We start from the raw sequence: 136235 nt of genomic DNA, 5'->3' as shown, positions 1-136235 counted from the left end.
GTTTCACGAATGTGACGTCACCCTATTCATGCCCGCCTTGCTTTCTACCCAACTACATCTAGCTAGTGTTTTGGTTTTCTCTTGGCCCGAATGCAGCGAATACAACCATGTGTACGATATTAACTTTCTTTTGTTTCCTCGAGATTGTTTTAAATTTCATCGTTGTCTTTTTGCGGTTGTGAAATGAAGACAGTTTGGTTATTCAAAGATTTGCAGTTGTTTTAATACTGATTGTCAGTTTTATTCTATTTTTTTTAGAGTTCCAATATTTAGTAGGATATTAGTTACTAGAACAGCAATCAATGCTAATTTAAAACTATACCTATAAAAATATTGACTGCAAATATTTCATCAATTTTTACTGCGCGTAGCAACTTTAGCAGAACAGCAACATTCGTCGATAACATTGTTTATTATCGATACAGCAATCTCGGAACATACATTAATTAAAAACAAACATACATCTGAATCGAGAAGTATCTTCGTTTTGTAGTCTGTTGAATATTGAAAAATTGTACCATCGGTACCAAATATTGTTCCGCTTTGCCGGAAAGCAAATTCTATCGACAGAAGTTATAACTAGTCTGAGAACATTATTTTCAATTGAAATTCGGATTGCAATAACTAATTATCAAAATTTGTGTTACTTAATTATAAAAACTAACATTTATAATGTCGTATTTTAATTTTAAGGTAACACAAAAAATTGCTAGCTCCGTTCATGAAAATTCGTCCATTGTCAGAATCGAACCCGTATCGACTTCCCATATAGTCAGGGTCACCAACCACGAGAGAGATAGACACTGAATTTTATTGGAACTAAATCCGACAGAACATAGTTCAGAAGAAAGTTCCTTTTTTATTAATAAAAAACCGATGCTCAAGTCAAAGCCACAACGGAGCAAAATATCAAGAAAACGTTGCTCAAAATCTAAAAGACAAACTTTTCAAAAGCATTCCCGTAACACAATTATAACGAAGTTAATTCTACTACCAAAACCGCATTCCGTTTTCTAGACAGTCAGATGCTGATGCCTCATTGTGAAAGCATAATCCATACGTCCCTAGGAGCTGGAGCGTAAATAAAGTGCCGACAAATCTATTGTTTGCGAACTGAATTCTTGGCTTTGATATTACGTAACCGTGTGTTTTTAAAGCCTAGTTTGGGTATAAGGTTTTTGTTAAGACGAGCGGGAATGAACAAAGTTGTAGACGCAAGGGAAATTACGTTTGACTAAGTTTTAAATGAGTGTTTTGTCGGGAGTATCGTCCGTTTGACGAGCATGAGTTTTGTTTCGTTTATAGTCGCTTGTCGTTGTACATACGAGACACGGTAGCTATCATAGAGGACAATAAGTACTAACAACGCTTGAAGTGTACTTTGGGTACTTGTGCCAAAATATTAAAATTATTAAAGTGTATTTCTCATTTTACATCTTGCCTACATTGTTATAGTTATTAGCTGTTAGTATCTGTCGGCAAGGCTAAGGTCTTTCTTTCTTTCTGGCATTTATTTATAAGGTGTCTCCTTTCTGTAACTGAATAATTATGAATAATTGGTCAATTGCGAGACTGAGTTACATGTCTGACATCAGATCTGTTTAAATCTCAACTACAACAGTTCATAAGATTCAGCCTGGTGACAGATGGGCAAGTAGTGGTGCCTCAATATTATTCCAATTTTACCTTTAAAAACACTTGATAGTGTTATTACAAAATGTGTACAATAGTTTCATATTCTTTGCAACTTCTAACGACAGCCATTTGTAAAATTCAATTAATTGGAGTTTAAACTATTTATCTGACGTTGTGTAACTTAAAGAGAGTTCATAAAACAGACACAAATCTACGAACTAAATCCTCAAACCCATCTGACAATGTCATCGTCCTTTCCATTCCGTAAACCAACGGGTTGCTATTGATTTATCCTTGTCAGCAACTGACTCAACTACTTTAGTTACAAAACGTCAGATAAATAGTTTAGTGTACAGCTGTGCTTAATTTATTTTGTTTTGCCACGTGTATTATTTAATTCGTATTTAAATTTCTGTTTTGCTTAAAGGTTCTTTCTTATATCTACATGTTTAAGTATCGATTGTATAAGGATCAAAATAAAATAAAAAGAACCTACAAGAAACGTCATTATTATTAACCCATGCGTGGGTTACTTAGCAAAGAATTCATAGAGTGAAATTTCATAAATAATACATTTTCACTTAGATAACTATATAAATATACCTATGTATACTAATTTGCTCATTAGTAACATTGGAAAAGCCTTTGAAATTTCCGGTATATTATTCTTACTAGATCCAAAACACTTGAAAACATTATTAAATGGAATATTAAAAATACCTCAACAAATTTTATGCTCCTTTTTTTTCAAATATTGGAATTCGTGGATAGACCAATGAAATCAAATGTACAGAGGCGAAACTTTTTAAGTTATGCCAGTGCCTAGCACTAGGCTCTTGGGCGCATATGGCGCAGTTAGCTGAGCGCATGCCAATAACGACCTCCATTATATCACTTACTTTTAATAAAGCCTGTCGGAGTTCCGGTTCTTTTATTGTGCCGTTTAAACAGGTACACCTTTTGAACATGGACTAGTGGGTTGGGTACACCTGCAACCGTTTAAGCTCTGATTTTGAGGTACGATTTGCACATTCAATTAAATTCTTTCAGTTAATTTTGGTTTTTGAACTAATTGCACAGTGAAATCATTGGTGGGATATTCTTACAAAAATTCCAGGTTTCACTTAAAGTCGTAATAATCAGCCTCAAGGTCCTTATTCTCTAAACGTCAGTAACAACTGTCACAACCCACAACTTTTAAATTTCTAACTTGTACATTAATATGCTCACCTTTAATACGAAACGAAAAAAAACCTCCTCTTCGGTTGGGAGCTCTGATGCCATTTACAGAAAAGCAGACTTGACAAACTTATAAAAAACTATCTTTTCTCGTTTTGGGTATAAAAAAATCATTAAAACCCCTAAACCTAGTTCTAAATAAATCACAATAAACGAAACAAGAACACTAATGATATACGAGTAAGCATTGCGAAAAAAGCTCGAAATATGAACAGAGCGAGCCCGACTTTATCAAAACGTTTCAATCGAAAGGGTAAACACATATATCACGGCAATACTATATTTTCTGTAGCGGTAATTTAGTATTCAATCGTTGTACAAACTGAAACGGGAACGAATAAAACCTTTTAAACAGCTTTTGTTGCATGTACCAACACGTATTTTATACGCAAGAGAGAATGGATTATGAAAACAAGAAGCAGACAAAAGTGTAAGTCGTGGCCCCATTTATTTCAATTACGTTTAGAAAGAGTTAAGTGAAATGTTGGTCCATTAACACCGCTGAAAGTGAAGGTGAACAACAATCTTCCGCAATTCAATATTCCCGTAGGCCCATAAGAGGCTTTAGCGTCTAGTCCTACCACGTCTTGAAGTTTGACTGCAGTTAAAAAAGTAAGAGCGGCATCTCTCTTTTTTAAGCGTTTTTCTCATCTTGATATTTTACCGTTGTGTCACTTCACATGCACAAAGACACCCAGACTCAGAACAAGCATTCGTGGATCACACAAACGCTTGTCCTGTGCGGGGAATCGAACGGGATTTGGCGGAGTGACCTTAACCACTCAGCTATCCGTCTTTCACAACTGTGATAATGTTACCCTTAAAGGTAAAGGTAACCCTGGTAAAGTATTTAATGAATATAATTATTATAATATTTTACGCGCATGGTTGTAGTTAAAAATACAGATTCAGTATCAATGTAAACGTTGTGTTTGAACAAAATACCACACGATATAAATAAAAATGTTTGCAATATTGTGTTTTTTTAGTTCAATATTTTGTTGATTTTCTATCATGTTCGCATATCCGTTTCATATAACGTATACACATTATAAATCAATGAAATACAATAGCTTTACAAGCGTAATAATGATTCATTTTGATTCAAAATGTCTAAAATGTATTAAACATTTTATACATCGAAAAAAAATGAAAGTCTGTCCCCGAAATGTAGACAAGTTACATATTCTCCAACGTTAATGTGGACATGCGCCCATCATGGTTAATGAAATAAAATGGTAAATCAGAGGAGCGTCACCTATCGAAAACTAACATTTCTGAAGTTTTCTTTGGTAATTGAGGTATATACAATACACGTATATTCAAAAATCTCCTCTATTGCATTTGAGCAAAGTTTATAGTTAGGTAAATTTCTAGAAATAACTGGGGTCTACTACCACATTTTAAGGTAAAATTACTAAAGTGGAAGAAGCATGACAGCGCACAGCCGGCAAAAAACGACGTCTTTCAAACTACCTCATCCAAATACAGAGATGCCGTTCTACATGGCGTATGGCTATATTATTACTTGAAGCCTCCCCGTATCTTATTGTGCCTTCTCCAAATACCTTCCTCAATCTACGGTATTACCTAGAAATAAAAATAGCTGAGTTTCGATAACCGTTTATCTAGATTACTGGGATACCTGTCATGTTCTGAAGGCCGTGGGTTAAGGCATGTCGAGTGAGCACGTACGTTCTTTATTATTCTATTTTTCACGTTTACTGTTAGGTATTGTTTTGTATTATTGTATTTTTTCGGATCCATTGACACTCAATAGAGAACAAGGGAAAATTGAATGAGGTAACGAAGTTTGAGTTCGATATTTTTTCCAGGGTCCTCCGACTACCGATATTGTATGGATATTTCTATAAGAAGTTATTTGATGAGAAAACGGTGGAGGGATAAATTAAAATGGCTAGTTTGAGGTGAGCGGCGTATCAACAAAAAAACATACCAAATTTTGGGTTAGATCTTGGCCCAGCTGTGGGGTTACCTAAGGCCCGGGAACGAAAACGTTTTAGTTGAGGTATCAACGTTTCCGACAGTAAACGCGATTGCTTGCTGTAAGAGTACAAAATAAAAAAACTGAAAGGAATCCACTCAACAAACCGGAGTAAATAAATTAGTGGACAAATAAAATGGTGCAGTGGTACATCTAGGTTTCTAAGACAGCAGTATTACGTAAGTAATGTGTCTTATTGACTGCAGGTAACATAGTGACCCATTTCCCCGAACAGTTTTAAAACAACTTTGTCTCAAGTGGTAACAAATGCACATGTATCCGATTTTGTACCACGCGGAAGTAAAAATATATTTTCCTGGAGTTTTTACGAAGTCCAAAATATATTTCACTATTCTCATTTCTTGAGTACCCTTAGTTCTTTTTGAGACTATAATGAAAAAATATCATGTTCTTGATAAAGCCATTTCCCCGAACACTCAATGTAACAATACCATTCACAAAATACAAAATGGGCGATAAAGACATAAAGTAAAACGGCTTTCCATAAATGCATACTTTTCCCCCGATTTAACACATCAGCACTTTTATTTAAGCTTAATTCCTTGGAACGAAACGTTAAAAGTCTTTATGTTCAAATAACACACCTTTTATAATGCTTTTAGAGTAATGCCGTATGGAATGGTTCACGACACATGCACAATTCAATCTTGTGATCGATCCGGAGATTGCCTACGACTAAACAATGTATGAGGCGACATATACTGACAATATTAAGATAAGGTAAAGCTTCTTAGCTCAACTCATCGCGGGAAGATCCCGCCTGATAGGGCTGTAACTAAATGAACGAGATCCGCTTCGGTTATACAGAGAGGGAAGGAGGAGGGGGTTCTGTTATATTACGTAATTTGTTGATATCAGCCTGAAATAAGTCTAGAACAGGGATCAAAGTATCTTTGACCAAATCGACGGAAAAATAGGTCAATGATCCATTCATGTTCATTCAATATAACTAAATAATTAGGCACTTACAAAAGTGGCCTGAATTTTGGTCTACAACACTGATATATTTTTATGATGAAGATGTGATGATTGACTCCTCGCCAAATAAACTGCGCGACGAGTCACTGGTTCGACCGTTCGATATTTTTGTGTTCTGTTCTGGGTTGAATATTTGTGAAACTCCCCGACACAAGGATTAAATTCGTTAGTGCGGGAGTACTTAGATATAAAACCTTTCTAACTGCTCTCCTTAATTCCATAACGTCTCTATCATAGCATAACGTTGAAAATGTAACATGCACAACTAAGAATTTACCATCGCATATTAACTTCAAAGAAAATACATAAACGTTTCCACTGCAACACTTTACAATTCAGATGTCTCGTAAAGAGAGTTTACCTAAACTTAAATTCATTTAAGTCAACGGGAAACTCTATACAAAGTGGCATTAAAATGAAGTGTTTCTACAATTTACGTTTAAGTTTACGCTAACGGAATGAATGTTGGGATTGTCAAATCAATTGTTTATGTTGAGCCCGTGTTTGAAATGTTCCGTTTATTCTAATGTGATTTCAATTTGTTTCTTGTTTGATTTTTGTTTCTTTGTGCTTTCAAAGAACAAGGCTGTTTCTAACCCTGACGCAAAAAGGGAGTATTTCTGGCTTATTTATTTATTACCTAACGGATTTAGTTTCTTAATTCTGAATGAATAAACCGAATGAACAATAAGGAATAGTTAAAAGACTGACAAATCATCGTCAGTCTTACGTTATTAATAAATAAGTGTCTCCAGCATAATGATAACTCTAAAGGGATCATTTCCTTCTTTTTAAATGTCTAAACGGACTTTAGGTCATTAAACAATTCCTTATTTACATCGCAAATTCCCGCAAATTAAGTTCGTTTAAATGCCGTTGTCGGTACAGACGTTTGAAACGGGAATTCTACTTTACCAAACGGTTCTCCGCTTCCATTCGTCCATTCAGTTTTTGTATCTCAAAGGCCATTGTTACGTAAATCCCCTTTTTATAATTACTTTAAGCAGAGCGCTATAAGGAAATTATGGAGTATTTAAACTCATGTTCACGCGTAAAAAAGTTCAGAGTAAAGTAAGGATTGTTGAGCTGTATATCCTAATACTCAACATATGGTTTTAATACATTTTTTTATGTTACCGACAAATCGTTGGCAACCGGAATATAGCCTGGAAAATTTTGTAACAATTGAAAACCTGTTATGCTTAGAGAGCGAACCGTCTATGAATATGTCAGACTCGAATGTAACGCCTAAATAATTTTGAATGAATGAATTGAAATCTCAAATAGGTGAATTCCGGTGCCTGATTTTGAGAACTTGTCAGAATGAAGTATTCCCACTGAACCCAAGTGATTATAATTTTCCGCTTTTAGAAAACAAATTGATTAATGCTTTCATTTGATCATGGATACATTTAGCTTTTGTTTGCAGTTCTAGCCCAATGTTTCACTTTTCTTTTTCAACAAAATGTTCAGAGATTATGTGCCTGAACAACATATTTATTTTACAAACTAGCTGTTGCCCGCGACTTTGTCTGCGTGATTTTCAAGATGTGAAAAACTAAGAAGTTTAATAATAACGATCATCGCAAAAATGTAATGCAATATTGAAAATGAAACATTTTTTTTACATTTTAAACTTCCTTTTTTATTTCTAAATTATAAGTAATCTTGAGCGGCCCAAAGACTATCAAATGTTTAAATCAAACACATTTCATCGTTTACGATACTATCCTGGTGTCAAATATTTCACAGCTGTTTTAATGACTTTTTCTTATTTAATCCCAAAAAGAGGTCTATAACTTTGACATATCTGCCTGCCTGTCTGTCTGTGACATCATAGCTTTCAAACAAATTGAACTATTTTAATTTAAACGTGAATTATGTGCAAGTGTTCGTTTAGACATGTTTGACAAATCGAGCCGTTTAAAAATGGGGGGGTTGCGAGTAAAAAATAATAACACTTCTGCCAAAAAATGTTTTATTTTCGAGGGTTTTAGATTAGATTAGATTAGATTAGAATATTCTTTATTGTACACCATGGAATTACAGCAGTGATTCTTAATACATACAATGTTAGGGTACAATGGCGGTCTTATCGCTAAAAGCGATATCTTCCAGACAACCTATCCAGGGTAGTAAGGGTTTTCCATTTTTTAATTGGAAAACCCTTGGTGGGTTATGATTTTCGAGCACGTCTGTTCTTGGGACGGCCTACACCTGAAATTGCTAGACGGATTATGACAGTGATTATGAGGTACCTATCATAAAATTGGAACAGTGATAGCCAGACAGTTATTATTTTCACACACGATGTTTTCTGACGATATAAAGAAGATGTCAAATTATTTTTGTGGACGGAGCTGGCGAAGTGAGAGTCAGGCTCGGTAACTGTGGATTTTACATAGTGTCATAAGATATAAGATTTTGCAAAACTGCGCCCAGATAAACGGTTTCCTGAAACACGTTTGATTGCCCTCTTAATGTTAAAACTGATCTTCCTCACAAACATTTGGACTATTTCTAAAATAAAAAAGGTGGGAAACGTGTTATCTTGACCCCTTGGTGTTTTGATCATGATTTGACTTTAAATTGCTGATAAATAAATAGCGTGATAATAAAAAAACTATCAGACAACCCTTTTTTTTAAATTGACAATGACAAAAATCTTAAGTATAGGATATGTGTAATTTGTGATGTTACGACAAAGCAAAATCTATATCTATATCTATACTAATATATAAAGCTGAAGAGTTTGTTTGTTTGAACGCGCTAATCTCAGGAACTACTGGTCCAAATTGTAAAAATATTTTTGTGTTGAATAAACCATTTATCGAGGAAGGCTTTAGGCTATAAACCATCACGCTGCGACTAATAGGAGCGAAGATACAATGGAAAATGTAAAAAAAACAGGGCAGGTATAAATCATAACTTATATATTCTACCCACGGGGATGAAGTCGCGGGCAACAGCTAGTATGAACATAAAAGTGACTTCATGTGCATGAGTTCTATTTACTGTACCAATTTACAAAGAAAAATTACGTATTTTATTCGTTAACCTACCTGACGATCATTGAAGTAAAATACCTACCATCATCCCTACTGCATAAATGGAACTTAAATAAAGACTACATGAGGTTAGTTATGAGGTTACGCTGTCTATACCGACAGCCAAACATTGTATGACGGATGTAAGTGCTGATAGCTACACGCTATTATCAGCCTTATTGGGGAAATTTCCAAAAATATGTTCCTAATCCTCGTCGGCTTAGCTTTGGGATCTCAGAAACTCATTCAGTCTCGTTCCTTCCCCTGTTTTTACCAGGCTACGAAAGAAGAAAATTTTAAATAAGTAGAGATTACAACAAATTGTTAAAGGATTTCTTGGAAGGACCACGTGTGGTGTTACGAGAGCGGATAGAGTAATAAATGAGAATATAAGGGGAAGTTTGAAAGTGGCACCGGTTACAGAGAAACTACGTGGTAACCGGCCGGTATGGGCATGTTATGCGGAGGAATGAAAATCATGTGGTAAGGAAGGCGTTAAGCATGGATGTGGATGGATATAGGGGAAGAGGACGACCAAAGAAACGATGGATGGATTGTGTGAAAGACGATATGGCTGTAAAGAGTGTTTCTTGTGAGATGACGGCCGATAGGAAGGTGTGGAAGAAGATGACATGTTGCGCCGACCCCAAATAAAATAATTGGGATAAGGGCAGAGGAATGATGATGACCACGTGTGCGGTCTCTGTAATGGCGGATGTAGACTGATCAAATCGTTAAAATGTTGAAAAATCCCAGGTATCAGTAAACATTGTTCTGTCAATAGATACATAATGTCAAAAACCGTCTAGCGTACGCTCTTATTCATTGATAGGTTTGGTCGTACAGATCTTTCACATTGCATACCTATTATGCAGTTTTATGCAAGTTTTCTGGGCTTTTTTATCCGAAATACTTTTGGCCTATGTAATGTTGCAAATTTAAGAAAACATTATTTCATTGTTTGAAAGGCTTTTTTTTGTTTGAATGTTTATATTTTTGTTGCTAGTTGTTACAGATGAACCAAGGTAATAATTAACTGTGTCGTTCAGTAATTTATTGTTGCATATTTATAGATGAGATCAATCTGAACTACATGCAACTTTGGGTTGAGTGTCACTACGAATGTTTTGATCTTGAAGACATAGGTATATACTCCTATCGTAAATAAATACAAAATCTATCACGGCATTCCACATTTGAACTTGAGTCATTTTAGTACATCAATAAAAATAAAAATAATTTAAGTTCCTTTCTTTCAAGAATGTACCGATTACGGTAACAATTGCATAAAAAAACGTAATAGTTTATGTTTCTTTTATTTTACTTGTGAAATAGTCGCAGTAGGCCTATATCAGACTTGAAAGAGAATGAAATCACTAATTTTGTGAAAATGATTTATTTTCAAAAAATCCTATTATTGCTCTGCCAAAAGTCTTAAGATGAATAGCGTGATGTTTTTTGTGTAAATTGATGACCGTGCTGCCTACTACTGAATGGGGTGAAAATACACCTCATAATTGTATTAAACGATGTTACGGGTGAGTCCAAATATTTAAAACTTTACTGCTCATGCCCCCTGCATAGTAGCGTTATGGTTTTTGTATATTTGATGTATCATGTCTACGATAAGGTTCATGCAAAATTTGAACGAAATATATTCAGTAGTTTATGAGATAATTTGATATTTGTTTATAGATATAAAAGGCTCTGGCTCACTCCCTGTAACGAAAAGCGAGATAATAAGTAAAAAGTATGTTGACCGGACCTTTTGTTGATATTCTCTGAAAATATGAATCAAATCTATCCAGTACTTTCCGAGATCTTTCCGGACATACATACAGACAAACAGACAAACAGACAAAAATTCTAAAAATTATATTTTCGGCATCGGAATCGTTCGTAGACCACCCTGCAATTATTCTTTTTTTAAAATATTCAATGTACAGTTTTTACTTTTCTACAATTTTATTATATGTATAGATATGCAGTCATGCGTAAATCTCAAATTATAATGTTCAGTTTGTTATTTCATTGTAGTTTATTTTGACTCGTTATTAAAATATTAAATTAAACACCTCAAATTTTACAATTCGAACCGTTCACGAAAAAACCAACAACAATAAACATTAAAACTAATAAAAACCTTCCAGACGTACACATAAAATAACTGTACAGTTTTAATTACGTTTTCACTTAAATATATTGTACGCAGTTCACATTTGCATTGCAAAAATTGCAAATTTCGTTGTTGGGCTGCTCCATACGAACACAAGGCGGGAACACAGGGCAGGATTATATACTCATTGTGCTTCATATTTTAGCCTCTGTTAATGAATATTAATATGTGATTCTGTACATTTGTGTATCACGTGTGATCCGTCAACCGTGAGCGGCGGTCGATGTACTATAAGCTGTGTCTGGGCCACCTACGCTTTTCATGACGTATGTTAACGTCTATGAATTGAAAATGAGTTTAAAAATACGCGGTATTACTAAAAACTCTTTTATAGTAAAACAAAATAGATTAATTTAGCTTATCTTATTAACAAGTCTTCATTAATCATCCATCTGAATTACTATGGCTTTTACAAAATTATAAAATAAACACGCAACTTGTGAGACGAGCAAATTTTAAAAAAAATCAAGTAGAAAATATTGTAGAGATCTAAGTGCTTCAAAATATTTCCGTGAAGCAGGTGATAAATATTTTTGAATACATGTTTGCAATACATCCAATATTTTCATAAGAGTTCGCAGCGCATGCCGTCAGCTTGGCTGTAGACATTGAAACTTGATAACTTAACTAGAAAATAAATTGTGTTTTCAATTTAAGGCTAGGTCTGTTTAAATAATTGTTTAGGTACTGTGTCGTTGTAAATACCTTCACTAGGACCGAGTTTATATTCTGCCTTTGTTTTAATAAATAGGTCCTACTAGAATTATCAAATTTTAATGTTATGTTAAATATTATTATTTTATCTACCATAGTTTAAAAATAGAACAAGTATGAGAACAAATACTGAAGACTTAGGGCCTGTTTCACCATCGCCACATAAGTTCCCGTTAAATTACTTGGCAGATCTTTTCATACAATTAATGTCAAACTTTTCTATTTATCTGCCAGATAGTGGCTAATCAGTGATTGTGAAACAGACGCTTAGTAAAAAGGTTGTTTACAAATATGATAAATGTCATTTCAAACATAATTTTGAAATGACAGTTACATCACGTTTTAAACCCTTCTTTTACTTATTTGACTAAAAATTTACGTCGAGTATTTTTTACAATGAGACCATTAAAAATATTTAACAGAATGAACATTTTTAGACTCCAAATGAGGTTTATGGAAAACGGTTTTGATTCAGCACAATACTTTTTAAAGGCTTTGCTTATCAAAGTTTTGGTTGGATTGAGAGAAAAGAATTATTCTTTCGGCCTACTGTAAAGGGCTACCTAGTCCAGAGATAAAAAGGGCCGGTGCCTTAGGGCAAGTCAGTGGAAAATGATAAATTGTCCCCGTTTAACTACCGAGCAGATTATCGTGATGTGACACGCGTAATATATGCATGCATGCATGAAATAATCTCAATATTTTTATTCTTAGTTATAAAGCGTCGTGTGATAACTGAGAAAATACACTAAACACTTTAAGTAAAGTTTCAGAGTTCAATTTCATCAAATAAAACGTAAACGATGTACTTAGGAAAACTCGAAACTAAATCCGACCGAGGCTAATAATCATGAACTTATAACTAGTAAGGTATTTATCTACTATCTAGGTAAGCAGGTGTGTAATATTAAGTTTTTTTACGTTCAAGCATTATAAAACATTCACAAATCACTTTTTTCTTGCTTACTGTTATTTGCGAATGAAATCACAAAAATTTTAGATTTTTTCACAAATTTTGTATTTTGTTAAAACTAAGACCCGTAGCACAGTGACAATTGGCTAAAGAAGTAATCCTAATCCCAGTAACAGACGCACCTCATTCACTGCGTACAATCATTATTACTTTGATTGTTCAGAGTTTGACACCGGCTTTGCATTCGTAATAGCGCAGTGGTAACGTGGACCCAAGTTAATTAGGGCCAGAATCCCAAAGGGTTAAATGTTGCGAGTGTACGTTGCATTATTGATGGACACAGCTATAAAATACGGAGTAGGTAAACTTGTGTTAAAGGAAAATGAACTTTATGTGAATTGGAGAAAAATGCTTTTTGTTTTGTTTGATCAGCTGTCGTGTATTTGTGTTTTAGTTTGCAAAGTCTGTGCAAATAATAACGGTGGGTATGAAAACTTGACTTCTCGCAGTAGTACGGAATATTCCAGAATCAGTTCCAAAATAAAGTTTATATTATTTTTAAATTATTTTGCCCACATCCTTAAGGATTTTACCAGCTCTACAATTGATGGCCTGTGTATGTATGAGGAGTTTCGTTAGCTAAGATTACTAAACATTTACGTTAAAAATGTAATTAAGGAGTTCCTACTAAAAAGATGCTTCTGTCGAAAAGCAAAAAGTTAACTGGAAAACGAAGGAGAAAATTGAATCACGGTTTTTGTTAAGGTTTGGCGTAAAGGCTTTAATTAATTTTATAAAAGCTTTTAAAACTTGAAAGAAAAGTTTATGTGACATCACAAAACATTGGAAGTGTACTTGTGTTCTAATATTTTGACTTTATTCATTTTTATCTCCACATAAATCAGGTAGGTACACTGATCAACTAAACATCTGCCCCTCTAGCCAAATTAAGTTTCTGCAATCGTTAAGATTAAAAGCAAACACTCAAATGTTTACAAATGACATTTGTGTAAGTCACGTGACTTTAACCTGATAACTCCATACATTCAAATGTTTTTATACTGGCGTTAAAGACTGGAAATCTAACTTGGCTAGAGCTACGTTCGCTTGTTTATTCTTATAACAATACAGGACACCGCGTATTCAGTTCCTTAGAAATCTGAGGTGAGATTCAAAGCAACAGCTCCCATTGTTTGATCCGAAGAAGTCGTGTCTTTGAACAGTAATGCTTTGGCAGCGGCATAGAAAACATGTGCACGTAAATAAAAGAAAACGTTACCCTTTTGGCTTCGGTGTCGAGTAATCAAGGTAAGGAAGATCAATAGTACTGCAGACGTCTTCAATGGAAGCGGGACTAAAGTTTACACCCGAGGCGATGACGCAATTCCGCTTCTAAAATTATTGCGTTGTCTGTGAATTGTTCGAGAGAACTCTCCTTCGTTAGAATGTATCAGGGTTTGTTTAGTAAAACAATACTACGCTTTGTTAGCCTGTAAAAATGAACTCCCGTCGATACACTATTTGATTTATTTTTCGTCCTATCGTTAGGGCATTGTACTCAAAAGGTTGAAACTGGAACCCTGTTACTGATTCTCAGCTTTCTGTCCGTCCGCCGGCCACTAGGCTCTATCTCATGAACCGTGACATCTAGATAAGTGAAATTTCCACAATGACGTATTTCTTTAGCTGTTACGGTCATAAATATGTATATTTTCAGAACTCATAGAACGTACTTGACCGGTTTATTCAAAGGTTCTATTAGTATGTTTACTAATGGAACGATAACAATGCTCATGTATTTGTATCTTTGTGACGTCATTCGTGTTTAATTTCACAAACAAGTAAGAAATGACAATGTGAAGCCTGACAAACATAGTACTAACAAGTGCTGTGAATTAACAATTCTGTTTTCCATTCCACAGGGGCTTTGCTCTAAAATTGATAACTTTGTTCTTTGTTTGTGTAAGCTTATGAGCATGAAGATTAAGGTTTGTCAATGCATTCTTGTTAGGGATGCACAGCGGAATATTCCAAAGAGACTGTCTTACACCTCACTTGTTTTGTTCCATCTATTTTGCATTCCGAGATCGTTGGACGAATATTTATGCACTGTTACGATATTTTCTGGAAAACGTTTGTTTTCAATTGATTGTTTTGTATTTTCGCTTCTATCGTCTCAGTTGGACGTGTCTTTGTTTGCCTGTAGAGATGTTAATTGGTACTTCGTAGTAGTAAAATAGTGCTATTTTTTTATCGTGTTTGGTAGCTCTGATCGATTTTACAGTTAAGGATTTAATTTAACAATTAAAGACAGAAGATTTTTTAAAAATTGATTCTTTACTTTTGTAGAGTTAATTTGAAATATTATTTTTAAATATTGTCTATATCTCATTCAACTCCAATTACACGGCTTGTATTATTAATGGGACGGCACGAAAGATAAAAGAGTGGATATCAATTTACCGAATTATTAAAATACATATGAGGTTTCGTAGTTTTTGAAAGGATATTAAATACACATCAAAAATGCTGGTATAAAAGCAGCTGTATAAAAAAATATTTTCAATATGATTTTTTGTAGTTAAAAACGTTTATCACTCACATTTCTTTAATATGATCTTGGAATCTGGAAGATTTTGAAATCTGCAGAATATAAAACCTATTTTTGTAAATATAATTGCAAAACTTCAAACCTTTTTTAATTAAATTTATCAATTGATAAAAACTTAGTTCTTGGTACGTCTGACTAAATCACGTTTCAAAATTTCAATAGTCCGTAGTAGGTGCTAATAGCCACGATTACTCCGAACTTAAATAAAAATACAAGTTTAATACCTTCATTAGTACTAGTTTGCTAAGATTTCAGTTGACTTTACAAATAGACAACTTGAGCTAAAGATCGTTGAACTTTGATCCTTGGAAGAGAACTTTTATTGCAATAAAGTGTTTTAGAAGTTTATTTCTTAACAACACTAATTTACTTTTGTATTTTAATAATATAAAAAAAAAAAAATTTAAGTCTCCGTACTCAAAGGATAAAATAGGAAGGCTCCTGCCTGTCCGTGTTTTCGCCTGTCTGTTACGACACTGTATCTCATGAACAGCAATAATGAGTTAAATTTTTCACAGATTATATATTGTTTCCACTACAAAATGAACTAAAAAAATCAAATACTTACTAGGTTGTCATTTAACAAAAACTTGAGTTTTTTTCGAGTTTAACGTTTTCAAGTCCGACTTGCCACTGGCCGGTATAATAATATTACTCTCCACAAATAATCTAATTCGATTTGATATAGAGTTCTATGAACTATATTTAGATATTTTTTCTCATAAAATATATTCCCACGAACATTCATTAAATGTTTAAGAATAAAATATATGAGCATTTATATCGTCTAGACATGAATATGTTTGTATTGTGATCATACCTACTTTTTTATTAAATTTAGTTATTTATGATTGTCTATATGGTATATGACTGAATTAAATCAGACGACGTTATACTTGCTGTCGGGTCTGTCTCACGATTCTTTACATTCACGAGTTACCTAGGATTTACTTATATACACGAAAGTGTTCAATCTCCAACGCACACAAATACCAATGTGACGTACGTTCTTTATAATTCTAAGGCCAATCCATGGAAAAAGGAATTATTATTATCAGGCACTCAGCAACAGAATTTGTTTCACACAAACCTATTTACAAACTGACAATATTTTTCAAAGAATTGTAGGAATTGGTTGTCAGCATAATTTATCAAGGTGTTACCTATTCTGATACTTGCCAGCTTAGCAACAACGTATGTAAATATAATGGTAGTGAGTTACTAAATTATTTATCTCTTTATTGAATTGTTCCCTAGTAGTAGAGTCCCATAATGTTGTGATCCCTGTCCACTTCTATTCCCTTAACGATGAGTTTCCTGACCCCTATCCTTACGCCGAGTTCAAGAATGTCATAATTTGAGGTACAGTCGTATTCAAATGTGATATTTATAACGTATGTAATCATAACACTTATATTTTTGTCTTCGTGATTATATTCTCTTTCGGACTCTTTTCTGCCTGTACAACGTTTTACACGTTCCTGTGATTTAAATAATATATCGTTTAAATAAATAAATAGAACCTTTCTGTACGTTGTGGTGGGAATAATTGATAGTGTTCGACACACTTTGGGTTTGACGCGGCCTAGACTCCGCGTCAAAACTTTTTGTAAATTGGTTTATCCCTTCGGCTTACTCCAGGAAGTAACTTTAAATTGTACATGTATAATTTATGATTTATATTGTTTACACGCAGTATTATTATCTACAAATATATGTACCATAAATAGGTATAAAATGTTTTAAAACATTTTGTGTTGTAGACTGGGTCAACCTCATGGAAACTCCTAACTCCTTAATCCTATGTGAAGTAGTAAGCAGTATCACTATCTGAATAAACCTGAACCTACCTGCTCTCTAAATCATCCAACAACATGCAACGAGAAATATTACCAATATTATTATATAATTGATAGCAAATCATTTTGATCTTTTCGGCAAACAAAGATGGTAGGTAACATACTGTCCACATGTCTAAAAATAAGTCTACCAATACGAAATACTTCTAACCACACCGATAGTTAATTTTTGCCGCTCATAAACACAAACGAGATCCGAAAATATACCCAAAAAGCTACTGGAAAATGTTAAAAAGTATCCTTTAAAATTCTTCACGAAATACGAGTGACTCTTAGCTTTACGAAGGGTAGGCGGTCAAAGAGATGCCTTGTCGACTCACGAAAATATGTGGATGTATGTAAGTAAACACTTCTTCCACACGTACCGCAAACAGAAAACAAACGGGACCGTACCGTACCTACTAAAACAGTTTCGATATTTTCGTGAAATACGAAGATTTCGTAAGAGTTTGTGTAGTGGTTCACAAAAATCTTTGGTTCGTAAACAATTTCTTTTCGACGTACACGTATACGTGTAACTATAGTTGTTTTTTATTGAAAATTGTATTTGTTAAAATTGTAATTTATTCTTCGGAAATATATTTATCGTAAACACAAGACTTTATATCATTGCGCAATCAGGGAAATAAAACGTATTGTATACACACAGGTAGAAGTCTTTGGGCAGAGCTTACTACGCGGAAGAGAGATGCCGCCCTGCGCCTTATAGTGCTCTGTTTCATTTCCGCATTCAATATGGCATGGTAGGTCACTTCTGTTTACTCAGCCGGAGAAAGTCTGACATATTACCTTACCTCTGCGTAGATTGATTTCCTTTGCACCTCTAAAAAAAAGATTCAAATTAATTTTAAAGCACCGTAAGCGTTGAGGTAAAAAATAATGAATAAAAATTTAAAATAGCGTTTTGTAAAAAAACTAACGAAAATATATCAGCCTTGTACATACAGTCTGTTTTGTAGGTTCAAAACGATGTTTCATAATCTGCGCATTCAGAATCACACGAGCACGCGGAAACGTACAACCTTATATCAGCGGTAAAACTTTTACATAAAAGTGTCTCTATTCAAAAAGGAGTAAGGTTTATTTTTGAAATGAAACGCCTCTATTTACGTGCAACCATTTGTATACACGAATGTGTTAATAGCATGTACGAATAAAAAACTACTCATGAAACACTAGAGCAAATACGTTTCTTTTTTAACAACGTTCTTTTGTTTGTAGTCAGCTGAAGTATGTCATGAAAGCACTAATTATACGTGTCACGTGTTGCTTTTAACACGAGCGACTGTTTGAAGAAATATTTCATGGGAGTATTCCATTCTTACAAATAAATTCATGAATGTTTAGTAGGATAATTAGATTCACACGAATCCACGTATAAAAAACCTCCAAATATAATTCTATGAGCAATTAAAAATATTATATCAAAAATAAAAAAAACATCGCAATAGAGTACGCATAACAGATAGTACGGCCTGTGAACCTGAAAATCAATCATTCCCAAAATAATATTACTGCTGCTGTGGAAGAGAGACGCCGATGTAGATAGACGCCAACATATAATAGAAGTCGTGGTGGCCTTACGGTTCTATGCATAGATTTGTATCATAGGTTCAACTCCAACGCTTCAAGGCAGTCAATGTGATTTTTCAAAGTTGTATGTGCTTTTTTAATTATTCTAAGATACCTCTGAGTAACTGTTAAGGAAAACATCTTGAGGAAACATAGTTTCCATAAATGAAATCGCAGTGAGCTACCGTGGTGATCAATGCTCGAATTTTCCCGACACAGAAAAACGTCTGTACTCAGCAATAGGACATAATCTATAGACCGGTATTATTATATTATAATGAATGGTGGAAGGTCTCTGTACAGTCCGTGGTTATCTAACATTCAACATATGTACGCTTTCCTACTCTTTTCGATTCCAAGTTTTCTCGCAAACATCACATACAATAAATTAATTCCTTATGAGTGTTAATGATGACGTCATTAGTTTCGGGTCATTTCGGGTGTTAGAGCGGACCTTATCTCGACGCGTCTAATGGCGGCCATAATAATATTACGTGCTAAATGGTAATGTGTTTTTATTAGCTCCATCTGTTTTATTGCGTAGAGGAGCTATTCTGATCAAATGGCCTTCCTCTCGATCTTCAATTCTAAATCCTCTTTTTCTCTACATTTTCATTATCCATTTTTTTTCTGTTCTGCCAAATATGATCTGTCATCATATTATATAGTTCAAAGTCAATAGTAGTCCGCTATGTCAAATGTAGAGTAGGTCTTTTACCGTCCTAGCCCACTACAATTTTTTCATAATTATTGTAGTAATATAGTCACTATTGAATTTAATATGGAAGAGCTTTGATTAGTTTAAGATTAAATGGCGTTGTGTAAAAGTTGAGAAAATCTGAACAGGCTATTGATGAAAATCAAACAAACAATTAAATAGATGTTTATGATTTCCCTACCAACGTGATTTGCAAATGAATTCTGAAAATGCTGGCTTAAAATATTCGCCAATGTTTGTAAGTAGTTATTATAACTTAACATGCTTTTGTTAATAAGCGAAGTCGATAACAGAATATATTAACCCCGTCTAAGTAGGGAATATATTACGTAAATCCTGTAAGCAGACTGGATTAAGTCAAATACATCAGTCTGAGTCAATTATAATTTACGCTGAGAAACGCAGACGATGTATATTACTTTGACGTAATTTTGGTATAAATTACTTGAAACTTGAATTTAAATTGAGTTAGGACATGTCACGTTGCCTAAAAACGAAGGCTTGCGTTATACTTGTTCACTTGCGTATGTGGTTACAATTTTCCAAATTAAAATCGAATTTCAAATTCTGTTACTATTTAGCGTATTGTACCTAATTACGATAAAATTATTGTAAACTATGCTCTGTGGTTTAACCCACGTTATTCCGCTGGGATAAGGAAATAAAATATAGCATATATAGCCGATAGTGTAACTTCCCATTGATGATAGTTTTAAAATTGGTTGTTGTTGTTGCTCAGGTGGAAAAGGGTATTTGTTATTTCAGTTCCCATTGCTATGATTATTATATTTTTATGCATTGCGGCGGACAATAAAATAATTGGTTATAAAAATAAATAAGTTTGTGTACGAAAATATGTGAGGAAATGGGACTAATGAAAATAGTTCATAACAAAATTTGTATATTAAAACGGCTTACACTCACGTACTTTCACAAGCTTGAACTCAAATTTACCTCTTTATTTGTAATCAAATAATGCAAGGTTGCATAATAATGTAATATTTTCATTAAGAACTCTAGTTGAGTCTGAAGTTAGACGAACGATCTCGGTTAAAACTCCTAAGGAATCGATTGTATCAATTAAATAGTGAAAATACGTTAAAAATAATTGTCTGTACTTCACAAAATTACATGTAAATACTGACCAAATCAAGACTCAATTCCATTAACACAATTTCTCTTCCATCCCTTCGAGACAACATGCAAATAATCATTGCATCTCCACATTAAAGGAAGTCATATAGTCTTACTTGTACTTCAGGGAGAACTTAATGTTTACTTGTACTCCGGACAATAGGACCGTAGCTCTGGACAGACTAGTGGCGGTTGCATTGAGAACCTTTGTCGGGAAAGTCGTTCATCACAGTCGAGATTGTTCGTGAACTTACGCCTGACGGCCGCTTAATTAGAGGAGAATATATTAAATTGGACGTTAGATGGTGTCTAGTAATGAGAAGTCAAGTGTTCTGTATGTACTTCAGTATTTTTTTAGGATCTTATAGTAAAGAATATTCAAGGTTAGGTTACTAGTTCTAGAGTACTGTTGCACTTAAAGCCTGAAAAACCTTAAATCTTTATGACACTAATATTATAAATGCTAAACATATGAAAGTGTATGTTTGTTGCCGCTTAGCGCTAAAAAGATTGGACGAATTTTGAAAAAAATATTTTAAAGATAGCTCACACCTAGGATCACTTTTATCCGAATACTTCGTTAAATCGGGGAAGTTAATGTTTTGCAACTTACATCCAGGTAGGAGAAGCTGTAACTGTTACTGCTGCAACAGTAAGTATTTTGTACATATAGTTTGACAACAACACAGACGATTAAAGCAACACCTAAACATATATTGTACTTTACTTTTATGGCCACCCCAACGCATAATATTTTTTGATTAAACTTAAATCCGTATCGCTATTCACGGAACTCACGAACGAGCTTCAAAATCCAATAAAACTTAATATAACCGCTTATGTTAAACTAAAGGTTGTTGAATAAAGAGGTAAAGGAAAAGAGGTCATAATTAATTGAATAATCACCTAATTGAGTACACAACTAATTAGTTCGATTTGACGGATTAGTTCAATTAAATCAATTCTTCAAAGGAACGATGTTTAAGTTATTAAAGATTAGTCGCATGTGTTTGTCAAACCATTGGCAACCTTTGTAGATGAGAATATTTTATAAGCGTAGGAATAGTTTACGTCTGAGTCTAGGGAGGTGTTGTATACTAAAAGAAAATGTTGTAAAAACCTTACTTTTAAAATTGTTATTTGTGAGAACAAGCAAGGCTTAACGTTACCTAGAGAGAGACTACTTATGCGTACCATCACTCACCCAGAATCACAATATGATAATAAAGGTAAAAAAAAATACACAAAGTCCAATATTATAATCTAAACTTCATAAAATTAATCAAATCTCTCTTAGCAGACTAATTGCTTCAAGCAAAAATACTTTATTTACGACAGCCATTAAGATTTGAAGTCACAAAATATCTTGAAAAGAAACGTAGGTGTTTAATGAGGCGAAAAAAGCTAAACTTGGCCAAAGGAAAAGTGACTTGGCAAGAAAAGTTAAGTCTTTGGATGAGGTATGCGGAGTAAATTTGCTGTAACGAATATTTAAACGAGGAACTGTAATTTTTCTTTTTGTTTTTAGAACTTCTTGAATGGGTGACTTATTACAGGGTTTTTTTAGACGTTTTGCTTATCTTTTGCTTTGTTGCGACTAAAATGGAGCTTGTTTATGCATTTATAGTAAAAGGATGTTTGGATTTACTTTGTGTGACATAAAGCATGCAGAGTTTCTTCTCAAAAACGGCTAGATCGATTTCGATCGATCGAGAAGACGATCGATTCGATAAATATTGATCTCTAGAACGGTTTAACAATTTTAATCATATTCCTCTTCTACTCGAGATTCATAAAGAACTATAAAATCTAAATATCTCCTTATTTGTGGAAAAAATTCAAATATTTAATATCAAAAACGTCACCGCGAATTTTACTACGCTTAGCTATTTAAGGGAAACCTTTTATGGGCTGTTTTTACAACCTTAGCAACGTTAAATGTTAGATTTTATGTAAAATAAAAATGGGACTCTTTGTTTTATGATCTCGAATATTTTACTCGGGTTCTCTGCGAGGCATACAAAGCAGGCAAGCCGACACAGCGACGCGACTAGAGTATTTAGATTGTGAACGGGGTTTGGCAAACACATGCCTTCACTAAGCATTTGACAAATTAAGTGCTCTACAGACCGCTTCAGTTTGAGTTTACTCAAATTATTATCAATGTATAAGGAGTTTGAGTACTGTTGCGCTTTTCATTAAACTTGCATTGGACCTAAAGTGTAGTAGGAAGCCTTCTTATAGTCCGATAATGCAGACAAAGTTTTCACTCGGTCGAACTGGTGAGATCTGAGAAAAAAACGAATAAATAAGCTAATCTAGTTTTGTTTTTATTTATTATTATTCCTGGTTTTACAAACGTTCAAGCTACATGCACCAACAACTTTTATTTCAACCTGTTTTTTCGGATGTGATATCATCAAATGACACCTTTAGGTTGAGTAGAAGGCAGTGTCAGACTTTACTGACTTAACAGGACAACAGGCAACAGGAGCCTTTTCGGACAATCTCCCCTTGCAGGGCTCATGCCTTCATGGATACGCAGGGATTGAACCCGAGACTCTCCCCGCACAGTGGGTTTAGCGTGCACAACTATCGTACAATCAGTGTCTGTCGCATATATTTCTCATTATCCTAACTTCGTTATAAGGCAACCGCTCTCTATCCCTCTAATGGGCGGCTTTACCAATCAATTTCGGACATTCACAGACCTGTATTATAATACCAGCGAACTAATTCACGTTCTAATAATAGGAGTCTTACTATGCATATTCAATACACACTCACAGTATTAGTGCCTACAATATTAATACGTGACCTGTAGGTAACCTATTTGCTAATATCTAGATTGAGACATTGTCTTATGTTAACGACAAGAAACGTTACCCAATTTGTATGCAAAATATGATACAGGCGCCTGTTAAGTTGTAAATGAAACTGTTGTCTATCGCAACTTAGGGTGATTTTAATATGGTGGGAGGATTAGACGAAATATTCCTTGAAGTTCGTATATGGCGTAGTGTCTTGTACAGTCTGCGACAAAAATCGGTTAGATAGTGCCTGTATTTTGTGGTTTGTCGGAATTAATGTATAACTATACTAGTTATTAAACCTATTTTTGGTACCTTATAGAACAACTGCAGTAAGGTGACAATTGTTTGATCAAATTATCGAACTTGTTAACCGATTTCTGTTACTGACCGTACTATTACAGTAGTTTTAGAAAATAAATACTGACTAATATCTGAATGAAGATGGGGTGGATAAGAGACTATCCTTTTTGTTTTATAGAAATAGTCTATGTTAAAAAATGATCTTGAAAAAAGCATATCAAATTAATTGGTTGTCCTAGTTCACAATATCCTCCATTAAATTATAATATGTTTAATATTCTATTTCTATACATGCTTACACATATTTTTCATACATTTACTTTTCAATATCAAAATAAGCCAATAAATTACAACCATCTGATTTCGTACCAGCACGGCATTAAAAACAGGAAGTTTATACCAAAGTTTCCGAACTCAAAGGTTCTGAAGCTGATGCTCATGATTAGAAGACCCGGAGAGCTCGGGTACAAAACTATTCCAAGTTGATGTAATAAAACGAGCAAGTTTCCGGATAGACACCAACTGTGAAGTCTTGCTTTGGTTCTTATTTCAGTTCGGTTACAAAGTATTCGTGCTTTAATGAGAGTGATACTCTTGAGTATTTCCTCGTAATGCAACATTAGTGAGAACGCTCTTATATATCTATATATTATTAAAGCACTTATTCAGTACAAACAGTAACAGACACAAAGAAATTGACAAATAAAAAATAAGTGGCTACACAATACAAATTGCCGCAACATTAAAACTAAAAAAAGGGTTTTATAAAATTACATATTAGATGGTAGTACGGTAGAAGGAACACAAAGAAAAGGAGAATAAAAAAAAATAAAAAAATAGGGCGCGGTTCAGCATGTGTCAGGTAGAACACCTGACGCTGGTATTCGGCTGGATCCCTGCAAGTTATTAAGTGAGGGTAACAATATTGGTGTCGTTGTTTCTGTAAAAATATCGACATCGACCATAGCATAAGGCATGCAACCATTCGGTGTAATTTTGGTTCCTAAATGTCGCATGTCAACGAACGACTTGTTGTCCTTTTTCAAATAAATGATGTTTCATGACAATTACATATAATAGTGACTAAGTCATCGCAAAAAAGACTAACAAAATTATTTTTTATTTTGTTTACGTCTGCAATATTGTTGTTCAAAAAGTTTTCATTAGAATTCCGATGTTAAGTAATCTTAGTAAATGCTGACAGTGTCCATTAACTTTTTTGCTGACTTTACCACTTACATAACTACATAACACACACATACATTACACACATAAAACGTTTAAAGAATATTGATTGATTTAATAGACATCAACAAGCAGGCAAAACTTCCTCACCTGCATCCAAAACTAATTGTAACTTATTGAATTCAATCACATTAGCGAACATTATTCTAAAGAGGAAATCAACTGAAACTTAACTTTAACTGCAAGAAATTGAAATGCTAACGAACTGAAGTAATCAATGTAGATTGAAGCAACAAAACCTACTTTACGAAGAATCTTATTTAATTAATTTAAGTGACGTTACATAGTGATACAAAATACTTACGATACTTTGTAGTGAGTATAAGCTACATATATTGTGATGCCAAACCCTTATGTTATAAACTAGTAGCTGACTCAGACTGGAGCGCAAAGCATCGAGTGTTGTGACGCACCTTGGTTATGACTTAGTTCGGCAGCGGACCGAGATGACTGCGTTGTTTGATTGATTAATTTACCATTCAATCAATTCAATTCAATTATTCAATTATTTTTACAATTCAATAAAAAATTTTAAATAAAAAAATAGCACATTTCATTAATTATTGAAAGATGGCGGGTAATACCTAGTATTTTGTAATCACCTAAGTGTTTGCGGTATTGTCGGTTAAATAAAAAAATACAGAACCTATCACCAATAATTTGCTGTGCCCTACAGGGTCCACAAATGCTCTAACTCAATTCAAATCTGTTATTTAAGGTTATGCTGTGGTGGTCAATTAGAAAAAATAATTAACAGCCGCTACAGCTAATAATTGCTGACACTACGCAGTGTTAGCGAACAGAACCAGTTGAAATCTTAATAGAGTGAGTACGAATACAGATATATAGGTATATATTACGTCTTAGAACAAATACGAGAGTCTCGGAACGTCGGCGAAATGTAATTAAACGCTGTGTCGACGTTCATCCTATTCATACCCTTCCAGTTCACAAATGACGAACGTTTCACTTAAGTTATTACAATTTTTGAACGGAATCGAATTTGAATTTGAAATTATTTGATAGATTTATCATTTTTCATAGACTAACGACCTTGAGACTAAAATGACTAGCGTGACTAGAATTTGTTGATATTCGTTTGTTGCTAGAGCTTTGATAGGAATGCAATTAAAATATTAGTAGGTATTACAAAACGTGTGTGGTATTACAAGAATGGATAAAGCGACAAATGGGGAAGTTGGGGAATTAGATGAAGTTTAAAAGTGGCTGAAAAGTTGAAAGGGAATCGTTTGTCTTCGTATGACCAGGGAAAGAGAAGGAATGAATAGAATATTGCTATAAGAGTTAAAGGTTTACATGAGGATGAATGTAGGAAAAGAGAGAGGCCGAATAAAAGGTGGATAGAGTATCTGAAAAGTAAAAAGGGAGTTAGTGATAGCATGATTAGCGAAACCCCAATCAAAACGGAAGAAAAGCAAGAAGACGATAATTATACAGTTTTTAAACTCAAGAAATTAAAGTACTTTAATTTCTTGGGTTTGGGAAACGAACTATATTGAAAAAGATCCGATATTAACCTCATATTCCTTAACCAGGTAAATGATGTCGTATCAACTTTCTTAATGTTATCCGTCAAAAACTCCTTCCGCAATAAGTTATTATATATCATCGAAACGGATATTTTTTCCGTTAGCTAAAATTGACATGTTATGTTATCATGACGTTGCATACGAAATACTTCACGCGTCCCAAAATAAATTACCTTACCCATCTGAAGTGCCATCAATCATGAATCGTGATTGTGATGTAATCGACAATTTGCCACGTTTCAACCCTTTTGCTTTGCATTTATTATGACGTTCGGGCTTATAAAAAACTTCGAAGATTTGATTTATTGGTGACAGGTCCTGTATTTTTTTTTATATTTGTATTTTTACATGTTGTTTTTATTTTAACCCACAAAACCACAAACATTTAGGTGATTATAAAATACTAGGTATTGCCCGCCGCTTCGCCCAAGTGGATGTCGATTATAGACGTAAAATCTTTATCCTCCTATAACAAAGTCGCATAAAAGCCTTTGTGTTTTATCAAGGTGACAGTTAACTCCATAGCAAATTTGATTGAAATCGGTCCCGCTTCATTTGGTCGCAAATCTGTATAAACACGGTATGTGTTTTCGGATGTACAATATTGTTGCGACAGTAACGTAACTTTGCGTTCCGACTTAAGTTACTAATTGCACAAACCAATTAAAAAAGAACTATACCATTACTAAATAAAAGTTGATATAAAGTAATTAACAGTATCATCACATAGCACCAGTTGCAGATTGAAGTATCAAAAAAAATGAGCATTGGGACTGGTCAGTTGTGGTCTAAATAAAACTTAAAGATTATTTCCGCATCAGTTAGTGAGGAGAGTGAACAGCCTCAGAGAACCAATCATCTGTAAGTCCTCAGCTTTGATGATTACAGATGGGAATGATTAACTCAGAAACATCTAGATTCCATTCAGTAAAAGGTTTGAGAGTTACAGTTCAAGATTTATTTAATTGAAGCAATCCATTTCTGTTTTTCTAGGGTTTGTTGCCATTTTTCGGTCTAGTTTTCCCTGAATTATTTGAATACTACTTTTGAATATGCTATGTTATCTTCCCTAGAACTCAAAATCCCTTTTATTGTTTTACTCGGTTTTATTAAATGGACTCCATTAGAATGTCTGTCTGTCTGTAATATTTTATTGTAACGAAAGAAAAAAAATAGAATTGTTCATTTTCATTATCGCTCCAAAGTATCTACTTTATTTTTAAATACTTTTTTAGAACCAGAAAAAGGATTAAAAACAAATTAGTTATCTGGAAACGGAAATGTTTAACGTTTGAGAACAACAGGCTGGAAGGCTCACGTAATCCATTAGATAGGCGGTTGATACCCACATTATCTTGTCACGAAAAAAGTCTTCTTGGAAAAAATAGCTTAGCGAAGCGTTTTATTTATCGCAAGCGTTATTGCACAGTTGCTTTGGGTATTCTAGACCGATTCGTCCCAGACTTTCGTTTCGTTAAAACAGTGCATAAGTCTTGGTTATAGTAACAATGTTAATCCTCAGGAGTCAATACGATTTGGTAATCTTGTAGTGCCCTGAGGCATACCTTTGTATGGACAAACAGTGGTGTTCATCGATGAGAATAATTTGGACCATTTGTTTTGTACGTATAAAATTTATTTAGGCTTTGATTGCTTCATACAATTGTAATCGATGTGTCCAGCACCATGCCATTCAGTTAAATCAGTTGAAAAGGTAGGATTGAAAGTCAATACAAGTAGATGCCCAACAAAATCCGCTATAGCATGGAAACTAACCACAAAATAATCGTAGTATTTGAATAAACGGCCAGAAAATCAAATCAGTTACTGAACAGATTTTAGTATTGTTTTTACCTATAGTATGTATCTAATGATTATTTAATACTAGCTGTTGCCCGCGACTTCGTCCGCGTGGTTAGAAAATATAAGTTATAATTTATACCTGCCTTCTATCTATCTTGTAGGATTCAGTCAGCGTTTGCAATGTAAGCGCAAAAAATGTGTTTTTTTACGACCTCACATTAGAAACCTCAAAAATTGTAGCCTATGTGTTATTCTGATGTATAAGCTATATTATGGTAAAGTTTCATTCAAATCCATTCAGTAGTTTTTACGTGAAAGAGTAACAAACATCCATACATCCATACTTACAAACTTTCGCCTTTATAATAGTAGTAGGATAGGTACAGGCTTTTTTTATTGGACTGGGTTCTTCAAGTAAATTGTGTAGAAAATAATCATCGAAGATCTTAATAAAATTCATACCAATTTTAAATCTCGTTGAATCTGCTGGATCCGCAAGTGTTAAGATATTATACCAAGTTCCGTTGAAGAAGAGTTAGGTTCCACGGTATTATCTTTAGAAAAATAATAAGATTCATTCAACTTTGAACCTAATGCTTTGAACGTAGAGTACATTTTTATTACAGTAACAATTTTAAAGTTTGATGTGCTTGCTTTAAACCTAGCTTTGAAGGTAAGTGAGCAGCATTTTGATTCAAGAAATCGATTACTGAGCTTGTGACAAAACTATTCTAAATTAGAGCAAATATGGTCATAAATGTTCGAACACAGTGATAAATAAGAAGAAAGATTTGAAGCAGATATTGTCTCAAGAAATGACATGGAGACTTAATTAGATACCTTAAGTATCAAAAGAAGACATATTAAAAGAACATCAAAAATAAATTTCAATGTAATGTTGTCAAGATAATACTATTCCTATGTTTTCCAACTTATTTCAGACCCTCATTGTTTGAACAAATGAAATTCGCATTTCAAGCACTGAGTTTCAAGTGAGCAAAAATGAAGTTGACACAAACAAATTGTGTAAGGAATTCAATTAGAGGTTACGCGAGGAGCAGACTAAATTCATTTGTTACTTAAACCAGATTGAAAACGATTTATGTGAAATTAAGTATGGAAGGATCTTTGCAACTCAAGGTAGCTTTGGTAGAAAACTAATTAGACTTTAAGTAATTTGAAAACAAGATAATAAGTTGTACAAAAAAAATTGTTTTGAATCTAGCCGTTGTTGTGTATACGGCTTGAATGTGTGTGCAACTCTTACACTGACACTGGAATTAAAATCGTGTTCAATAAAATGAGGTTGAATGTAAAACCATAACATCACTAATTGTAAAAAAAAAAACTTAAAAAATCCAAACGTAATTCTAACAGTTTCTTTATGAAACAATATAAACTTGCAAAGGTAGTACGAGTATTATTGCAGCATTAACAATTAGCAAGAGCTTTAATTCTAGATATCTAATAATATCTGCTATCTCAAGTAAAGGTCAGCATTCAGGTCTGCATATTAATTCCAAGTTCGGTGAGCGAATTAACCCGTGAATAACCTAAGTATTATCCACGTTCAATTAATTTTAGTTACTGTTGAGCTTGCACTGTTGAATTTTAAGTGTGTGTGAATGTTAATAGTGATGGTTCTTTTTACGTCTTAGATGCGTGAATGTGAGACAATTTAATGTAAAATTGAAATCGTCCCTAGGCCTCAACTGTGGCTCAGAAAAGAAACAAAACACGATGTTTTTTTTTAATGTTGTATACACGAAGTTTTATTTCTAAATATTCAGCCAATGATAATTTATAATACTTTGTGACGCTGAAATACTTCTCAGGTAACTCTCATGTGTGAAGTATAGTTGATTGATTCGAAGCATGGTGCTAAATGAAAAAAATATCGTGCCTTACTGTGAATATAAGTGCTTTAAAAAATTGAAATTATCCATTAAAATTGCTCAACGGATAAAAATTAAGTTCCCAAAAATTCAATAACTTATTCTGTCTAAGCAACTGACACAAATCCATTTGAAAACTTATCAGCTCTACCATACCAGAAGTGGTAAATACTAACTAATGCTATAAATTATTGTAGCCGAAATATCTCCAATTGTAACATTCAAACTCAAAATAGTCAGAAACTATCTGAAAGATGTATGAGTTATTAGTAATGTTACCAAGTAACTGTTGAAGCTTACTAAGCTTACTAAGCTTAGTTGTAGATTAGCTAAAACGTCGGTAGTTTGAGCTAAACCCACGGGAACTAAACCACAAATATTGTTGACAAAACTAAGTTTGTTCTGCTGTTTATATTAGGAATCAAAATGTTATGAGTCAAAGTTCTTTTGACTTGGAGATGTTTGTGTTTTGAATGTATTACGAAAGAAAACTATTGTTTTTCATACATTTTTTTTGGGCTCCGTACTAAAATATAAAAAAGGAACGCTTTTACTAAGACTCTCCGTTTGGCTTGCTGTCCGTCTGTTCATCAGTCCGTCATCATCATCATCATCTCAGCCTATAGCAGTAAACTGTTGGACATAGGCCTCTCCATAATTTCTCCAGTGCGACCGGTTCGTTGCCACCTGCATCCAACGGGACCCAGCGGTTTTCACCAGGTCGTCGGTCCATCTGGCAGGTGGCCGTCCCACGCTGCGCTTGGTGGTACGTGATTTCCATTCCAGAACTTTTCTCCCCATCGGCCGTTCGATCTTCGCGCTATGTGGCCCGCCCATTGCCACTTCAGCTTGCTAATCCTACGGGCTATATCGGCGACTTTCGTTCGTCTACGGATCTCCTCATTTCTGATTCGATCCCGCAGAGAAATGCCGAGCATAGCCCTCTCCATAGCTCGCTGAGCGACTTTGAGCCTGTGGAAAAGTCCCTTCGTGAAGCACCACGTCTCAGAGCCGTAAGTCATCACTGGTAACACACACTGGTTGTACACCTTTGTTTTAAGGCACTGAGGTATTTTGGACGAGAAAACGTTGTGCAGTTTACCGAACACTGTCCAGTCACCATCAGTCCGTCACCAACCGGTATCTCATGTACCATTATTGATGGTGGCGTAAATACGTCATCATTGGTGATGACGTATTTCTGTTGCCACTTTAAACAAATGAAGAAAATGAAAATTAATGTTATGCATGTCACAACTACAAGAATAAATCTAAGCATCTTTGAAAGACTGTTTTTTTTTTTTCAAAAAAGGTGTTTTTATTTTTTGTTATTTTAGTCACATTTTTACGTCTTACTTACAGAAAAATCTTAGTATTTATTGTAGTTTCTTCCTATATTAGCTTCGCAAATAACAAATGATTCAGATTCCGACTAGACCGTACTCGCTTAAAAGGAAAGTCCTAAGGTATTTGCGTTGTCCCATGTGGGACTAGCCCAAATTAAGTTTAATACTAAATCCTATTGACATCGAGCGATCTCTGTTGTCAGCGCGTATTGTCTAAATGCAAGTCACCCCCGGGACATTTTATATTCACCTGGCGTAGTGCAGTGAAGGCATTGTGCTTCAAACACGATAAATACTGGAGTGACACGTGAATTACGAAAGTTATAGAACTACGTGGAGTCAATGCATTATGTGAAACGTTTATTAAAATCGCTGTTGATGTATGTAAAACAAGAAAGTTTTATCTTCCGAAATACATTATGGTTAGTAAAATATGGCTTGAGACCTGTGATTGTTAGTTTTAAATATAGTTTTGTGTTCAATTTCTGAAAATGAAATTTTAAAAATAATGTATGTGAATTTGTGTGATCCATGAATGCTTGACCTGAGTTTGGGTGTCAAACCTCCGCGATACAAACATTAACACACTTGACGCGAGAGCCCTTTTTTAATACAAAAGAAATTAGACGGATTTGAAAATACGACGCATGTTTAAGCTACGGCGGTTTCGTTGCGCTGTATAGGCATCAGCCTCAAATCTATTTTCAGACATATTGTCACACCGTCCAGTCTTGATAAGTCATATGGCCAAAACTTGTTCATTATAGATGATTCTTGTCTTGAAAGCCCTAGATATATATGAAGAAGTACATTCAATTCAACAAATCTCAAACAACATAGTAGAGAAAAACTTTCCACACTATTTGAAAATGAAACGATAACAAACGTTTATGCAGTTATATTGTAGTATAACTGCAGTATAACTTGTATCATATCTCACACTGTCTTCTACATTTTCTCAATACAATAAACGACTGGAGTATCGTATTCATTCTTGCACAAGATTTTAATTACTTACTGTTCTTTCGAGAAGATAAATCTCTGGCTTCCCGTGGAAACTTTCCACTTCAATGAAATCTGTTCTCTTTCAATCGTTTTTAACACCTCATTGAATTGATTTAACTATGAAAGTTTAAGTATGAATTGTGTTTCAATAGATTATTTTTAGACTTATCTTTTAATTCGAGATTTGGAATGGATGAGCTGAAGAGTAGGTTTCATTATTCGCGTTTTAATAAAAATATAAATAAAGCTGTTCACCGTTTTTTAAATTAAATAGAGCTGAAAATTATTAAACTTAAACTATTAACTCTCAGTTAAAATTAAACTGTATAGTTTAATCAAATTAACTTTAAGTAATTAAATAAATTAACTTTAATAATAGTTGTAAGTTTACCCTCTCGATCGACGTAACTATAATTATGATTGTTTAGGTAACAATCAAACCGCTATTGAGATTGAAATTATCTTGCAAACTACAAAATGGTCTTTAATTAATTGATCGATAGAATTTAATTATCTACTAATATTACAAACAGGAGAGTTTGTATGTACGAATGTATGTATTAATGAATGTTTGTTACTCTTTCAAGCAAAAACCACTGAACCGATTTCGACGAAATGTGGTACACAGATAGTAAGTTGGATATATTTCAGTTAAGGAAATTTAAATTTGGAAATTTGGCTTTTTTTTTGTATGGCTGATGTTGAACCTGCCGTCAAACTTTTTGAACCACTTGAAGTCCTCTGACGTAGTTTACCACACCTTTAAATAAATCTTGGTGGTATTATTTCTTTGTTGTTTTTAGCAAGTGACTATGCGCACATATTTTTATATGTAAAGAAAATTGTATACAATAAAATACGTATGTTCGAAATCATTTCCCATTTCTATCTGGTCTATCTGGCCTAATGCCAGTACTTTTGAGGGCAGAACGGCAATGCGTAGGTTATCATGAATGATCGTCGTATGACTACCGAATAGTAATGACGTATTACATTTTGGTAATGTATCCATATTTGTGACGTCACAATTTTTCATATTTGTCTGCTTGAAATCCACTTATAAGTGTGTAACTAATGTGTTTTTGATGCGGCGTTTAGCATGTTTCATATTGAAGTGGAATAGATGTTCGATTTATGTTTCAATATGTTCTGTATTTTCAATATTCGGTGACTGAAGTAATCCCTATCATTTATTTTTCTTAAATCATTGTATTTTTAATTTACAAAACGATCATTAAAATAATAGTGAGTTAAATAGAACTTAAAATAAAAGAGCAATAAAGTTATTTTCACCTCAGCATCTTCACCTAATTTCTTAGGTCAGCCTAGGAGTCCTTTTTCACGAATGCTATTGAGACAGGAATAGCTCAAATTAAAAAATATTATACAAACACCACAAACTTCAAAATCAACACTGACCTCATATTTAGAATTCAGCAAGAAACTTACTAAAGACAAATTTGCCTTTCTCTGCAACCACAAATTTTACACCCGATAAAACTCCGTAAATCCAGATAATTAAGCGCGAAAGCAAAACAACGTTTCACTCACGGTGTGACCTGGTGAGATATATCTGGGCAATATGTTCCCGGGTATATCCGAAATAATCCCGGAACGGAGCGGTGCAATTTGTCGGCGATACCTCTCTGATGGCACGTGTTCGTACATTCAAGAGGGTTTGCTAGGCTGGACTAATAGGTGACCATCGTTGTACCAGATAAGATTATTATTTGGTCTAACACAAGCCCGGTATAGTAGCTATTTGCTCATGGTTTTGCAGTTTTTGTGTATTCGACTGTGTAACGTAATTAAATAAATATACTACTTAAATGTAATAATGAGCCGGTTAGACTGGAAGCCGACCCCAACATAGTCGGGATCAGGCAAGGATGATGATGATGGCTCTGTTTTCGCAGAATATCTATGTAATATTCAATAATTAGGATAAGGGCAGAGGAATAATGATTTGATTCGAATATAGTTAAGTCTGATCCCATTTATAGCCATGTTTGCGAACTCTACAAAAGCAAATAATATGTTACTAAAATCAGATTGAGAGAGATACAAGCAACAGCGTATAATTTTGTGCTTAATACAGTCTTCCCATTGTTCTAATGGCTTTAGGTATATGGTTAGTCCTATTAGGAATGGAACAGTATTGTTTCAATGCCGTATTAATACGTTTAGCTAAATGTATCTTGGACGAGGTCTTGTTAAGTTTCGGACTTAAAACGGATGGTAAATCCTGAACAATGCAGCGCAACAGACTAAGTTATTCCTAATTCTTAGAGCAAAGATTCTATACCTATTTATTTAAAGATGTTATTTATAGATAGTTGTTTTTATGATTTTGTGTTGACGACCTCCGTGGTCGAGTGGCGTACGCACCGGTTTCGAGGTGTCGCTAGCTCTGAGGTCCCGGGTTCGATCCCCGGTCGGGTCAATGTAAAAATTCTTATTTCTACATTGTCTCGGGTCTGGATGTTTGTGGTACCTTCGTTGTATCTGAATTCCATAACACAAGTGCTCTAGCAACTTACTTTGGGTTCAGAACAATGTATGTGATGTTGTCCGCATTTATTTATTATTATTATGTGTTTTTATTCATAATTTCATTAAAAATAACTTGCTTTGCGTTTTAAACTTTAATGTTTAAATAGCTGTGCTCGTAATTTGACCGAAAAATAAAAAAGTATTAAGTGTCAGGGCATCACTTTACTAGATTTTTATGAATCGGGTAAGATGATTTCAAAATTGGTGCGCACAAACGTATAGACTAGAAATAAAAATAAAAAGTATTCGACTGCGGTATTTTTCTTTCAGACCATGCAACAAATATTCTCAAAAAATATTTTTGTTACAAATTGCACTTTCCCAGATTTTTTTATGTACCAGTACCTATAGATGAAAACTATTTTTCACTTTTAGATCGACATCAAAAAGCCGTTTTGAATAAACTGCTCCCAGAACAAACTATGTAGCCAATATCTGAACAAGAATTTCCGCGTGTGGTTTCCAGATACAGGTAAGCCATTGAAATTAAAAAATGTTGAGCTTTTTATTGGAAACTACTGTTCTGTACTTCGAACTCCGATACAGGCTTCGATATTGTTCCGGTACCACGAGATCTGAATACTTACAATATAATCGTATTTTTAGTTTAATTTTATTCACTCAGATACTCATGTTAGAAAAGTCTGTACGCGAAATATTAAGTACTAGCTGTTGCCCGCGACTTCGTCCACGGAAAGATAAAATTAAGAATTTTTTAAATCATATAGTTTTTTAGACTCCACCCGATTTCGGCCCGTATTTTTAAGATATTTCATTACTACTCTGCTCTTATTAATCATAGCGTGAATGCTATCTAACATAGACATAATTTTTCAAATCGACCAGTAGTTCCTGAGATTTTATGCGGATCCCTATTTTTGTTTCAAAATAATTTACGACCTATGTTAATATGGAATAATTAAGCATTCTAATTGTGAAAGAATTTTCTATATCGGTCCAGTACTTTTTTTATAATATTAGTGTAGATACCTAATAGTAAACATTGACAAAACTAGTTTTTTACATATTCACAGTGGAAACCTATGGTGAAAACTAAATATAAGCTTGCGTAATACTATAACAGATCAGGCTTGTATACAACTTGTAAAGTGCAGGCAAGACTACGTTTCGACATTACTTGAAGCTTCCACAGCACGCATTTAGGAGGTTTCTACTGGGCGAGCTAAAACAAAGGATATATTGGACGTTTATCGGTTTAACATTTACAGAGTGCACTGAAACTGTACAACAGGCTCTTTGCATGCCCGAAGCTAGTTAATAACTGAGAAGGAAGTACAGGTGTAACGTCTGAGGTTATTGTACACAAAGCAAAGTCTTCGATACTTTAGCCAAACGATGGCCGTACAAAATGACGAAGGCTCCTACATAGATATGCGAAATTGGTTACAAGTCGTTCAACTCATCTGTGTGTGTGATGTGTCTGTGTGTGTGTGGGTGTGATTGACAGCAATTGTTTGTATTGAAGCTTACTTTTGTGTGACAGTGACATGCAAATGAAAGCTGTATTAGCAAGCAAGGTCTCTGTGGATTTACGAGAGTAACACACACATGGGGCTCTGCGCAAAGATGAGTTGAATTGACTATGTGTTGATAAGTTGAATTCGACATTGCAGATTCGTTATTGTTTCGTAAACCAATAATCTTACTTTGCTATAAAAAAAATGTACGTCCGTATTTGTGCCTGTTTCCACATTGAATATTTTTTCCAAAATTAGTTATTTTATGAAGATATAAGTTATGAAAACATTTAAGTATTCAACAAGAAGGATGTAATTGAAAAAAGGTTATTAATGTAATAACGTTTGATTGAAATAGCAAGAGCATTTTGAAAACAAGCAAAAAACCTAAAAGGATTGAACTTCCAAAATTTCAGTGATTTTTTTTATTATTTAAACTGTGTACTGAAAATAATAAATATTGTATGTTGTTCAAAAGACATATTTTTCTGCCTCATTTCTCATTTCGTTTAAATTGTGTGACAAAAAATAACCTAAAATACCTATTATAGTTGCGCTATACCTTAACACTCAGAAAGATGTTCAAGAAGTTGTATAACAGCTTCGGAAATTTCGTGACGACTTTTAAATTAATTCACAAAACAAATCTAAGAACAAAAACGTCAGTGAAAGGCTTGAGGCGTTTTTCTGAGTTTTTAATCAACCGAGGTTTCGGGTTTTGTTGTAAAGTACGTTCTCTACTACAAAATTTATATTTTTTATAGTTTTGTACCCGAACAGTAAAAATAGAACCTATTAATAAGGCACCGCTCTCTGACGTCCGTCTATCAGCAGGTCATGAAAAGTAAGGGTTGATTTTTTAAACATGATAGTTTTCGGTTAGTACCTACCAACAAATATAGAAAATGTTTTTTTTATGTGACCTCTTTTTGCAAATTAATTTTCCTTTTCCTTTTTGTACGGAACTCTCGCGAATAACTTATTTAATATCTATACGAGGGCCAATAGCTTGCCTGTTGACTGACTGGCCTGTTGGTTTAGTGACCCTGACTGCTATACCGGAGGTCGTGGGTTCGATTCACACCCAGGACAAATGTTTGTGTGATGAGCACGATCATTTTTTCTGTGTCTGGGTGTAAATTATCTATATTATGTATGTATTTAGAACTATATAAGTATGTATGTTTATCAATTTTCTAGTACTCATAACACAAGCTCTGCTTAATTTGAGACTAGATGGCGTTGTGTGAATGTTGTCCAATATTATATTATATTATATTATAATGGATTAGTCGAAAGCCCATATTTCATTATAATATCGAAATTGTAAACCAAACCGAGTCATTTTTCATCGAATAATTGGACCAGTAGTTCCTGAGATTAGCGCGTTCAAACAAACCAACAAACTCTTCAGCGTTATTTATTAGTATATATAGATATAGATTTGTCAAATGTCATATTTGACAGTGATTGGTTAACCCTTTAATTGGCGTTCGATATGACGTGACGTTCAGAAACCAGGGGTCAATGTACTTAAAAAGCCGATTTAGAAGAGGCTAATTAAAATCACGTAAAATTGTGATTAAATTAATAATTAGAATTCTAAGTGCCTTCAAATCTTAAAACAAAGTCATTACTTAGACGAAAATTTTAAAGGTTAAAGTTCTGAAGTTTTGAGTTTACATTAAAATATGACAAAACTTAAAGTAAAGTAGTAAATTGAATAAATTATGAAATCCTTTTAAAGATCAAAAATAAATCCACGGGTAATTATTTCAATTTAAAAAAGAAGCTTCGATTTTCGAAATATAAGTTAAATCAACTGTTAATGCGTGACAATTTAAAAAAAAAACAGTCTGCCCGTGACCATGATACCTGCAAAGGTATCGAAACGTCGGGAACTAAAATAAAAAAAAATGAACCGCGATAAAATCCGTAAAAGTTTTCATTTTAATGTCTAACATTCGCGTAAACCTAAGGAACCACTATAAAAATTTAGTAATTTCATCAGCTAAATACCTCTCAAATAAGCCAATTCCAAATAAGTGGAGCGTATTAACCAAACCATTATGGCAAATCCCATGAATTTCTAAAGCGTAGTATGCATTGCTTTTGAGTGCACGGGACTCAATGCGAATACCTCATATGACTTCGATCAACGTCGCCACAAACCCATTATCTGCAGTGCTTTGGTCATGTTTCACCATTCCACTATCCCAGTTTTATCGCCTCCAATTTTGTTTAATAAACTTTATTTTTGTTCCGGTAGGAGTTGAATATTTCCGGAGCTATTTTAGTGCCGTTTTATAACTACAGTTAAATTTATTGAGCTTTATGTATCTGGTGAACTATTAGCTTTATTTCAGAAGCGTTAATTTTTAGTTGTGTTAACAGTGAAGTGCTTTGGAAGTATTTTGCATAATAAGGAAATTATTTATTTATAATAGTCGGTATCTAAAAATGTGAATACAAATAGTTGAGCAGCCTAAGAATTAGATCATCTTTGCTCAATGAAATTTTAATCAACATTTTGTAATTGTTCTTAATTATACCTTAAAATTGTGTGTGTAATATCATTAAAATTTATAGTCTAACATAACTACGTTGTACATAACTATTTTAGTCACCTCTTTTTCGGCCACGTAAATTATTTCTGCTCCAAGAACCGCTTCAGTTACACTACCATAAAATGTGCAGATTAGCTATCAATATTAGTATTTGGGGCAAAACTCCCAAAATCCCCATTCTCGTTAATACAACAAGCCGCAACTTACACTAGATCTGTGAGGATAGCAAGGGATCCTATGGGGCCAGTATCGGGCACAGCCATAGACATTTTCCCGTTAGAATACACCTTCTGTAATGGTTAGTCCAATTTGTGAGAGAGTATAACCACTTGTATTTGTGGACAAAAATGAGGTCACCGAACAAAATACTTAGTATCTGCTACACAACAAACTTCAACAAAAATTCCAAATAAACTCATAGTTCAAATGGACAGTGACAGAGAAAGAGAAAAAAAATGAAAGAAGAGACTTTCGTACGTGAATGAGCCAGAAGCAGTTAGAAAGATAAAACTCTTTGGTAGTAGGATAACCTACTACACTATTTAATAATTGCACATAGACAATGTAAAAATCACCTCCACCTTGGAGGATTTCAACATCACGCTGTGGTAAAAGGTGTAGTAAAATACTGGCAGCATACCATTTTCCCTGTAATGCTATAAGAAGAATAATTGCACATATATATTCAAAAAAATAACGATTTTTTTAAAGAAATTAATTTACCTGATATTTTTAAGCTTGAAGTGCATTTCACAGTCTATAACGGATTAACAGGCGTTTACTGCAAACTGTTTTTCTACGAGCATATATTTAAGAAGCAATTTAAAAGCCAAGGTAGAAAATTTACGTTAAAAAGTGTTGGTAATGTTTTTTAGAGAGCCGGAGGCTAACAAGCGGTGCGTTTTTAAAGGGGTTTATTTATGTACTCAGAATCGAAAGTATAATTTACGCCATTTTGGAAAAAAGGATACAAAATTACGATTTATTCCAATTAATTACTACTACTAATTACAACATCCCTCACTCCAATTGATTTTATAGATCGAAACGACATGTACCGAGATCACTGGCCTACCGATATGAATGCTCAACATAATGGGCAGACCATTCACAGATACATTATTAGAATAAGCGAACTCCATTAAAACGGGAATTGGATCGACAAAACGTGTGATTTTAGAAGAGTAATGTCTGATAAATTGTGTTTTCTTTCAATTCATTTTTTGGCTCGTGTTGTCAGGGTATTTCATTATTACTGGTGAATGATTCAGGATATTTTATGCATAATAATTTTTTCTACACTTTTGATAAAGACGAAATTTATTAATACTGTTGTGCTTTTCAGGTTCTTTGTGTCTTTGTTAGGGGTGTAAATTGGCTTCTGAACTAAGCAAGAAAAAACCTGGATATAAAATTTGGCAATAAAACTGGCAATAAGGTAATCAATGCCCAAACATGCCTATTCTACAGTTCTACACACAGTTGTTACTGAGCTGCACTATTAAACTGAAGAATTTTGTATTCTTGATTCAATCAGTAAACGAGCTTGCGATGTCAAAACCAATGAAACACACGACTTAAAACACTCGAGAATTCTCATACATTCACTTGTTTTGTTCGATACCATCATTTACTAATGACAGCCACCAACATTACATTATAATCCACTGGGATTATTATTTGCTATCTGTGGTTATGCGTCTGTCATCGGATATCAGAGAAGATTACTAGTAGTTAATGTATGGTGAACCGCAACAGACTAAGAGTACAGGGTCATAAATCATGCTCTAATACGCCTGTCTATAATTAATCTATGAAGAAAGGCAATCGTGTTAAAAACTGGTCCAGAGCGAGCCTCAAACTCGTAAGCAGTGTTCTGTTTCATTATTAAAAAAAAAACCAATTTATTTTACTTTATTTTAAACTATTTCCTTACTTTTTTCGTTATAGAGTCAACAAATAACATCGTCTGAAAATTTATGATAAATGTGTATGGTGACAGAAGGACGGACCAAAGGACTCATGGCTAGTTTTAGTGATAGAGTCTCGTTTTACAATTTAGATACGGAACCCTAGAAAAATAGTATGGCACCTTCTACCATAAAGTAATCTGTCATAAATTTCAAATAAATTTTACACCACGTATAATACCTTCGCAGAGAATAAAGGCAAAATTATAAGTAACATCATTGTGTAAAGCAAAATAGGATTACACAAAAAACATGTACTCGTGATCCTTATATCTAATTCACTCCTTTATTCAGCCAAGTCGGCGATACAAAAGGTTGAACCTTGAGAACATAAAACACCTGAGGACCTGCCCAGATTGTCAATAGTCTTGGCCCTTGAAAGATAATTCGAGAGAAGGGCGCGTCTACACTGAAATCTTTTGGTAGAATTTATTTATTAATCTAAAAGTTGCATATATATAAAATAATTTGATTGCGTAAAAACCAAAACTACGATATAGTCACAATAATGTTTAGCAATATGGTGTAAATTATTTTTAAAAACCAGCCAAATTTCTTAACATATTTCTTGGTCGATGATGAGATCAATCTACATGCATTTACCAAGTATTAAGAATTTTCTCACATAAGTAAATAAATAAGTAGATTTTCTTATTAAATTTCAGCCAGATTGTTTAATCTCAACAACCAGCCAACTAAAAGGGTTTTTATCCTGTATTCCTCGTATATTTAACAACAACTACAGAAGTTTAATAAGAAAACAATAATACCTTTTATATTTTGTTAGTTATGCACTGTCCTTCCTCTGTACAAATAAATACTTAATTAAAAGCTATTCTGTTCTAAGAAATATCTTACATTTAGTATTCATTTGATTAAATGAACTACTGTAGTTGACTGAAAGCGCAATTCCAGGAAGTCAATATAGAATGCTATTGAAATATAAAAACAGTCGAACATTCAGTGCTGATGTAACTTGGTGCTTCGGAAAAGAGATTCAAGATTGTAAGAGCGAGATCAAATTATACATGCACGTTACGTGAGACAGAGACGATGATATTTTGCAGCTTTTTCCGATGTACCAAGTTAGACCGGCCGCATATATTTTTTCTTTTCCTTCTTCAAATTTTATTTTCTTTTGTATATCCTGTTTTGGCGATGATGTTTAGAAATACAATCTTGCTAGTACAGTGCTCCTCATTGGAACTTGTTGACTCTTCTCTAAAAGCTGTGTCTCAAACAAAGTGGAAACCAACTTCAAAATGTGTGCTGATAACATCATTAACGCTTTGACTTAAAGACGAGAATAGCGTGCACTATTTGCTTAACAAAACTTTCTGTGAATTGAGCTGTGTTGAAACACTGCTTAGTTACATAATTTGCAGTGTGATATATAGAATATTAGAACTGTGTAAATGTGTGTGTGTGTGTGTGTAAATGTGTAAACTAGTATAAATGTGTTTCTTAAAAGGTTTTGAAGTAGATTATATTATTACAGTAGTAAGTTCATAATTATATTCAGTTTTCATTTTTCAACATTTAACTTTGCCTTCACCTTACAGGAAAATGTTCAATTTATTTTTTGTTTCCTAATTAAAATTCATATTTTTTTTCTCTATGTATAATCAGCTTAATACACATTTCACAAAGCATTCAACGCGAGAATTAACGGTTTATAATAATTCGATAGCTTAAAAAAAGTGAGAAATCCCGGTTCCAATAAAAACAGTTCACAATGACAGTGCATTTCACACGTTTCGTGTTATCGCGGGCTTCAAACAATGTCAGCTATCGGTATCCACAGACATCGGAAAGCATAAATTACGAGGCTTGTCGCATATACTTCATTTCTCCATTAGTAGGATCATGCTACCTTTGCTAAATTACTTTGATGATAGATTGCGTGAAGTCCATTACAAATTATGGCACCTAGGCGCATACTTCCCAAATTCTGACAAGCTTCGGGTAAATTAACGTTGGTTTGGTACCTACTTTACTGCTAATTATTTTCTTGGTTTTGTAATGCCGTTGTCGTTTTTAAAGTAAGTGCGAAATACAAAAAATATAATTAGTTTTAAATTAAAGATAGAATAAAACCGGTCAAGTGCGGGTCGGCCAGGCTAAATAAAATAGTTTTGCAAAAAGTATTGTTTTCGCATCAACGAAAGTGCGTCATCTGGGAATATAAATGACTTGTTTCAGAATTACAGCCTGGTCAATGGCGGACAGAAGTTTCATTATATTTTGCATAATATGGAAGCTTAAAAAAAGGATTTGTAAATTTAATTTTATTGTACTTGAATCAACATTAATAATTGCAATATGGCATTTATAAAGTTTCTTTATAAAAAAACTAGCCGTTGCCCGCGATTTCGTTATATATATTTCTTTATAGCCTAAAGCCATCAACATCAACACAAAAATATTTTTTCAATTTGGACCAGTAGTTCCCGAGATTAGCGCGTTCAAACAAACAAACAAACTCTTCAGCTTTATATATTAGTATAGATAAGTCCTAAGCAGTCGCAGAGTACCTACTGCAAAAGAAACAGCATATAATATATGCAGCTCAAGCAATTTCTTTTTTCTAATGGTGGTACAGGATTTTATTTTTAAATCATTTACTTACCTATCCGAACATACCGTCTTCACCATATTTTTTTTATCTAGCCCACGGTGTCTCACAGAGGGGCAAAGCCTCCTCCAAACACTTCCACGATTCTCTGTCGTGGGTCACATGGAAAAAGTCCACAGATATAATTATTAAACTTTAATCAGTCATGACTGTGATTCAAATAAACATGGTTCTCTATTTCTATTTTGTTCTCAATCTGTAGATTTTTTTTCAGGCCAAAGTTTTTTTTCTTTATTGGGTAAACAAAACCATTTGAATAACACACAATTATTTCTGACTTCGACTTCCCTGCCTCCGTACTTTAGTGTTGACGCATGAGCGACGATAGAGGCACCTGACCTTTTTCCAGATCTCGAAAGATAAGTGTGTCCTTCTTCACGTTGTGAATACAAATATATTTAGACCATATAATTATTGTGATTTACATAGGTACAATGCAGTCTGTGGAATAGTATCGGCAACCAAAGTAAATTGTGTAGGTATGTAAACTTTTTTGACAACTGACGTAACTTTGATTTGTCAGTTTGATATATTTTTTTAAACGACTCCCACATTGAGAATTTGAATCCTTATGTCGCAAGGTTTGCACAAACATTCAACTTATATGCACGAAGTCACTCAGACTCAACACAAGCATGTGTGGATTATACAAATGCTTGTCCTACGCAGTGATCGATTGAACCCGTTCAAGAAGAAGTCCAAGACGACTAAGGCTTGCCAGAGTCGTATACAACATGCGTGAGCGATTCCATGAGTGTGAGGGCCCGAGGTGTTTTGGTGGAGGTGGGTTTCCAGTGTAGTATCCAACATATCCACACGCTGTGCCCTCGGCTTGGTTGAAGTCATTAGTTTTTCACCCGGGAAAAAGCGACAAAACCGAAGAGACGCGCACAGTAGGTTTGGCGTGGTGGCCTCAACCACTCCGCTATTCGTAATAGTAATTCTTTGAAAACCGTATGTTTCGTACAGACCATACACATATCAAATACAAATTACAAGGCACGAAATTTGGCAAATCACCAGATATAATTTCTGCATTAAAATTAAGTACTTGATACCATATAGAGACAGCCTTACAACAGTGTAACAGATGGCACCATTTTAAAATAATTCAATGGGAAAAATAACAGTTAGATCTTGGCATTTCCTCTATTTGTAAAGAAATAGTACCACAATAGCCTGATTTAAGATGTTTAGGTATAATAAAACTTGGATAAAGATACTCGTAGTAACAATTACGTTGGCATCGGATCTCCTTCAAGATTAATAGTCTGGTACTCTATTTTACTGGTATTATATTGCAATAAAAGCCGGCCAAGTGCGAGTTAGCATCGGGCATGAAGTGTTCCGTACAGTTATGTACATGAAATAATTAGGTTATTAATTTTGTTTATCTTATTCGTTGTATTTGTTTAGTGGTAATATCAACTGAGAAAATTTCAACTGCCTAAGTTTCATGGTTCGTAATTAAAAGCTTATTGACAGACTGACGAGCGTTCAGACAGTTAAGCCTTGGAGTTAGGAACCTGAAAACCACTCTGTGAATCAGATTTTAGTTTTTTATTTGTTTGACTTGTTACTGGTCTGTTATCTTGTTCAACATGCAGTATCTATTAAGTAATTGAAAAAAGTAATATTATTGGTCATAACACATTTGTATACTGTTAGTATATAAACCATGACATAACCTCGTCCGTCAAATTATACCCAAGAGCGGTTGACCAACACGAAACATACAGACGTTGTGCTTCTATTTCTATCTTCATGAAGAGATCGAACCCCAATCACGTCACATATTGAGTTCGCATATTAAATTCCCTTCGTGTCCGAGTTTTTCTATTTCAAATTCCTCTCGCGTGTCTAACACAACACCAGCTCACTTGAACTTGCGTAGCGGGTGAAACAAAAGGGATTACAAGTGCACCTGTGTCGAGAAATATGTTTAATATGTTGCCGCACTTCTAGCTCCTGGTTAATCTTTGTTGATATATAATGGCTAAAGACAGAGACTACAAGCTCTTTCAAAAAGATAATTCATTTCAGGAATACCAAACCTAGCTTTATTTTAAATCTGACAGGAATTTTATCGGAGTCAAAAAGGCTACTTATTTCATACGAAATTTGGTGCAGCAATTGAAAATTTCCTGTAGTGTTTGACTTATTAAACTAAAATATATCAATATTTAAAATTGTTTTTATACAATGCTAAAATGCTTATAAAATACAATAATGAAATCAGTATTAGGGTTTATGATTACTCAAATGACTTTTAGATTGGCACACATAGCCAAGCTCATTTGAACAATTAATAGATCATTCGCCGTAGGTATTTACTTCATTTTATAATATAACCCTTACATAAAAGCTAGGTTTAACAGTCAGACGTTTACAGAAAAACGCATATTATTTTGCCATGTTCACTGTTGATGCTGCTGAGTAATCCTCAATTAAATCTAGGTCCTTTTTAATAGTTCGTAGAACGGCACAATTATCTGAATTGACACGTAGGACACTCATCAGTTCCCCTGGGGAATTGTTGATTATTCTCGTAGGCAGCGCCGCATAGCAAATTATACTTAATTGTTTCAGGATTTAAACGTTCATTAAAGCTCGCTTGACATTAAAACAGTGTATTTCATATTTCATCGTTTACGCCAATTAATAATGAAGCATAATAGCTGTTGTGTGAAAATTATTGCTTGCTGTTAAGAGTTTTCTGGTAATTTTCCACGTAAAACTAGTAAATCGAAGATAAATAGGTGAATTGAATAAATAAATTAAAATCACCTACCAATTAGTTGGACAAACACACTTAGCAGGTATATTTACTAGGCTGAAGTAAATAGAACCACAATCTCGAAATACAACATTGGGCGTCTATGTACTTTTAATTAGAGAATGTGTGAAAAACACATTAAGGACTTAAATCCAATCCACATGCACAAAAACACCCAGACTCAGGACAAGTATTTATGGGTCACGCAAAATCTTTTCCTACGCGGGGATCGAACCCGCAACACGTCGCTCTTAGTGGGTTTGGCGTGGTGACCTCAGCCATCCGTCTCTTCTATCCGTCCCACGACTGGTTACCCACGCAGTCAAAGAGCCTTGATGAAGAAAGATATGTAGGGGAATCCACCTGGATGACTACTATCTTCGGGAAGAAAGCGAGTAGTCTCAGACTAACCTAGTAAATCTAAACCAGCGTACGTCATCCACGTTTTGGTGTCGGTGCTAGGCAATAAATTGCAAATTTTCATGAACTGACCGTGGACTTCGAGAAGCCAATAATGGGAACGGTCGGGTTGCTATAGCTTGCTGTGTGGAGGAAGGTTGGTTTTCCCACATTAAGTTTATAAAAACAGCAAGATTAAAATATATCCTTTAACCATACACAAGTTTTAGAAACATTGTAAAGTCAATCAAATATTCAAGAGCTAATCTTGTTCTTCTAAACTTTTGTCTTAAGCTATTTTTTTTTTTGGGATTTAGATTGAAAACCTTATCAATTTAACATCTCAAATAATTCTAATAAACACGAAATGTGTTTGAAAGATAGTCAAATTTTGTATTTTCCTGTTTCGAATACCTATTAATTCATTAAAAGATTGCTCAAAACACAATCATCATTAGTAACATTCCGGCGACGCGCAATCAGCTAGATAAACACAAACCAATCTACAGTGATCGATTTGAAAATCCTCGAATCGTGGCATAACTTGAACAAGGCAATACCATATTTAATTTTCACCCTTACTCTTCAAAGAATAAGGTTCAAAGTAATCAGAATGAGAGAGAAATATGGAATTTCTAGCGCCTATTGATCAGTGGTTAGAAATCGTGCAACAATTGTTCTTTTCCATGATTGAGAATCAATAAGCGTGGGATTAGCGTGGTCTATTTTAATTGATCGGACAATTTCAGATTAATCGCTATAAATTAAGTGCTCAAAACTATGGATGATTTCTCCTAATAGCAGAAACAAATTTTATGGTTCCGAACCCAGTGCGTAAAAACGGTATCCAATTATTATTATAAATGTTCTTTCGATAACTTTTTTTAATCGGACCATTATTGCCGTTAACTTGTTCAAGCAAACAAACTCTTCAGCTTTACAAGATATTAGTATTCATGCAGATACAAAATCTTACCATCAGGTCTTAAAGTACTACCCTGTACCAAGCTGTACTCTACTGTTCTACCAATTTGTATATAAATGTTCACCCTTATGTTTTTTTTTTGTACTCTTCTTACACTACGCAGAAGGTTTCTCTTCTAGAACTACACTAATACTGATGAATGAGACACAGTCGTGGCATATCTATGATAGGCTTGATAATTATTAAGCCTCAAAAAGGCCCAACGAGCAAGCGCTACAATACTATGATAAAACACGTTGGCCTTTAGATAAGGAAAAACTAAAAAGCATTTTTACAGTCCACTAGTGTAGGTCGTTGAAATTTAACAAAAATGTACTTACTTCGTAATAGCGTGTAATAAAAATAATGTCAGTCCTTCGTAAAATGGAAGTGACCTAAAACGATTATGGCTAATTTACGAATACGGTTGCGTAATACACTATTCGAGTATCAAGGTTCTAAAAACTCATTTAGTCATGAAGGTACTTTAATTTAGTTCCGAGAAATTTCCAAAAAAAACGAAATTTTTTCTCTTTTACAAAAATTTACTTACCTAATATGCTATTTCTAAATTGAGATGTCTGCGTCAGCTCTGTCTTAAGGTTGCTTGTAATAAGTTAAGTAAATAAATAAATAAATATTTAACTAGTTACATTATAATCCCAGGTTTTATTCGAATGTAATATTTCTTCTTAACAATATATTCCCAAGAAATAAATGTCAAAACCAGGTTTGCGGGGTCAGCTAGTAACACCATAAAATCTAGAAACGACTCACTTTATATACGAATTCAACAATAGTTGGACTACTTCTTTAATGCCATGTAAAAACCTGGTAAAACTACAAGATTATAAGAGCATTAGGTGGAGATTCGTTAAAAAGTTTTAAGTAAAAACTGAGAATTCCACGTAGGACCTGACACATTATTCATACTTTCCTTTGCTAACTTCACTTAATTATGGCTCAGTGAGGTCTTACTTATTAATTTAAAGTTTTAGATTTAGTCTGTGGCTTTTTAAAATTAAGAACTAAGATTTGAAGGTCTGAAAAATTCAGATCATTATTTAGATTCTTTTCTCACAATTCCTGACAGGTACCAGGCAATCAGAACTTAGTAGAACATAGTATGGACTTATTTTAGACGTCGCATTGTATTATTAATTCACAGACAGATGATGTTCACACCGCTCTATCATTTCTTACTATACCCGTGGGAAATGAACAAGTCTTACACAACAGCACCCTGTGTTACTTCGTTATTTACACTGCACTTTACTTGAAAATGTATTTTAAAGCAACAGACTAGACATAAGGTCTTAATACCTATATGAGTTACGACATAAAATAACTTTTGACCAGGTAATTGGGTTGAGGAGGCCAGATAGACAGTCGCTTGTCTAACACTAGCACTTAGCGGCATCCGGTTAGACGGGAAGTCGACTCCAACGCAGTTGAGAAGAGGCTAGCTAGGCTGATGAAAATGATTGCATGAAAAATCTTTAATGAGTGTAAATTACAGAATTTACTCGCATCATAACAAAGTCACTTTATGACATTTAGAGTTAGTCACTGACTGCCAACCGTACATCGAGAAGGCGCGCAGTTTTTTACAGCCTTATTGTATAAACTAACGAACGTAGTGGTGTTATATTTCCGTTTGCAAGAGCGTGGGCGATGCGCGGGTAAAGGCGTGACTCGACATTCCAACAAAGAGTAAAAAAGTGACATTTGAATTGTATATAAATTATGTCTACTTAATCCAATGTCTACTTAGTTGAATCCGGTTAGACTGGAAGCCGACCCCACCATAGTTGGGAAAAGCTAGGTCGATGATGTATAAATGAGCCCTTACTTACGCTGAACAAACACCGAATATTCTTGAGAACGTCAAAGTAAATGAAAGAGCTTAAGAAAATGCGACAGTGAAAATGCACCCTTAATTTTATAAAACAAAATTTTGAAATATTAAAACAAAAAATAGTACGAAGCTTTCTATTACAAACATACTTAATAAAAAAGTTTTATAATTAGATTGAAACAAACTCCATACTAATATTGCGTATTCCCAATATTTACTTGCTAGGAACAATATAGCCAACTTGAATCGAGCATGAATACTCTAGAGAACTATTTCAATAACCTTTATGATAAATTAGTCTGGCTGACACCGGGAGGTTGTGTCATGACACAATGCCTTTGAAATTGGAGTGCACTCCGACATAATAAGGTTACGCAGTATATAATAAATAGGCGTTGTGTAATATTATATTTCAAGGTTGCTCGTGGATAATGCTGAGGTAATGAGGTATTGGGAAGTGTTAACGTGATCCAAAATAAGGTAAGGCTCTATGTGTATTACATTAAAAACTTTTTTGATCATCTTGAGTATTGACGGAAATGTGCACTCGTAGAACATTATGTTTTCTACTTATTTCATACTATATTTATAGGCAAAACACGTAACATAAAGTACAACAATTTGATTTTGGATGAAAAAAAATAATCTTTTAATTATAAAATTCTACTCTTACAATACTGTTAAGGTTCAAAATCATATTCATAAATTCAATAAATTTGGTACAAAAATAAGTGTTCCCTATATTTCTGAAATCATACGAGACATTCACAAGGTTTCCTGTCAGAAACGTAGCAAACACTTAGTTTTGTAACAACTTTATTCCGTTCTAAACATAGTTGGAATCCAAAAAGTATTTTCAAAGAAAGTAACGGTGCAGAAAGATAATGTATGAGGGAAAGTTTGCATCTGCATTGTGGGTGCACAGCATTGGGGTAAATTATTCACATTTTCAAAGCGAAAACCTCAAGGATACTAAACGTATTCACAATTACTGTTCAAGCATTGTGGAAAATGCGCGCTTACTTAGCTTTCAAATTAGAATTTTTTACTATATTATTCTAGTATTGTAGTGCACTGTCTTCCTCACACAACGGCAATAGTCGTACACAAAAAGTTCATAGTACAGATAGTGATCCCTAATTCGATTATTAATGAGAATGTGAGATGGGAGTTAAAAAAAGTACCCCCAACACTAAAACCTTTCACCACCACAACTTTTCAATGGCTCGACCGATTTTTATCAAACATGTCTACGTACACTTACACATAAATTACCTTTAGTACCAAAGAAGCTAAATTAAAATCAATCAATCTGTTCAGGAGTTATGATGCCACAAACAGACATGCCAAACTTATAACACCCTCGTATTGCCGTTAAAACATATTATAATTAATATTTATTTTATAAAAGTACATAACCAACAATATTGTCGCTAGCTTTGCATAACCTTGTTTAATGAAACTTATGTTTCATTTGGTTTGTAGACCCATAATACCCGTATCAATAAATATTAAAGCAATTTAATGTTCATTGTTATAGTAATACAAAGCCTACAATTATATTTCGCAACGCTTCAGCAGTTTAATCTGAACTTCTCAATGCGGCTAAAGATTGCTTGTCATATTTCTGTCTTCTGATTATCCGTAACAGCTGTCAAACATTAACAAATGATAAAGAGCCACAATTGCGCATACTTTCTGAAATACAACTGAACTCGTTATGAAACAGATGGTGACCCATCCACGGTCTGTCCGATACGCGCTACTTGTCCTTGTGGTATCAACCCGAGCGGCGGGTACTTAGCCAGAACCTCTCCAAGTAGAATAATTAAAAAAAAACAACCGCACTAATTGTACTGGTAGCATTGAGAGTTTCTCACTGATAGACTTAAAAAAAACAAACACTCAAATTTAAGTCACCTACTTGTAAACTTGTGAGCAATACCGGTATTAGCCAAAATTAATCTTTTTGGCCATCACCAAAAAGATGATGATTAGGTTTGTGGGGTACAGCCATTACCATTACCGGTAGCATTTTTACCCTAAGCAAGAAGAACTCTTAAATTAAATGAAACAGAACGGTAAAACAGGAAATCTTTACATAACCAACATCGATCCACAGCCCCTACCCACATAATTAGAAGCATGTAAATAAGAATTAGCACTGATTAAAGTTACACGTAACTCTACTCAAGAGTAAATAAAATATTCATATAGTCAGCGTTGTTTTAATGGTTTTAGTGTGGAAAGGAAATTATTTCACACGAGCGAATTCGATTTCAAAGGTACATTTTGATATATTGAATGGGAGAACTAATGCTGTAATTAATAGAGTAGTACGATATTCTGTTTCGAATAATTACTTTGTTTTTGTGACGTGGGAACATTGGGTACTTACCACGTCATGTTGTATTATAATTATATCATTTTGAAATTAGACCTAAGTATAGTTACTATTGAATTCAAAATAACATAGTGAACCAGCTAGTCTATAGTTTATTAGAAAATAGTTGAGAAATATTTCGTTTTTTTTTTTGTTCTTCACGCCTTTAAAACCTCACGGGAAAAAACTAGTTCTTAGTAATGTTGGAGTGTTTGTCACAAATTAATATTTGTAAATACTTCTCATAATTAAGTTTTACTTTATAAAATAAAATTGATAAAATTAATAGATTGATTGTTTGATAAAATTCGTGCATTTTCACTCTTAGTACTTACATCGGCGACCAAAGTAGGTCCCAATGGCACTGTACTGCTGAGATTCACTTAGGTTGTGTAATAGTGAGAAAAACCTAGAAATAACGTCTTTCTAATGAAGATAGCTGACATAATACGACACAGTATTTATTTGCAGCTATTTCCTTGTTGAAAACGATACAATTTTAAAAAGTTCCACTAACAAGAATTCTTGGTGAGGAAAGTCGTTTTACAACGGTAGATGCTGTGTACTCATTACATTAAATAGCCGAATGAAACCTTCGTACTGTTGGCACATACGCTTACTAGTTTTATGATTGTAAGCTTTATTGCCATGTAATTAAGGGTTGATTAGGTGAATGTCACCTAGAAGGACTATGCATTTAGGTGTCCAAGGTTCCCGTTAATAAGAATTTAGGTATCTTCTTAAAAATAATCCTCGCTAGAAATAAGGTCGACCTCATTCCCACACAAGCGTGTCGTATTTCTTGTGTACCCCGGAATTCAACATTTTTAGTGGGAAAATGTAAAATGCTTTAGTTTAATATACGCCTTCAGCTTTTTCAACTGACGGTATGGGCTTGGCCTTAAAGGCGGGGTATATTTCTCCAAGCACTAATGCTGAGACCAAATGCACTGAACTGACAATTCAATGACACGCTTTGTCAAAATGGAATGTAACTTCAGTGCATTTAGTTTTATTTTCTAACGCTTCTTGTTTTTACATTGCCAAAGCCCTTTAGTTTGCAACTATAGTCTGATATGTTGAGTATTAATCAGTTTCCATCGTTTATTAATGCATCTGACGTTAATAACTCACTAAGCGCGATTAAGGTTGATAAGTTTTGACGCCTCCCGTGGGCTTTGTCGACCTGATCGAGCACTTACCGCAGTTTGAGTACAGTGGCTGAGTAAACTTAATGTTTATTAATGTTTTCGAACAATATCAAGTCAAGATATAAATTTATTCATTTTCCCACGTTTTTATAAACTCACTTTTTTGTTTGTTTGTCATTCCGGTTGGATTTTTGCAACTCATTTTTGAGGCACTTCCCGATAAGCTAGCGGGCTGAAATTTTCAGGTTAGCTTCTAACCCGATGATAATGCAATTTACAACTATAAAAACTGGCAAAATTTATCATTTAAAAAAATCTAATTTTTAATCTATATCTGTATTTTACTTGTAGTTTTTAAGGTAGTAATCCATACTTATAGTTTAACCCTGACTTTCCTCAAATAACAATTCATTAAGCTGCTTTAAATAACACTGCAGTATCTTCTTAACATCAACCCGAATACTTAAACAATCATGAAAGTAAAATTGTTTCGATGAAAAGGGTTTATCACAACTTTCTACACGCATAAGTCTATTGAACTGGGAGGAAACATACACGGGAACTTATTCAATTAGATTAGGGGGAATCTAAACGTGAAATTCAAACCATAAATAACAAGGAAGCGAGCTCCTCAATTAAATAATTTCCGAGTCGTGTACGAGAGACGGTCGATGAAATTCGAGTAAGCGTTTGATCATGATTTGGTATAAATGCATTCCTATTATGTCTGGTATTTTTTTTATTTTTTTATTAATCATTTTATTTCAGATTTCAATACAATCCATAAACAGTACCAAAAGACATAATAATCATACATATTTAAACAATTTTGTCAATAAATAATACACTAAACCATCATACAAAATAACTCAGTTCAAATAACATAATTATAAAAAAAAGTAAAAATAAATCAGAAAATTTATTTGTTTCCAATAATTATTTTAATTACCAGATACATAATTACGACAGCCTGATACCGATACAATATCCTACTGCCCGTGTCTACCGCCCCAGCATGGTTTTCATCCATTGATATTGAATCGGACAATCATCACGTGATGTACTATTATATGTGATACGATATTATATGTGTACTATTATACCTGTACTATTTTAATAATTGTATGACAGGCGCATATAATTTAATTTTTAGCCATTAAATTACAAAATAAAATAATAAATTGAAATAAGTTTAATGTGTAGTTTAAAATTGTATTTGTCAGTATAATTTGTAACACTGTAGCATTAAAACTCCCACTACTGGTCAAATTATTTTTAGTCCTACGCACTAACATGTTTTAAAAAAGAAAATAAATTATTTCGGAATAATTATTCCATTAACATTTATTGCGCTGAAACTATAGGTCTTGAATGAAAATATTAATAGAAAAGCTTGTTTTTTACCAAATAGTATTATCATATCATATTTCTGAAACAACTCCTTCAATAATTTTTACATGCTATCAAATATCTAAGTTGATTAAATTCAAGATACTGAAGCATGAATGCATATGTTCAGTCTAGTTTTACTTATAAGTTACAATGTCGACTTAACAGACTCAGCTGAACATGGTCCAAGTTTGATTAGGGTCACAAATTAATTCTCCCGCGAGACGACCTGATCTAATTTCAGGAACTGTTATCAAGTGACTTGGAAATGTTTGGATGTTCCGGCTCCTATTTGTAACAGACTAAAACAGTTCACTGTTAGATTCCTGAGTATTTCATCCTTTCTTCTTCAATGTCATCTTTGTATAATTCTCTTCGGTCTCTGATTTATAATTGTGTTTTAACAGTAAAAGCCCGAGTTTGATGTTGTGTACGTTTCAGGAATAAATATCACAGTTTCCATGTTTTGAAAGGAACATAGAAATATGGGTCTTGCACTTGATCTCTCTCCGGTGGTGTCTCATCGGGCTATGAGTGTAAAAGAACACAGAGTGCACCTCTGTCGAAGGTCACACTTGTGAACTATAATACATCCCGTGAAGCTGGTTGTTGTCTTGCGACAATAGCCGCTGTTACCGAAAATCAGTTAGTATATTATTATTATTACTGTGTGCCAAGTGTGATGATTGAACTATATTCTCCCAGGATATTGATCAGGAATCATTGATATTGGAACTTTTGCGGGGATGATTCATACTGAATAGATGAAATGGTTGAAAATGCATGTTTAGTGATTGTTTGATGATTCAATTGATGATTACGTATAAATTAAAGCCTCTGGCTGTGTCCGAAACTAGTCGCGCAATCCCAATATTTAAACGTGAAGAAACCGTTGCATCCCTCCAATAGGAATTATTAATCCTTAAATTTCATCAAAACCAGGTGTTTCTTAGTATAAACAAATTGTTATGTTAAACAAACACTTTAGACGTGGTTAGGGCCACTTAGTCCTTAACAAAATGTACGCACTAAGTTTTGAGGACGGTAACTTATGTTTTGTTAAATTGCCTATCTCGAAAGTGCCACTCAAAGCTACGTCTAGACCCGTAAGGGTCTGTCGTAATTTCAATATATTTATGGCTGTTGCTTCAAGATAACTTTAGAAGCTTAACTGAGACATCTACATTAAAATATATGAGTTTTTTAAACGTAATAGGATTACGACAATTTGAAAGAAATTCATTATTGCTTTTAGTTTTATTGTGATTTTTATAAGACTGTTTTGACATGTTTTTCTTTTTTAAGTTTAAAATATCAAAGCCTGATAAGTGCTGGAAAAACGGGAGCAATAAAGAGAAAAATGGAGAATATCGTGTTAACACTTGCGTTGCTGTTCGTACAAGGTACTGACGTGAGTCAGTTAACTGTGTATCGGATATGTTTGACTCGAGCAGATTTTTATTGGTGCTTGATGAAGTGGAGACCATTTTTTACCTGTCCACATTTAAGATATACATACATTTTTATTGAATTTTATCCGTATAATAAAGGGGTCGTTTGAAACCAAACCTATCAAGCAATAATTATTGAATAGGCAGGACCCAAAGGTATCGATAAGATTTAGAGTAACACCAAGTGATTAGGGTAGTTCTAATTTAATTAGAAATGTTAGAAACCAACGAGGGTCCGTGCTAAGCTGACAACAATGGATGCAAACCTATTTTGGCGGAAAAAGGGAACTTTGGGAAAAACTCGGTGTTGGAGCTAGTATAGTTAAGTCTACTTAGCAAAGTTTTGTAGAAACTTGTTCTGTAACTCATAGTTTTGCACACCTTTGTGGAACGTATATTGGCAATATCAGATCTATGTTTAGTTTAGTAGCAGTCGTCATAAGTCATATAAATGACATGTTATGCGATTTTTATCAAAAGCATCAAAAATTATCAAAAAATATAATCTAACCTTCATAGACTTGAGTCCTTTTTTTATCAAAACATAATAATCATATCCTTAACAGATGCCATCCGTGATATGATTTCATCAAAATTTCTCAAGCTATCAAAGGTTTGGACAGCTTATTATAGTGAACATCTGACAGTGGAAATGGAGTTTCAAAAGATTATTCCATTGCCTTGGGAATACACAATATACATCTACCTAAAGATTAAAATGGAAACCCATGCTCCGCTTTACTTGAATCTCACAGTATTTGCATTATACACAGAACACCAAAGGCAATTCTATGGATCCCGGAAAATTGGTTCTACTTCCCGTTGCATCCTTGACGTATGAACTTCCTTAGTATTCTTTCGGCGTTCTTCAACAAATTTCCAAGTTTGTTTTGATAGCTGCCACCATAAAAGATGTCAGCCGTAAAATTACTTCATACTTTCATTTTGTCGAAAAGCTGTAAACAAAGCAACTTCACGGTTTATGAGTCCACATTGTGTATTATTGCGAGTTTTATCGTCATCTCCGTTTTATTATACTGGTAGTGATGCTTGTTATTATTCGTGTGGAAGGATGCGTGAGGCTCGAGTGTAATAACATGTGGTACATGACACTTAGTAAAAATATGCTTGGACAATGGAATATTTTTTTCATCAATATTGGTTCCAAAAAAAATTTACATAAAATTTTCCAGACAAATTAGGCAAATAAGAACTGACAGACTATTTGATGGATTCAAAATCACGCACGTTAGTGAAGATAAATAAATATTAGATCACATATTGGATGAATACAAGCTTGAAACGTTTGGGAAATTAGCTATTATAAAAATATTAGGCTGTGCACTATGTTTTACATTAGTCCATGAATAATGTTAGGATGATAATACATAACGACATTTACAATAGATTTGGATGGGTATTTGTTATACTTGATGGTAAAATCCATTTAGTACCAAATGATATCCACAAAATCACTGTTATGGTTAAATAAGGAAAAATGTGTGGCTTAATGATGTTCCCAAATTGGAAGTGTCTGATAGGCATAGTAATGCTAATTCTTTGTCCTGAGCTGGATTCAATAATGAAATACGCGACGACATTACGACGGATTGAACCGTGTCCAAATCCAAATCCACCATATGAGAAGCATCCAAAAGTATTTATAAGCCTAACCGCATACAACAGAACTGGCATTTTTTATTTTAAAGGCAACTTGACAATTAAGGAAAATTTAAAAGGATATTTCTGGAAAATCAAAACTGGCGTTGATAGACCTGGTGGAGAAGTAAGGTATACGAATGATTTTAAGAGGATGACTTGCAAAAGTGTGATTCCAAAAGTAATGCTTGATGCTACAGGCGTGCAGTATAACGAAAAGACTTGTGAAGTGTATAAAGGCAACTATTCCTTTGAGAAAATTGACTTGCACGAGTTAGATTCTGCATATTATTTCCCGATGAAGGAACTTGGGGAAACGGTGGTTTACCTCAGTTTGTACAGCAGTAGAGGCACCAGCATTTGTTTTATTTCGCACTCTGTGTTCAGAGTCAGCTGATCAAAATGGCGTGTTAAGTATGTCGAGCCGTTTTCTAGTTAAAACCTCCAATTATAAGTGAAATTAGTTTATTGTGATTGATTTTAAATTGTCGAGAATAAATATTTATGCAAATTAATGTGTGTTTTTTAATAAGGCTTTTATTAATTGCCATTTTCATTTAAATTCCCTTTAGATCATCTCGACCAATTTACTACTAATAGTGCCATTGAAATGGTAAGACTGGATCGGAACAAGAACATACAGAAGTTAAAATAAAAACGAAAATCAATATTAAAATCTGTATAATTATAAAATATTTACATAAATAACTGCAATACAGTTTTGTACCTCAACTTTCTATAAAAAGTTATTTTTTGTACTTTAGGTACATTAGTAATATTTATTCTAGGGTTCCTCGTTTGTGACCGGCTTGGTGGTCGGAGTCTCTTGGACTATAACCACATGTTTGTTAGCTCGTCTCCTTGCGTATGGCCCCAGTCTAACTCTTGTTGGCTCTCCTTCGCTTTCAGCTGATACCTGTTAAATGTATCATAGGAAGTCCAGGGTCAAAAACACAAAAAACATATTGGCTATCAAGCCAATTGAATATGAATTTAGTTTTTTTTTTGAGCACTTTAAAAGGTTTTAATGAAATAAGCACTTAGTTCTGAATAAAATAAAAACTATAAAATAGTACATTGAATAACGGGATAGAAAAAATGACAGTAGGCCAATTTCATTTAGCCTAAGGCTTCGGTTCGATAGAATGCTACGTGTTTTTTCACTTTAAAAATATATTTTTCTTTACCTGAACTCTTTTCCTCCCAGATACGTTGTTCTCTAAAAATTTGTTCACTGCTGACAGTGTATTAATTGGTATCTATAAAGTAAAATGTATTTCAATACATGAGAAAAAATCAGGCGATGCAAATTCAACTTTATGAAATCATCAATAAAGTGCAATATACAAAGCACCATCACCTAGCCTTTCGGAGCACCTTTCAATAATAGCTAAAGCTAGACTTACTGTACAAAGAGTGACTCATAGCTGTGATCAAACAAAAACTTTTAAAACGGAATCTCTGTAAAATAAATTATAATCTTCCTCCACCAATAAAAACGCTTTTTCAGTTATGTTTGAATGTAATTAGATACTAAACTAACATGCATGGTAAATAAAGTGATAACTTTATCTTATGCAAAACTAGTAGGCTTTTGTCCTAAAATACACCAATTTATTTTTTTGGAATAAATTATCACCACACAAAAAAGACGTTAAGGTTTCGGTCAGTTAATATTCCTAATATTATTTTGATGCTCTGCAATCATGCTTAATTCAATTCTCCCATGATGTGATTCACGACAAAAAAGTCAAACAAAAAATGCAATATCAAAAACGGTCGTCAGTTCGAAGCCATTTTGTATTTCCACAAAAAGGAATGGGTATAATTTTTCAGGCACCTACGAAACTTTATGTTGAAATGCGGCATGGTGTCACGTATTTTTTTCGATATCATTTTCTTAAATTTACAAATTTTCCCAGTCACCAAGTGAAAACCAAACACCAAGTGAAAAATACAAAAATCACATTCTTGGTACCGCCAAAATATCTTGGCACTCCAAAAACAACGATAAAAGTTTACATATACACTATGTGAGACAGAAAGAACGATAGTCTCTATCTCTTTTCAGAAGCACCAAGATACTTCAATGGAACTGCATTGTTCAGCATGCAATACAAGTTTTAACACAAATGAGACATGAATTATGATTGTGAACTTACGGCGAAAATGTCATCGATAATTTTGGAAGCACTCGGTGTCTCTACCGATATATGTGCCTCCGAGGATGCAGATGATGATGGTTGAACATTTTTCGATGATATCAAATCTGATTCTGTAGGAAATATTAAAATATTAGTCAAAACAACAAGAAGATACTACTATGGAATGTATTATGGATATGCGAAATTAAATAATGAAGCTGATCGGTATTTGTAGCCTAAACAAATTTTCAGTAAAAACTAAGTTATCTAATTGGTTGCAGAAATGTTCATAATAATATGATTATGCTGAATCCCCAATACTGCTATTCATTAATCATGGCTATAATGAAATAACTATGTATCTTGATTGCCTTCTTCACATTTTATTTCTGATCAAGTTTGAGGTCTTACTGACTCCTGAGATACAAGTAATATTTTACTTAGCTTAGATTTCAAGTGTTTAGTGATTATACAATTAATTTAAATTTTTACCAGTAAATTGCACGAAGAAATAAAATTATTACCAAAAAAGCTTCTGTTTATATGAAAACCAATTCCCTTCGATATTAGGCATTAGGATTATTCAAACAGCAAAATAAATCGAGTTGAAACTAATAAATGTCCCCATATATCCTTTTAATCGCGATACATTGCCTATAATTTACTGAGCCTAACAAAACATCTGTTCATTTTCTAAGCAAAAAAGTAAAAATAATCCTCAAAACATTTGAATATTAAATGCAAATTATAATAATTAGTTTTTTTTCACAAATAAACAAAAAACTTAATTAACGAAATAACGTAGTAACATTGAATGTCTAAATAAATTCTCAAGTTTATTTTAACTTTAAATAAATAATTTATAAATTTTACGGGTTTAATGCTACTGTTATTTTGTGTAAATTTATTTATTCTTTTAATAAGTCTGCAGAAGGCTCTAAAGGGTTGGTCGTAAAAAATAAAATCGTAATAAAAGCTAGCGTATAAAAATATCTTGAAGATTATGGGAGTGAAGACGAGAGCATTATGTAGCTTCAAGCTTTCTACTGTTGTAGAAGCGAGATAGTGATATGCTCTGTTTAGTGAGTTGTTTCGCTTGCTCTGGAACTGATATCCTTCAAATACTCATAGTACAAGCATTGATCGCATAGTGCTTATCACATCTAATGAATATATATGTACTACATTTACTAAATGTAATCTGTTCTGTATGAAAAGTACATATTATAAACTCAAGTACAATTTAATTATCTGTATAAAATTAATTCATGTTTATTATTCTCACTGGGTTCAAATAATGTTAGCTAAATCTAATTTAAATAAAAACATTTTAACACAATAAATTGGATAAAAAATAAATTAATAAAAAAATGTATTTTATTAATTCTAACACCACTTTGTTTGTAGATTTTCTCCTGATAATCTTACTCCTAACAATATTTACAGCTACGTCTTAATAATAGCTTGAATATTTCGCGTTGCCTGAGAATCCAGCGTTTGCGAATATGTCTGAATGGCCGGAATAGTCCGAGTAACCACCTGTTTTCACTGCTCCTGTCTTTTGTATGGAAATATTGGTATTTCCAGCGGTGTTCGTGAGGAAACCGCTTACAGCTTTCAAAGTAGAAATGGGGATCTGGAAATAATTGATTACATCTGTTAGATGATACCAACACAAACCGTGGTTAAAATAAAAAATTGTATTCTCCAAAAATTTTCTGTTCAATGTTTACTCGTATTTTTTTATCTAGCCCAACGTGTCCCTCTGCTGGGCATAGGCCTCCACCAATCCTTACTGGTATTAACATGCTAAAATAATGCCCCATACTGAAGAAGTTCATGAAAAACGTATGCAACAAAAATTCATTCCCAATTAAGTACGTGACACCTACGGCAATAACGGTCGCAACAAGAACATTGCATCAATGCTTGCTACATAAATGCAAGAGCATAGCTCGGGTTCATACAAAGGTCCCTGTTAATGGGAAGGTCAGCACTTAGCCTGAATCGCACTTTATTAAAGAACTCTCGCATCAATGGGATGCAAATCAGGGCTATATATAACTCAGAGCTTTGAAGAGTTATAAAGAGATTTTATGGCAAGATAAAAGATTATTTTTGGTAAAAGGATTCATTTAGGACCGTTATAATGTTGGAAAACAAAAGAATGATCTCTTTATTAAGGAATGATCTTTACATTGTGAAGTGGCTTGTAATTATGGTTCGTCAAATAATTTAAATATATAGATATGTAATGTCAATGACAAAATATTTCAGGAACATTCTCTTGCGTCACGTTTTTGAAAATTTTGAGAATTCAAATTCCACTAAGGGATCTCAATTGATGAAATTGAGTTAGAAAATGGAGCCTCATTAAAAAATTCCGACACTTGACCTTTTTAAAAAAGCCTATTTTTAACACGTCCTGATCTGATCGGGAATTATATCAATGAAAAAATTTTTGAAGGAAATTTTACGATGCCTCTTATTTTGTAAATTTAATACTGTACCAATTTTTATTAGGATCACGCTTTACTTAACGAAATAGTCGATTAAAATAAATTATAAAATCCAAAGCGATAGAGTACTAAATGTTTCCGATTATCCTAAAAAATAATTTATCGATATGAACTCAACTTACATTGAAAATATCCTGGAAAAATGTGCTTGGGCGATTGTGAGTAACAACAACTTCCTTGTTATACGTTACTTTAGGCGCTTCATGTTCCACGTTGACATTTGCTCCAGATTGTACACCAACATCAATTCTTTTCTCAATAGGCTGTGTTTTGACAACTGGTGCTCCCGCTTCGCCGCCTGCTCCCACATAGCCTCCAAGGTACACAGTTTTGTGAACGTGGTGGCGATGGGGCTTATGTTTCCGAATAATGACCTCAGTAGGCGCGACATTAACCTGAATCCCAACAAAGATAATGTAATAAAAATCCCTTACCAAAGGACAACAAATTACGTCATTAGGAAGTATCTTGGTAACTGTTTGGGACGTATTTGTCTATTATGATATCATCGCTAATTAGCGAAGAGAAAACAATGAATAACATTTTCTTCCTGATGTATCTACTTATTATATATGATGCCGAATAAAAGACGGTCTTTCTACGCAAGACCTTAATTTAGATTTGCTGAAACTTTTGCTTATGTAACTTTTGATTAAGTACCTAAATTATCATTATTATAAGTCATTAGTTTCCTACCCCAAGATCTACACTGCAATCATAGATTTCTTAAAATCAAATCTAGTTTCTTCGTTATAATTACAAAAAAAATATGATTTGTTAGAACACTTGTGATGCACTTTTGATCTTTCCAAGATTTTTCATGTGCTGTATATGTGAAATTATAAACATTTAACGAACAAACAAGTAGTGCTAGGTTTTGCAGCTGTCTTCAAGCCTCTGGATGTGCGTTTAACCCTTGTAATCTCAAAAACGAACCTGGTGAATATAATTGTAACGTTGTGGTACTGCCCATACTGGCTGATAGTAATGTCTTTGGGCAATCCTAAAGAAAGAACTCAGAACATCTTGAAAATAATCCGGTTTAAAGTAGTGTGGGCTGTAATGCGGACCTCTCCAGTTACTCACTTCTTTTACGATAACTGCTGGTTGGGCGTGGGCGTGGGCGTTAGCATTAGCGTTAACATTAAATCCTGCATCGGCGTGGGCATCAACACCTGCATTTGCAACTGGTGCTATCTCATTAAAAGCATCAATTTTTACTTCACTGTGAACTTTTTTGTGTACTTTTTGCTCTACTTCAACTGGTTTAATGGCTGAACCGATGGATTTATGGGCGACGAACGAAAAGTCTGCTCCTCCGGAACTTCCCGAATCCCCTTCCTATAAAAACAAAATTATTGTGAGTATCAATCATGTTTTATCATTTTTTATTTACTTCATTACATGCTAATGCTGTACAAGGTCGTTAATTTGCACTAGGCTGAAGATCATGACATGTTCATGCATGATGTATTCAAAACATGCAGGTCCTTTGCAACGTTGCACAGATGGTGAAAAATGGGTTTCCAAAAATGAGAGTCGGCATGACAAATGGGTTTGGCGTGCATTGTGAGTGCATGCACTGAGAAAACTTTGTACCTTTACCTTATTCCTGTAAGTAAAGTCTCGTTAGCCTCAACTACGTGACACATAGCTGCTAACTTCTGACAGAACGGTAGAAAACCATTTAAGAAAGTTCCTTAAGTTTTTATGGTACTGTATTTATTAAGAACACACATGTTACCAAAACGATTTATTATAAAATACTAATTAAGAGGATTATTATGACTAAAATACAAAAAATCACCACCGAAAAAACAAAAGAATTGGATTAAGTTGTTAAGTTGGGTATAGGAGGAGTCCCAAAAAATCACATCCATAAACGTTTACGTATTTTTTCCAGTCTCATTTTTGTGTACTCGACAGTATTTTGTATATACTCAATACTATTTTTTGCGTAATCAACATAACAAGTTGTACACTGAAAGAAAAATAATTTTGTTTTAAATTTCAAGAATATACAAAACGTTTATGAAGGGTTTAGTTGAAAAAAAAATTGAGAGAAATGTTCCTCCACCAATCAATGTCTTCTTTGCGCCTTCTGTAACTTTTTCATTTGTTTTATTTTACGCCTTTCTTCTTTCCTCTTTGCCTTTTCTGCCTTATCACCTACCAGGAATGCAGTGGAAGAATGAGGTCCAGCTTGCGCTGAAGCATGACCCCCGCCTACAGCTTTTCCTGAACTAACGGCACCACCCAGACTGGCTTCTGATTTTACTCCTCCTCCAGCCGTAGCACCGGCAAAAAGTCCACCTGATAAACAGAAAAGAACATGTTTGAAGAAGTAATAAAAAAAACCGGTCGAAATACGTGTGTCAGAGTAATGACACCGAGGCGAGGGTTAAATACTTATAGGATAAAGAAAAACCATTTTTCGAAATAAAATGCTGATAGGTAATCAAACCTATGAACAATACTAATCGTTGCTTTAACTTTATTTCATATTTATAAAGAGGCAAAAGAAAAACATCATCATCATCATCGGCCTCGCCTTTTCCCATCCATGTTGGGTTCTGCTTCCGACCTATGATGATGAAAAGCAAAACGTCATCTGGGAAAATTTAAAATTAACCTAACCTACAATTGTGTATGACAACAAAGTTCTTTACCAACTGTCTTCCAGTCAGTCAAAAGTACACGACAAGAATGAAAAACATCATTATAAATGATCGTCATATACTTTATTATTTATTTCTTGTTTAAACTATTATTCCTTTAATTACGGACTCAAAACCCAACCGCCACGTCAGCTTTGATTACGAGCTCCGGTTGAGTCCGAAACTTGTCGGGTGATCCCGATAAATACGCGTCAGTAAACTTTTCTATCAAATTATAAAATGATCATGTTAATTTTACATTTGAATAAACTTCATAAGCCTACTTAAGCTTTAAAATATATAACGTAACTTAAAAATTGCGTACTTTCAAAATTCCCATTTTTAATGTTTATATTACTATATTTCGAAATAGCAGTCCAAGGTGGTCTCATAAATCCATACATAGAACATGTATGGATTTTTTAAACGACTTGCGGGTTCAATCCCAACGCAGGCAAGAACCAATGTGATTTTTTCAAAGTTGACAAAAATTGTGAAGAAATACATCTCGAGGAAGCCTAGATCAAAAATACTGGAATCACCAATCACCAGCGCACAGTAACCTGCGGTGGTGAGCAATGCTCTAGTCATCCCTATATGAAAGGAGCTCTGTGCCCAGCAGTCAGTCATCTATAAGCTGCTTTTATCTATTGTTATAGTCAATGCAACTTGGATCTACAACAAATAGACCAACGTACCTACAACTCAAAGTAGCATAATAGTATGTAACCAAGACAATGAGACTTTTTACCTTGTTTCTCAAGAGTCGCAAATTAATTGCAATCCAACAAAGGTCGAGGTGGCTGACGTAGAATAGTTACTGAGATCATTATATTAATACAAGCTAGAACCATTCAGATAGAAACGTAACAAATTGATATTGTCTTGGAACTCGATCCTTTCAAAATATTTTCCTAAGATATTGGAAATTTTAAAGGAGCTGAGACGAGATCGATTATTTTGATTATAAATAGGTAAAGGTCGTAATTTAAAGGAATTTTCTTACGGAAAAAATGATTTAATAGTTGTCGCGGGGTGTGGGATATTTCACAAACAGCTCAGTCAAATACACAATCACAAAGACGCCTAGACTCAGAACAAGTGTTTGAAGATGACAAAACGCTTATTGTAAGCGCAGATCAACCCACAACGATTCGCGTACTGCGAGTTTTCCGCGGTGTCTTCAACCACTCGGCAATCCGTCCATTAATAAGCAGTACTGTAATCTAAATGCAGTGAATGGAAATTCAAGTCTATCACCTTGAAGTACGATTAATTTTTGACACTACTGTCCAAAATAAGATGATAAATATAAAACAGGTGATTATTTTCCTCCATAACATTGTATATTAACATACCCGAAAATATTCGGAAGGTAATAATAATATGCTTAACCCCTGAGGCCATCAAATTACTTCGCTGACAATAATTAGGCCGGTATCCACCACGGATCAAATAACATGCCCGGATGAACATTATTAGGCAAGCAGTGAAGCAGAATGGTATTTCATATTAGATATTGCATTACTATGGCAGAACCATACATACACATTGCTAGTAACTTAATCATTTTTAAAAGAAATTGTTGTAAATTTTATCCTACTCAAGAATTTCTAAAATTCTTGATGATTGTTTGAAACTGTTTTGTTTTTTGTTTGAAATACTGAATTCTGGTAACTTTAAAAAAATTGTCACAGGAAAACTCACACTATTTTTCTAATAAAAATATCTAGTATGAGGAAAGATTAAATACTCTCAGGCTGTAAGAGTGATGTACAATCAACGGAATTTAGTCATGACACCCTAGACGATAAATTTAAAACCGTAGAAATAGAAAAAAGATTTTCTTTTTCAACAGTTAACGTTTTAAGATTGAGAACTACTTACTTCAACATATTGTGTTAGGCACAAAAGATTTTTAAAAAGTAAAAGAAACATTTTTCACTAAAACTGTTCTCTCTTTCTCAAAGACTAGCTGTTGCCCGCGACTTCGTCCACGTGATCGATTGTATCTTCGCTCCTATTAGTCGCAGCGTGATGTTATATAGCCTATAGCCTTCCTTGATAAAAGGTCTATTCAACATAAAAAGAATTTTTCAATTCGAACCAGTAGATCCTGAGATTAGCGCGTTCAAACAAACAAACAAACAAACAAACAAACTCTTCAGCTTTATATATTAGTATAGATGAGCAATAGATGATTTCTAATTATAATTACATGTAATAATATCGTTACCATGGAAATGTGTGTTTACGTGAATGTTGATCTGATTATATTTTGATTTCTTATAGTGGGTCATGATTCAGTACTATCGATAGTACATCATTTTATGTTAAAAAATATAAATTTGTTATTTTCGTTTTGTTTATGATAATAAACCATGGCCATTAGCGTAAACGTAAGAAGTAAATGTCAAAGTTGACTTCCCATCCAGTCTAATGTCACAAAGCAGCCTTTTTAACCTCATTTTGGGAAATCATTTTGACATGTTGGTAAATCTTCGGCATCGTGTCCTTGATGAGGTCAAATATTTTTCCAATATTTTGTCTTATCAAGTAAGAATTGTAATGACAACTCAGTGGTGCAGAATTTCGTTCAAATTATGATATGCAAAAACTAGGACTTATTTTTCAGACTTGTAGTCTGTCGCCTAGCAAGTAATAATGGTCTTGTTATACGCATATTTATTAAAAGAAAATTGCGTGCCGGGACTTGACACTTCGACCTTTAACTTAACAGTCCAACGGCCAAGCGAATAGTCTATCATTTTTTTTATAATAACTATCGTGAGACTGATTCATTATTAAATGAACAACAACTCCGGTTGGGTCTGAAACTAGTCGGGCTACCCCGATAAATACGCGTGAGTAAACCGTTACATCATGAATAGTCTATCACTGCTAATACTATAGCCAGTGGAAAAAAAAAATCTTGTCATATTTCTTACCAATGCTGCTCTCGCTATCGACTGCACCCCCAAGTCCTGCTCTGGCTCCTTGTCCAAATGGCGTACCGGCTTCCGCGAAAAGACCACCTCCAGCCTTACCACTGCCACCTTTAAAAAGTAATCAAAATTCAATCAATCACAAAATTTTATAAACTCCGTTGAAGGGTTCAATGTTTAAAAATATCTTTCTCATTTTTAAAAGCCGTAAAATTATGCTATCAATGTTAAATGTTTTTTATTGCCTTATGTATTAAAAAAAATATCGAAATCTTCTACCTATTTTAATTTTCAGCTATTTACACACAAAAATCGGTAATTAAAGTCGTCTTGATGGATATTGATGGATAAAGAACTTGGTAGCAAGCTAATGAGTATTTTGTGTAAGCAATATGTCTATATGTGTTTGTTTTGATTTCTGATGATATGGTAGCAGTACTACAGCATATTTGACAAAAATATGTTTTACAAAGTAAAAAGTATCGTGACTTAAACAAATTAAATGTTATGGTAATATTGATCAAATCTAACAGTAGAATTTAATAGAAATATGGCCTAATACTTTTTCTATCACCAAAATTCATCATGTTTGTGCACGTAGTAATCACCAATGCCTACAGTTTAATGGACTTTTGTTTGCACATAGTAAAGCTAAAATATTAGCAAACCTTAGCTAAATCCAATTAAATTTGCGTGATACGATACGAATCCTAAATTAATTGGTTAAATATACATAATAAATAAACTCTTTAAATGTTCAGAGGGCTTACTCCCACTAGCACTTGTGATAGCGTGATAGCGCACTACATGTCGTAGTGCGGTGTCTCTTTTCATGTGTCATATTGGAAATAATAATAGCTAATAATGAGTTTTAGCTATCTTCTCCTTTTAGGACTGCTGTGTTTTTATCTGTGCTTTTGTAATTTAAATTTAATTAAAATGTCTACACTTGTATATTCAAGCTGTAGGGTTACAAGTGTTTATGTGTTTAGTTGGAGGCATTTATTTCAGTTTCAATTAAATTAATTTTATTTTATTTAGGACAACAATTTGAGAGACTATCTAAAGCTGAGGTGTACTTTTGGGAACTCTATTTATAAAATCAGTTGATTGCTTGCCTCTTTATGGAAAGTAAGAAAAGACTGTAGTTGCTATATTCTTTAATATACCTACGAGCTATTTAAACCGTAACCTTGTTAAGATTTAGATTAGAAAATAATGTTTATTCATTTCAAAAAAAAATCTTACAATTGCTATTACGTAAAATAAATCCATAATATTCTGCTGTTTTCGCCGTATTATGTACCTATTGCGTCGATATCAATCAATAAAGTCTATTTATTTTATAACCTCACCTTGACCTCCAATCCCGACGCCGGCATGGTAACCAGCAAAGTTCACTCCCAATTTTCCATCAGTAAACGTAATGAATTGCGGAGCCTGCAAAACAAAAAAAAACATTTGTTTTATTCCATTTATCTTTTTTACTTATATCATAGTAAAATTCAACAATTCAGTTCTGATTTCGCGACAGTTATTCTTGACTTCTACATTGGTGATAGTGCTTGTATTTGGTAAAAAGGTACCACTTAACCTTAGAACGGTGGAAGAGGGTTGCCTCAGGCGCCTTGTGGTAGACGCGTCTGTGTTAAGCGTTTTCTTACGAGAAGAATGTGTAAGGAATACAATTGACAACAAGATCAAAATGATGTATGCGCACAAATAATAGTTTATGTAGTCCTTATACGCCTCATTGGCACGTCTGCTTTTTAACGTTTTCTTTTAGCCCATAAATATTATACACATAAAAACAAAAATAAATAAGTTTCGAGAGTTTAATGCTATTCATTAATGTTAAACATACAAAACTGAAAATAGAATAGTTATTTTAAAACCATAATATGTATTTATCATAATAGATCGAATTACCCTTTTTCGATGCGTTCTAGTAGCGGCTAAGAAGTATTTTGGATGTATTGTAAATACAATGTATGTTAAGCCATAATGCAGGACAGTCCTAAATTAATGTATATAGTAATTGTCATTATGATAATCTCGCCAATAACACAACAATAAGTGTGGTAATAAAGTCGAAATTTAATCCCAGGATAGCTATTACCCAAAATAAAATCGAGAAAGGACAACAAAGTATTTATTGAACATAACAATATTTTTCATCTTGCTAATTATGATTAGCTTTAGTAGAAACATTTGCGTCAGATATTTAAGCAAAATTCGACTCAAGAGAGCATCTAATTGGAAATTTTATGGAGGTTGGCCTATAAATATAATTTTAAACGATCCACTTTGTAATTTATTGGTTTTATTACAAAAAGACGAGTCCATTTTGTATATTTAGATTAACTGGCTTAAGATTAACCAACGGTAAGTAGGAGATAAAATATATTTAGCGGAAAGAGTAGATTTAATTTATCCAGTTTTTATTTTGTTTGTCAAAATATAACGGTATTATCTTCGTAGAAGAAATAAAATTGTTTTATATAACTACGGATTTATTTTATCGTTTGTTAAAATGTGTTTTTTAAAAACTAATCAGAAGGACAAAAATCATAAGAACAAGAAACAAAAGTTAAGCGGTTTTCATCGATCGACCCAATACTTGTCAAAGCAGGGATCGCACCCGCGACACGTCGCGCACAGTGAGTTTAACGTGGTGACCTATCCGTACAATCAGAATCCAAGATTAGATTGTTAATGAAACACTTATAATAACAGTGCATAAACACAGAGAGCTCTGAGACAAAAAACTATGTTGGAAGAAGAGAGACGGCACTAACTTGATTGGTGCCGTCTTGCTTCCGCAACAGCACAATTCTATTTTAAAAGATCATAGTACACAGCTGATGGAATAATAATTTTGTTGGCAACTTGAAATAAACAATAGGACATTAATATTCAAAACCCTGATATTTCTCAACAATAACAATGGCTTTAATAAAACGTTGAAAATTCGCCTCCATAAACATTTACGATTTAATTAAAACTACTTGTTGACCAGTTATTACTAAGACGAAAACGTTTATCTTTTAGTCACTTTTGCTAAATGCAGAAATGTGTTATGTAGTATTTCTAGTAATGTGCAACATTGCCAAAACTGACTAAAACAAAAAAAATGTTGACAATTCTTACATTTTGATGTTATCGAAACAAAAAATATTTATACATCTGAGCACTTAAGTATCACACAGTATTTTGCTGCAAAGTGGGATGTAGAGTAACTACCTAAGCGTGATTCTAAAGGTAGACTCTACATTAAAAAATCAAACCAGCTCAAAAAATACTCATCAAAATCAGTTAAGTTGTTTTCGAGATTCCAGGAAGCATTGAATGGATCACACATAAACAGACAATTAACTATTTACTTAAAATTAATATAGAAGTAGTGACCCAGCGTCGGTATCAAAATAATCACATACCTACAAATGACATGCGCGAATCTTCTATCATTATTCCATTAGGAAGCACTAAACGAACAGCTTTTTATAACAGATTCGAATAAATTAAATTATATCTAGGAAATACCCATACCAAGATGACTCATAATGACAGGTGCGACAATCATATTGAGTTGTGTCCTGCATTAAAAGATGATTGTACATCAGCTAATACACCAGAGATTACAAATGACTACATTATAGAAACAGGTAGTTGTATGTATATAGACAATGGCTTTTGTTTAACACCATAAGAATCTTACGCAACTTTAGGTCGCGTTAGGGGTCATAGGGAAAATTGAATGTGTTTTGTTTACTAGAAAATTTCTGCGGTTTTGTTGCTAGATATTAAAGTATAAATATTTTTGTTGCTCGCGGTTTTGCATGCATAGATGTCGGATGTAAATAGCTGCAAAAACATAACGATCCTTTAACGTGTGTTAATCTAACGAGTCAGCTACTTCCATACCAAAGTTCTTCAAAGTACAGCCGTTTGGGCATGAAAAAGCAACAAACATACACATTAATAAAAAAAATGACACCCATCGTACATTTTGACTGACTGTCATAGTGTATGCATGTATGTACATATTATGCAGTGACATTTCGTGACGAAAACTGTCTTTAAAATACTGGCTGTATTTATACATTTCAGCAACAGCTCTTTATCTCAGATATCAGCTATATGTATGTATGGGTGTGAAAACACATCTTAATTATGTACATACATGCAATTATGGTACGAATGTACTTACTACCATTCGTATGTTACGACCGCTAATAGCCAATTATGACCGTAATATTTTGGTTAACATTTCGATTATCCTTGTTCAATATAACTTTTTTATCATCAGATTATCTTTGATAATATTTTCAAATATCGACTGAACAACATCGTATAACTGGTTAGTTCATTGAAAACTTACACTTATGTATTTTTCGGTTTATTTATGCATAACGCGGAGTTGTCAAACGCTTAAATTCAATTTCAAGTATCCAGTCTTGGAGAAGTCCGCCATGTTGAGAACAGAGTCGGAAAATCTTACTTAACAACTACACGCACTAACGCACAGAAAAGAAAGTTAGTTGCATTTGTAGGAATAATTCAGATACGTAAATTATCATCAGGCTAGCCTTTTCCCAACTACATATGTTAGCATTGGCTTCCAATCTAACCTGATGCAGTCAAGTGTTTAAAAGGTTACAGTGAACAGTGTTTTACATGGAGAAATTGCCTACCTGGACTCCTCAACCCAACCTGGGCAACAAGATACCACTTAGAAAAAATGGTTTTCAGACGTTCAAGAATCTAACTAACGGTTATAACTGCTAAATTAAAAAAGACGGTCACCTATCCAAAAACCGACCTTGTCAATCGTACCTGAATCTATGATCAACCAACTTATGCAGTTGATTTTTCATTATTTATTTTATCATCTAAAATATCTTATTATCAACTCATTATTTATTTCTCCATTAATATCTTCACAATTCTTCATAATTTTAACCTCTCTGTGCTTTGACTTCAGCTTTAGAAAAACTTGTATCAAACAACCTAACGAAGCGTTTCAAACAAAATGAGTTCTTCAGTCTTAACATCATTAACCTTTGTCATGGCTTATTACTAAAACATTTTATCTTAGCACGGATCCTCTTTTATGAAAGCCTCAATTAGACGAGCGTGATAACTAGTCTGAGTGAGTCAATGTTTTTCTTTTATCACACTCACGTTTAAATTTATTTGTTTCATTTGAGTGAAGGATTTTGCAAAAGTCTACAAACATCGGATTGAAAAAGAAAATTAGGTCTTAGAACAAGTGTGTTACGAATGACATTAGATTATTTACGTAAAAGAATACACAGCATGTAAACTGTTGTTTTTTGTTTCCTTCATAATCTAAGAGTAAATCACAACCATTGTTCCTTTTGGAAGTTTCAATTTGGGTAGGCAATACATTAACTTAATACACAAGGAGTTACACGCTGACGGAGTCGCGGACACAGCTATCTATACTTTTCTGCCGGAAGTCACTATTCCACGCGGACGAAGTCGCGGGCACAAGCTAGTTATTAAATAAAACTCCAATCGGTCGTTCGATAGGTGAGAAAATCGAACATGTCTGAATCCCAGGAGTAGGGATTCAGACATGTCTGAATCCCAGGAGTAGGGATTCAGACATGTTCGATTTTCTCACCTGACGGCAGAAAAGTATAGATAGCTGTGTCCGCGACTCCGTCAGCGTGTAACTCCTTGTGTATTAAGTTAATGTATTGGTAATATTTATTATTATTATTTATATTGGTAATATTGTTTAGATCACGTTCACATAAGGCTTAACCCTTTATAAGACACAGAACTTAAAAATATTTATAGCTTTTAAACTTTATAATAATGTGTTAAGGTTCAAATTCTGGTGGCAATATAAGTACCACTGCCTTATAAAGGTAAGGTAAAGGTACCTATAAAACGAAAATACTTTAGTGCAAAGCTTCCGGGTAAACTATATTGAAAGTTGACCCGTCCGGCACGTGAACATAAAGACTTTTAGAACTGCTAACACGGGAAAGAGCAACATACAACTGACCATGTGAGAAACAACTGACACTGAGATCTACTCCAGCAACACGAAAAGTCTGCCCTTGAGCCTTGTTAATTGTCATTGCATAACACACCGATACTGGGAATTGCGTCCTTTTAAATTGGAATGGAAAATTATTTGGTATTAAGGGTATTCTGGGAATAAAGACGGTTTCTCCTGCACCGCAACCTGTTAAAATTTGAGCCTCGATTATATTTTGTTGCAACTGGGTTACTTTTAGTCGAGTTCCATTGCAAAGTTGTGGTGGTTTTAAATTTCGGAGCATAATAATCGGTATCCCAATTTTTAAACAAATTTCATGAGAGGGAAGTCCGGGCATATTTAAAGAATTTAAAAATTCTATCGGGTAATTAGTGGCTTCTTGTTCATCGACCATTCTATTTATTGATCTATAAACTTTGCTTTCCCGCTGTATATTCGACAGTATTTTGTTATTGATCTCAGATGCCTGGTCATTGCGAGGAGTTAAAATAGATCTTTCGCATAGCCAAGAATTGTCCCTATTTAATATATTTGTTACGTCACCGTAAACCGACGATATAAGATGTGGTTGAGATTGCACCATACAACATAATTCAGGCGTCAGTATAAGTTTTCCTTGGTGTAGTTGTGGATAGGTACCTTCACCAATCTTTAATAATGTGTCAGAAAATTGACTATCATCCGGGTTATCTCCAGTTCTCACTCGCATATTTATAGTCAAATGCACCGATTGTATATCTCGCCATAAATAAGAGCTTTTCAGGCAAGCCCTAACCTCATCAGCTCGGGTTCCCCGTGGTATTACCGGTAAGGTTTGTCGGAAATCACCACAAAATAAAACCGTGATACCGCCCATTGGTCGATCATTTTGTCTTATATCCCTTAAAGTTCTGTCTACCGCTTCTACTCCTTTTCGATGGGCCATCGTACATTCATCCCATATGATTAAACTACACTCGCGTAATACCTTAGCTTTGTCGCTATTTCTTGAAATACTACAGGTTGGATTTTCCGTGCGATCTAAATCAATTGGTATTTTAAACATACTGTGAGCAGTTTTACCTCCTGGTAGCAATGTTGCAGCTATCCCTGATGAAGCTACGGCAAGAGCAATTTTACGCTGATTTCGAACATAAGCCAATATTAATTTAGTCAAAAAGGTTTTTCCAGTTCCTCCAGGTGCATCTAAAAACCATATTGTTCCCAAATTATTTTGAACACTATTGCACACGCGGTCATAAACTGAACGTTGTTCTGCAGTCATCATTGGGATACCGTTTTCTAATGTTGTCAGCAGTTCCGTTAAATTGTAACCAATCTCTGCGGAATATTCCCTATTAGTTACCTCTCCGACTGAGGTTGGTGTTGGCAAACCATATTCACAGAGTGATTTACCGCCTACTGCTGTTAAGTCATCCTGAAGAGCTAATAAGCACTGATTTATGGCAAGATCACGGAAATTATCATTAGTTGTGCCTTCATCATTGTTAGGTATATTTCTAAGAAAGTCTTCTGAAAATTTTTCTTTATATTTTTCCCATAATGTTACAGCATCTGATAAATTACAAAATGTGAGTAATGTTACTAATAAATGGCGTAACCGTCGTGGATTATCACTAACACAGGATTCTGCTAAAGCGTCATCCCAATGCTGATCATTTTCAAGCAAATGACGCGCTTGGCAAGCTGCTTGATAAGTGGGATAAACAACATCGTCTACTTTTCTCAAATCTATAAATGAGGTTGGTCCTCGCACGGTATGTAATAATAATCGCAAATAGAAACACTCAGCGTTGTTAGGATGAACGGTGTACACTCTACCAAGAACATGTTCTTTAAAAATACCTGACTCGCCATCTACAGGCCTGCCACGGCGTCTTCGATTAAAGACACCCCGTTGCTTATCGTAGGTATAATACGATGGAACTTCCTCATACAAAAGAGATTTTGCAAAATCATCAGTTTGGCAAAGTCGAAAGAATGCTAATAAACTTGTTTGTCTAGGGTTCTCTAACCATTCTGTGACATTTTCGGCGTTGAAATATGTATATACGTTGGCCGCCTTCAAGATGAACATCCAGATGAGTCACAGATGGATATCTTTCGTGAATGTTGAAACTTAAGATCCGCCACACAGCTTCTGAAGAACTTATATATCTGCCTGACTGAAATCTTGTAACTTCATCATGTTCATTTCTCAAAGCAAATGTAGCTTGGTCACTGCCCTTATTAATATACTTACAAATATATTTTATTGACTCTACACTATTACACATTTCAACATTTATGTGAGCTTGAAATGCTCTGGACAACACAGGAGAATACGGAACGACCCACCTATTATCTAAAGTAACTTGTTGTCCAGACACTCGCTTTTCAACAGTAAAACCATCATTATCTCTTGAACGGCGACGATATAATGGGTATCCATCATGTCCTGTTACAGTGCCATCCACTAAGGCTTTTGGATATCTTTTAGTGCAACGACCGTCTTGCATGCAAGGAGAATTCCCGTTAAACGAACCACATGGACCATGTATCATATGAGTTTTAACAATGTCGTATAACACGGGATCTGCAATCGGACTTGGAATTTCAGCACTGATTAAACTGTCTACATCATTAGGTCGAACCTTATCTTTTAACCAAAGCAGGATATGTGCGTGAGGTAAGCCGCGTTTTTGCCATTCAATACTATACATATAACACAATACTTCTCCAAAAATTTTATCTTTGGTAAGTAGATCTATCATTGATTTTAATTTTAAATGAAAAACTCTTGCTATGATATCATGGCGGTCATGCGGTGCTTGACCCTCAAGAAGCTCCCGAGTAATTTCATCCCACTTAGGATTGGTAGTTACAGTAATAAATAAGTCGGGACGTCCATATTTTCTTACGTAACAAAAAGCATCTTGAGTACGTTCGTGCATGTATCGTGGACCACCAGTAAAAGAAGAGGGCAAAATAACTAAACGACCCATATTCACCGTATCGTTATCTTGCTGCATGGCGTCGCGAAGGTGCACGTATTCTTCAACGCGCAGCTGCCTTTGATTAGATCGTATATAAACTAATCTTTCGGTTTCAATTTTTGCGTACATGTCTACAATAAACTGATTGAATAAGCCACGAAAACGTTGAAAGTATACAAACCTATTCCGTCTTACTTGCAAGTGGTAACAGTAAAATTGAAGGCATGAAATCTTTTTATTATAATTAGGTGCGCCTGTACGCGGATCAGTTTGGTATAAACTCACCTCTTCCCCCCGGACCTCGAATACGAGCAGACGTGTTCCAAGACTCATACAGTTCATTATTTTTAAATTTTTAATAATAATTACCCAAAATTAAAACTAAGAAAATAATAGGAGTGCATAACTTGTGCGTAGTGCTCGCGCAGCCATTATACACGTTATACGCGCACTTCCATCTGCGCGTGAGCAAGAGTAAGGTGTATTGCCGTCTTCTTCTCCGAGCGCCGAGCCACGCCCCCAGCCCTCTCCAGGTACACGCTCACTATAATTGCTGTCTCTGTCTGTGCGCGCTGCGCTACTGCTCTTGCCGTTCTCTGAGCGCCTAGTACTGATAGTTTGTACGGACGCGACGCCACCGTAAACGGAAGGAATCAAACCTGAGTTATAAGAAGCTTACCCAGAAAGGGAAAGGCACGCAGAAAATAAAAGAGGTCGGCCCTGAGGAACAACGGACGGATTTCTTAAACACTATCTTTCACACATAAGTAATTTGTCACTAACGCCAACAACAATAATAGTCATTAAATAAGCTTTGCGCTGCCGTTAATTACCTCATACGAGCTCTGCTGCCCTGGTACTTAGTCATTGAGAGACTCAACAATATGCATCGCACCCCTCCCGCCTCTCCGCTCCTATCACCTATACCACCCGCCGCTAAAGAGACAACAGCTACGTCTATGCCGATGCGCTTTACTCCATATGAATCATCGCTTCCGCACTGCGCATCGGCGCCTGACCTATCAGTTGACTCAAATATTACGGAACGCAACAAAAAGAGGAAGTGTGATGTTGAGCCGGATAAACCCGGAAACCTCAATACCGGAGCTGCGCCCGCCCATTTTACTTGTACTCAGTATGAAGACTTGATGATAAAGATCAATAACATTATTCTCCAAAATGATGAATTAAAACATACGGTTGAACTAATGTCAGATAAGTACGACGAATTCCTTAGTCGCATTTCATGTCTGGAAGCCGAGAAGAGAGAGGACAAAAAGAGAATTTGTCAATTGGAGGAAAGATTAGAGCACCTAGAACGAAGTTCTAAAGCTTCGGAAGTAGAAATTCGTAACGTCCCGAAAACTAAGGATGAAACGAAAGACAACCTGTGTAACTATGTTATGAACCTGGCCGAAACATTGAAATTAAACATCAATCAGGCCGATATAAAGGACGTCTACAGACTTAAATCCAAGGGAGAGTCATTCCCTATTATTGTGAATTTTAACTCCGCTCTTACCAAAGAGAAGTTAGTCAAAGAGGTGAAAACTTTCAATAAGAATAAGGGAAAAGGCGATAAACTCAATACTACCCATTTAAAGCTCAAATCTAACCAGCCGGTGTTCGTATCTGAAAGACTAACATATAAAGGGCAGAAATTATATTACTTAGCCAGAACGCATCATAAATCTTGCGGTTTCAACTTCTGTTGGACATCACGCGGCATAGTCTATGTACGAAAGAATACTGGTGACCCACAAATAAAAATTAATTCCGAAGAGGATATCCAAAAGCTTAAACATTCTAGCTTAATGTGACTACTGGTAATAAATTGGAACTGTAAACTGAAATACTCAAACTTTCTCCGTTTCTGTCATAATTGTTCGCATGTTGTTTTTATTATCTTATTTAAAAAAGTTTTAATGTTAATTGTATATTACGCACTATACCTTCACGCACACACATTTTCCAATCACTTCAAAATATATAAAATACTCACACTTAGATACATACATACACTATCACTTGATATTACATATGAGTTTCAATGTCTCAATAGTTATGAACTTGATTCTGCAACTGAATTCCTCACCCCTGAAATATACTTATTTTTTATACTTGGAACGAAAACTAGTGTCTTAATTATCAGGAAATCTTATAAATGGCTCCTTTAGATCAAATTATCCAGGACATTGATAATGTTTCTGTAGCAAAATCCTATAAATGCGACCCAGAAACTTGTAATAATTTTATTAAAGTTAACACTAAAACGCTTACTATCATAACACAAAACATCCGAAGTATTTACAAGAACATGGATAATTTTGTTGCTTACTTGGCTAGGCTTGCATTCCTACCGGATGTTATTATTCTAACTGAGTGTTGGCTGAACGAAAATAAACCACCTCCAGCTTTGAACAACTACTCCTGCTATCACTCCCAAAAACGCTTGAACAAAAATGATGGGATTGTCGTTTATATCACAAATAATGTCAATTGTACGGTAGAAGAACCGGACCCAATTGGAGCAAACTTTCTTTTGTTAACCATTAATTCGGAAATCACTATATTAGCTACATATAGATCTCCGTCTATTCATTGCATTGTCGGTTTCCTAAACTCTATCGATAAACTGTTACGGACCTGTAAGTGCAAACATGCAATAATCATCGGTGACGTTAACATTGACATAAAGCCAAATAATTCTGATAGAAACAGTCCTGCTTATCTGGATTTAACGGCTGGTCTGGGTTTTCTACCTGGACACACTTTTCCCACTAGGCTAAAAACCTGTCTCGATCATGCTATGATTAAAACCACTGGTCCGGCGACGGTTCTGGTCTTGGACTCCACGGTTACCGATCATGACTCAGTTCTAATCTGCCTGTCCTCCATACGAAATCGCGCAGGAAGAAATAACGTAGTTACTAAGACAGATTTTAACTCAGCTCTGAAGCAATTGGAATGTGCGGACTTATCATTTGTATCTTCTCTGTCGGATGCTGAGAAAACTGCATGTCTCTTTACTGATACGTTGTCTGGCATAATAAGAAGAAATACAACTACACACGTCATCGCTAGTCGGAGGAGAGTATTAAAACCCTGGATCACAGCCGGATTGTTGCGATGTATCCGGAACCGTGATAAACTTCATATGAATGTAAGAAAGAACCCTAATAATGAAACTTTGGAAATTACGTACAAACGATACAGAAATTTTTGTAATACTTTGCTAAAGAAACTCAAAAGAAATTACGAAAAATGCCTCTTACAAAATGCGAGAAGTAGTAAAGAGACATGGACAGCTATCAAATCTATCACTGGTACCGCAAAAACAAACATCCCAGCCACCGATTTGCTAAACAATAATTGTAACCCTGAGAAGGCTGTTCAAGAGATTAACAATTTTTTTGCAAACGCTGGTAAGTTGCTAGCGGATAAAATAAGAAACTTGAACTCTCAATCCAGTGACACTCAATCTGCAGTAGCTGATTCTCACATTCCCCGTGTTACAAATTCTATGGTTCTGCTTCCACCCGACGAACATGAAATTGAATCCCTAATCATGAACCTAAAAAATGATTCCGCCCCTGGTTGGGACGGCATACCAACCAGATTTCTAAAAATGGCAAAAGACATAATTGTCCCCCATCTAACCACTATCTTTAGGTTATGTTTCGAACAAGGTGTTTTTACAAAAAGCTCTCATCACTCCTGTCCACAAGGGGGGAGGCCGAGGCAGTGTTACAAATTACAGACCGATATCTGTGCTGCCTGCGCTATCAAAATTACTCGAAAAAGCATTGAATACACGTCTTACTAAATATCTAGACCAGAATAACATCTTATCGGACTCACAATGTGGTTTTAGGACAGGAAAAAGTACAGACGAGGCTGTAGCTTCCCTAGTCGACTATGTCACCGATAACCTTGACATAAACTAAAATGTATAGGTGTTTTTATTGATCTTGCAAGCATTTGACACTGTCGCGATTTCTACACTTGTGGACAAGATGGAGCGGTATGGCATAAGAGGATTAGTGCTTCAAATATATAAGGACTTTCTCTGTGGTCGCGGTCAGAAGGTTAAAATAGGAAGGGTGGTAGCACGGAGAATTTAGTCACCTACGGGGTTCCACAGGGGAGTATATTGGGTCCCAGCCTCTTCCTCATTTACATAAATGACCTGTGTCAATTGTCACTAAATAAAGGCAAAATTTTCACGTATGCTGATGACACGGCAATGGTGTTTTGTGGAGGGACATGGGACGAAGCCCAGAGAAACGCAGAGAGCGGACTGTATAAAGCAAATTTATGGCTCAGACGGAACCTTTTAACTCTCAATGCTTCTAAAACTTCTTTCATTCAGTTCTCAAATGCACGCATAAAGCAGCCTGATGTAGTTATTCGGCTTCATACGTGTGAGGTGGCAGCAGCTGCAAAATGCTCCTGTCAAGCCCTGAACAAAACCTCGGCGACGAAATATCTGGGTGTTATTTTGGACGAAAAGATATCTTGGCTACCTCACATAGATATGATCACGAGTCGGGTTAGGAAACTAACGTGGGTTTTTAAAAATCTTAGGTATGTGGCTGATCTTGAGGTCCTCCGTAACGTTTATTTTGCTCTGGTACAATCAGTTATTGGATACTGTATTAGGGTATGGGGAGGTGCGTGTAAAACACATATACTGCGACTAGAAAGGTCACAACGGTCCCTGCTCAAGACTATGACATTCAAACCATTTACATTCCCCACTAAGGACCTATATGAGACCTGTCAGGTTTTAACAGTCCGACAGCTTTTCATCTATCAGGCCATTGTGAAGCTACATGTGTCCACGCCATACAAACCGGACAAGCCTCGACCAAAGCGTACTCTTACTAATGTAATTAATGCTATCCGTTGCAATACCGCGTTGGCTAGGAGACAGTATCGATTCCTGTCCATTTATATTTATAATAAGCTAAATAAAATCCTAAACTTTTATCCGCTCTCACTGAAAGGGTGTCAAATGAAGCTAAAGAGCTGGCTAGTTGCATTAGATTATGAAGAGACTGAGAAAATTATACATTGAATTGACGAAATTATAGAACTCACATATGCAAACAGTACACAGCACACACAACTCATCACATACACAAAACACACACACTTACACAAACACATCTAATTTTTAAACTATTGTAATTCTTTTTAGTTTTGCTGTTTAAGTTGATGTACGTCTGTTTTTAAGAAAACTTCTATGTTGACATAGATTTTAAGTCATTTCTCTGGGAGAAGGCGCTGACTCCTGACATACAGGATCTACCTAGTTTGGGAGTCAGAGGCTTCATTTACTTTGTGAAACTTTATATGTCAATAAAGAATTATTATTATTATTATTATAAAGCAAAATTATAACCATCTTCCCCTCGACAGTATATCAAAGGATATTGCAAACTGTCGTAAGCCCTGTGGGTTTCATAAATACGTTGCAAACGATTATCTCTGGAACGGATAACGATATCACGCCTATCACATTCCTGGTCGACCAATACCACAGCAACTTCATTCGTGGATGGAGCATTATAACGCCCAGGGTGTTCCTGAGTTGGACGCCTATCGGCATTTATAACAATTTTATAATTGTTATCATCATCTCGAGGAAGAGCTTCTAATGCCGATTTAAAACTGCATACATACGAATTAACCTGATGCAACATGTTCTGAAGTTGTGATATGAGTTCAGTATTTAAATTCGGGAAATATTGATTTCTTATATTCGACTGTTCGTTGTAGTCGGATACAAAATATATTTGAAGAAACTTAGGTTGGTTTTCAGGCAAAAGGGATCCTATCAAATGGTAAACCTGACCTTGTATCTTAAAAGTAGGCATGAAATGACCTTCTGAGATTTGTTGAGCGCCAAAGGATGTCATTTGAAATGCACTATTATAAGTGCGAATATTATCTAAAAACTGTTTAGATTGTATAATTATGTTCCCCTAAAAGTAGTGATTTCAAAGGTTCCGGTGGGTCTTCGAATGAAGGCAAATTTATTTTACCTGTAGAACAACAGAAACCAGCTGACTCCTTACTCCACTTTGAAGCATTACAAAAACGACATACCACGTTCATATCGCCTATTACAGAAGATGATCCATAATCAATTGTGAGGTTATAAGCAAACCCACTTTTATATTTGTCGGACCAAGCCACCGAATTTCTAGATTGATCTTCTATGTGTACATCTAAGTTATTAAGGCTATGTCGAAATCTGTCTGCAGTAAGACGGGCCTCTCGCTGTTCGTCCGTTTCAAGAGACCGAATATTTTCGATTCTTAATCTTTCATTAGACAAACTTACTGATCGTTCTTGTCTCAAAGAATTATAATATTCGCGTACCGACTCTAGTCGTTGTTCATGCTCATGTGCGTCTTCGAGAGATCGAATAACATTATGGTGCACCCTATCATTTGTCAAACGGTCTTCATATTGAGTTAAAGTTTCAGATTCTCGAGATAAAATATGACGTTCGCGGTCAGCTGTGAGACGCAATTCCCTCTCAGTGTAGGTTTCTGACTCGCGAGACAATATATGACGTTCGCGGTCAGCTGTGAGACGCAATTCCCTCTCAGTGTAGGTTTCTGACTCGCGAGACAATATATGACGTTCGCGGTCAGCTGTGAGACGCAATTCCCTCTCAGTGTAGGTTTCTGACTCGCGAGACAATATATGACGTTCGCGGTCAGCTGTGAGACGCAATTCTCTGTCAGTGAAGGTTTCTGACTCGCGAGACAATATATGACGTTCGCGGTCAGCTGTGAGACGCAATTCCCTCTCAGTGTAGGTTTCTGACTCGCGAGACAATGTATGCCGTTCGCGGTCAGCAGTGAGACGCAATTCTCGTTGTGACGCAGTTTCAGCATCTCGGGATAACACATGTTGTTCTCGGTCAATGGTAAGCCTCAGCTCTCGTTGAGAAGAGCTTTGAGACGCCCGTGATGTAGCTCGTCTCGCTCTGTCAGCTGCTAATCGCATCTCTCTCTCTGGAGAGCTTTCATTGGCTCGAGAGGTTGAGGCACTAACTCTCATAGAGTTTAACCGATGTGCTCTTTCCTCTGCCGATTCTTGAGAACGCGCATTTCTCATCCTTTTAGCATCTCTCGAATTTCGAGATAAAGATGGTCGTTTTTTAGGTGGCATTGTGTATTTTTAATCGACGGTAACTGAAGCTACCTTACACTTACAATTATATATAGTTATTATGTAATAATTACGAAAATAAACTATTAATATAATAAAACACTACCAATTACGAAAATAAACTATTAATACAATTAAACACTACCAAAATAACTAATATAATAATAACGAAAATAAACTATTAATATAATTAAACACTACCAATTACGAAAATAAACTATTAATTTAATTAAACACTACCAATTACGAAAATAAACTATTAATTTAATTAAACACTACCAAATTACGAAAATAAACTATTAATACAATTAAACACTACCAAAATAAATAATATAAAAATTACGAAAATAAACTATTAATATAATTAAACATTACCAATTACGAAAATAAACTATTAATACAATTAAACACTACCAAAATAACTAATAGGTGTACCTACTACTAATACTATTAATCTAATACCTATTATATAAACTAACAACAAAACAATTCTAAAAATAAACTATTCAAAGACTAAAAGTCGTGCTGATAAGCACGGTTTGCAAATAACAATTATTGATTGTCAATAAGGTCGAACAGTCTGAACGTCTATTCGCATCAACAGCCAAATATTGTATGACGCTCGAGCGCGGACCCCCCGCCTTTTTATACCTCCCGCCACGACGCGACGCGCGTCGAGCGCGGCAACCGATACACAAAAATAATCCTTATAGCATGACTCTGTATTCACGCGCGATTTCTTATTATTTCATGTATAACTTTGGTGTTTCTACACCGATTTACATGATTCTTTTTTTATTGAATAGGTAATAATGTTAACTTTTTTAATTGGGGATGAGTGATAGTGTTGTAAACGTTAGAGTAGACAAATACAATCAGAAATCTCCGAATTGCTAAGCTATCGGGAGTTTCACGTGTTATTGTGAGTCAACCATAAAAGTTAGACATATGCTGTCGAGGAATATTTTTTATATAATTTTAGGGAGAATATTTCCGTCATACATGATTTCTATGTAGCTTTAACCTATAAGCCTGCACACGTGACGGAAGCTTAAAAAATGGAGTAACTTACCCCGTTTTCCCAATATTTCCCTTCACTGCTCTGCTCCTATTGGTCGTAGCGTAATGAAAAGTATACTATAACCTGCCCAAGAGTATGAAGAATAATTGTGCCAAATTTCGTTAAAATCCGTCGAGTAGTTTTTGTTTCTATAACGAATATACAGACAGACAGACAGACAGACAGACAGACAGACAGACAGACAGACAGACAAAAATTTTACTGATTGCATTTTTGGCATCAGTAGCGATCCCTAACCACCCCTTGATAGTTATTTTTTAAATATATTTTATGTACAGAATTGACCTCTCTCCAGATTTATTATAAGTATAGATAAGTATAGATAGATATAGATTTATCTGTTTATTAGTTTTAATTTTATTATTTAGCTAAATACATAAATAAATTCTCTGTGAAACGTTATTTCTCTCATAGTTTTACCCCCATATTGTTATTTTAGCCTTTAATGTATGCCAGCTAAGGCTGTCGGCTTAGAATGCTTGGCAGCACGATGCGTTATCGTCTTAAGTAATTCTACTCTACATTTACGCATTTTGCTACACAATATTAAACCTTATGCTGTAGCACATAACACTGTGTGTTTTAAAGTAACCATGCTTTTAAGGATTATATACCTACACAAAAAGGGGATACCTATACTATATTTCATTGATTTAAATATGGTTAAAAAAAATATATAAATATACATACCTAGTTTTGTGTGTTCATGTTTCCTCAATTTGTTCCATTGCAGGTCTAATAGAAGAAATTTCTTTCTGAAATACGTAATACTCAGTACATGAATTTACTTTTATCATACTTTAGACATTAAATTGCGAAAACGCCACTAACTACCGTACGTTTCATTGTTTCACTCTTTCACGAACCGAACATTTCGTCAAGATTTTGGATGACCGCAGGCGATATGCCGTGCGATGAATAAGGTTTTATATTTCGACAAAAACTATGAATCAAAATGCAAAGAAATTGAATAGGTGCAAACAAAGTGCCTAACATTCGTATGAATGTTGCATTAAAAGAATTAGCTCTGGTATATCCCAAACATAATATTTAATTGTTAATATCTTAACCAAATAACAAAAACAAAGAAGTCTGAAACTAGTCGAGCAATCCCGATAAATACGCGTGAATAAACTAGTAGATAAAAAAGTTCTAGAAGATTGGCCTGATTATAAGTTATAAAGGTCAAAAAAGCCTTAATGGCACATGAAACACAAATTTCTCCTTCCTCTTCACATTTTACACGTTTGCATATAGAAACTGAACATAATTCTTAATTCTTTCTGTACACATAAAGCATACAATTTCTAAATAATTATGAATAATGGAGTGATAACTCAGAAATAAGGACTTTCGCTAAGTTAAGCAAAAATATCTGTCATAAATTTCTAAATAAGATAATGATATCCATATTTTATAGTTAAGACTAAAATATATTTAGATTTTTATTTATCTTTATCCTTTTCCATTCTATAGTCTCCCTAATTGCCCTAATTAAACCAAAAACGGGTGGAAAAATGGAATATTGTTTTGTTTTTTAAAAGGTACATACTGTACTGTGCAAAAATGTAATAGTTACTGGCTCATTAACATCAAATAACACAAATAATGAAGACTATCTTTATCTGAAAATAAATAAATAAACATTTTTTTTTAGGATAGTGACAGAATATTACACAGCTTGATATCATGCAGAAAATATTGAACTACACATAATAGGAGTACCGCTATTTATGCTATGATCGCATACAAAGTAATCGCCAAGAAGCCCTAGATGTCTGGCATATATGACCGATGTTTCATATCTCAGCACTCAACGCATCATTTGCGAAGTAAAGGAATTTTTCTTCTTTCTTATCAATAATTATTGCAGTTCGACTCGCGACCCCGCCGAGTCAGCTCATGATTAGGAACTCCGGTTGGGACCGAAACTAGTCGGGCAATCCCGATACGCGTGAGTAAACCGTTGCATCATTTAATAATATCATTGTAGTTGTGGAAACGTGACAGAGTATTACACAGCGTAGAGCAGAGCACATTAGGCACATTATTAGGCAGTTTTTGACAAAAATAAACCAGTTTAATCCCCTTCAAATAGATATCCAAAAATATTTGGATACGTATTATTAATTTTATCTCGTAAACAAAAAATGAAACGGGCAGTGATTTGAAATCTAGTGTGACTTCACTTACCAGTACGTTTTTTACTGGCTTGCAATTAAAGTTGTGGAAGGCCCTTATATATAAAGAGACCTTTAACAAACAGAATTCACGACCGTCTATTGTTAAATAATAAATTGATAGACGGATAAAGGCGTCGATATTATTGGCTTTTCAATTTGTGGTTTCTCATTTTGACGAGGGACTCGCTAAATATAAATGCTTTTTGTACTTCCTACACGGATTATGAGATTATTTATAGATTTGTTGCTTTGATATCTATTTGATTGATAAATCTGACGAGATATGTAACAAATAATTAATTTCTAAGTACTGGTCGACTCAAAGAAGTTTGTGAGGTATTTAAGCAATAATCTAGATGTACCGATGTTAAGTCGTTAAATATTATAAGGTCGTCGTTATGCTCATAAAACTTATAATATACGACTCAAGCTAGTACCTACCTATGTCATTGATTACCTTCAGTACCTAAACTACTCCTACACAATCATATCGCAATCACTTACGTGTACAGGCAATGACGAAGCATTTTTTAAAGACATTTTCGTTACGATTGACACGATCTTTTTTGAAGTATCTTCATTATAAAATGATCATTTAATTTGACCAAGACTTTTTCTTTTTCCCAGTCGAATTCTCGTCGAATTCCTCCTAACTGGGAAAGACTGTAGGACGCGTCTAGACTTACTGGGTAACTTCTTCGATGGCTCGTTTCTTTTGTATCGAAAAACAGAACGCACGATTCTGAATGCTTTGCCAAATACCACGGTCCTAGCAATGAGTATCTACTGGTTGGACCGTATTATGATACACCACTTTTTTTAGCCATATAAACAAAAAATTGACTTACTTTTACTAACAAAACAAGTTCAAATCCAGGTCATTTATTACAACAATATTCAAGGTTCATTCACAGTTTTATACGCAATCCGCTTTAAAATTACTCATGCGTGCTTGACAGATCTCTAAAGCGGTTTTAGTATTTTTGATGCATGGTTGTGACACCCATTGTTCAAGCTTGGTCGTTTCCATGGCCCGCAGTCACAGACAATTACCTAACATAATTATCTCATCGGTAATATGACACGTTACTTACCTACTTGCCCGCAGTTCAAGATTACTGTGTAATTTGAAGGGATTTTTTCTTGCAATGAAATACCTACGAATACTATATGAGATTTTTTTATTCAAAAACAAGAATCCGCTTCGCGTTTTAAAATAAGTAATTGATTTTGACTAAAAGAATGGAATAATGGAAGTTGTTCTTATCAATAAAAGTATCGTCTTTTAAATACTGAAAAACATACAAATTTTAAAGATGTTCTTAAAAATCTATCAGGCATTCTTTCATACCTCAAGTTAATAAAGCACGTAACTGAAGCATAATAACTACATAGCACAACATACTATTTCCCTTTTGATAAATATCCATTTGATAGAAATCATTAAAAAAAGCAAGTTTATCAAACCATACTGTCATGACCACAACGCGTGATGCAGTGACAGCTATAACTAAAATACGGTAAAAAAAACTTCCCGACTTCAATAAGAACATTCATAAACCTTAAACAAAAGTTGTTTTATGACATCGTTTCATTTTTAATGCTAGAACATACTTCCTTTATTATCGTTCAACGCTGTGCAACTTACTAAAATGTGTGGAGAAAGAAATGTATGAAAAAAATACACTTTTATGCGAGAAGTTTTCCTTGCATTTGTTATGAGAATACTTTAGAAAATAAAGCGTGTGTTAAACTGCCTTTTGCCTGCATACACCGCGTGAGACCTACCCCTATGAGAATGTTCTGAACAAAAACCGCTCAGTTTTAAACTTATTCTGCGGTTTTTATTAAAGTAATGAATAATGTTATTAATAATGTTTTTATATATTTTCCTTGAATCAATTCTGTAAATTAATAATAAGAGCACCTTGAAAGATTATGATTAGGATTTACACGCGACTATGCCTCCATGGATTCTAGTTAATCTAGAAAAAGAGCCCTATGTTGTTTATTAAGATCCGAACTTACCGTCGTGCGTTTCATCTAAATCAGTTCAAAGGATTTGCTTTGGAAGCGGGGCAAACAAAACAACAGACAAACAGAGGTCAATTTCCTTACAATATTACAATGGATTGGATACTATTAAGGATTATAGAAGAAGTAGATTACAGAAGCATAATAGGCAACCATTTTCCGTAAGGGATTTGTTTTTAAAAGGCTGCATAAAAACAGTTTTCTAGAAACAGGGTTTTCAAATAAACTTAAAAAGGTTTTTAAATATTTCGGCGAATAAAACACTAGTATGGAAGGTAACAAGATAGATACAAAACACTCAACGAATATTTGGATCATTAAAATGAATCACATTTACAAAATTTTCATGAAACACGAATAATCACGAGCAAATATCCAAAGAGAATTCATCTATCGCCATCACTATTAAAAAAAAACACAACAACAAAAAGAACGCCTATTACAAAAAAAAAAAAAAAAATACCTTTGACCGATACTAAACCGATTCATCAAAATACCGATGAAAAATTCCAACGCAGACCCAGACCCCAGACCCCCCGTCTGGAATCATGTCCAGAACCCCTGGACCACGGGATCGGTATAACGTCCCTTCCACCCTGTATATTTATTATATGCTTCTATTCCAAAATCTCTGAAACACTGCCGTAAGTAGCCATGACCATGATAGTATATAAGTACGTATATTAATTTATGTGCTACCGGATGTTTTGTAGTAGGCAACAAATCAAATGTACTAATATTGACGGGAATGCTAATTACATCCTTTTATTCCGGCAAAAAAAGTTTCGCAAGTTCCTTTGTTATTTCCAAACGTTGATAGCAATATATTCGGAGAAAATTGAAGGTTTCATTTGTTTTGCTAGGGTTAATAATATTAAAACCTCTTTTAACAGGCTTCGAAAACGGGCAGTTTAATTGTTGTTTATATTATTCCTACAAATATTTTATCATTGATCCTTACCTAGATATTGAAGGTAAACTGACCACTTTTACGTGGCAGTAGCTGATTTAAATATGAAAAGTGAAAAGTGTTTCATAATATTGTGTTAGTAAGTGAAGTGAGTACGATTTTTGATGCATAGCATTTTTTGGCTTTAATTTTAATTATCTACACCGTAACTTATTGAAAAATCGTAAAAATTAAAATGTAAGAAATATTATAATGTCTATATTTTAACATATATTTTTACTTTAATAAAACAAATCGCAATTATGTTACAGTCATTTTAATTAAAATTTGGAATTTTAATTACAATTAAAATGTCAAATTTTAATTATTTATGTGATTAAATTTCAAAACAAATTTAATTTCTTTATGAACAATCTTAAGTTACTTAATTCAAAATGCCACCGAGATTAACTAACTTTTTTAATCAATTGAAATTCTGTCCTTGCCACAAGTTTTGGATAATTTTAGCTTGAAATTTTGATAAGAAAACAGCCATCATAGCTTCACCTTAAACACGTTTTTCAGGATAAAAATGAATAAATAGATTCCTCTCTCTATCATCATAATTTCACAGTCCACAGCTAGACAAAGGTCTCATGACACACCATCCTTTCTCCAAGTCTGACTAAATTATTACATAACTTTTATGAAACCCTAGAGAACATGTTATCTAGCACTAATGAGTATTCGTAAACCTATATAAGACAAGTCGTATCCGTTGCATAATGTTATATTAATGTTAAAGGTTTTATTTCCAATTATTTATTATTTATTTCCACTAATATTCACAAACACGTCAGTTTTTTTTTTTTTTTAATTATAAGTATATCATTATATTCTTTTATACAGAGTCTAATACCCTAGTTAATAAAAAACCATGCGTAAGAGCTAGTTTAATATATTTCGATCCTAAATTACCCGGGCATGTTACAAAAAGCTTCTAGGAATCGCAAAAACAAAAACTCCAAATATCAGTGCCTTTGGTACTGTACATTTACGGATAACACCGCACCGCTCTTTTAGTTTGCGTCAATCCAATATAATCCGAGTATTTTTAAACAAAAGTTTGACTTAGTACGCTTGGCTTAGTTCTATTTTTGGTAAATAGTTTTCTACCTGAACCCAGCGTGCAGGGAAAGCTTTTGGTCGCACTACGAACGGATTTAAAATCTGAATAAAGTTTGTAAAATATAGGTATGCGGAAGCAAATTAATATTGCCTGTACGTTTTATTCTATGTACATGACGTTTTCATCACGGCTTTTTTGAAAAGCCTCTTTGTCATAAAGCTTATTCAAACAATGAATGTTGTGCTAAACTAGGCTTTAATTCGTTTACTCCCAGTTTGCATATCCAATATTTCATGTTAAGGTCAATAGAAAATATTTAAGTCTAATGAGAAAAACTATTCATAGCTGGCGTTATAGAATTAGGTAAGTGTTAATAAATAAAAAATATACCTAGTCAAAGACTATCGTTCTGTAACAGCAGAAAAATAATAAAAGATTAAAAATTGTTAGAGATCACTAAACAAAATATAAGAGGTCAATTATTTAAATATGTTTGGTATTTTTTAAAGAAATCCCACTGAACCGAATTTTCCAAGGCAAAAACGAAACTACGATTTAATTTCGACAAAATATTTAATAAAAAAGATCCTTATCAGACAATAATTCCTAGACGTTCATTTATTTAACTTTATATTTCGTCTCATAACTTAGAAAATAAATTCGTTCCACAAACATGGCTTTAACAAAAACAAGGTTTTCCTAGATATAAGTTATTCTGATTAATGTCATAAACGTTCCGACTGAGATGCGTTTCATTTGTCAAGTTGCACTATAAAATCTGTTTAGTGCGCAAACATGCAAATGTAACTTTTTGTTTGTCTTTCATTAAAAGTTTTACTAAAATTGAAATTCAGTTTTATAAATACAAGTGTTAGAAATTATACCATAAAAAATATACTTGAAAATGTCTGTTTTCAATGTGTTTGTTTGTGTGAAATTATAACTAAATTATTTTTGGAACATTAAGCGAACATTTTTTGAACGATGATTGAACTTTTGCGTAATTAACGTATTCATATAGAACTATTAAAATATCAAAATATATTATCCTTTTGAAACATTTTTTTGTCCAAACTTTTCTTTAAGTTGATTTTGTTGATTAGCTACACAGCCAACCGAGGTTGATGTCACCAAGCCAAACCAACTGGGTGCAACATGTCACGGATTCGATCCTTGTGTAGGACAAGCCTTTGTATGATCCAAGAATTCATGACCTGAGTCTGGGTATCTTTGAGCTAAACATAGACTTGAACATTTTTCAAAAAGCGACACAAGGATTAAGGTCTTTACTGAGAGAGTCGATTACAAAATATATTCATCAAGGAACAATTTAATAAAAATCTTTATTAAAGTAGCGTTCATATTTTAATGATCAGTAATCGGTAATTAATTCAATAAATGCATAGTTACACTTTTTACTAAGCCTTATAATCTTAATCACAATTGACAATTAAAAGAATTATTTCTTTGAGTATTAGAACCTGTTTCTTTAAGTTAACAATGATGTATTACGTAATCAGTGCTAATTGCTCTAGTCGCTATAAAAGTTTAAACTAGTTTTTATTGCGATAAGTATGGAATTCTAGAATCGTGTGGTATCTAATAGGACATACACGATGATCGTCAATTTAACCTTGTTGATATCGTGACATCATTCATGTTACTGAAATTTTGGCTGATATGATGAATATTAAGAGTATGACATTCGTTAAGCGTAAGGATGCCTAAGAAATTTTCGAATAATTGTAAATTTCCAGAATGCTTTAGACCAAATATTTTCGGATAAAATTTTTGAAAATGAAATCGGAAAATTGCGAGTTTGACTCGCGAAACTAAATGCTCTTGCGAATAACGAAGAAAAACCTAAGAAGATATTTGTAGGTAGTACACAGCACGTACTTAAATACAAGACTGAGACTATACAGTTACTAGATCCTTCCATAAAAAGTCGGACAAAAGTTTTATTTCCTCTAACGTATTCCCATAAATCATTTCATGGGCGAGCTTAGGATAAAGGATACTTTAACGTCAGAATGAACTCACTCACGAACAAAACCAAGGGTAAACCTTGTTATTCAAAATACCCGAAAAACAGTTGCCGAAGCTACCGGGTTGGTGACCGCATAATATTTCACAAGTCACAAAGCGCGCTTGGTCCGGGTGACATTGATAAATCGTTTGATTTTATTTCATGTTGATCTGAAATATAATTGATTAACAGAGTAGTATTCCCATTCGCTACTGTGTGGCATCGCGAATTTTTTCAGAGAATAAAAAAAAAAGTTTTTTAGTCTATGGCAACTCACAACTAAACGTCACTTTCTTTTTTCGCGACTTAACGGCATCGTGGTGATTTTGTTAATTACACTTTAATTACGTTATTTAAATAGTTTTTGGCATATTTCAAGTCGAAAAAGTATTGCCAAGTGATACAAAAGCCTTGAAAATACTGGCCAAGATGTTTAAAAGTGATCTTCGAGACTATAAAGGCGCTGCGGAGTTAATGCAGGATGCGTGTACGCAGCCCTTGCCCTAGGTTCATCGCCGTGGGATGGAACCCCAAATTACGGAATATAAACGATGGAACACTGACCCATAACCTCAAAGAGGGGGGCCAACAGGTGAGGTTTTCTCTGATTTTAGGTTCAGCGAACAAGGACGCAAATATGATGTGAGATGATGCGAAATACTAAAAACATGCATGAACCGAGCGGGTCCGAGAGACTTTAGCTCGAAGATCGGGCTCTTCGCGAGACGTCGTAGCTCTGATAAACCCTACTGCAAAGTTCGGGACGCGAGCCCGCAACTTTGATAGTACACAAAACAACATGCATTACGTATAACCGAGCTAGTACGCGATGCTCCACGCTCGATGTTAAATTGTGGGCGCCCCCAAATTACGGAATATAAACGATGGAACACTGACCCATAACCTCAAAGAGGGGGGCCAACAGGTGAGGTTTTCTCTGATTTTAGGTTCAGTGAACAAGGACACAAATATGATGTGAGATGATGCGAAGTACTAAAGACATGCATGAACCGAGCGGGTACGAGAGACTCTAGCTCGAAGATCGGGCTCTTCGCGAGACGTCGTAGCTCTGATAAACCCTACTGCAAAGTTCGGGACGCGAGCCCGCAATTTTGACAGTACACAAACAACATGCATTACTACAAAGTTCGGGACGCGAGCCCGCAACTTTGATGGTACACAAACAACATGCATTACTACAAAGTACGGGACGCGAGCCCGCAACTTTGATGTTACACAAAGAACATGCATTACTACAAAGTTCGGGACGCGAGCCCGCAACTTTGATAGAACAACATGCATTAAGTATAACCGAGCTTGTACGCGAGACAGCTCGAAGATCAAAACTTCGTACGAGATACGACAGTTTTGATGAAGAACATACTATGTTCACTGGTTCTCACAGTCCACAACAAGAACCAATGGTGACACTCTTCGAGGTGGATTCGAGGCTCAAGATAGAAACAAGACCAATGCACCTATCAAGAATGTATAACAAAAGTTATAACCGAATACCACCTCTAAACCTAAGCAAGGACTGTGGAAAACATAAGTGGTCCGGCATCAAACCAAAGTGCTAGCACAGCAAGGTGGACCCAAGAGTGGTATGATACAACTGTGACACCCTCGCTGAACAGGACACAGGAAGGGTGGCCCCGAGAGGGTACACCATGCCATGCATCCAGCAGGCAATTGTCAACCAGGTATATGTAATATATCTAACTGTCTTTCATGTTGTGAACATACCACCACTAATGTACCTTAAAATACTTGAACATAACATTGTTTACATAAACAATATACATATAAATGAAATCAACAATATGTGTCAGACCATCAATAACTCATGAGTTAGGGGCTGTACAAATATGCACTCTCATTAAAAATTTCTATCTATATACATATATGTCTAAAGATTTAATATTCTTAAGACCACCAAACTCAACGGACAGATCAGATTTGTTCTTAACTGAAAACCAAAAATATATATAGAAAAATATTATAGTTTTCAAATTGTGGATATGGGAACCTTGGACCATCAATATCACATGTCTTGCACAGTCTTAAGATAAAACTGATTCCTTAGGTTCAATAACACCTAAACTCAGAAAAATTAATCCGCTTTGAGTTTGAAAATGTCATATAAATTTACTGCAATTCCATGTAGTCCATGTACAGCACCCACAGTCCTTACAGACTAGAAATTTAACAAACTGTTGTCTGAATGACCACCCATTGGTTAGAATCAGTATAAATGTCTGGCTGACAGAGGGGCTACACTCACATTTATCTAAATGATTTTCCCTCATTGTTAACTATGATTAAAGTATATTAGTGCAATAAATACTTTAGGTTTACTATGAATAGAGACTAGTTAACATCAGAAATACAGCAAGAATGCAACTCCTATAGAGATACTAAATATCAATGATATTAAACATTGCCCAATCAGCAAATTGGCAAGATTGTTGGGAACCTTCTGTGAACCTGCCCAAGAGGTTATGTTCAAACACACAAAAAATAATAGAACAAGTTAAGTACTTAGCCTTGTTGCATAACAATAGCAATCTTGATGCTGTCAACTGACCTAAGATGGGGCCCCATTACATAATCCGAAACTATAAGAACATTGTAGAAAATGTATACTAGAACTAGTTTCTAAAGCTTTTCTAATAGAATGGTGACACATTGTAATGGCGAAAACAATTCTAGTGTGGTGCCTTGTTTAGAATGATGACTTGCATTTAATACATCAATTAGAACATAATATTAACTGGATTAAAACACATTGCAAGATTATACAGCCAGAGTAACATGGCTGCAAATACATAAGTAAGATAAATAGTGCTCAGTTCCACATGTAAGTCAACGAAAAAAAACCATACTTGTTTCGTTATCAATAGATTTTGGGCCCCACAAGTTTATCTATAGCAATAAAAACAATGTGACACACACATCTCTAAGAAGTGAGGCACCCAATAACATTAATGCTACTAAACACTAAATGTATATGCATCAATACTTAGTGGACATGAATATGTTTTTTAAGCATTCCCAACATTTGTTTACCTTACTAAACGTTTCAGAATATTAATAATGACAAAGCAAAAAGTCACTAAGTTCTTATTCACCCAATTTTGGGATTTTTAACCGACAACACACACTGAGCAGACTAGGTGCCCTGACAAAAAGCATCTCTTAGGGGAAGCAGTTAGAAGCCAACGTTAGATAGCTCATTAACCATCATGTTACCATCTGTGTCAACAAAGCAGTAACCGGGATCCTATTTTGATCTTCACCCTTATTAATTAGGAAACATTAATAGAAAGTTTAGAGAATGGAGCTAGCTTCAAAACCCTAAATTTCCACAAATCAGCATTGACTCTAAAGATGGGAGAGGAATTAGGTATGGATAACAAAGGATTTCTGAGAGGCTTACTCAGATTGAGATTTGCCTGTATTACAGAAAGCCAGAACCCATATTTTGTATTGAACCAGCTAACTCATCTGCTAGCTGCCTCAAAACACAATATTATAAACATATTGCTTATCGGTTAAGAAAGTATAGATGGTTATTAAATAGAACTTGCAACAACTGGTTACAAGCAACATGATGACAAAATAGGCTAGAACATAATTATATGGCACAGGAATAACTCTGTTGACAATAGACACAAACATACATATATTATGTTAATGAAACATACAATACACCTGTATCTGAAGACACAGAATTATTTAGTTATTTATTTGAACCAAGACACAAAAATCTTCTAACTCCTAGCTTGGATAGCTGCTCAATGGGTACTAGCCGCCCTCTCATACATTAAACTAAATAACATAGCCCATGTCACACCTTGACAATTAATAAGATGAGAATTGTGATAACCAACCTTACTCTCAGTAAAAAAGGAAAGGAACCATAATGTACTTTTTACTTTTAAGATCATAAATTATGGCTAACTTCTAAGATTTAAAGATCCTTGTAGCCTTAACCAATACCTGAAATAAGTTAACTTTACCACATTAAAAGTTTTACCCTTGGCCTTCAAAACAGTTAATCAGGTATCAAATTTATACCTGCTGACAGCTGTATCCCACACTCCAGCAGTACATCTGCAAGAGCAGCAGGAATGCTCTTGAGTTTAATCAGGGAAAAAGGTGGTTTGGTTGTAGGTTCTACTACCTTTGCAAGGCCTTATAGCTCATGTCTTAGGAACCGACAACTGCAGTGACAAAAATTTTAATTTTAATCATAATTGAGTGACTTACAAACTGCAACTGACAGTAAATGGAATATCTCATTATCATCTTGTTATTTCTTATTAATAGCTTATAAATAAGAAATATTTGCAGTACCTTAAATACTCTTATTATTACTGCGCTAAAAAAGAGCAAAAATTAGTAACTAATTATCTAATTTTATGGCAAAATTAAAACAATATGAAGAAAATCTGTATTACTAAAAAAATCATAATTACATTGTAAATAAATAAAAATAATTATCAAATTGTTTGACACAATTAACACAATGTGTAGAAAATTTGTTACTAAAAATTTATTGTTACATTGTTAATAATGAATAATTAATTATCAAACTGTACACAATATCACTATGTATTGGAAATGTGTCTTACTCAAAATCCATAGTTACATTGTTAAAAGCTAATGGTTAAGTATCAAATTGCACAAGGTGCAGGAAATTTGTATGACTTAAAAAAATTCATAGTTACATTGATGTCAAAAAGAGCACAAATTGGTAATTAATAGTCAATCATGAAATTGGTGGACACAGTCTCCACAATATGTGGAACAATTGATAAAGATATATTTATTTGCATAAACATGTGTAACATAACATAAAATTTGTTCATTGTTCCACTTAAAAACTCATATTACATTAATCTCAGTAATAGAACAAAGATAAAGAAGTATTTATTTGCCTAAAACATGTATTAAACATTTTTTGATGTTGTGAAAATATAAGGACAATATATGCATCAACATGTTCTGCCCTTTTGGCTTACAAATTTGGCATTTAGAAAAAATTGTTAATTACTACAGACTAATTTTATAAAAAATGAAAATTAATAGTTGATCAATAATCAATGTGTATGACAGAATATATGTATTAAACATGTTTTGATGTGGTGAAAATATAAGGACAATATATGCATCAACATGTTCTGCCCTTTTGGCTTACAAATTTGGCATTTAGAAAAATTTGTTAATTACTACAGACTAATTTTATAAAAAATGAAAATTAATAGTTGATCAATAATCAATGTGTATGACAGAATATATGTATTAAACATTTTTTGATGTGGTGAAAATATAAGGACAATATATGCATCAACATGTTCTGCCCTTTTGGCTTACAAATTTGGCATTTAGAAAAATTTGTTAATTACTACAGACTAATTTTATAAAAAATGAAAATTAATAGTTGATCAATAATCAATGTGTATGACAGAATATATGGATAAAAACAAATATAGATACTAATATTAGGATAATATGCCACTATAAATATATATCTTAATAATTATAAAGATTTAACCGTTATTCATCATATCCAGGCTTATAAGATGTACCCATTATGCCTCAATCTCTGAACAACTACTCTGTTAATCAATTATATTTCAGATCAACATGAAATAAAATTGAGGATTGGATTAACTTACCTAAGTGACATCCAATCGTAATTTTATGAAGGTTGATCTGAAATATAATCACCCACCCCAACCCCAGCATCAATAGCTGAACCCTGGCATAATGGGACCCACAAAATCATGGTTAGCTCTAAATCAGTGACGTTTAGTTGTGAGTTGCCATAGACTAAAAAACTTTTTTTTTTATTCTCTGAAAAAATTCGCGATGCCACACAGTAGCGAATGGGAATACTACTCTGTTAATCAATTATATTTCAGATCAACCTTCATAAAATTACGATTGGATGTCACTTAGGTAAGTTAATCCAATCCTCAATTCTACATGTGAAGTCGGGCACGCATGCTAGTCTAAATAAACAGGCGTTTTCCTGGATGGTGAAGTCTAAGCACTAGTTTTAAGGATAGAGCACTTTGGGGTTTGCATCTTGTCCCGTAGACATGTGATGTTCTTTTTTTAACGGCACTAGAATTGTTTATCCGAAATGGTTTAGGATGAGACTTATACAGCAGGCGGTCATCTGAAACTAAGGTTGGATTTGAGTAGTTTGGTATGTGGTTAGATTTGAACTGACTTAGGGGTAAAAATATACCTCTACCCCATCACCGTCATTATGTCTTTCTTTTTTCATTTAAGAAATTACCTACAAATTAAAGTAAGTTTAAAATGTTACTTGAACTTAGCTCGACACGCTACCGCGATACTCGATCGCGATCTAGATAATATCATAAAAAGATACAAATGCTAATTGCATGTGCATACTCGTAAAAATATCACTGCAACTCAGAATTATCATAATACAAAATTAAATGAAGTATGTACTCAAAATTACCAACAAAAATAACTGCAAACTAAAACTCGGAGAGTTTATAATACAAAAGAAAACACACGGGTAAAACTATATGAAAAATTAATGTAGACCATCCCTAGCATTGCGTTTCCTCTCACGGAGAGGCTGTGACAGACAGATGTAACTAAAATGATACAAAGGGTCACAAAACGAAGCGGAAATAATAAGTATTAGGATACTTATTTGTCCTTTGACACATGAGGAAATATTGTCATATATGCTTATTTTATAAGTCCAGAATTTATGTGCAATCTTTTTTTTCTACAAGCTCAACTTTTAAATAATAGCCTTTCCAAATCCTCATCTTTTAGAAACAAATAATAGATGATGCCTTGATTTAATTATTATTTGTTTTTTTTGTATATAGCAAATGATTGTACTGTAAATATTTAACTCTATAAAATTGTAAATAAACATTTCTTATTTAATACATTTTTTCGATAAAAAAATATATATTTTTAAATTACAGTTAAAAAAAATAGATGAGAATTAACTAAATGCTATGCAAACTTAGGAAACGGAATCAAGGTGCTAATAAAATTAATATTTAATCGTTAAAATTCAAGAATACTTAAAGGACTACTAATAGCCTAAATAGAAACGAGAATATGAAAATTATAAACATTTATTATTTTACCTTTCTTAAATGTACAAAAATGAAAAAAATATCTCATACATTAATACGTTGTATGTTCAAACGCCGGGGTTCATCCCATAACCTTATTTAGACGTATTTCATCCATCTTCGTTAATAGCGAACATTTTACATCCTCATAAATTTCACAAACGTACGTGACACATCGTAAACGAACAAATTTATAATAAATTACAGCCGACATACACTCAAGAAAATCTCTCATTAATTAAACGAGAAAATTAGTAGCTACCTACGCATAGGGAATGTTATTTCAATTAAATTCAAGGACCAGGAACAAAGACGTATAGGATATCGTATTGTATTGAGTTTTGAAATTAAATTAAATATCGTATAGAATCTATCTTGAAAATAGTCATGTGAACGATCGCGGCACTAGCAACTTTCATAAACGATGTTGCCATTTTGACGTAAAAGTCAAAGTCTTAGAGACAGCGCTCACCGGCAAGATAATTATTCTCACAGCGACTATTTTGCAACTGTTCTTTATACAATCAAATGTTTATTAATGTTAACGATTGTAAAAACGTCATTTGGCTTGAAGGGGAACGCCCAGTTACCAACATACTTTTACTGGTTTTCGGTCTTACTTTTTGAAGGGACTATCAAAACTATCTTGCAACTGTTTTGATGCCAGAAAGCGCTGGCTCTTAGATTTTCTTGCATTGTAATAGCTTTTGACAGAAATGTGACTGTCTTCATTCTTTGGATTCTACTACCTATGATGAAGTCAAAAGTTATGTTATTTAGCATACGTCACACCATCTTCGTTCATCTTTACTGGTGTGAAACGTTTCCATAAGACACTATTCAATCTTGGTAATGAAACTTGTTGTTCATATCAAAATTACACCAAATCTGTTTTCATTTGTAATACCGAAATTTCATTAATTGTAACATAATATTTTTGGCATAAAGTTGAAACGTGACACATAACATTGGTTGTTTATTTATATGTTAGCAGTCATTTCCCCTTTTTTAAAAGCTGAACGAGGTAACAACTCTGTGAAAAAAATAAGCCCTACCACCACCTTCTGAAGTATGTCGGTTATGGAAAGAGGCTTCGCTCTACATCGTGTATTGCACTGCCACGCTTCCATAACAAAAATAATTATACTGAGGAAGGCTCTCTGAACTATTCATAACTCTATTTACGCAAAATATTTTTATTTGTTTTAGTTATTAACATATCTGGCGTATAAATTCAATTAATTCAAGAGGAGTGGATTTTATTTAAATTTATTATCTTATTAGGTATTTCAGCCGCAACATTTTAGAAATAAGGCATTTCGTGTCAAAATTTAGTGGTGAAACGTGTACCAAAAAGTTTTCAACTATTTTACACATTTTCGTCGACATTTTCCTAGCGATAGTTTAGGTACTCACCGAGTAAGCTTGTACTACCAGCACTGCAAATATTATTAAAGTTGATTGCCCCATGTTCCCTGAAAAAGGAGAGAAAATTATTTCAATTAAGTAAAACAGTTTATCAGTTTTCAAAGCTTGTAAACTGATTCTGAGTTTTCCTAAACCCCTAATGAAGAAAACAACGATTATAAAACTAATAATTTAACAAAGCAAAAAGCTTTTGTGAAGATTAAATGATGCAACTGTTTGCTAAATCCCGATGTACGACCCCACCGCGCGTTAGCTCATGATTAAGGACTCCGGTTGAGTCCGAATGAAGTCGGGCAATCCTAATAAATAAGCGTAAAGAAATTGATGTATCTTTTAAATAAAATAAAAAATTCTGCGGCACTAGCCAACGTTAATTTGTTGAGCCAAGGACACTTGTCGTACGCAAGACTAGGGATATTTACGTTAACACGCGATCTGACAAGAAACCATTTCTTAAGTTGTTCTACTTTCCACAATTGCCTTACACTTAGACATCTTTACAGTTCTAAAAAGAAAACTAAGGAAACAAGGAAAGATCCTCCGAGATAAAAAATACTATCGCAGTCAAAAAAAGAAGAGAGAATACAATTTTAACAAGAATCTCTTACAGGAAAAGTTTAAAAAATAAAATAGAAAACAGGACTTCTTTGTTTAGATTCGTTTTATATGGGATGCTAGCATGCATAGAGACACACATTTATTGAACTATAAGGTTTTAAATTAATATGGGTACTTTGTGTATACACACAAAATTAGTTTCCTAATTATTATTTTTAATTTCTGAATTGTCCTCCAATTTCTAATAAATTATATAAACTAAATCCCACGTTACTATTTAGTATTTTTTATCCTATTATACTTGGTTATCTGAACCTACTGCAAGTTTACACTTATTAAAAACAACAACTCTGCACATACGCTTGACTGAAAATTGAATTCTATTAAGCTAGTTGATTTTTCATTAGGTATCGCCTGCTCTTGTACAGGTACATAAGACTGATGAACCATGCAGGTGGTAGATATACATATATGACAACTATTCTTTCTAAAAACCTCTTTTGATTTAATATAAAAATAATAAAAGTATTTTATTGTTTAGTCGTATTAATATTTTACGTAAAAACGTCACTTACATTTGTACAACTTTAATGGGCACAACTTTATGTTCGTTTAAACCTCGCTTGATTGTTGTTGCGGTTCTAGGTTGACATAAAGCTTTCGTAATGAATATTTAATAACTACAAGTCTCTTGTGCTGGGTTACTGAGGTATAGAAAACTTTTGCTGCCTCATTGTACTAATGCACGTTGAGAATGATTAAATTATTCGCCATTACATACAAATTGTATTAGTATGAAATATTACATCATTAACACAAAAACGGGTAACGGAATAAAAAGTAAAGTCAATTAATTATTAAAAATGTATATTACTAGCAGTTACCCGCGACTTGGTCCGCGTGGTAAGCGAACCCGTACATCATTTTGTTCTATTCTCAGCGTACGCAGAAATAGGTTTCCGATTTTACACCTTTGGTTACATTATCGCAATTTCCTTACGGAACCCTAATATTTTTCAAAATAAATTATAACCTGTGTTCAGCGGGGATAATGTAGCTTCTCAACAGTAAAAGTTTTTCAAACCGGTCCAGTAGTTTCGAAGCCTATTCGTGTCAAAAAAACAAACAAACAATCAATTCTTTCCTCTTTATAATATTAGTATAGATTACTAGCGGTCGTACGCGGCTCCGCTCGCGTGGTTTTTTTAAAGTTGGTTTCAACAAATCCTATGTTACTCCTAATCCCTCCAAAAAGATGTATGTAAAGTCTCAAGACGATCAGTTAAGAATTTTTAGCGTGAAAGCGTAACAAACAAACTTACACTCACATTTATAATATTAGGGATCAGGGTTTTTTATAAAAAGAACTAAGTATAAAATGCTTTAACCGCAAAGACAGTAAAAATCGCGCCGAACTTTAAAAAAAAATACTTCTTGGAAGATTTCGATTTGGCCACGGCTTAATTTAAATATGACAAGCATCACGGGACAGTAACAAAGGCCCGCTATCATTAAGGGCACTCTCAATACCCTTATTCATGAGAACATCGCACGTTGACCCCGTAATGTAGCCTTATGGAAATTGCCTAGTTCGAATTTCAATAAAGCTCCAATAACGGTGCTTGGTTACATTATTACTATTGAAATGTTCGAAGACTCGTTAAAGACCTTTTATTTAACCTTTACCGTGTCTGATTAGAAATCTGAATGTTGTACTATTTGTAGTTCTTTTTTATACTAAGCTAACGATCGACGAAGGAAAACAGTGAGGTAATTTGTCAATTTTCCAATTGCTAGGAAATATAACCTATGCAATGCCAACCTGAAGTATGAGAATCATCGAAAAATATTTCATTTTTTTTAATCGATTCGGAAGGATTATTATTCAAATACACTTGGGTGAATACGGAAAGGAAAACACTGAACTCCGTCACTGAGGCACCGCTGACTGTCTGTCTATTATCCGACAAATAATAACTATTAATGAAGATCGAGGTTTAGCCATGGTTGTTACTGTATTTTTTAGCCCATTTCTACGGAATCCTGAGTATCGAGAAATCAATTTACACTTAACCGATATTTTATTAAATAATTCAATTGACATTGAAACCGTTTACAACTATATTTATTTATTTCCTCCTATAAACAAGGTTGTAGTTTCGAATACTAAACAAATATTTTATATCCTGCTTCAAAATCACATGTGTATTAGCCCAGTATGTGCAGGGTATTGTCACAATAGCCAGCAAATAGCTGAACACTCCGATACAACAGTGGGGCATTGTTATGTCAGTCAGACACGAAGAACCATTATGTAAATAAACGCGTCTGTCGCCAGTGCAGTGGTATCGAATTTTTAGTGATGTTTTGTTTATTAAAAATGTAGTCAAATTTTTGGAGTTCTATGTACAGGCAAAAAGAGAAAATAGAAAGTATTAATTTGTGGATTTTCTTTATATGTTGAAATCGAATCTATACAACTGAAGATATTATAAGGCCATCATCCGTTTGAGGTTTTCATGTATATGTTTTTTATTATTTGTATGTTAACCGGCAGAAAATGGCAATATAACACGATAATGACCGTCAAAATATGAACAATAAAATAAAAATAATATGTAGTGAAGAAAAAACTAAGTGTGCGGTCTAAGTTGGAGTTGTTGCGAATATTAATGAAGTTTGATAAACTTTAACACGTACTTTGTTGTGATTGTTTTTTGTAGAAGTTTAACATCGTAATAAAAACCACAAGTATTTAATAAAAAGCATACGTGATTTTAAGAAGGATATTTTGAATTGAGTTGGGATTATAAGAGGGCTTGACAAGTACAATTTTTTTTTGATGAAGCATTATTCTTATCATTCAGCTGAATTTTGAAAAATGATCGGATTAAATACAATTTGACTTCTGAACTATAATGATCTTACTTGTTCGACTCGCCCTTATCCATATTTATATTTATTTACTTAGTTAAGTAAGTTAAGTTGCTCTGTTTCAGTAGATCAATTGTGTTATCACTTGGGGGTAATAAATAGGCTGAGGAATAGAAACCAAATACTATCGACAGATAAAACAAATATTCATCGAGGAGGAAAATTGACACATAAAATAAATAACAAAATACTATTATTGATTGATCATATGTGAACTTTATTTATTAGGTTGAAAGATAAAGAAATTTAAAGGCTAAAGAAACCTTTGGTTATGCAAAAGCAACGATTACTTTCATGATTCTAATACTCTGATAGTCATAAAAACATCGTTAGCCAGTTTAAGTAGCCATTAGAATATGTAGATATTATAGTCATTTTATCAGGAATTGTCATAAAGATAACGATTCTGGCAAATTAGACATTGGTAATATTAACAATATCGGCAAGTTACGTTTCTTGTTGATTAAATATTTGACAAGGCTATTTATATTTTTGTTTATTAAGGAGTTATAAGGCAGGTATATTTAAACCTATGGTAGGAGCTCGTGGCTAAGCTATAACCGCATAAGTGATTCGATCACAGGTTAAGCTATGCTTGACGCGGTTGGTCCGTAGATGGGTGACCATCTTTGTCATAGCGAGTTCCTCCGTGTTTCGGAAGGCACGTTAAATTGTGGGTCCCGGCTGTTATTCCTACATCTTTGACAGTCGTTACACGTAGTCAGAAGCTTGAAAAAGTCTGACAACCAGTCTAACCAAGGGGTATCTGGATAGAGTCAAGAGGAGGTCAGATAGGCAGTCGCTCCTTGTAAAACACTGGTATTTAGCTGATACCGGTTAGATTGGTAGCCGACCCCAACATAGTTGGGAAAAGGCTAGGCCAATGATGAATGATTTAAACCTATGGTAACTTTCTGTCCCGTTGGCAGGCAAAAAAATAAATTATTTTAGTGAATCTTGCATATCACACTAGATCGAGAAGTCTAAATATAAATTTAAAATTCTAGTTTAAACTGGTCAGAATTAATGAAATCTTTATTTTATCATCGGTATAAATACTTTTTAAAGAACGTGTAACTTCTCAAACTGAAAATCCTTAACTCACATAATACTTTGAAATCTAGTATGCTATAAAGGTTATCAAATTCCCGTGCAACAAGTTCTGAATCATACGATACCAATGTTCAGTGCAAAGACCGTTCCACGTTGCATCAATCTTGGTTTGTGACGTCACTGACCGTACCTGACGACACCGTACTTTCACTGAGTTGTTTACATCATTCCATAGTTATTATGACATATTGGCGTCGTGTATCAGGATCTTAATAATATAATTGTAGGTTTGTGTAAATCGTAGTTAGTTTTTGTAATAAACGCATGTGTTAAATATTTAATTGTATGTGAAGACACACTAGAAATTACTTTTAATTTATATGTTACGATTCGGACTTGGTTACTATCAGAAACTTGGTCCAAATCGTAAGCAAAATGGAAAATTAATTCGAGAATTAGTCTATATGCATGTTGACATTAGATATCTGAATAAATATTTTTTTTCTTCCTTTTGTTAAGGACAATAAATTAGATCTCACAAAAATGGAGTTTAAAATTAAAAAACGTGATATATAACAGCAAAGTAAGTTAACGAAAAATACATAGTGTTCCAAAATGGACCTTTCGTTCAGTTTTACGAAAAATCCAATTTTCTGCGAGAGTGGATCCATTTGTCATACCTGTGCTGATGACAAAAGCGCCGTCCGTCGGAGACATGGCGGAAACCATTACATATTGTCTGTTAAGGCCTATACTTCATCTAGTTGATTGTAGTTCGCGTTTTATACAGGGTGACCCATTATACAAGATGGTGTTCATTACACAAAACTGTCGGTTAGATGGTGGAATAAAAACCTGGCGGTTATTAAAACTGTTTTAGGTTGGAAAATATTGAATAGGAAATTATCACATGAGATATTTTTAGATTGTTTGTAACGAACTAGTTTCGTGTTCATATTCGTTCAATATCAAGCGATCTATGTATTTTAAAAGAAATAATATAAATATCTAGTATTGTTTTAAAAAAAGACCGCACAAGCGATAATAAAAGTTTGATGAATTTTTTATGGGTCTAAATGACAGCTATTTGAAACACAGCTTGCGATAGGAATCTAAGTATAAGTTAAGTAAGTTATCGGGTTGTGTTTTACCTCTTATTTACGGAACCCTCAAAAAGAACAAGATTTTATACCAACGATTATTTCATACCTTTAATTTAATACATCCATGTAAATTATCATACTAAACAGAAATTTCGTATAAAAAGTTGATATTCACGCGTCAGCGGAAATTTTATGCGAGTGCTAATTTAATTTAAAAATTTTAGATTTTTATTATGCTTGTCAACTTACAATAAGAAAAAGCATTGTAGGTTTGTCAATTCATGTTTGTTCCAAAGTGTGAAAGGGTCATTTAAGTGTATGTAATATTAAAAATAATGCGACATCATCCAGATTAAGGTCTCTTAAAACTGTAGTATTAAGAGACCTTGCTCTGGATAGAGTCAATTGCAAGCCAGTCTCATTTTAACAAACCGTAATTTTGGTGTTAAGAAATACTTACTTAGAAATATACCATTACTACAGTGCAGAGTCAGTACGATAACATTTAAACAGCAGGGCCGTAACTATTGTGGAAACGAGAGAGAACTACGTGTAGAGGGTGCTCCGGCCTGCTTCCACGATCGCAAAGGTTATACTGCAAGCAACCATACTAAGTGAACAGACTTACGACATATACTATGTTACAAATATGATGTAGCGTAGAGTAACAAAGTGGAATAAGTAAAATTGCAAGTCATTGGTGGTAGGTAGAAATGTTATGATTGAATAGTCAGCCAATGCCTAAACAGAAAACCTTATAAAAGAGTTTATTTATACGCCGCTTGATGCCCAAACGGCTAGACTGATAGAGATGCAAATTGGTATGGAGATAAATGACACCTTGGATTAAAACATAGGCATTTTATCTTACTTCGTTAAGGGAAGGTGATGCTTTTGCAGTCACTTCGACATCCGAATTTTGCAGTAAGAGAGACACCCCTGTCTCTCTTACTGCAAAAGGTGACTACAGCTAGTTAGGTATATAATTCGGGATGTGCTTATGAATATTAACACAAGTTTTTGATGTGAATGTAATGAATAAATGAATGGAAAAGCAACGTTTTGATTATAACGTGAGCATGATCCGTTTCTAATATGTAAAGATATAATTAAAAGATGATTAATTCATATTTCCGATTCAAAGTAGTGAGAAATGAGAAGATATAAATAACATGTTTTTATTGACAGCAATATTCGTTTCTAAAAGAAAAAGAAGGAACAGGTGAATTAGCTTAACAGTTAGGCTGAATACACCTTTCAAACCAAGCAATCTAAGTCAGTAAATACGTTCGAGAGCTACGATGCCACAGATGACACAATGACTCTCGCTTTTCTACATTTCTAAGTGCTCAGTGTTATGAAGCTCATTAAATATTCCATTGAAATAGACATGTAAGACCATAAATTTCCCGAGTATTGTCTATATAGATACCTCGAACGATATTGCAAATTGTAATTAATATTGCTATGTTCACAACAGCAAAGCATGGACGGCAACTGGAATATTAATCACTGAACAATACCGCAGTACAGTGTTCTGCCCACTTCATAGTTACACTCTATAAGTTGATAGAAACAATTTGTTAATTATTCAGTTATCATAAAAGATTATTTTAGATAACTTAATGACTCTTCCTTGGTTGGTAAATCATCAAATGATGCCTTTTTAACGATTCACGAAGACATATGTGAGCGGCTCGTGGTGTGTTCAATGTCAGCTAAGAATAAGCAATTGATTTTGTCCGATCCACGCGTGATTCCTCCAAGTCTAGGTATCTTGTGCATGCGACGTGATTGTTAGTGAAGCCCCACGCGAATTAATTCCTTAGTGCGTGAGTTATTTTATAAAATAAAGTACAGAATACTGATTGTATTACTTAATAACCGTCTAGTTAATCCATCTGTTATTAATTTAAACCGACGTTAGATAAAGTAACAACCTAATTATAGGTCTTGATTAAACACTTACCTGTGATGTTTCATTATAGAATTATAATTAGATTCAATTAATTTCACTTCATTAATTTTGTATTCTACATAACATGATCTGTGTCTACGGTGCCTATATTTAGATTAACATTGACGGTAACTACTTACATCTTTGGATTGTTAGTATCATTAAGATGAAACAGAGTTTTTGTCCACTAGGTGATAAAGCCATCCTTTTCTAACTTTTACTTGACTTTGTCTATTGCTATTTTTGACCAGACGGAATACCGCTACAATGCGCTACTCTGTCACGCTTTCACAATTTAACTAAATAAATATAATTAACAGTGAAGTAAATTTTTATTTCATGAAATTGCAATGAATAAAAAGATGAAACCAATCAAATATGGTGATACGTATAGAAGGACTCATTACGTCACTTGTCGCTAAAAATATAACGAAAAGTGACATCACGCGAGATTACAACTTATTGTATCATCTTCATTTTTCATTCCTACGTGATAAGACAAGAAATACGGATACAATATTTTTTGAAAATCTGCCGGTTTACCTATGTGTACATGTTTTTAGTGAAGTATCAAATTGCATCACTGCTTTGGAAAATCAGCGCAATAGCACGCAATATGTCTTAGAACGTCATCCTTCTAATACCGTTGCAAGAGAATAATATTATTTTAAGGGTTAATGGTAGGCTCACATCGAAAAAAGAGTCGAATTCCGAATACCAGGAAGGCTGAATTAACCAGCAAAATATTGTTGCGATGGGATAGACAGTGGCTACGTATAAAACACATGGAATATTCAGTCGAATCGGGTAAGATAGGATGCCAAACACAAATACTTTTGAATAAAATCTTAATACAAGATTTTTCAAGAAATTTAATTGACAGGGTGTCTAATTAAGAAAGCTCTAAAGAGAACAAACCTTTTTGTTCCTGGTTCATTAGTGTCTGATGAGTATATTCATCGTGACAAAGCTAAAAGCAAGTTGCGACGTAGTTGCTTCAAGCTGCTTCAATAGAACTTCAAGGACCACAAGTTCATAGTGTGTGCTTCGAACTTTGTTCGCCTTTTGAGGTAATTAATTAGAAGTATGTTTTCAAGTCAATAATCAAATTATTTTAATCATATATTCATTAGGCGATAGCGATGCAGATTTTTTATGCCCGTCAGATACTCTATCGATATCTTTATATACCTTCATATCTTCTCTTTTTCTTATTACCATGTTCATCGCCACATATACAAATTAACATTAAGAATTTTTTTTATAAGACTTCACACCCACAATCAGCTCCTACTTAAGTATGAAGATTTTATTCTGCAAAGAAATAGTAAGTTTGTTATTCAAAAAGCCTTTTTAAACAACACCCCGTATTGCCAGTCCCGTATTCTTCACCGTTTGATAAGAAGAATTAGCTGTGAAGAAGAAGAAAGGACGCAACAAACTTCCCAATATATCAAAAGACATTATTTACTTATGACATTACAAATATTGAGATCCCGAGCCGGAATCACCCGCGCCTCTCACGCTCGCTATACACGTAATAATTGAACTTGACCTGCGTTTTGTGTAACAGTCGCTACAAGAAGTTACATAATGGCTCCGGGTCTCAACTGATATTACGAGATCTATATACTTATAGAGATTTAAAGCTTAAGATATTTCGTGTTTGATATTGGTACGGAGCTCTTTTCTAGAGTTGCGTACCTAGAGGTTAAAAACGGAACACTATCACTGAGGCGTCGCAATCTGTGTGGTAATAAGATTGTTTTTTAGGCTATTCGTATGGAACCCTCAGTATCAAGATTCCAAATCGTGCTTAGCCAATTTTAAATCACCAATTTTGTTACCAAGATCTATCAAATTTAGTTCAACGATAAGCCCTTTAAATCTTAAGAACTGACAACAAATTCAAATATAATTTAAGTTTTCCTCTTTTATTACTTTTAATTTGATAAGCAACCAAGTAATTTTTAACGTTAAACTTTTATAAAAAACTGAAATGAATCCTTGTATCCTGTAGCCTAGCTACCCTATCTACTCCTGGAGCCTATGAACCCGATGAATACCTAAAATATAAAAAAGCTCTACAAAATTCTCTCTCATTAATAAACAATGATATACAGACAAATACAGGTTACCTTAAAAAAAACCTTTATAATGTGTCACAGCAAACACGACTCAACATTCGTAACCGGATTCAGAGATGAGATTGCGATATCCCGGAAAACCAGATAGAAATGGATTTTGGCCTCAAAAATAGCATCAACGGCAATCCGTGAAAAATACTGAATCATGGTAATATCAACTTGACAGGCATAGAAAGATATAGAAAGGCAGACAATAGTTTTTCAAATTTCACAGAATATACTATCAGTGCGTATTTTGTAATTTAATAACACACGCATCACAAACAACAGAATAACTATAGAATCAGTTTTGGATTGATCAAAGGTAATAAATACCTATATGTAAAATTAAAGCTGGAATTGAATTGGTTTGTAAAAGCATGCCATTAGTAAAACATATATAAAAAAAAAACCTTTATCAACTGTCAAAACGATTTTTTATTTTTTGTACAAATTTATCAATTAGGACTTTTTTACGTAGAAATCCCATGGCTGCAATCATTAATTAATGCACGGACTAATGATGATTTATGTTGCAGCTATAATTTTCACCTGTGTTTAATTTGTTTTAAATACTGATACAATGAAAACTATTATGGCTCGGTTTTAATTAATCTATTAATTGTTATTTTGTTTAATTAAATACATCTTGTTCGACCTAGGGTTAAAAAAGTTATTATAACACTTGATTAACTTTTATTTAATTTTGTGAATATGTATTAAAAGCTTAAATTTTTAAATTAATAAAAAAAAATGAAACCTACCTACGTTCAGTGAATTTTTTACGCTTGTGTTCAAAATCGCAATGAACCAAAAGAAAAACAAATTTGCGTACAATGACTCTACTTAAATAAAATAATAACTTAAGTAATTGGATTTTGTTAAATATTACAAAATTAGTATCATAATATTAAAGAGCTAAATGCAAGATGTTTCAGAGTTAAAACTGGGAATCATTTCATGAACTATGAACATCAAAACGTTGGAACAGATTGACACCCCCAATATGCGTAATGTGCACAAAAGGCACAATTCGAACGATGCATCTGTTTGTGCAGTAATTAGCGTGACGGACATTCCGTTGACGTTGCCATCAAGTAAACGGTAGAGCCACATAATTGACAATGAATTGTTGATTCCGAAATCGTATTAACACATTTCTGAAGTGAATAATTACTTGATTAGGTAAACATGGAAACTGTTTAGGCTTAGAGTTAATGATCGTAATAGCTTAGTAACGATGTTAACTTGACTATTTGAGTAAACCACTAGTGTATGAGAGTAAGTATCAAGTTCTTTAGCTACATTTCAAAATGTTAAGGTTTAAATTGTGTTTTCTTTTTATTTAAAGCTAAGATTGTATAAGTACGTAGTTACGTTTTATCATATTTTTAGAGTGTGGACAATGTGGTCTGGTACAAAACCAAGAAGTAAGAGGCTGCATGGACCAACACTTAAACAAATAAATTTTACAATTTACATCCAAAATAAATTCTTGCTGCTATTTATTCAAATAGGTTTGTAATTTTAAGGAAAATATTCCATCGTATCAACTTCCGTGTAAACGTGTCATATTAAACAAAATAAGTTAGCCTACGTTAAAGCTTTTCTCATGCTAATTAAGGGTTCTTTCACAGTAGCTTTTCTCTGGCATAGGTGTTCAAGGAGCTTATGCACCTCACAAGCGTATCTGTGGTTCATTTCAAGTGCTTTGAAAGCTTTGTCGAACACTCACTTCTTTATTAAGCTTTTGTTAATGAAGTTTAACACCTTAATTTGTATAGTAACAGTTCAGTGAAAAATAAATTAACGTTCGTAACGTGTATTTATCGGGATTTCACAACTAATTTTGGACACGACCGTTAGACACTCGACCTGCGTCTCGCGACGCAAAGCACTCTGGTAGAGTTCAAAACTAGTCGGGCTATCCCGATAAATAAGTGTAATGATACACATTTTAATATTAGCGGTTAATTTTGCACTGATTTAACAGTTCGACTCAAAAGCCTTTAAAATATACACAAACATACGTTTGAAACAAGCTTCATTGTTCAGTCCCTAACATTTAAATACTAATCAGAAGTTTTATTCGTAATACAACGCAGGAGTTCAGTGCCGTTGTATGGTCACCACATGAGATTAAATATAAATTAATGCTTGAGCGTATACAGAACAAATTTATAAGATTTATCTATTTAAAAATGTACGGCGTTTATCCAGGTTTTCCTTTATTATATCCAACTCTATTTATACTAGGCATGGTAGGTTTTTATAAGATTGAAGTAAGACGTGATGTGGCTGTAGCCACATATTTGTTTAAGATAATTCGAGGCAAAATAAATAACCCGAGAATTTTAGAGATACTCCAGCTATCAGTTCCAGACGAATACGTCGACCGGCGAAGGAAGCCGCCGCTGTTGGTGGTGCCGCGCGCACGCACAAACCTCTTACAGCGTGCTCCCCTGACGCGTGCTTTGCGGACGCTTAATACCTTGTCACAACGGATAGACATATTTAACTGTAGCCTGAATGATTTCATAAAAGCCGCTTATTTGACCTGTACCGACTAAGATTATAAGTTAATTATAATGAAAGGTGTTAAATAACTCTTAATTGGTCTATCGTTTATTAGTATTAAGTAATACTAATGTAACTGTATATTTTATAACTGTATATTTTATGTAACTACACTATTGCATTAGGTATTGTCCTGTTATAATAGTTGTAAGTGGTTTAAATAAATAAATAAATAAAAAATAACAAACCGAAAACAATAAACTGGACGGTCGGTAAAATGAATGAACAAAGACATTATATCAATTATGCTAAATGCGTTCATCGGATTATAAGCAGCTTGAGGAATACGAGATCAGGAGGCCTACCACGGGCTCTTAGACTGGAATAGTGGGAGAGAGATACCACTCTACATTTTGTAGTGCCTTTTCGCTCTTGCAACTCGTTTTAAGGTTGTTTTAGGCTCACAGTCTATTGTTTTGACCTTAACAATAGTAATTTTAATGGAATCATCGATCAATAAAAGTTGAGTTATTTTCAGTATTTTTCCTTCACAGTTGTTAAGGCTATTACAATTTCATTTAATGGAGCCTAAATTTCTTTGAATTTTCAATTATTCCTAACTTATTAATTTGAATTCTTTTTTAGTTTTGCTTAAATGTTTATCTTATATTTTTAGTAACTATGTGGTTGAATGAATGTTGAATATTTTTATGTAAAGTGGATGATATAAAGAGTAAATTTTATTAAAAAAAAACAAGACAAAATTAATTGAATATAGACACACAACAACAATGTCAATTGGCTACCTATATAGTGTTCAAACTAAAAAGGTTGATTAAAATAAAAACAAAAAAAATAAAACTCACCTGTTGTAATCACTTCACAAAATACAGATCACACAAAAAATAAAAAGTTATTTTTTCAAACGTTTTAAATTTCGATCGCTTGCAGTGTTTTATTCGGTTCGGTCGTCGCGTGCGCCGGCAAAGGCTTTGCTAAACAAACTATTTGCTCGTGGAGTAGGCCTTGCCATTCTCCTGACCACTCTGAACCGTGCAACCGGTCCGTTAGACCTCATTTACACCGAAAAACGATTAATAAATCGTGTTTTATTCGCACGTGCGAAATTTGTTATAAATATAGACTTGAAAAGTTCCTGTTTTAGTGATTTTAGATAGGTTAAAAACGTGATATATCAGTTTATGTTTAATTTAATTTCGATTTTTTTCATAAACCATTCAGACTAGTATTAAACTTATATATCAACGGAAATCGTAATTATTGTACGTATTCCTAATTTAATAAAGTGTGGCGGAATTTATTTAACACCCTTTTTTTTTGAGCAATGTCTATATGCGTTTCGTATAGGTCACTTTTTACACTCCTGTGTAAATGCAGCCAACGGAATATTTTGTAATTGACTTGCGTAAATGATTTAAAAGAAATAGCTGGGATTTCCTTGTTTAATTTATTGGCAATATACAGGGTATAGAGTCGAATACACGTATGATATTAAAGTAACTGTTAGGAATATTAATTAAAAATTTCCATTCGATTACTCATTCTAATAAATAGTAAACAACACTAATACGTAACTGTTTTATATCTAATACCGTATCACAACATAATCCAATGAACTTAAACTTCTCATCTTAATATAATTTATTTCAATATTTAAACATATAATTTATTAACTGTCTACTGCACTCGATTCGGTTCGCTGATCTGAGAACCAGAACGTTTTCATTAACATTTGAGGTAATGATAATATTACTTTTTTAATTCATTTAACTTGAACACACTGTGTTTCAGGCGTGTTTCGGACCTCGATGAGTTTGTAATGCGGTAGTCACTTGGAAGGCGTCGACTGTTGGGATTGCATTGCCTTATGTACGTACATAGAGTCAAATATAGTACACATCACTTCATTCACAGAAGGATGTAAAAGCGTTAGTACATTCATAGAAATTGTTTTTTTTTTTTTAAGTTGTGATCGAATGATTGTAATCGTGTTGCCTCGTGTAAATAGAATATTCTATATAATTTGTTCACAAGTCACATAGTTTTTATAGGGATTAAAAGCGCTTAGGGAGGGTTTTTTCTTCTAATTTTGATCGAGTCAAAATAATTTCCCTTACTTAACATATGTAGAATGGTTAACAGCTCTTGGCACAGTAAACAATAATTGGTGTCTTTTGCTTTAAAAACAAAAACAATTGTTTTTATTATCGAATCATAACTTGTCATGAGGGATTATAAAACCTTGATCCACTTGAAGGGGGGAAGAAGACAGAGGATTAAGGGAGACATTGACACACATCTGGGCCCCAATTCTGCTATTAACAATGGCCGATGAATGAATGGAAATTGGATAAAATTGGTACTATTTATAGTATTCTAAGCATTTTTCCAACACAATTGTTGAAAATTCAGTACAGGGCGTAATACGGTCAATACAATGAATTTCCAATTATTGATTTGGCATAATTCTTAAGAGAATAGGAATAGTTTCAAGTTAAATCCAATTCATTGGCCATCGTAAATAGCAGTGTCGGTCGGTCGGCCCGGTTGTATTACCTCGCTTGATAAGGTTTAAACACAAAATTACACAAAGGTAATTAAAGCGCTTTCCTTTTACACTGAACATACGGGGCATTAACGCTGCGGATAAAGCATAAAAAATGAACACCAAAGCAACTGCAAGTAATTAATTGTGAAAATATGTTTAACTTGTAAATTAATAGGGGTAGAGCTATAAGATTTATTTTTTTTCGTAAAGTTTTCAACGTATAAGAGAGGAGTTAAATTGTGGACCCAGCTGTTATTTCTAAATCTTTGACAGTCTCTAACAGGCACTCTTAATAAGGAGTATTGCCCAGGTAATTAGGTTGAGCAGGTCAGATACGTAGTCGCTCCTTGTAAAAACATTGGTACTTAGCTGCATCCAATCAGACTGGAAGCCAACCCCGATATAGTTTAGAAAAGGCTGGGATAATGATGATGAAGATGATGATGAATTGTTTTATTGTTGTCACAAACGACAGGCTCTAAGAATTATCAGGAAAAAAGTAAAGGTTTTTTTCCCCCAAATCATATCCTTTTTTTAATATAAGGCCCAATAATTAAAAAAAGTTTTTATAAAAAAATGTTTTGCGGATAAACCTAGCCAAGCAAGTCCAAGAACGAACGCGTTTGTGATAACCTAATGGGAAACTGTTGCTTAAAAATAATAGCATTTCATAAGATTTCTTTCGTTAGTGTATTATAAACGTTGTATTGCGCAGGAGACGTCGGCGGCGCACGGAAGCAACCGAGGGCACTGGATAATTTCCAAATGCGTAGCTATATACGCACTGAGAATAAATATGAACTTTAATTTGCTTGACATGCGCTTTAATTTACTTTGCTGATTTTAATAAGACTAATGGCTTTGTTTTCTACTGAAATGTATAAATAATTATTGGTTTAATATTAAGAGAACTTAGAATATGTCTCTTAGTTAACGTTACCTTCATTTTGTTTTGTATATTTGATTGCATAATAGGCACCCCCGGATCCCCTTGGATTGTGAAAACGCATGGCGTGGTTGGATAACCAGTCATTTACGATAGTATCAGTATTGAAAGAAAGAAATAAAAGAAAAAGAAGCATTTCATTTGATTCATCTGCACTCTCGTCGTTCTCTCTAATCTCTTTGATATAAACTAAGTTATTCAGGCAGAAGATCATAATTATATTTCAAAATTCATTATAATAAAAGTAGCATTTCAGCGTTCATCTTAAAAAATTGGAATGACCTTTAAGGTTTTAAAACAATGTGATCTAATCTAACACTCAGGTTTGAAGCACAGTCTGTTAAAAAGAAGACACAATTATTATAACAACTTTCATGGGCCTGGTTCATAACGTGTTCTCACGCCTATTTATAGGGATATCCCGACTAGTTTCAGATGCAACTAGATTCCTTAATCCGAGCTGACACGCAACTTTGCAGCATTATTTAATAAATAAATGAAAGAGATAAAAACCACGATATTTATAGCTACGAGTAATGATAAAAAGTACGGTAGTAATACCTCTGTATAAGAGTCAGATAATAAAAGGTACCTCTATATATGAGTTTACAATTTACATATATGTATATTTGACCGTCTAAATCATACAAAAGAAAACAAAAACACACTGTTTATATATCTACCGAGAATATAAACTTACAGAAAAAATACATACATAATGGATTGACGCACGAATACACAAAAGGTGCTCGCCCTGACGTTTGTCCGGAAAACCCAAAACGATTAATATTTAACAACATGCTGTAGGTGCGATAAAACCAGAGATTAAAAAGATTTTAGCAGTATTGAACACCGAAATTTCTCGCAAGTTGCAAAAAGCAATGATTAGCAAAATTCTAGCTAAAAACTTGATAAATTGTGTGCTTTATGTTTGGATTAAATTATTGTGAAATATGTTCGTTTATTTAGTTTGTATTTATAGTAGTCTCGTAGTTTTTACCCGACTACCAGGAGGGTTATGTGTTTAGCGCGTATTTTGTATGTATGTAATATTCTTTATTACCTTGTATCTCTAGAACCGTTGAATGGATTTTCACATTTTTAACATAATTAGTTCGACTATTTACTCATTATTTTAGGATCATTTCATTACTTTAAATATATTTATTACGATATAACATTGTATAGTTTAACTAGCTGTCCGAGCAAAGGTTGTTTTGTCATAAAATAGTTTTAGGGAATAAAAAATATAAGTACCTGCAGGTACCAGATAACATATTTAAACGTATAGGTAGAGACATACCCAATATGCACACTAATAAAAATCGGTCGTACCATTTCGGAGGACTAAAATTTCGGACACGAGTATTTTATATAGGATTAGAATAACATACAAATAAATAAAAACATAATACACATCAGAACAGAAAATACGTTTAAGGTTTTTTTTTATTTCGCCAAAGCTTTTCGTGCTTAAAAAACAATGAGTCGATTGATCATTTGATAACTACGGTCGCTGATTTGCGGTTTCTCAATTATAGGAATCAGTTTGTAACCTAATTCACCCGCCTCGTCATAAATCCTGTCTTTCGCATACATTATGCAGACGAAAAATTTGAGTACCGAAAATAACCTACATCAGAATTATACTCACATAAATGCACCTTATTTTAGATATAAAACCTCATTACAAAATCTTAGTAAGTCTACATTTTACAAATTTGCTGCAGAATAAAAAATGCCCAAGAAAAATTTCCTTGTCCTAAGACTATAATATATTACATTATTTAAGTAGAAAAAACCTCAGCAGAGCCACTTTGCGATCGTTTCCCCTGAATGTGAATGCGGAAACTACTTTTCTACTTTCGTAGATTCCTATCGGTAGCTGTCCTCGCTTTAATAAATAGGATCGCTTGTTCTTTTTTAATTTACTTACTTTAACTAATATAAAGTATTTCTGGGTTTTAAATCGATGTATAAAGAGGTTATGATTATATTATATTTTGATCGATTGAATTCATTATTTACTTAACTTTACATGAGTGTCATCGATCGATTAAAAATCTCAAATCGATATAATGTATGGCAAAATGTGTGGAACTAAATTTGACTTAAATACTAACATCTGTCTGTACCCATATTTAAAGCGAAATAAATGATTCGATTTGGAGAAAACGGACAAAAGAATATTGGCTCGTGACTTTCGAGTATGTCGAAATTAAAATACGGTAAATCCAAAACACCAAATTACTTCAATAATTCTCAACGGCGAATTAAAACATAATTAACTGTAATATTCACCTCAAAACAACACGCGAATTAGTTCAAATTTAGATTAACCCATTCTAATTTAGAATTTCCCCAAATATAATCATAAATGAATTAACGAATGACCGAAGTAATTCACGTCTATTTATTATGCAAATCAGTTGCACAGATTAACTTGTGTAAAGTACTCGTATTAAATATGTATTACATCATAATGAGACTGTGTATTTCAAATTTGGTCACGAAATGACTTTATTATAGCATTAGTTGTTTACATTGTTTACTGCATGATTTGTAGTGAGAGACGACAAATGTTTATAATACCGGCCAGATTTTTTTCCAAAGCCCTGTATTATAGTATATGCTACACAAATGCGCAAGATATCCTTCTAGTGAAGGAATGCTTTGATATATTTACGTATATACAAATTTTTGGAATCCTTTTGATTTCATTTCAATGAAAATGTTTTAGTTTATTTAATTATCTGGTTTCCTAGTATTGGTAAAAGATAAACTGATTTCAAATGCATTTCGTAGAATATTTTCCAATTAAAACTACAACCGGCTTAGTAATAGGATATCCCAGATATTGTCGAATAGTCCTTCGATATTTAAATAACATAATTTTTTTTTTTTTTTTTTATCAACTATGTGACAATTTAATGTTTTTGATGCAATTTGTTCGTAATTCCGAGTTGTTAAGGAGTCACTGCCGGCGCAGGCTTGCGACGTCCAAGTTCCGAGTTGGCAACGAATAAATTCTTTTTCTCTTTCTCTCTTTTTTAAATGTTTTCAATTGACTTTTTCATCATTATGCATTAAAAAACTAAAAAAAACTAGCTCATATACGCACCGCATTACCTGCAATTTCTAACTATACATGTTTACATGTGACTATTCAGAATATTTCCTATTTCAAGAGTATCACATCAAATATTTTGTTCCAACACGGTAAGCATTTTTCCTTGGACAGAAACAAGATAAGATTATGTAGGCTTTTGTTTGGGCCTAAAATAAACTATGTAAGCTGAACTATGGGTAACGAAAAGGTTAACATAAACAATATCATGGTACAATAGTACTGTAAGTATATGGATATAAATGTTTAATACAAACTAACATAGATTTATTTATTAGTAACAAATTATTAGATTATCTATATCTATATCTATATACCAATATATAAATCTGAAGAGTTTGTTTGTTTGAACGGGCTAATCTCAGGAACTACTGGTCCAAATTGAAAAAATATTTTTGTGTTGAATAGACCATTAATCGAGGAAGGCTTTCGGCTATAAACCATCACGCTGCGACTAATAGGAGCGAACATACTAAGGAAAACGTGAATATCTTCTACCCACGGGGACGAAGTCGCGGACAACAGCTAGTAAATAAATATATGCTAAACTACGCGGTCCAAAAGTATTAGTTTTATGCTTGTATCGGGAGTTTCATGAACTTTAAAGTTACACGCTAAAAGACACCCAAACCCGGAACAAGCATTTATGGAGCACAAGAAACGCTCGCCGTGCATGCCACCATGCTGCAATCGTGGAAGAGGGCTATCAGTCTTGTAGCCATGTGGTACGCTTTCAATCAATGGATTAGTATAAGCCTAATCTATCCTAACGCTGGACAAAGCCTTTCTTTTTCATGCTTTAGTAATTTAGGTCTCTGATTAATCCAAATACTTTTTTGTTAAAGGACAATTTATTGATCCCTATCAGTAATTCTCGTTACATAATCTTACGAATATTAAAAACTCGAAAGTTTGTATGTATGGGTGTTTGTTCCTCTTTCACGCAAAAATCACTGGTGAAACTTGGTACACAAATAGTTTATAACCAGGATTAACACAGGATAGTTTTTGGATCATTTTCGATTTGTAACGGGCGAACCCGCAGGCAATAGCTAGTATTATATAAAACCATACTAAACTTAATGTCAAAACAGAGTCTATCTATAATAAGAAGTAATCTTGATATTTTATGTACACGAGTAGTTATTATTCTGGTATTGGAAATCAGAATGCAAATGCAATTCACACCACACAGTTAGATCCTTGTGCGTCAGTACACACTAACATGTATGTATTTCGAATTATTAAGCCAATATCATACTCGGGTAACAGAAATAGGTATTAATGAAAAACATCAATCAACCATTGTGTACAATAAAGAATATTCTAATCTAATCTAATAATTTGAAAATCCCGTCAATTAAATATCGAGTTATGATAATAACTTCTAGCTACCTGACACGTATTTATCGGGATTGTCCGATGTCCGACTAATTTCGGTCCCAACCGGAGTCCTTAATCATGAGCTGACGACAAACCGTGAAGTTTGTGATAGTTTAATTAAAACTTGTTTTGACTTTTTTGGTTTGATTTAAAAAAAGTGGATTTTTAGTAATTCTTGTTTTTAGTAAGATTCGTTAGAATGAAGGTTATTTTTGTGTAATAAATGATGTTCTGATGACTAATCAAAATGATATCTACAAAATTTACCTACGCAGACAACTCGTATATTTACTATACGCTTATTTTGGAAAAGAAATTGAGTTAAAATTTTAAGTGGATCATGTACTCAATGAACAAGTCTTATATTGCAAAATAACAATGACAACAACGCCATCTAGTCTTAAACTTAGAAAAGCTTCTATCCAGTACTCATAACTTGAATCACTGACAAATATAGCTTCGTATACGACATTTTTTACAACATATCAAATATAAATTACACCTTGACATAGAACTAAGTAAACTACTAATGAAATTGAATGTAAAAAACTAACGAACTAATTAAATATACTAGGAAATCAGTCGTAGTCGTGAACTCGCTGCCGGGGCAGCTCATGATCAAGAACTCCGGTTGATTCCAAAACTATTCGAACAATCACAATAAATACGCGTTGTATTTTACTTATTCTTTTATCAAATTGTTTTGCTAATAAATTGTCATACTTAAAGAGCAAACCTTCAAACATTGACTTCAACGAAAGCTCTTGACATTAAGTATGATCAAGTAACGTGATGTTCGAATTTTCCACAGCAAAGTAAACTCTTCGATGGAATTGTAAATATACTGTGTGCCGGTGTGGTCCGCCAGTGGCTTGGAATAAGCCACTTTGGCTTACCTGATCGATGTACGAAAGAAGTATTTTATTCAATACATTCCTATTTTTCATGAAAAGTTTCCCACCTGTGCTGTGCTTTTAGCAAAGCTTTTGAAAATGGATTTTGTTTTTGTATTTGTTTAGTAAAAATAGTGCTTTGTTTAATTTGTATTTTTCAATGATACAGTGTTTTTAACAAAATCGAAATCCATTTGTTTATGTTAGTTTAAAAAGCAATTCTATTCAATCAAAAATTCTATGCAAAAATAAAACAAATTTATTATTATAGCACTCTGTATTGCCCACCTTTTACCATGTCCTGAGTGCTACGTTGCAAAAATTGAAAAATGTATGCCCATCATTGCATAGTACCATCAATTTTGTAGTTAATTGACAACATATATAAATCTTTGAGTTACAAAATTCAGTCATATACTACAGGATGAGTAAATTCTTAAAGTTGTGAACAAATTAAACTTCCTCATAATTTTCGAGCTACACAAAAACTGAATGGACTTATCTATCAATTAATAGTTCGAAATTTGGAAACGTTTAAGTTATAGCAATTACGGAAACCCAAAACCAAGTTGTTAACATAATGCTTTACTTCATGTCTGTATGTTTGTTGTTGTTTACGTGCGCATTCCTACACGCGCATCCGTCACATTGTTAATTCACTCTCAAACGGCTGGAGGAAAATTGATAAGTTACTTGACATCTTGGTTAATCCAAGATTTACGTAGATTTATTTTATTCAACTGAATTAAATGAGGTAATGATGCGAAGTCGCGAGCAACAGCGTATTGCATATAAAACTAAATACGAAAACCGATTATAATATCACATGCAAGAAGCTAATTACTTTGGTCTGGTATCAAGGCGCAAACAAGCTTTGATCCAAGTTTCCAATCTCAAGTTAGCCTGGCTTCAACCCAATTTGTTTACATATGCAAGTAGGAACCTACATACCAATTGGGATCGTCTTCGTTTTCGTTATTGATGCTTTTGAAGACATACTCTCTACAGTAAACATGTATTTATTTATTGATTAAGGTCGTTAATGAGGTTAATTGTTAATATGAGTAAACAAACTCCGATTATCTGTGAGATTCTGCTTTGGATGCTCCAAAGCAGAATCTCACAGATAATCGGAGTTGTCGGTGTAATCGGTGTTTGTCGGTGAATGAATAAAATCTTGAAGAAAATGGAAAATTCGTGTAAATAATAAAAAATACGAAACATCAGTTTTACCTAGTCGATATTAATCAAACAGGTATATTTTTTTATTGTGGACTATACATACCTAATACCTATACATGACAGAAGAAAAATGCAATAAAAAAAGCTGAAAAAAATCATAAAAAACTCCTCCTCAATGTTGACTGGGAACGTGAAGCTAGTATCGTATATCCCAATCTTTTGTTTTATTACACCCAATTACGCTTTCTTTTCTTTTATTTAAAGCAAATGTAATTTCCAAGTAGTTATCTGATCAGACACTCGAATACGACATTTACATATAAAATAACAAACAAGAGGACAAAGTTTCCGCAGAGGTAATTGTACTAGTTTCTTCCAAGACAATTTATTTTTAAACACGTTTTTACCTTTATCTCAAAAACGTAATATAATTTGATATGTCTAAAGAAATATTTTTGAAGCAAATGTAAACATAAAAGCTGCTTAACTTTAATCTGATTTTAAACGTTTATAACGGAGAATATTGAAGATCTCATTTCTCTGAAATATTGTACACGACGGACTTGTAATAGTTTTATTTCTTTAATGTTTTTTTTTCTTTAATTTATTTCATCTTAGACTTTCGATATTGCCATCACTGAATATTGTGAAGAAAAATCCATGTTTCTTAAATTTTCTAAAAGTTGCAGTAAATAAAGCATGTTTGCGAAGTTTGTTTGTGATTAAGCAGAAAAGAAAAAATAGATAGTGACGTCTGCGTGTCTACCACTACATCTTAATGCAATATTATTATAGTTGTGTAAGCGTGACAACGCTATACACGGTGTAAAGCGGCATCTCTCTTCCACGCTTTAAGATGTGGCTGTAGGCCCCCCGATAAATCCTACTACTATTTAAAGGCGAAAGTTTGTAAGTATGGATGTATGGATGTTTGTTTCTCTTTCACGTAAAAACTACTGAATAGATTTGAATGAAACTTTACCACAATATAGTTTATACATCAGAATAACACATAGGCTACAATTTTTGAAGTTTCTAATGTGAGGTCGTAAAAAAACACATTTTTTTGCGCTTACATTGCAAACGCTGACTGAATCCTACAAGATAGATAGAAGGCAGATAGATAGATAGAGGGCAGGTATAAATTATAACTTATATCTTCTAACCACGCGGACGAAGTCGCGGGCAACAGCTAGTATAATATAAACCTCTTTATTGAAACTTAGCAATTTAAATGCAATTCAATCATAGCATAAGCTCCGTACTTTTTCGGGTTAGGTAAATCTTCTTAATGCCCGTCGGGGGTTTACAATGAAAAACGTTTTTCAGCCCTTTTTTATTAGTCGCTATTATTAATTACTCCAATGACAGTGTTCTTTCTTTTAATCCACATCCGAGTGTCGAAGAAACCTCGCAAAATCATATTTATTCCATTTAGAAATATTTGAAAACCTTTTTCATATCCAGCCATTTCAGTCGTAATAGCTGCTCAATTAATTTATGCGTGGGACGATTCATCAAAAACCTTTTACCTGCTTACTCGTTTTAAGTCACTTGATGAAACTTAGACAAAGCACTGAAATTTTGCCTTTTTATAATCATATTTCAAACGCAGAGACTTGAAAAAAAGTCAAAATGTATTTAGTCTGGCATTAATAAAATTATTTTATTAAGTCAAAATCAAAAAAGTGAGTTCTATGACGTTACAGTTAATCGCAACATTCGCCATTTCAAATTCATCGCGTGTTTTTGGTTATATAAAGAAGGCACAAAACACAGCGTCCCAAAAAAATAATATTTTTTACACTACATCCACAATTTACACTCCGTTGTCATAAGCCATTCAATATTCTAAAACTCCAGCACAATGGTAGGTCGAAATAATATTTGAACTAGACAGCCTAATAAATACGGTTGCTTTTTATTAGGCAATTGTGAGCGCTTTGACATGTCGCCCCGTTGTCTCTATGTTTATAGCTGGGTACCACCAACTTTATGGTCCCTTAGATAGTGAACTAAAAATTATCTCACCCCATTTATGGCACTAAAAGTAGTGTCTCTAAAAAGAAGGTAATTTAGACAGTCCTTGACATTCAAACGTACGAAGACATTTACTGCGGCGTAAAAAATATCTCATTTCTGCTTCAAGTAGCTGTATGAGAAAATGTTGATCGTTTCGTGAAATTTGCCGGAAAAACAGTTGTTTATAGACACGTTATTGTTATGAACGACATTTTTTTATATAGTTTTCAAATTAAAATAGGCTCTCCTCAGTTACTCCTAATTACACCAGCTAGTTGTCAATAAAATTCTCGTCAAAATCGGTATAGACAATTAAGAGATTAGCAGGAACAAGAGACAGACAAAAATAAAATAAATATGATATTTTGGTGTATGTACCTACGGTAATATGCATGTAGTAAAAAACGGTTTTTCTAAAATTAAACAATTTTTCCAAAATTATACAAACAGTTCAATTTTGTATACATGAAAAGATGATTCGACGATCATTAGCAATGAGATCTTTATAATAGAAGACCAGTTTAAGGTAGATATTTCACAGAACTTTCTCTAACAATTAAGATGTTAAATGGCAACCCGTAGGTAAGATTTTCTAAGAATCTAGAATGTCTTATCAATTAGAGAAATTCCTAGCAGTAGTGATATAATTCGTGTTGTAGTTCTAGGAATTTGACAAAATGAATTCATGATGAAAGCAAAGATTTCGTAAGAAGTTCACAACAATTTCATTGGAGAAATTGACAGCGTAGATGTAAATTTGGATGGCTGAAAGGCATTAAATTCATCAGATCATTTAGCTTTTGTCGTTAGGCCCAGATAAATTTCTTAACGCTCTTGCTTCTTTAAGCAAGGTTTGGTTGGAATTTGAGTGATTTGAAACCATTGGGGTGATTCAGTTTCTCTGGATAGGCCGATTATCAATTGACAACATTTTTTTTTCTTAAATACGACAGTTTTGCGAAGCACCAAAGTCTGGACTATACTACCTCTTGTACTGCATGCCATCAATACTATCTGTTTGAAAATAAAATTAGCACTAGATTAAGTCAGAAGAAGTCTAACACACTTTTCCGCTCAACCCAAAGTGGAGTTATTTTATTATTTAGTACCGAGAAAAAAGCTATTACTGACTTGCGTCGCCTTGTTTTAATACAATAGAAGTTTCAACAATTCTAGTAATCTTTCATAACCAAACGCTAAATTGAGAAGGCAGTACCAAGAAATATGTAATTGAAGCTCTATTATAGTTTACCAATATTAATTGAAGTTAGAACTGGGCAGCTGTTTTAGACAAGTTAACTATCTAATTCGATGAAACTTCTGAGTGAATAAACCTAAGAACTCCTTGTGATAAACTGAAATTCCCATAACTATATTTAAGGACTTTACAATACAAATAAATATTAATAAACCGTGTCTGTTTGCTCGAAACGACAAACAAATAATCGAAAATTGTTTTTAGACGAATTTATGAATGAAAACCCAACAAAACGTATTGACCTGGCTAATAACGTCGCTTGTCGGAAAAAAAATAGAACTGATACGACACGCGAAAATTCAACTTTTTTAGCCAGTAGGTACCCCATTAACGAACGTTTTTGTAATTTTTTTCAATCGCAGTTCGAATCGACTGCGGTTGCATCCAAAACCAGTTGAGCTGTCCCGATAAATACCTCCGCGTGAGTAACCCGTTGCATAACTATATTTGTTCATTAGGTTTTTTAGTGTCACTTACATAAAAACAGCATCCATAAAAGATTTTATATTAACCCTAGAAAGATAGTCTGCGTAAAATTGACGCATGCATTCTTGAAATATTGCTCTCTCTTTCTAAATAGCGCGAATCCGTCGCTGTGCGTTTAGGACATCTCAGTCGCCGCTTGGAGCTCCCGTGAGGCGTGCTTGTCAATGCGGTAAGTGTCACTGATTTTGAACTATAACGACCGCGTGAGTCAAAATGACGCATGATTATCTTTTACGTGACTTTTAAGATTTAACTCATACGATAATTATATTGTTATTTCATGTTCTACTTACGTGATAACTTATTATATATATATTTTCTTGTTATAGATATCGTGACTAATATATAATAAAATGGGTAGTTCTTTAGACGATGAGCATATCCTCTCTGCTCTTCTGCAAAGCGATGACGAGCTTGTTGGTGAGGATTCTGACAGTGAAATATCAGATCACGTAAGTGAAGATGACGTCCAGAGCGATACAGAAGAAGCGTTTATAGATGAGGTACATGAAGTGCAGCCAACGTCAAGCGGTAGTGAAATATTAGACGAACAAAATGTTATTGAACAACCAGGTTCTTCATTGGCTTCTAACAAAATCTTGACCTTGCCACAGAGGACTATTAGAGGTAAGAATAAACATTGTTGGTCAACTTCAAAGTCCACGAGGCGTAGCCGAGTCTCTGCACTGAACATTGTCAGATCTCAAAGAGGTCCGACGCGTATGTGCCGCAATATATATGACCCACTTTTATGCTTCAAACTATTTTTTACTGATGAGATAATTTCGGAAATTGTAAAATGGACAAATGCTGAGATATCATTGAAACGTCGGGAATCTATGACAGGTGCTACATTTCGTGACACGAATGAAGATGAAATCTATGCTTTCTTTGGTATTCTGGTAATGACAGCAGTGAGAAAAGATAACCACATGTCCACAGATGACCTCTTTGATCGATCTTTGTCAATGGTGTACGTCTCTGTAATGAGTCGTGATCGTTTTGATTTTTTGATACGATGTCTTAGAATGGATGACAAAAGTATACGGCCCACACTTCGAGAAAACGATGTATTTACTCCTGTTAGAAAAATATGGGATCTCTTTATCCATCAGTGCATACAAAATTACACTCCAGGGGCTCATTTGACCATAGATGAACAGTTACTTGGTTTTAGAGGACGGTGTCCGTTTAGGATGTATATCCCAAACAAGCCAAGTAAGTATGGAATAAAAATCCTCATGATGTGTGACAGTGGTACAAAGTATATGATAAATGGAATGCCTTATTTGGGAAGAGGAACACAGACCAACGGAGTACCACTCGGTGAATACTACGTGAAGGAGTTATCAAAGCCTGTGCACGGTAGTTGTCGTAATATTACGTGTGACAATTGGTTCACCTCAATCCCTTTGGCAAAAACTTACTACAAGAACCGTATAAGTTAACCATTGTGGGAACCGTGCGATCAAACAAACGCGAGATACCGGAAGTACTGAAAAACAGTCGCTCCAGGCCAGTGGGAACATCGATGTTTTGTTTTGACGGACCCCTTACTCTCGTCTCATATAAACCGAAGCCAGCTAAGATGGTATACTTATTATCATCTTGTGATGAGGATGCTTCTATCAACGAAAGTACCGGTAAACCGCAAATGGTTATGTATTATAATCAAACTAAAGGCGGAGTGGACACGCTAGACCAAATGTGTTCTGTGATGACCTGCAGTAGGAAGACGAATAGGTGGCCTATGGCATTATTGTACGGAATGATAAACATTGCCTGCATAAATTCTTTTATTATATACAGCCATAATGTCAGTAGCAAGGGAGAAAAGGTTCAAAGTCGCAAAAAATTTATGAGAAACCTTTACATGAGCCTGACGTCATCGTTTATGCGTAAGCGTTTAGAAGCTCCTACTTTGAAGAGATATTTGCGCGATAATATCTCTAATATTTTGCCAAATGAAGTGCTGGTACATCAGATGACAGTACTGAAGAGCCAGTAACGAAAAAACGTACTTACTGTACTTACTGCCCCTCTAAAATAAGGCGAAAGGCAAATGCATCGTGCAAAAAATGCAAAAAAGTTATTTGTCGAGAGCATAATATTGATATGTGCCAAAGTTGTTTCTGACTGACTAATAAGTATAATTTGTTTCTATTATGTATAAGTTAAGCTAATTACTTATTTTATAATACAACATGACTGTTTTAAAGTACAAAATAAGTTTATTTTTGTAAAAGAGAGAATGTTTAAAAGTTTGTTACTTTATAGAAGAAATTTTGAGTTTTTGTTTTTTTTTAATAAATAAATAAACATAAATAAATAGTTTGTTGAATTTATTATTAGTATGTAAGTGTAAATATAATAAAACTTAATATCTATTCAAATTAATAAATAAACCTCGATATACAGACCGATAAAACACATGCGTCAATTTTACGCATGATTATCTTTAACGTACGTCACAATATGATTATCTTTCTAGGGTTAAAAATAAGGTACTACCCAACCTACCTGTAGTGTTTTTAATCTTTTTCGCATACGAGAATTTAATCCCTACGTTGCTGGGTTTAACTAACATAAAGCCACAGGCGCAATTTCAAAAGCAAGCTTATCTAGAAGCAATAAAATCGATTTTTGATCGTAAAGAAAATTTTGTTCTAGGCAGTTTTATATAAAATCTAAATAAATGTGAAAAACTTAATCGTGTTTTTATTGTTGTTAATTTAAGCCAATGATTTGAATAGCTTTCATTCGAAAACCTTAATTATTTTTTTACATACAATTCATCTTGTTTTTTTTTTACAGAACGTATCTGAAATTCGTATGTCGATTGAATTGCCGTCGATAAATAGGACAAATCTTTTTGAAGCACTGGCCTTTAGTATGGAGATAGATAGATTCCCGCCATTGGATTTTATATTTAACTGCTGCTCTTTAAAATTTGATTTGAAATTGTTTTCGTATAAGAATAAAAACCCAGTCCCGAGCGAGACACACAACAGTGACAGTTTTGTACAAATAGGGCAAAAAAAAACACAAATTTTCAAACGAAATTAGGTAGACAACGGTGCCTCAGTAATCCGGTTCCGTTTTTACCCTCACTTTACAGACACGAAAAATATGCATCATATGAAGAGTTCGTTGAAAACTTATATATAAACTTAAAGCTACAATGGGCAGGTAGCCTCTCAAATATATGAAGGATTGCAACGCATTGCCATACATCGACAAAAAAGCGCGGTAACGTAGCATGGTGTTCAGGTTTAGTCAGTAAGAGTCTTCCCCGAGGGAGTGGTTTTAGATAAGGATTCGGCGCCTTACAAGAAAACAGGTAGACTCGCAAAATGTTTTAGGTAAAAAAACAATTTTGTTAAGATTACCCAAAATATGTTCTGATGCTTTCCACCTTACAAAGTACCGATCATTTTGTAACTTACTAGTCTTATCTCAAACAGAAAAGCACTACAGGCCGTAGACTACACACTTACCTAGATAAGCAAAACATTCTTTGACAAAACGCTCTCGCTAATATACAACGGTGAACATTAAGGCAAAGCTCATTTCGTTTTGTCAAAACATGGAACAAGTCCATAAAACAACCATTACAACGTACGAATACAATATTTTATAGCACCTTAACACGTTTGACGGTATAAGCTTTCTTCGCGATATGTGTCACGTATGTAGCGAGCTATAAAAAATTATGCTGAAGATTTTGCTACGATATTAGAGGAACTGGAGAATGGAGGAAATGTCGCAAATAATATTTTTTTATTTTGTTATGTTACTAAAAAGAAGAGAAAATTTAATTAGACTGGAGGTGACTGAAGAACTTCGATTGGCTCTATAAACTGAACTTCGGATTTTATATCTATTAGGACATGTGGGTACTACGTAGACAACACTAGTATGACAGTACAATCTTACTTCCTTGTTTTCTTTCTTCAACGTATGAGTCACCTAACTTTTTTTTTCTTAGCCTATTTGTACGGAAACTATAAGTGTTATAAGTCCAATTCGTACTTGTCCAGTTTTTTTTTTACAATTTACCTTAACACTATCGTAAAAGCCTGATAAATACCTTGTATATTTCAGCTAACGAGTAGTGTAGCCTTTATCTGTAGGCAAATTGATTCAGCATCAAAAAGTTCTATAGCTGCAGATCACTGGCACTTTGTGTTCGTTTGTGGCTTTCCCAGAATATGGAGTGGTCAGCAGGTCAAATTCCGCGTGTGAAATTGGGTTTTCAATTCTCGCCAATGACCAAGCGAAACGCCCGCCGCACAATATTGCTAGTTCATGCTTGTGTTCCGTTGGACTTAATTGGCTAGACAGCTTATTTCCTGGCCACCAGATTGGTTTTTGTTTAAATTAGATTAGATTTACTATTTTGGAGAGTTGTTTAGGTCTTGGTTATAGTATGCTGTGTTGTGGAGTTTATTTCGATGTTTCTTCTCATGGACGATAGATACGTAGTTCTCTTTATTATTTTATTGATAGGAAAAGAGCTTTTAACTTTATTTGATAAATGAATTTTGATTTTAGGTGGTTTGAAAATTATAAATTAATGGCATTTTTTGTGTTTATATTTATACTTTTTGCCTGTGACAAAGTAACTTTCGTATTGACTCTTCTGATAAATTGTAACAATTACATTATACTATTATTTTTAACCGACTTCAAAAAAAGGAGGAGGTTCTCAATTCGACTATATTTTTTTTTTTTTATGTTTGTTACCTCGTAACTTGCGATTGGGTGAACCGATTTTCATGATTCTTTTTTTATTTGAAAGCTTGTGCTTCCCGTGTGGTCCCATTATCACCATTTCAATATCTGATGATGGGATCTTGTAGAAATCGGGGGAACTCTTCAATAAATAACAGCAGATTAACCGCAATTGTTGCTATAGCATATCTAAGCATTGTTTACGCCATCACACAACATATTATCATGCCTGTACTCACTACAAAGGTTATAAAAACTATTTCGAAAAAAAAAATGTTCAAGGTCACTTACAAAGTTTTACAAAAAATGCAATACTGAAACTAAAATAAACATAATTAGATGTTTGTTCTGATGAGATATTCGGTTATTCAAAATGGCCTCCATAATTAACATCACTCTCAAATGGTAACAGACTGGGTGGAGGCTTTCGAACAAATATCACTGGGAATTCTGGGCAGTTTCACGGGGGCAAAGAACTCATTTGGGCAGCGCGTTTAGTAGGCCTACCCATACTAAAAAGTGGAAAATAAAATTAATTTTGGAAAAAAATAAAAACCGACTTCAAGACTACACTAACAATATATACAATTGAACTAAAAAGTATAAAATAATATTTTAATTACAAGCCAAAGAACACTAAAGGAAAATCAACGAAATTATTGATACTTATGCATACTATTTACATTTTAAAATCAGTTATTTTTGGAGTCGGTGCCAGCCAAAACAAAAACAATATATTAATGACACAAAAAGAAATTACATAAATAATTGAAAAACAACCGATAATTGAAAAGAAGACAATAAAATAATTTATCTATTAATAACACAAAAAAGAAACATAAACTAATACATACAAACATAAAACACAACCATCAGCGTCTTCTGCCCTCACGCGTCTGCCCGCATTTGGCACCGACCTCAAAAATAACTGATTTTAAAATGTAAATAGTATGCATAAGTATCAATAATTTCGTTGATTTTCCTTTAGTGTTCTTTGGCTTGTAATTAAAATATTATTTTATACTTTTTAGTTCAATTGTATATATTGTTAGTGTAGTCTTGAAGTCGGTTTTTATTTTTTTCCAAAATTAATCACACATATGATTCTACTAGAAAACCAACATAACAACTTATAATTTCCTTTTACCTTGTGTCGAAATCGACGATAATTCTGAAATTATTTGGTGTCCATTTATAGAACAATATATAAAGAAGTTAGGTCACACTTGAAGGCGACTCTCATATCGAGTTTCAATAAATCAAACTGTTTGTATAGAAAAAAAACTATTGATTCTGCGTAAATAATATTACAATCAATTCAAACAAAGTGCGAGTAAATATTGAATAAGTTGCTTATATTGAACTGACGAAATATGTAAACAGACAAAGGTCAAGTTTATATTTACTTATTTAATTCCCAAATTTAAAAAATTTTTATTTTGCTTTTAAAATAAAATTATTATTTCTAATTATACCATCGTGTGTGCTTTGCCTAGCAGGCTATTAGTATAGGTTGCTTAATATGTCAATAACATCCTCCTCACCCTGGATAGCTTCATATTTTATTTCGAGCACTTATTATTAAGATACAGTGATTGTAAATTTCGTGTGACGTCACTCCTTACTAAAATTTGTCCTTACAGATACGCCCCAGCTCCTACACCTGAACTTTAAAGGCCAAAATACCTGTCGAATGTTGTTATATTTTTAATGATTCCACTCGATTTCTTTTTAATCCTTTGTCAAAATCCCTACTATTATACTACAATACCGTTACAAAGTAATTACAGATGTTTACTAAATGGAACAACTATTAACACGTGTCCTTAAAAAATTGCTTATTGCAATAAATTTCTTTATAATATGTACTTGTGTATGTACATACGTATAAACGTATTGCATATCACTTTTCATTACCCCTTCCATTTTCGCTTACCAACGATGTTATTAATTTTATGAATACTTTTTAATAGTGAATCGGATTAAATTATTAAATGATGTAACGGTTTACTCACGCGTATTTATCGGGGTAGCCCGACTAGTTTGGGACCCAACCGGAGTCCTTAATCATGAGCAGACGCGGCGGGATCGCGAGTCGAACCTCGATCGAAGTTCGACTCGCGATCCGTTACATCATTTAATAATCGGATTAAAGATTATTATAATCCTATTCAAATTTCGGGATTCAGATTAGCTATTCGTAATACGAATCAAAACAAATCCTTATTCTGAAAAAACACAGTAACACTCCAAGATTACAATTTATTATAATATAATTTGTTATACGTCATAAAGCAGTGAATCAACTGCTTTGCGACGAACTTATTTGATTCCTAAAAATAAATGAACCTAGCCATTTACAATGAAATATAATACAAAAACAAAAACTAACCCCAATCTAGAAACTGTTGAAGTCGTATGAATTTCAATAGACTTTTTATTTAAGCAAATAAAATAATTTACATATATTTCCAAACCCCAAATCACTATAAGGTTTCGTTAACAATAAGATATACTTCTTTCCCAAAAACGAGGAAAGGTCGAGTATTTTGCGGTCCCAAATTTGAGAAGCACTTAAGAGGTTTCCCCTTTGTGTATGTTTGTACAGTGCTATACATGTTGTAATAACCCAAGCGAAACTAAATTTTGTAAGAGTTTTATGTTCGAATACATTTATATGTAGGTATTATATGTAGCTACTTACTTTACTGGCCTGTTGGTCTAGAGTTACTGGCCCTGACTGCTATACCGGAGTTCTGGAATTCGATTTTTTTTTTCTGTATCTCGGTGTCGTGTATCTATAATATGTTGAGGTTAAGATTTAAGTTGTTTCTCAGTTGTCTAGTACTCATTACAAGCTTTGCTTATTTTAAAGCAAGTTGTGTGAAAGTTCTGTTTCTTTTTATACACAACTTACTCAGTATAGAATTTAATAATTTTCTCAAGGGGTTTTCACGCACAAGTCTTCTAAGACACGGAGACTCCGGCGAACATTGTGGATAAAATTACATCTCATTTAAAACGTTTTCAAAGACACTAAAATCTTTGAAACAAAAGATGACTTTTGTTTTTATAATTGCAAAACCCAAAACTCAGGCGAAAATTGCTTTCATCATGTCATAAAAACTAAGCAAAAAGTCTAATAACGAACGTAAAACGAAGAAACTGACTATAAACAACGGCTGCTTA

The 136235-nt window shown here is 33.9% G+C and overlaps 1 protein-coding gene across 2 annotated transcripts; it reads right to left on the bottom strand.

The window, feature by feature from the left end:
* Window positions 1–58476: 58476 nt before the first annotated feature.
* On the bottom strand, window positions 58477–115468 carry LOC113497966. 2 transcript variants are annotated; one of them, XM_026877815.1, is made up of 11 exons: window positions 115313–115468; window positions 102187–102245; window positions 69433–69517; window positions 68081–68188; window positions 64649–64788; window positions 63562–63816; window positions 62598–62870; window positions 61496–61592; window positions 59975–60087; window positions 59000–59071; window positions 58477–58728 (listed from the first exon to the last, which is right to left on the bottom strand). In XM_026877815.1, exons 2-11 carry the CDS (start codon window positions 102238–102240, stop codon window positions 58597–58599), a joined length of 1329 nt encoding a protein of 442 aa, XP_026733616.1. In that variant the 5' UTR covers window positions 102241–102245; window positions 115313–115468; the 3' UTR covers window positions 58477–58596. The 2 variants fall into 2 exon arrangements, with proteins under 2 accessions (XP_026733616.1, XP_026733617.1); XM_026877816.1 differs by lacking the exons at window positions 58477–58728; window positions 59000–59071; window positions 59975–60087 and having other exon boundaries at window positions 61312–61592; window positions 115313–115467.
* Window positions 115469–136235: the final 20767 nt, after the last annotated feature.

The sequence above is a fragment of the Trichoplusia ni genome, chromosome 10 (genome assembly GCF_003590095.1).
Source record: "Trichoplusia ni isolate ovarian cell line Hi5 chromosome 10, tn1, whole genome shotgun sequence".
Classification (NCBI taxonomy): domain Eukaryota; kingdom Metazoa; phylum Arthropoda; class Insecta; order Lepidoptera; family Noctuidae; genus Trichoplusia; species Trichoplusia ni.
The sequence above is the reverse complement of the archived record's forward strand: the minus strand, read 5'-3'. Positions and strand labels throughout refer to the sequence as shown.

Excerpts from the sequence above, each read along its gene's own strand:
- LOC113497966 (XM_026877815.1), bottom strand. The coding sequence starts at position 102,240 with ATGGGGCAATCAACTTTAATAATATTTGCAGTGCTGGTAGTACAAGCT. Across the intron at positions 60,088-61,495 it reads GACAGGAGCAGTGAAAACAG|AATCAGATTTGATATCATCG; the intron begins GTGGTTACTCGG and ends TATTTCCTACAG. Across the intron at positions 59,072-59,974 it reads TTATCGATGACATTTTCGCC|ATACCAATTAATACACTGTC; the intron begins GTAAGTTCACAA and ends TTTACTTTATAG.